The following is a 144179-nucleotide window of genomic DNA, read 5'->3' as shown; positions in this document are numbered from 1 at the left end:
ACCTTTTGGGGAGTAGTCCTGTTCCTACCCAAAGCATGAAGAAGTAGCTGGCTTCCCCAGATCAAAACATGTTGGGTTCTCTTAGAACTTGCAGGAGTTCTCAAGCAATAGCCTGTTTGTCATCTTCCCTCCCCTCTTTATTTCAGCTATGGTAAGCCTCCATTCGTGCAGCATAGGTCCCCTGGTGATTCAGCACCTCTGCTTCCCGAGACCTTATGATACTTCACTGCCAAGTAAAAAATGCTGCCTGGATAGAAAAGGCTGTTGTATAGTTTCTTGGAGACACAGAGGCACAGATACAAAATGTATACTCCTACAAGCTTTTCAGATCTGGTTTGTCCTTCAAATAATATGCTGATGATCAGTTGCCATTGGTTTTTTGTTGGGTTGGTTTGTTGGTTTGTTTTTTGTTTGGTTGTTCTGTTTTGTTTCGCTTTGTTTTTTTCTGAATGCTTATTTCACAAAAGATGTAGCAAACCTTGAAAAAAAATTAGATTAAATCCCTTTATCACTTCTTTCAAGATACACACCTTACATTATGGTTGTGACATCTCAGTTGGGATGTTCAATTTAACAGTAGTTTGCATCTTGATCACCTTTCATCTGTGACCTTCAAATTCCTTATGACTTGTGCCTTGGTTCCTAATCAAGAGGCCCCTCCTGTGGATGAATTTTGGATCACCTCCTGGCCCAGATGATGCTGAAACCATGATGCTTGGATTCTGGACAGTTTCCTGAGAAGACAAACTTGGCTGGTCTCTACATGCCTGTCCTGTTTGGATAATCCCTAGAGAAAAATGGAAAAATTAGCTCCCCTTTACATTTGAGAAGAAAACTTTCATCATGGGATCTTAAGAGATCTTCAGACACATATATTACAATTAGTCTTGTGAACCCATGGAAAGCTGTACATGCCTTTTTCAGGTATTTTGCCTGCTGATGTGTTGCAGTAAGGTGGATAACTGGTTACAATTACTTGATTTGCCTAAATCATACCCTATACTTTTCCATCTTTCTCTGCTGGTGCTTGCAAGTGTGTATTGTAGCCATGGCAAATCCCCTTTTAGGACTTTGTCTTTTCTGACAGAGTGTTTGCTGTTACAATCAATGATTGTATGTATCTTCCTCTGTTACAGGAAGATACATACAATCATTGATTATTTTGCTTTACAATCCTAGGTGAGAGCAAAGCAGTGATGATGGTTACCATGGGGCAGCAGGATGAGGTCAGTACCATGCATCCTGTCTGGGGCTGATCTCACTTAGTTGACTTCAGGATAAAAATTACATTGTCTTAATTTCACTAGGCTTTTCTATGACAATTTCTTATCAGAAAATCCTGCAACATTATTCTCTGGGGAAGGAAGGCCAGTGTATCACAAGGCTGAACACTACTTTTATATTTCCCAGTACTCCTGAACTTTGGTTTAGAGGCACACTGCTTGGTCTCTACTCCACTCTGTTTTCCATTTGCATTGTTCTCTTCCCTCGGCCTTCCTTTTGCCATCCTGAGTAATATTTTCCTTTACAGTAACCTTGAAGAGAGATTTCCTTATCTGCATATATGACTAATCAGTAAGGTCTTATGATTATTATAAAACAGTTTGTTGGAGGTGGGAATTAGAGCATGAAACAGGGGCTGAGGAAGCCAGATTTGCAGTCCTTGCTCTACTAATGACTGATTAGATATGGCCCTCAGCAAGTCAGTTTGGCCTCAGTTTTCAAATGTTCTGATTTAACTTTTAGTTGTTCGCCTCCAGCTTTCTTTTCTTCGTTGTTTTGTAGGAAGGGAGTTGCCCATGGCTTGCAAATCTGTTATTTTGTTTTGCCTTAAAGTAAGTCTCAGTCTGGGCAGTCAGAAGTAGAAGCTGGTTTAAGATATGGTTGTGAGTAGCGTCCCTTACCTATCACCACAATGTGGATGAACTCTTTCTTGCAAAATGTTATGGGTGAATGAATGCACTAGGTGGCACAGAGTTATGAGTTCTGAGAACTTGATTGTTTCTTCTTTATGCTTTACCTTTAACTTCTATGAATATTCCTGAATTTGTTAAAGAAACCATTATTTGGGGAAGGAAAGCAAGGTTAATTTCTTAAAGCTGAGGATTACAGATGAAGGTAAATTCAGAGTTAACTCAGTATGAGGGAAGGAATAAAATCTCTGGCACTTGCATTTGTGAATTATGATTTTACTGACTTCTTTACATTATTTTCCCCACAATCAGCAGATACAACTAAAGACAAGAATAATACATTGGAGTGGATGAATACAAGAAAAAAGTGTTTTGAAAATACCTAGGATCTGTATTTTCAGTTGTCATTTGGCAGCTGCTGTCTGTCTGAGAAGTGTCCTTAACACTATCCTTTGTGGGTAGGTCAGGAGTTCTCTCCTTTGGCTTCACCTAAGATCCCATGTTCCATCTCCCAGCAGGAACCTTCCAAGCTGTGCTGGGGTGCACAGCTCCCACAGCTTCCCCTGCCTCAACCCATACCCCAGGCTGCTGGGCTTCACCCCTTTGCTGCCAGGTCCTTCCATGCAGTGCAGGAGCAGCCTGCCAGACACGTACATCCCCCATGTGGGGCCAGAGAGAGGACCCACTGCCAGGGAAAGAGGGAGACAGAAAAGGGACAAGAGGGCCTGACATGAGCCATCTGGATTTTTTATTCTTGATTCCCTCTGTGTCTCATCAAGCTGTCTGGACCTCCCAGAGCAGCCCCACTCTTGGGGGGTTCTTGAGAATCATGGCATTAGGTTAGACAGTGAAAAAGGAGATGTAGGGTCTAGCAGAGTCAGTAAAAACAGAGTTTTGCTGCTATAGATCCAGTTTCACTAACAGTTTATAAACATCCATTACCTTTTTTTTTAAAGTACCCTCAACTTGCAGTTTTGAGCCTTCTCTGGACTGAGATTGCCTAATGGGGAGTCAGTACATGTCCATGAGCCATGGGGCCTCTGATATATGTGTGCCTCCATCCCACCCACCCTCAGGCTATCTGAATTTTAAGATGAGTTGGCCATGGTCCAACAGCTGGCAGCATTTCATAGGCAAGTCCTGTAGACTGTGCTAAAGTGCTGTGCATAAGAGCTGTCTTATTTTGCACTCTTCTCCACACTTTCATTTCTTATAAGTCACCTGTGTGTTTTGGCTTCAGTTAAGAAGGAAAAAAATCTGGAATTTCTGCTGTAGTCAGATTTGGCAGTCTCACTGGTTACTTCCAGTAATTATCTCAATGTCACAGATATGCTCTTGGTGCCAGTTTTAGGAAAACCTTCCACCTTTTTGATGTCTGGTTAAGGAAATGGATTCTTTTGTAAATTGTTTTTGTCCGAGAACAACCCTTTCTTTACAAATGCTCTCACTGTCATCTTTCACAAAAGGCTGCATTCAAAATTTGAAATCTGCTGATGTGCAAATAATTTCAATAGCTGACCTGCAGAATCTGTTGGCAGGGCTGCTGGAGGCAGTTTGCTCTGGTTCCAGCTGCCTGCTTAATTTTGGCAGCTGCACGCTTTCTGGTCCAGATGCCTGCAGTCTCTTGTCCAAGTTAGGAGCTAGACAGACTCTAGTCACTGTCCTGTAAGTGCACCTCAGCTTATCATCTAGATGAAGAATTAGACCTAGAGCTTGGGCTGCCTTTTGCCTCCCAAAGTTATTTGAAATGGACTCAAGGATATACAGCGGTGGTGTGGCTGCTGGAGCCCTGCCAGGGAAGGGGGAGATCGCCGCCTTGCCTTGTAAGGGTATCTGCACAGCCACAGAGCTTTTGCAAGTGCTGCCAGCCATCCTGAGCCGTTGCAGGAGGCCTTCAAAAGCAGCCAAGCACACAGGGGCAAGTCCTCTGAAAGAGCAGATGCTGAAGCAGATGTTAAAGCCACACCGAGGACCAACGAGTGCAGTGTGGCAGGGTTGTGGCAGGAGATGTCTTCCAGGACACAGACGTGAAACTCTTAGCTATGGCTTGCAGTGTTGGTGTGCCTCTCTGTTTCAAATCCTCATACCTTGGCCACAAAAATATTTTTAAAAGTTTTGCAGACTTTTAATAAGTTAATTTAAAAACAAGTCTTTGAAACAAAGAGTTTTTAGAAAGACTTCCAAATAAAATGAAGGTAGATACCCTAGTGCATACAGCAAAGAGCATGAGTTTTTTAGCATTGTTCTTCTGCTATCGTAAATTATGTTTCTGACATGTTTTGAATGTAAGACTGCAAGCTCACTTACCACTTACTGACTTTGAGGTCCAACCCATCTTTCAATTACCCTGTGACTCTGCTAAAGTGGTCCCATGTCAGAGGAGGGGAGGAGCACTCCCAGTGTTAAGTTACCTGCACATATGGACAGACAGCTGTACATCTGTTGAGCCACATGCATATAACCTCTCTTTGGCAATGCGTTGCTGCGGTTTGCTCTCCAGGTCTGGCACTCCTGACACTGAGTGCAGGCTCAGATGTGGTGCTGCCCTGTGGCTATGTCAGGTCTGGCACTGCTCCTGTGGGACAAGAGGTAGAGGGTGAATGATGGAGACAGCATATGGCTGATGAGAATAAGCACCGACCAGCAGATCTTAAGGACAAGGTGGGAGGAACAAAGATCATCCTTTCTAAAGCAAAATTCATGCACTGTTCATGCCAGATGCAGTTTCTTCACAGTTGGCATTGACGGCACTGCCTTTGTAATGGCAGCTACCCAGATAGATCTGGGATCCAGTTGGTAAATTGCATAAAAGGAAGTGCTTGTGACTCATGCATGTGGCTCTGGTGCTTTGTGCCCCAGTGTGCTTTGTATTCCTCTCCTACGTGGAGCTTTCCAAGCTCTGACCACTGACATCTTACCTTGATGTAGCTATAGTAGTCCTCCACTGGCCCAGTACCCAGCTTGTTCTCCTCTTGGAAAGCTCCATTTTGCCTGGAGGGATGGCTCAGCTGATGAGGCAGCTGTTCTACTGTGGCAGATTTCAGCCTGGTGTTATTAAGGGAAAAAAAAAAATAAAATAAATTGGTTCCAGTTTATCCTAACCATCCAAGCCCTTAACTGAGGTGGTTCAGCAGCTGCCGCAGGAACAGCTGAGCTGCCTGTGCAGAAGGAACAGAAACTTCTCAGAGAGAGGCAGCTCAGATTGATAGTAAAGGACAGGAGTAACTACTTGTGTCCTACTTCAGTCTCTAGGTGCACAGGTTGCGTGGCACATCTCAATATAGCTTTCTAAATTTCCTTTCTCAAAGGAAATTGGAGTTGTGGGAGATGTCTTTGTGAGCCTTTAACAGAGAATTTCTATGTCAGTAACAGAAAAAAGAACATGATGAAACATGTTGTTCAAATGTAGTAGGAAAAAAGCTATATTTAGCTGCTCTAAAAATTTCTAAGCATCAGACATGAGGAAAACGGCTGTGGCAACCTACACTCCTCCAGTTTCACCTGTTGCAGTGTTTCTTAAGTCTAGAAATATCTATAAAATAAGTAATATAGCAGTTAAAACTTTCCCAGAAGAGGTGTAAACAAACTAAGCTCACTTGCCAAAGAACTATGAATTGACCTTGAGCTGTGTTGATTTGCTGTAATGCAAACCATCTGCACGCTGAAACAATTAAAGCCTTCACATCTCCTAGGAGTTTCCTTCCTCCGATTATAACTTTTGTGCTGTGGTAGAAGCACAAAGGTAAACAGCTAGTTAGAGTGGCCCTCTGTGTCTGTGTAATTTTATGGTGCAGCACATACAAAACCATTTTCATTTGAAGTGGCAGCCAGCTTTCAAGTAGAAAATATAGCATATGCTTGGTACCAAATGCTGGAATCATAGCTTGTAAGAAAGCCTGAGTAAGACACATCTGCTTTGCTCCTCTACTGCCCTTCCCCCAGCTTCTTCTTGGGATGTACCAAGTTTTCATGAAGCATAGGTCATGCTGGAGAGGCAGAGCTTAAACACAGGCTGCTCCTGTATAAGGCCCTCTGCATGTGCTAAACTGAAACCCCTGCCTTCTGTAAGAGCAGTACCTAAGTGTGCTGAAGTGAAAGCCTTGGATAGCAACTACACATGATTTTATAAAAATTTTATTTAATTTACAACTACTTTAGTTTCCAGAAGTTCAGAGTTTACACTTTTTAAAGCCATAAAAAATCAATCTACAGCCATGGCATCAGAGTTTGGATGTTGCTGCGGTGGGAAAATACCAGAGATGTTGTTTCTGTACCATTGCTGTACAATTTTCTGTGTCCCACAACTGGCAAAGTTTCATATTCACATCTCTGCACTATAAAACCTCTTTTTAACACATTCTTCCACCATCCAGATGACAACAACACTAAAACCTCAAATCCTTCCTCTTCAGATCACAGGAAAGAATAACCATGCAAGCTCAGTAAAATAAGAAAATAAATTTATTTTGTAGGTTTTTTTTCTGGAAAAAAGTTTTAGACACTCATATTTAGGAAACATTTGTTTAGATTAACATTCTAGACAGTGTAAATATAAGCCATGTAAACATAAGACTGTAAAATTAAAATAATTAAATATTTTGCTTTTAAATTTAAGTCTGAAAAATAATGAGTAGATGCAGCATGGTTTCTGAGCCAGCCATGATTATTTGTCTCTGTGGCCAAAGGCTTCCATCCTAGGGAATCCTCTGGCATCCGGCCAGGTCCCGTGAAGCACCTCAGGTCCACGTTTCTCAGAGCAGGCTGTGTCCTACACGCCTGTATGTGTGGACTCTGGATATGGCATGCATGTTTTATCAGTTCAAAGTGCTGGAAAACGTGAGGGGGGGCTGAGCGGGTGACGCTGGCTGGGATAGTGTAAGAGGATAATGAAATGCAGAAAAAGACGGGGGGACTCCACACTGCCATGATGAAGTGATTCCTGGTGCTGACTACCCTTGGAAGAACCTCTGCGGTTTGTTTTGAAGGAAATGTATTGATTTTCTGTAAAAGAGGGCTCACAAATGAACATATGAAATAAGATTTTCAGAGCACCTGACCCTGGGGCTGAGCTGGGAAGGGGAATTATTTGGCAGTGTTGGTTCAAGTCCTCTAAATTCTAGGTCATGTACATGTCTTGTATAAAAAACTACCTATAACAAATAGATAAAAGTATATCAATTGCTAGATTTATAGTTTCCTTTGTGACCTGCGTACTGACCCATGTCTGACCTTTGCTGCAGGCCAGAGAAGTAATGAGGGTCTTGGTCATGCCCTGCATGAAGGGTTTGCAGGAATATGTTAAGCTTGAGGCAGTCAGTCATGAAAGAGCCATTTCCCACCCTAAAAGTACATGCCTTTGAGACCCAAATGTATCCCCTTTTGTGTTTATTTTTTATAACATCATGGGGATTTTGTTAATGAAACAGATAAAAATAAGAAATGTCAGCTTCCCTGCATCAGCCCAGGGCTCAGGCTCTGACCTCTTCACCCACCACAGGACCAGACGTGGCAGTCTGTGGGGGCATAAATGACTTCTTTCCCTCAGGGTGGGAATGGTGCTCCTACTGCATTTAAGTGCATATGTTGGGTTTTTTCCCCTCTGGTCATCTCTTTTTTTCCCCTCAAAGTGCCGTCTGATTGATAAAATGTAGGCAGAGGAGAGCAAGAGCCATTCTGAGCCAGGACGCCTCTGGCAAAGCTACAGCCCCGTGTGATCTGCAGCTCTGCTGGACTTCTCATTGATGTAAAGCGTCCACTTCCTTCCTTCCTCTTCCCTCCGTATGTTAAATCTCCTAAACTCTGGATTGGCGATGCTGTGTGCACATCATTCCATAGTTTTGAAAGAAAAACAGAAGCACATAAAATATTGTGTTTTTCTGTTTTCTCTTTTCTAGTTGTCCAGTATCTTCTCAGCTCTGATACATATGCTTTCCTTAGCTGCCTTTTCACATAGACTATTTATTATTTTAATTTCTAATTTTTTGGTTGTTTTTTTTTTTGTCTAAATCTTCCTTCAAAATTAGAAACATACATCTCAGCTTTCCTAAACATGTACTCCTTTTCCACACAGAAATCCCCACAGACATTTGTTTTGGAATTTTATGGAATTCTGGTAAGGAAAACTTATTTATATTCTAAAATATTACCTTTTTAATTTGGGTTTTACTTTGCTGACTATTTCTTCTGATTTTTTCCACTTCCTGCTCTCCTGTCTCTTTTTCCAACTGTCTTACTTATTTTCTCCTCCTGCAGCAGTGCAATGAGGGAGGAAGCGTGTGATAGTAAAGTTGGGAATCAGAAAGGTCTTGGGCCAGTGATTAGGACACAGACCAAATACGAAAGGAGTTAGTGAGATTTAGCTAAGAGAAAGCTCGATTCAGGGCAAAATTTTCAAAGGTGGTCACATCTTGCTGAAAACACGAAAAATGTTTCAGCGAGCTGGGCTGGCTCCACAGGCGCAGGGCACTGCACTTCAAGGTGGTTTTTGTCTGGTTTTTCCAGCTAAGGGTGGACTGGATGGATTAGGCAGGCTTTTCAGCAAACAAGTTGTCAGATCTGTTGTCCTGTCAAACAGCACTGTTTTTCTGGGATGGTTGTCTTCACGGACTGCTGTTGAGATGATTTACGAGAAAGTCCTAAACTTATGTGGGCAGCTTCTAGGGAGTTTCTATGATCTATTGCAGTCAGACTTATTAAATAGAGCAAAATGTCATCTCACACACAGTATGACAAGACAATTTCAAGTTCTTTTTCTAGGAAATGACAATTGAGATGTGATTCCCAGACCAGAAGGCCCCTTCCCCCACTAATTCACCAGTTTGAGGACAGATGCTGGGAATCAGATTGCAGCTACAGCGCATTAGGGCTCACATTTTCGTGGTATCCACAAAGCATGCTGAGCTTCCACAGTTGTGGTTTCTATACTTAAAACAGAAGGTCCTAGTTAATTTTACCGCCCCAAGTATTTTTATACACTGTTAGCAATTAGGAACTGAATTAACAGTAGGAGAATGTCTGTTTTCCGTACACTTTGTTATAGAATATTTCCTTAAGATTATATTCTCTTGTGTAGTAGTTCCACTGCTTACCCTGGCAAGGCTTGGGTGCTTGTAGAGAGTTGGATGACAGCACTCCCAGGCCTCTGAGCTTCCCTTATGCCAACCTTTTCTTATACTTATGTCTGACTATTCACATCAATGGGACTGTGTGAGTAAGGATATTTATTCACCTGTTTATTGACTTAGGGTTTCTGGGCTACATCTGGGTCCTGACCGACTTTATCTGACATTGTTGGGGCTGGCTACAGCATAAGATAAAAAGGTTATTGCTGCAGGGAATGGATTGCCAGATGGCTCTCACCTTTGAATTCTTACTAGTACTGACATATCCCTGATCCAACCTTGGAAATGAGAGTGAAAGACAGGGCAGTTCTCACTTCAGTACATTTGCACAGCTCTCTGAAGCCCTCTGATTAAACATATGCCAGACATATGAAATATTTTTTCATAATTAGTATTATAAAATCTACCTTTTTGGATCTTTGACAAGAAAGTACTTATTTAATAATAGGGTCTATAATCAACAGGAGAGGAAGAAAGGAAACTTGCTAACACGTCTGTTTTGGAGAGCACTTCTGCCTAACTGGGATGCAAAAAGACTGATAGGAAAATGCACACCAGTACAGCAAAGGACTGCTTTATCAGCTTTATCAAGATACTTTCAAAGGCAAATGGAGTCTTTCAGTTGGTCCCAGTGGGTTTTAGGGCAGGGCAGGATGTGGGAAGGTGAGTGCTGATACCACATGACGAGGCCAGACTCCATGTCAGTGTCTTTGAGCTGCAGAAATATTCCCTTGGGGAAGGTTGTACTTGTAGTCTTATTCTGGCCAACCTTGAGTCATCTTGCTAAGTGGAATTAATGACACATCTGTTTGTGATAAAAGAGTATAGAATATTTTGGAAAGCTGTCCGACTCTAACACAAGGATGTTGGTAATTCAAAAACTGCCAGGAAGGTACAGTTTTATCTTTATAGCTTTAGGTAGCAACAAGATAAAGAATCCTCCAAACTATGTGCATGTGTGCAATTATGAGTAGCTGTATTGATTTCAGTCAAACTGTGCATTTAGGTAGGTGGCCACATGTTTGCAGCATCACAAGAAAGGAGACAAGCACAATCTTCTTGTTCCATCCACTTTCTCTCCCCTTTCAAACTAATGTAGGTCTGACTGCTCTGAGCACAACCCTTGGGATGGGAAAGGTGAACTTACCCTGATTTCTGTTATCTTCTGACCAGTCCAAGTATGGTAGATGAAGACCAGAGATCTGGTGAGCGACAGTGTGCAAACATGTAAGAAAGCAATTACATGCGTTATTTTTCATTTCCAGCTATCCCATTCTTTTTGAGGATTTTGGATGAAAAGTTGCAGCAAAGGGGCTTAAGGTTTGGGCAGAATCAAGAATTTTAAGAGACAGAAAAGGATTCCTGACAGTGCTGTCTAAGGTTGTGAGTGCCATAACAAGTACCTGTCCCCATGGCATTTCTTCGGGAGATGGGGAGAGGCTGTTTACCTGGCTCCTGTTTGTTCTCAGTCTGCACTCATGTGCCTGCGTGGCTGTAATGACCTTGCTTCAATTAACAAGTTGCTGGGGTATGAATCAAAGGATAATTGTCACTGCTGCCAGTGGTACTAAACAGACCTGAGCTATTAATTCAAAACAAATGGGAGAAATGAGTAAACAGAAAGTTTACTGGTGCAAGGAAACTACAGGCCTGAGTGGATGTTCTATGTTGGTTGTATTTCAACTTTACTGCTTTCCTTTGATCATTTGAAATTACTACTACTGTTTTCAGCTGGAATGTAGAAAAAACTAAGCCCACATGATTAATTTATTATTCAGATTTTAAAGGGACAGTCTGTTACAAACTTTCTTCCTCTGCAACTTGTTTTTAGGACATGTTTTTGTTATATGAGCATAATTTAAATAACTAACATGATGCAATAATTATATTTCCCAGTTAAATATGTTACAAAGAAGCCAAACCCAACATGCTATTTGGTAGGAACCCCTTTGGATTTCAATCCTAAGCATATCTTAAGATTTAGCATGTCCCATAGGGACTAATCATCAATAAGACTATTGGGGCTGGGGGCAGGGTTTGCAAGGACATATGAAGGCAGAAAATGAGAGGAGCAGAGAGAGAGAGACTCACAGCACTCCAGAAATGACAAAAAGTGTGCCTGAAACAGCCAGGGACTAGAGGCATCTAGTAAATTCATAGCAGCTAGAATGAAATACTGCTAGGGTTGTTAACGAGACTCTTTCTGCAAAGCACTGGTGAAACTGGAGGGGTACTAAAGCAGATTTAGAGGGTGTATAGAAGTTTAGTCCCTGTGATGACCTTTCCTTGCCACAGCCCATGTCCTGCTTCCCTTCACTGCTCCCACCCCACAGGAGGCTGCTGCCTGCAGCTGTGGGGCTGCCACAGGTGCTGCTTGCCAGAGCATGCAAGCACCCTCACAAGATTTTAGCCAGGGGAGACTGAAAAGGGGAAGTAGAAAAGAAGGAATTCTCTTCAGATCTCCACATTACTTTTAAAATTATAATAGAAATGTAGTCTTAAATGCTACAGGACGCTCCAACCCATTCCCTGCCTTGCTTTTTCCTTTCCTGCTCCTTTGACCCAATGCCTTTCGATGTAGTCTGGCACAAGCCTGGAGAAAGCACCAAGGCTTGTGTGCAGAAGTCAGCATCCTGGTCCTGAGCCTCAAAGCAGAATTACTGGTCAAGTGAATGTTTTGCAGCTTTCCCATTTCAATGAGTCCTCCCAGTTTCTCTGTCAGAGGGCTGAGGGGATGTTTTAGAAACATGTAAACATCATACAGTTGGTAATGGAGTTAACATAAACTCTATAGGATGTTTTATCAGTTGTCCCTTTGTTTAGTCTGGGAAGCAGAAGAATGGGAGGAACAAAGAGTCCTCAAATACCCAAAAGGTTTCTCTAAAAAACCAGCAATGAACTGTTGTACCTCTGTTTCTTTTGTTAAAAGCAAGGTTAAGGATTCAAAATAAGATGTTAATAAAAACTGTCTAACTCAATAAATAACTTAAACACTGGAAGGGATGGCCTATAGTGGAGGTCCTACAGCACCTTACTGTGTTTTAAGAACAATTTAGCTAAAGGATAGTTAGAGATGGTGTAAAATACTTGTTTCATCTTCAGAGGAGATGAATTGACTGAATTAATAATCTGTGTAATCCTGTTCAACCATACTTCCTGTGGTATTGCGATCACTTCAATAAAGTGACATTTTTATATAAATAAAGCAATGAAATTGCAGGACCTTGTGAAGTAACCCACCTCTAAGCAATTTGATGTCTGATTCTAAGGGTTATTTCAGTTATGGTAGTTCAAAGCCCTATTTCTTGCCCTAATTATTGCCTGATTCATAAAACTATTCACACCTCTTTTGCCATTTAGGAAGTCAGCTTTCACTTCTCTGAAAGCTATGATTGATATTTAATTTCTCTCAGCTGACTCTCCAAAACCACAAAGTGATATAAAACTGATTTTTTTCCTAGGCAGAAACAGTGATTCAAAGGATTGTTTTTCCCCTACACAACAAATAACTGTGTGTAGCCACACAGGTTATCTTTGACTGTGATTGCTTTTTATTAATATTTTATTAATGAGATTCCTGCTTTTAAATAGAATGTCTATTACTATTTTAGGTTGTCTTACTTGAGCCACCACTTTTAACTGGCTACAGTTTAAAAATACTGTGAAATTCTATGTATGCCATCAAGCTTTGATTAAAAAAAAAGTTCATTCTCCTTTTCTTCACAGGTGCATTTGTAGTACTACTTCCTACTTGAACTTCATGATTCATCTTTAAAAAAAGCATCTCTCTCTTCTTGCTAGCTGCCTGTGTGATTCTGCGATAACTGATTGACAGCTTAATTTCTACTGGGATTGAATTGCTTCTCAGAAGGGCTGATTGGGAGCCTCGTAATGCTCTGTGTTTCACATCTCACTCCTGTGTCATATTCTTTGACTTTTAAGTTGATTTTTTTTCACCTAATCATTCTTCCATAATTCTCCCTAAGAACAAGGATGCTTTCAGAAAGCTTATTACTACCTTTATCTTGAGACATGGCTATTTTTGTTTTCATTATGAAGTGCTGTTTGGGTTTCCTTTGTTGACTGTTTAAGAGGCCTGTCAGAATAAATCAAAAGTAGTGCAAGTGTTGTAGTGTAGAGGTTTCAGTGCAGAACCTAACAAAGCGCCTTGGATCAATCTTACCTAGGTAAGATTAAAAAATCAATTTGCGAATGTGCAAGAGAATTTTTCAGGGGATAGGGACCTTAAAATTATGGGCAGACAGTACCCAGGGAACAGTAAAATCTACAGGGGTACCAATTAATCTTTACGTATCAGCCTTGAAAAATACTTGGTTTTGGGTATGTTACTTGCAAGCACCAAACAGATCAACACTGAAAGGCATCACATCTGTTTGTACCTTCACATTTGGTTCAGTGCCACATCTGAAAAAAATTAAACTGAAAAATCTCATGTCAAAATTAGTAGGTTTAAAAAATGAGCTATAGTGGAGGAGTGAACTCATATTGGAAGATATATGACAGAAAACTTAGATATGGTTTCTTCATCATTCTTTGTTGCAGCAACAGTAAATGATACTGGGAATTTGGTGTTATCAATATAAATGATACTTTACAGATGAGGTGAACGGCATGCCTTGCTGCCAGGGAATATATAAACTTGAGCCCAGGACTTGCAACTGATCTTGCAGAGATGAACTTGAGCTCTGTGGCAGCAGCTTATTGTCTGGAGGATCCTCTTTGCCAGCTTAATGTTCTACCACACACTATCAGGTTTGAGACTGCAGCCAAGCAAACGAGCTATACACACAGAGCCTCTTGTTGCTGGGGAGTCCACCAAGTGTGCCAGCAGATAATATGTAAAAACACCTTTGTAGTTTAAAAACACAAGTGTCATTTTTAATCACACCTGAGCCACTTAAAATCATTCACCTTAACTGTGACCATGGACTGTGTTTTTTTCCAAAAGTTTTGTAAACTGGAGTTTCTGGGTCTTGGATGGGTTCAGAGGCAGGCCCAGCAGATCTCTGGTGTGACTTCCTTTTGGCATGGGTCTGGGCTCAGTGAGCCAGGTAGCACAAAGCTTGCTTGTCTACAGCAAGCATTTTAATACGTTTTAGTTGCATTCAAGTAACTTGGCATTCAACTTAAAGCTATCTTGCATACCACAGGGCTTTACAGTGCCAACAAGTAGGGTCAAGAGCTGAAACATCTGCATCTGTGCTATTAGACTCAATTATTTGTTTTTAAAAGCTATGCAATCTTCTAATCTGCCAGATGCCAAACTCCACAGGAAAATCTGGAAGAATCAGAGTTGATTGGAAAGTAAGGAATTAACAGCTCCCAAACTGACTGGCCGGTTTTAGTACTCAGTGTGAGTTGTTTTGCCGGTTTTGAGGTGACTTTATCAATATGTAAGGCATACCCAGTCCAGGAAGAGAACCTACTGGCAGAAACAAACCAGGTCCCCGCTCCGGGTTGGAATAGCCACACACAGCAGATGAGGAGTGTATGAGCAAAAGGGGGATCAGGAAGAGGGAAAGGAGATGTTAGTTAATGGTGTCCCAGGTTACATCTCTATCTGAGTACTGAGACCACGGGAACTGATGCGTAAACGCGCAACTTCAAATATGTTTAATCTGAGGCTGTGCTGTTGCTGGAAAGTATCGCCTTTCTGATCCCCATGTCTCGGGGATTTGCTCCGGGAGCAAGCGGCTGATGTGATTCATTTCCCCCTGTGGAACCATCGCTGTGGCACAGGGGACAGCAGGAACACCGGCTAAGGGAGTGCAGGAAAGGCAAATCTGCTTTTACGGGCAGCTGCATAGCTTTAGGAAGCCGTACCTTAAACCCAGTATCCTGTCGGTGACAGTGACCAGCCTTAGATAAATTGAGGGAAGACATGAGACTCTGAGGTAGGTAATTACGGGGTGATCTGGCCTTCAGGCATTGTCTGTCATTTCCTCCAGTAGCGATGACTCTGATGTTTCCCCTGTGTCTTATCGGGACTTTTGTGCTTTAAATATGTTTTCCAGTTGCATATCTGGATATTCTTGCTATCTGCACACATATCTAATCCCTGGTGAGTCTTCACAAGCCTCCCTCCTCGCTACATCCTGGGGCGATGAATTCCATTGACTTAATATTCCGTGTGCTGGTGATGGTGCGCGGAGCGGGCACCGCCGGGGCCGCGGAACTGGAGCCTGTGACTGCTCAGCGCGGTCGCGAAGCCGGAATTCATGAATTGCTGGAAGAGCTGTAAGGGAAAAGCTCTCCCCATTAGTTTACCGTCGGTCATTTTTTTAATGACTATTCTTACAGTGCATGGAAGAGTGAAACTGGGTAATTATTAGGGAAAAAGTCTGGGAACTTCTTGCTTCAGCAAGGCCCCCCTCAGCCGCCTCGTTGCCGCTAACGAGCGTGGAGGCGCGGGGGCGCCGGCACGAGACTGGCAGACGGTCAGGACTCGGCCGGTCCCGGGCCGGGCGCGTTCGGAGCCGGGAGGAGCCTCCCCCACCCCTCACCTGCTGGCCGGGCGGGGGCGGCGCTGCCCGGGAACTCGCGCGGCAGGAAGGGAGCGGAGCGAGGGCGGGAGCGGGGCCGCCAGAGCCGCGGCTCCTCCTCCTCCTGCGCCCCGGACCCCGCGGGCTGGGCGAGGAGCGGCAGCGGCGGGGCCCCATGCGGCGGCCGGGACGGCGCTCTCCGCCGCCCGGCCCCAGCACCACCAGCAGCCCCCGCCGCCGCCGATGACCTGGACCAGCAGCATGAGCAGCGGGTACAGCAGCCTGGAGGAGGAAGAGTCCGAGGAGTTCTTCTTCACAGCGCGCACCTCCTTCTTCAGGAGGCCGCCGGGCAAGAGCCGCGCCGCCCCACAAGTAAGTGCCGGGCGCCGGGCAGGAGGGGCGGCTGAGCCGCGCCGGGCAGCTGCCGCCGGGCCGGGCCGGGCCGGGCCCGCTCCGTCCGGCTCGGGCTCCACGTGTCCGCCGCCCCCTCCCCCACGGGGAAGGACCCGCGGAGCCGCCCGGGCGCCGGGACGGAGCGGGGAGGAGGCAGCCGGGAAGGGCTTCCCTCGGCAGGCTTCCAGCGGGGCTCCCCTGCGGCCGGGGGTCACTGGAGCCGGCCCCTCTCGGCAGCCGGGTTGAGGGACCGCCAGTACCCGGCGGGCAGGGATGTGACCAGAAATGGCTTGTTTGTGCGGTGAGTGACCGCGCTGTCGGCCCCGCTGCCGCCTCTGCGGGGCACGGCGGGGTCTGCCTTCTCGCTCTTTCGGAGCTCATTCCGAGGTGAATGACAGCCTCTTCAGCTGGTTTGTTGGCAGGGAAAGGCCCTCTGAAGTGCTTAAGTGGCTTGGTTTAAGTATTCAGGCTCAGGCAAGTGGGGCTTTGAGGTGAAGAACTGATTAAGTACAAAGTAAAAACTCCGAACCACCCCCTTGTGTGGGCAGCGTTGAAATTCAGTGGAAGACCTGTCCGATCCAGAGCAGTCATTAAACCATATAGGGTAAAAGTCACACTTTTTTAGCTAAGCAGTCCATCTCCCCTCATTTCTCTCTACCCAAAGCATAGGATCTCATTGTAGAGATGGCTGGTGTCTTTGGAAACATTAGGCTAGCGAGCCTGTTTTGTTTGTGCTGCTTCATCTGCTCCCAGCAGCATCAATGCCTTCTTTCCGCTCAGTGTCTGTTTCTTCCTACAAACTGTAGTTTTCCCCACTGGATTTCAGTGTAGAACTAGTTGAAAACCTGCTTTTGAAAGCCTGGATATGTCAGCTGCCCTCTGGTCCACCTGTGGCACTTGTCAAAAAAACATCATTTGTTGCCCACAGTCATTCCTGTAGGCTGTGTTCTGCTGCAGAAAGCCAATCTTGGTTTCTGTTTCTCCGAGGTTATGTTCCATTTGTGATTTGCTTAAAACTGAAACCCTCTAGCTGCCCCTCAGGAAACTCCTGCTCCCATTTGAGGAAGTGTAAGAGCTCTATTGAGCTTTAATTTCCTTTGCAAAGTCTGGCAGGGAGCCTGGGCACACCCTCTTCCTACACCTGAGCTTGGGCACTTGGAGCAAATAGGTTGAGACCAGCTGTGTATCAGGTCACGGCTGCTTCTCCAGGGTACTTCTACGCCTGTCCTCAGCATTTGTTTTTGTCTCATCCGTTTTGAGTTTCAGCCTCCCACTAACCTCAGGCGTTCTCTGGAAGCTGCTGAGTGCTGTGGAGTGTCCTTGAACTTCATCTGGTAACCTATTTGGCCAGCACTGGCTGCCACCTGGCCCTTAGAGAGGAGGATCTTGGTGTGACAGTAGTGTGTGAATAGATACCTCACTGCTGTCTGCCTCTGTGTAGCTACTGTATTATGACATGTCAGAGGGCCCATGTCTTAAATCAGATCCTGAAAACATACACATCTTTCTAATCCTATTGTATAAGTTGTGTTGCTAAATATTAGCTGTATAAGTAGTAAATTGTGAAGGTGTGTAAATTGTTATGTATGGTATTAACATTTCCAAGCAAGAGGGACTGGAACAAGAGCAAAAAAAAACAACTCGTAACTAAAATTTTATATTCTGCTGTAGTAATGCTTTCCAAAAGAATACTGCAGTGAGGTGTTGCAGGGTACATATTTAAGTATGAATTTACTAGGCTGGAACACATTCATCTGTATTGCTGACTCTGCAGCATCAGAAATACTCAGCTAGTGTTTCTAGTCATAAAGTTACTACCAGTTGCTCTCAACTGATGATTTATAGAGAAAAGCAAAAAAACCTCCAAACAATGCTGAATGTAGATTTCAACAGTCATGTGGCCAGTAAGAGTGAGTTTCTCCTTCCAGCAATAACAGTCATAATAAGCCTCTTTGTAGGGATGAGGATGTTACTTTTGGTTTGTATTTGAGGTTTAGTTAAAAAATGCATACTATGTCCCCTTGAGCAAAGAGGGGAGCTGATAGTTATTGTTTCTGTGTCTTTCCCAACTACGCAAATATTAAGTTCTGCAGTGTGGGTTTCTCTTCTTGCAGAAGACTTTTAAGTGCTGGTAGTTATGTTTATCCTTCTGTCTTACCTCCCTTTTCCCTCTTTCTTGCAGGGCAGAAATGGTTTAGAGCATTTGGTTTGCAGCTGTGCCTGCAGAAGAACTCAGTAGTGGTGTTTAGCCTTGTTTTGTATGGATTTCCAAAGAAAAGAAAGGAAAAGGAAATGGAAATTCACTAGCTTAAGTAGTGAATTTTTGTCTTCATTTAATTGGCCAAGGATGGGCTTAAATACATCAAATTCTGCAAGTGAGACAGGATTAATGAATTGACTGCGGTTCTGGTGTAAAAATGTTGTGATAGTACCTTTGGTCTTTGCTTAGGATGCCTAGTCTCTAGAGTGGTTAAAGATTTAGACAACTCTTCCTCTCTCTATACTACTTCTAAAAGAAAATTGCAGCATAAAATCATTGCAGCATATATTAAGTGGTATGGTGTTTTAAGGTTCAGCAGTAGCCCCAAAGTAATTTCTTAAACAACAAATACTTTAGTCAGGTGTGGGCAGTGTGAATAGAAATTCAGGTTGCTTTCTGCTGTCTTCTTGCTCCTGAAAGTTTAGCTTTATTTAAGGTTTCTTATCTGTGTCTCTTGTAAAATTTGAGCGTCAGAGACTAGATGAAGCCCAGTTTCATGTTTGCAATGAGTCATTTAATGGATGAAAAAGGCAGAACTGTAAATATTTTTATCCTGCCAGTCTGACTACTCATGTGAGGTAAAGTTATCCATGTACGTAGGCTTTTGCAAGATCAGACTGCTTCTGTATGATCAAGCCTTTGGAAATTGTCCGTTCCCTGTAGAGAAAATACCAAAATAAGAGTTTTGGCAAACTTTTGAAAACTGACCTGTTTCTCTCCCTATTTCCTTCCACCCATCCCCATCCTTCAGGAAAATTGAAAACAGTCATGCTGCTGCTGCAAGCCCCACCATATGCTGGAGGGATGCACATCTTCCTGTCTATGTTTTCTGCACTTTCCTTCCACATGCCTGTTCCCTGAATTATCCCACTTTGAGTAGGGTCAGTGTACATCCTTGCAATACTTTTCCTTTTTCTTGAAAGTGGCCTTTCAAGCATTGTGGGCAGTTAGTTCCAAGCCATGGTGAGCTCATGTCTTCTATCAGGATGACTGCAAAAACCTGAGGACATCCCTATACTTGGTTCTGCCTGCTCAGTGTTTGAGGGCCCCTTCCTCTGTAACTGTAAAGGTTTGAAACATGAGAAGAGGCCTTAAGTCAAGCTCTCGCTCTGCCCTTACGTGTGAGGCATCTGTGAGACAGGACATCACTGCGCTTTGGGAAACCTTGCTTTGGAAGCTGGCAGTGCTATGAAGGTCATGGATCCCAGCTAGAAGAGGGCCAGTCTTGCAGGTTCTGTTCAGCATCTGAATTGTGAATAGTTTGCACACAAAAAGTGAGTGTTCCCTTTGATGTCTCATGCAAAATGGTTTGGATATAGGAAGTTTGACACTTGGATGCTGCTCTGTTCTTTGGAAAAAAACCCCAAAATGCTGCTGTGTGCTCTGTTTTTATACCATTTCATACAGGGCTCTGTAAAAGTGTTTGCAAGTTGGCAATTTCCAGAAATGCCAAGTTCCTTCTGCACCCAAGAATGTCCTCATTGCCTCACTGTCAACACTGGTCCTTCCCTGTCTGAGGTCTGATTTCTCCCTCTCTCTTCCCCTTACTGGTCTTGGTTTTCATGGCTTCCAGACCGGCTGTGTTCCTTCCCCTGCACCCTCACCCAGTGCCCCCTGCCATGATGTTAGCTTTGTGCCTGTCTTTTCTGCATGTCAGTGCAATTTGCAACTGTGGTAATAGTGGTGGGAAAGGAAATTAATAAAAAAACTGGAAACGGCAAGCACATATATAAGAGCAGAGGAGGTGTAAAGGGGAAAGGCAAAAGGCAGAGGGTGACAGTCTCATCCCTAACTAGTCCTGGCAAGGTAATTAGCAATCTCTCATTTCACTGTTGGAGAAGGAGGTTTGAAGGGAAGGGTACAGCAATTTTTTTAACAGATGAGCTGGTGAAAATGGGAAGAAGCAGGACAAACTTCTGGGTACAGACACCTTTTTTTAGGTTTCTTCTACATGAATTTGCACAGTAGGTCAAGGCATGTAATTGAGAGGAAGAGAGACCATAAAAAAAAGCATTTGATTAGGGAAGAAAAGTTTCTAGTAGTAAAATGCAATTTGTAGCTGCTCAAGCCTGGTTAGGATGCTTTTGTGTTACCAGTGTCCGTTATTAATGTTTCACGTTCTTTGGCCATTACTCTTCCTGGGTTTCCTTTTAGTAACATTCCCTAGGGAAAATGGCTCTCCTGACTACCAGAAAAAATGAGGTTGCTAATTATAGGCTTGTTTTGGAGCCAAAAAGTTTAGGTTTGTGTTTGACATGTAGTCGTGAAACTTTTTTTAAAAAAGGCAACTAAAAATATCCAGTAAGGTTTTGTTCTTTTTTTTTTTTTTCCATCCATTTGGCAGTCAGTGGATATTATGGGATAAACACTGTCACAACTGAAATACTTGAAAGTTAAGAGCTGAAGGAATGAGTAGGGTAGAGATTGTGTCTATTTTAAGCCCACATCACTGTGACAGTAAACTAGTGGTCCTTATTTTGTGTTTTTGTCTCACTCTTCTCTTGGAGCACTTGGTGTGGCATGTGTTTGTCAGTAACTTGGAGGGGCTTGATGGCCATTCTGTGGTGAATTCTAAGTCTCCTGCTGGTGTCTGACAGCCTCTGGAGATGAGATGAGATTTGATTTATGCTCTGTGCAGAGGATGCTGATTGCCATATGCTGGTTTATCATTATGGTTCTTGGAATCATTGATTTAAATTTTGAGGACTTAAATAGATGAAATGGTAACTACTGGTGCACACAAAAATTTAAGAAACAGTTTTAGGAGAGATGGATTAACATGCTGTCCTAATCAGTGTCATGAGTGCAGTACCAGTGGCAGGTAGTATTCAGACAAGACGAGTAAATTAATCTTTCCACTGTTTTCTTTAGTCTATTGTATTAATACTATATTAAGTGCATCTCAGGCAGTTACTTCTCTATCAACTTTGGGAGTACAAGCAATGTGTTATTACCTTTGTTACTGACATTTATTTAAATATCACCAGAGAAACACTGATTATTTATTTTTCCTTTTGTTGGAGGAGAAAGGCTTCAATTCACTTATCAGAGTCGTGGGATACAGTAGCTAGGCTTCATATTAGTTAGACCAGGAGCACTTAGTGTGGGTATTTCGTGAATTAAATGGTGTAATTGAGTTGGGATGATTGTGAAGGTTGAAGTGCAAAGCAGAAGGGCAGAGCTGTGGAGTTTTGCTGAAGTCAGAAAGTATTGGGCACCTGTAGCTTTATGGTCCAAAATATTTAGACTTAGTCCTCTTTAGACATATGTGAATAGGCATGCAGACACAAGGAGTTTTGTTTTAACTGAAAAGTCTGATGAATCCAGGAAAGTACTCTGCAGAGCGTCAGAGCTCAAGGTCATCTGAATACACTAAAGAGATTTAAAAAACCCGATAAAAAGTTACTTAAAGAGAAAATTTGATACCTCCTTTTCATGATCTGTTATTTCAGCTGTAGATCAGCATGTAAGAATAATATCAGAATGACCATTTTGGAAGAGGAGCTTGCTGATTAACATTTAGCTACTGCAAGAGCAAAATTATGAAGGAAAACTAAAGTAGAAACTGATGCTACTGTTTGTCTCTTCTGTAAGAAGTCAGTGGCACCAGTACTGAATTAACAGTTGCAAACAATGCTGACTCATGGGTTGGTCACAAAGGGTCAAAGTGAATGGGGTAACATCACAGGCTGGAAGCTGGTCTCCCATGGAGTTCAGCAGGGCTCCATTCTTGGCCCAGAGCTTGTCCACATCTTCATTAGTGACTTGGACACAGGACTGGAGGGAATACAAAATAAATTTGCTGATGACGCTAAATTGAGAGGAGCTGTTGAGTCCCTCAAAGGCAGAGAGTCACTGATAAATTAGAGAGATGGGCAATCACCAATCGTATGAAGTTGAACAAGGGCAAGTGACAGGTTCTGTACCTGGGATGGGGAACTCTGGGTGTATGGACAGGGGAATGAGAGGCTGGAGAGCAGAAAGGGACCTGGTGTCCTGGTCAAGGGAAAGTTGAATATGAGTCAGCAGTGCCGTGGCAGCCAGGAGGGCCAGGCATGTCCTGGTGCTCATCAGGAACAGCATCACCAGCCAGCAAGGGGTGGGGGGGGTTGGATTGTCCTGCTCTGCACTGGGGCAGCCTCCTCTTGAGTGCCATATGCAGTCTGGGGCAGTGTAAGGAACATATTGCCCAAAACTGTAAAGAATGGGCATAGGATATAGCTTAATAAAGGGGGGCAGTGAAGGTGTTGAAGGGTCTTGAGGGGGAAGCTGTACGAGGAGTGCCTGAGGTGACTTGGTCTGTTCAACCTGGAGAACAGGAGATTGAGGGGGAGAGCTCATTGCTTCCTCGTGAGGGGAAATGGAGGGGCAGGTACTGATCTCTTCACTCTTGTAACCAGTGACAGAACTCAAGGGTATGGCCTGAAAGTGTGTCGGGGGAGGCTCAGGCTATGTATCAGTAAAAGGTTCTTCACCCAGAGAGTGTTCAGGCCCAGGAACAGGATCCCCAGGGAAGTGGTCACAGCACCAACTGACAGAGCTCAAAAAACATTTGGACAATGCTCTTAGGCACATGGTATGATTCTTGGGATGTCCTGTGTAGGGTGAAGAGTTGAACTTTGGTGATCCTTGTGGGTCCCTTTCAACTCAGGATATTCTATGATTCTAAATAAACGGATTAACAGAGAATTTTTGATTAAGTGCTCAGTATGTAATGACTGTGGCACTATGCTAGTGAGTCAAGACAAGCAATGTAAGCTTCATGAAGAGAGACATGCAAGTGACCGGTCTCTTGTTCAGCTCTCCTCATGGATAGGCAGATAAGGCCAATGTGCGGGTAGCACATTGGGCCAGGCTATTCAGTATATCCTGCACTTCATTCTTTGGTAGAAATTGTAGGGCTGTTATGGGTGCATGCTATAAAAAATAATTATATGTTAGCTATAAATACATATATATACACAAAATATTTAGATTTATATATATAAATCTGACACACGCACATATGGATTTGTGCCTTTTGAGACTAACGTTCAGGAAAGATCTTAAAATCAGCAGCCCCACAGATGTTAGAGGTGTGCCCTGATAGAACTGAAGCTAGCCCAGCATGCTGTCATCCCTCGTTTCAGTGCAGTGCTTACCTGATTATTTCATTTTCAGGCTTTTGTATGGGTTCAGGTGCCTGTATCAAAGCCTGCACATTTCTATAGATAGGTATGAATTGACTTGGGGTGAGTAATTGCTGCTTTCCTTTTGGCGTCCTTGCTGTTCTGTGAGGTTGATGAAATACTGCAGACAATTTTGAAGAGAGTGATTCCTATGCAGACATATATTTGGCTATGCTAAGTAGCCACATGTGATTTATGTAGCAATTAAGAATGCTTTTTAGTTACTCATCTGTGTGTGTGCTGGAGAAGAATTTGTGTTCCTGTATGCAGAGGAATCTGTGCTGTGCTGAAAATAATAGTAAAAGCAGGAGTGATTCATCTGCCTCTGAGGATGCATCAAATGTTGATGGTAGGCATGCCAGGAGTACTTGGTGTGCTGGTTGGCAGCTTCTCTGGTCTTGCTCTTTACCCACTAAGTAATTGTGGAAAATGCTGTTTGCAAGTGTGTTTCTTTTATAAATTATATAAAATAATATACTAGGGGAGAATTACAAAGGCAGTTGTCTCTAATCTTTTATAGATATCCCTGTTGTCCATAATTAGGACTGCTTGTATTGTGATCTGTCTCCTCACTGATCCAAGGTGTGCTCAAGTGCATGGATGCACAGTCTAACCATGCTACACTCTTCCTCACAGTGCACAGTTCTTGTATCTTGTGTTTGCAGTACACAATCAATACAGTCACTCTAAAGCCTGATTGGTAATAATAAAAACTGACTATCAAGTTGTTCTCTGACTGAACATGACAGTTTCCCAAATATTTAAGTGCTTAATTCTCTTTCTGCTGGAGCAGGAATCCCACAATTTGACTTGTCCCCCTTGAAGTAAAGTTTGTAATAGAACAAATTTTTTAATACTTCACAAGTAGTTTAACACCTTTATTGATGATTAATAACCTCTGTTGTAGAGGACTTCCTTTCAGTGACTTCTTATGTACAGTTATGCCTAGGTCACACTAGCCTGTAAACTTGAAAGAGTTTAGTTCAAATGTTTCATTTAGAGAATTATTTTTCTAGTGGGCTCTTCTCTTCTGAAGAATTGGGCTCCTCAAGATCAAAGCCTGCTTGTCTTGCTGTTCTGTCCAGCATCAGTTTGATTTAGTGTGTTCACTTAGGTACATAAGCTGAGATTGTGGAAGTATTTTTGTTCAGAGCTGCTCGCTTACTTGTAAAATATTTAAATAGTTCATATGAGAAGCATCTAGTAAAGCCATATAAACTCCAGCAACTGCACTAGGGATTTCAGCATGACCCATTGTGATTGTGTGTACAGAAACTAGCATATTCTTTGGCACTGCCTGAAAGATTAAGAATTTGGTGGTTGTGTATTGCATAATGGGAGAATTGGTCTGCATTGTTTCTCATGTTTTAAATGAGTAAGGGTCAGTATTATGGAGATTAGCATAACAGTACAAATTTTCAGAACAGATGTAATTTGAGCTACTGTATTACAATTTTTTATTATATTATTGATGTGTGGAAAGTTTATGTAGTATAGGCATAGACAGGTGTCTTATGTTGCCCTTTATGATAAAACATGTGAAAAAAAAAAACCCCAACTTTGGTGTCTTTGATTAGCTTGCAAGTGGTAGAAAAGTTGATGTGTGACAAGTGACCTAGGATGTGCCTAAAGTGCACAGCAGGTACGTGCTGTAGCCAGCTGCAGGAACTGATCCCTCAGATTTCCAGACTGGTGAATTAAAGAATGGTCTGCCCCTTTTTTTGTTACCATGCATGTGTGTTTAACTTTGAAAAAAAGTGCAGAGAGAGGGTTTCTGCAGAAGCATTTCTGGATCTGTCAGGCTAGACTGTTGAACCTAAGTGTTAAAGACTAAGGAATGGAAATATGAGCAGGAGGAAAGTTCTTTTTAATCCTGTCACGCATACAGACTCCCCATTTCTATCACCAGGAGTACTTTGATCCAAAGATTAGACCCATGTGATGGCTGTGATATAGCCAGGGGTAAATGCTGCAATAAAGAGGTGCTCCTGAAAGCTGCTAAAATAAATTCTTAACTCTCCATGTGGCATGGACTTGGCAGCTGAAAGCTAAAAATAGGTATAACTTTTATATTTGATAGTGAAGGAGGAGGAGAAGGAAGGAATCTTTGTGTACAAGACTTGCTCCATCTCTTGAAGGGTACTATGAGCACTTATCAACTGTTGAGAGCAAACTGGAATAAATTATGCTGCATATGTGTGAGGCATGGTAAAAATAATTTCAGATGGGGAGTTGATCTGTGACTGTTGTCTTTTAAGAGCTCTGATGGAAAGAAGGAAGAGAAAGTATTCTATCTGTCCTGCTGAAAGTGCAGGCTGAAAAATTGCCTGTTCATATTTCTGCATATTTCTGTAGGATCAATGTCTTACGTCCTGTGGAAAAATATACAGCTTAACCAAAAGCTCATGCTTGAGGCAGTTGCTCCATTAGGTACCCACATACAAGTGCTGGCAGTGTAAGAACACCAGAGTCTGGGCAACATCAGTTGTGCAGGCAACCTGATGCAAGCAGTAACCAGACTCCCGTGTGATCTGTACAAGAGAAATCTGCTTTATTAAGGGGAATTTGATCTTTCATTAAAGAAATCTTCTGGTCATGATACTAACAGTTTTCATGGAGCCTAATTTAGCACAGTGTTACTTTTCTACTGCACTGTCTACATAAATTTGTAACTCTAGTCTGGTTTTCTGTGTTAAGAAGTTTATCCGGATCTTTGGTGATTTGATGTAAAATTTAATATCAGGGAGAGTTTGCAGTTTTTGCATGAGTTAGGTCAGCTTAAGATGAAATTGGAATATTTAACTTGATATTCAGGGGCACTTCATTAGTTGAATTAAGGGAATGCCTTTTTCCCCTTCCAAGAATATGGGCTATGGGGTGATGGCTAATGTCAGGCATCTTAATAAATTCTTTCTGCAAATAATTTAGCTGCTTTTAATGAGCCCAGTAAGGGCTCAGGATCTAAGTAAATGGATTCACAGTAGCTAGTAAAGATAATCTTATGGAGTAGGGCTATTGTAGAGTTCAAAGACTGGAATATCTTTTGTTGTGTTTGGTAATATAATTTAGTTGTTTCCTTGGAGAAGTGACTCTTAAAATACTGAATTACTTTAGTTATCTTTTAATTTACTGTAGTGTTAAGAGACTACTGCATATGCATATGAGTGTCAGAGGAGAGAGCAAAGCTTCTGGACATCAATCAGATAAACCTGTGAATCAGATCATCACATTATTTTAAATTCCATTTTTCTATTCTCATTGCATATAAAGATGAATTAACATATGTGATTAGTTGCCTTTTAAATTTTTTCTTTGGGCTCTGTGAATATGTCAAAAATTGTTCCTGAACAATTTCCTACACCCCCCCTTATTTTTTTTCTTCAAGGTTCAAGCCAAGCAAGAGCTTGTTTTATTCTTTGCGTGCTAATTACTTTCCCTTCTTAAGTCTGAGTCTGACTCATACTGCTGTTGCTTATAACAATTATAACAGGAATTACTGATAAATGTAAATACTTTCTCTAAACATTCTCTATATCAACTGCACAGCATTGCTTTGGGATCTGATTTGGACTTCATGGGAACAAGTTTGTTTTCATAGAAATTGAAAAATGGTATTAGTGTTCAGCTGACCATGTGATCTACTACTCTGAACTTTTGTTGGTCCCTTGCTTGCCTAGGAGGTTTTTTTACTGATTTAAAAATAGTATAATGCTAGCAAAATAAAATTCAGCTTAACTAAAACAACCATGTTTTAATTAAAGTGTGTTAAAGAAAATATCTTCAATAAGACTTTGAATTCTGTGCTGTAAATTACAACTTTTTTTCTTGAGTGAATATTCAGTAGACTGTGTTGTCAGAGAGTATGATTGGGAGAACGTTCTCATTGCTAATTCAAACCTGTGAGCAGCAGGACTTCATGAAGTAGATTTAACTGTGGGCTTCTGGCTTTTTTGTTGCCCTGGTCAGAATTCTTGATCTGTAAAACGAAGCAGACAGTTCCTGTGCTTAGTGTGGTGAGATTTTTATATTCTGGATTAGGCTGGGTGCCAATTAGCCAGCCACTGTCTACCCTTCACAGTGTAGACAATTCCTACATATCTTAGACCTGATCACAACCTATATAACATTATCCAAAATAAATGCCAAGTATTTATGCAAGGTGGAGAACAGTGATGTTTTATAAATCAAAGTGGCTCTGTTGCTAAGGGGGCATATTCCACCAGGGTTTCTCTTTTGGTTTGTTAAACCCTTGGGCACTTGTGGTTGCCTTGATACTGTGATAGCAGGTTTGTTATAAAATACAGAAGTAATTCCTGATACATACCTTTCTCAAGTTCTGAATAAGAATGGAATTGTCTGTAAAACAGTAATCGAAGTGTCCAGCTGTCAGAACATCGAGTTAGTTGGTTTGAAACATGGCAGGCTGTGTAATGCAAATTTGTTTAACTTCTTTATGGTCACCAAATCATAGTGAGGTTTCTGGGAGTTTAATTCTGTGTTTTGTCACCAAAAAGCCGTGTTGTGCTCACCTGTGCCTGAGAAGAACTTGTGAAGTGTGTTTTCAGGTGGCAGAGGTATTGGCCGCCTTCTCCAACCCCTTGGTTTGGCTCACTCCTGTCCGATGTCTTTGGTTTTCCAGTGGCTGTTACCCTGTCCCCCACTGGCAGCAGTGGGCATGGGAGCTTCTGGGAGGAGTCTTACACCTGTTGAGCTGAATCCTATGGAAGAATGAATTTTCTTCTCTTACTATGCTCCCCTGGAAGGGGTCATCCCACTTGCAAGGAGAGCTTTGGATACTCTTACAGTGGAGATCTCTGCTTTGGTGGTCATAGCAGTTGTCAGTTGGAATATTCAAAGTGTTCTGTTGTTCCACATGTTCCTGTGACTGAGGGCTGATAAGATGTGCCTTAATACAAATCTTGGAGGATTTAAATAACTTACAGATTATTCCAACAGAACAGAAGTGACATATTTAGAATTATCTTTCTAAAGATCTTCTGTGTTAGCCCAGTCATGGGCAAGAGTTATATCACAGATTTTGTTTTATGTCTAGAGTTTGTGGGTTTTTCTACACTGACAGCTGCTTTTTAATTCATGTGAATGTGTTCACATGGTGCAATGCTTATCTCAGGATGGGGGAACATGACTGGTTATATTGTGCTAAAAGGTGGATATGTGAAGTGAGACATCAAAGCAGTTTCTAATGCTCTGAACTTTAAAACTCACAGTTAATTTAACTGAAAAATAATTAAAGTCACATCTTTCCCTACCTCTGAATGCAGACCCCAAATATTCTTCAAAGCATATTTGATTTTAATATTTGGTGATTTTCTCCCTGAGGTTTTTTTTAACTTGCCACTGGCATATGAAGATGTAGCTTTGAGTTTCAAGGATAATAGACTATTAGTGCAGTAGGTGTTTGCCTCCTCATGCAGTAAAACCACATGGTCTGTGGAAATAGCCTCATGTTAAAAAAAATAAATTTATAAACCTAGTGGTTTTTCCTCTAGCAGGCTAAGTTTATGGTACACTTCTTTTTTAGTGATTTATAGCTTAAACTAGCTCCTGAAGCAGCTTGGTGAAGTGCATGGTATGGAATGCTGGCATTCCAAGCTTGTTTTGTCACTTTTTCTTGTGTCTCTTCCCCCTTGAATTCTAATGAAGAGTTCTGTTTTAAAATGAGTTTGATTTTAAATCAGCCTTTATGGCCAATGCTGGAAAAAATCATGTATCATGTAATAGAGATTTACTGCAGTAAGTAGTTGTGAAGATGTTATGTGGAGGATATTTGTCTAGATTTAACTAATAACCTGTATGTTTTCCTCTTCAGAGATCTATCTGGAAGGTAGATTGGAAAATAAAAAAACCTTTCAGAAGGCATTTCACAGTTGATAGTAATGGTGTCAGAAACAAAAGGCAGCAGAGAGGAGTATTTTTTATTATGAGAATTATTAAAACTAGCATTGGTATTTATGTTGTAGGTGTGGGCATTGCAGTGCGCTAAGGGCAGTGTCTCGGTCTTGTCACCCCATGACAGGCAGTCACTAGAAATGTGGTGCCATTCCCTGGATATGGGAAGGAAGTGTGGTTTTTAGGTACTTGCAGAGATCCTTTCTCATTCTGGACACACTCCTGGGTAACGTGCTCTGGGAGATCCTGCTTGAGTGGAGAGGTTGGACTGGATAATCCTCAGTGGTCCCTTCCAACGTTACTCATTCTGTGATTCTTCCCTGTCTCCTTGCTGTGTGCTTCCAAATAAGCTCCAATACTGCCCTTCCAGAGAAATCCAAGCTTTGTTCTGACTGTTCCCAACAGACAAGCGAAAAAGTCTGAAATATGGGAGTGATGCCATGGTGAAACTGAGCTGGAATTGGATCCCATTCTCTTTCAGATGTGTAACACCAGAACATAACTTTCCTGGTCAATGCTCGCTCTGTTCCCTCTTTGCTCTTGTGGTTTCCAGGCACTTCCATAGCTGCATGCTCACAAGGAAGTCTTCTAACCTGCAATAGTAATTGGATTGCTAATCTGCACAGGTTGTCTGTAAATAGTTAGGTGGTGGGTTTTTTTGGGTTCATGACTTCGCCATACTTCCCTTTTGGTGAAGCAAAACATCTTGGTGAAAACACAATAAACTAAGTGTTAAAGGTAAGTTGTTTTAAATGGTCAAAATACAGATCTAGTGAAACTCACAGCACTCGTTTTTTTGGGGTGTTTTGTAGAAGGGGGTGCCAAGTACTACCAGGTTTCCAGCCTCCTAAATTTATCCTATGAACCACAGGGAGCAATGATGTCTCACAAGGTAGAACACAAAGGGATCATCACGCAGCAGTTAATCCTACCTCTGTTGTTTCATGCTCTGTCCTATCTCAGCCACATGCCTACAAGGCGGATGCTGCAGGTTGAAGGCTGTTTCAGTGTGGCTGCCATTGCTTGAGCAGAGGGTGTGGTTCCACTGAAGCTTCAGTTTAATTAAGTTAGGTTTTTCTTCAGATGCCTTCCTTTAATCAGATCTCTCTGTGGTTGCAAAAGGAAGATGTCTGGTGCTAGGGCAGGTGGAGGAATGTGCAGCTGGGTAAACTGACTGAGAGGGTGGGACCACAAGAGGCTAGGCTTAACTGGTGGAGCTCTGCTTTGGGAGAGGAAGCCCCAGCTGATGGTGCAGTGAAGATGTGCCTTAGAGTGTTTGGACAGATTTCTTAACTGGGTAGACATGATACAGGTAGGCAGAAGGTGAAATCTGGGCATTTTGGTTTTGTGTGGTTTTGGTTTGGCTTTTTTTTTGTGTGTGTGTTTGTTTTTATTCTTTTAATGAATAATGGTTCTGAAAGGAAGATAGCAGTAGAACTTCTTGAATGGAAAATATGGTTTATGCTTTGGTATCTGACAGAAAGTAGTGCAGCAAATAGGATTGCAGTGTAAACCTTGGATTAACTTGCAGGTTCTTGATTTTCAAAATACATACATTTGTGTATTTCTAGCACTTTGTATTTTCTGTGGCTTTAGAATCCTCCCTTGATTGTTCCCTGCAGCCAGTTTAACAGGCCAGCTCATCCATTTAGAGAATAAAGTTAAGGGCACAATTTTAAACATATTGAAATGTATTTTAAATGTTATGCCATACCAAAAGGTAATTGCACTCTTTCCTGTGCATTGACCAACTTTAGTCTCCAGCTGTTATTTTTCCACTGCAAGTGAGAGCCTGTTGATGAAAATTGGGTGTTAGTCTTGTTCTTGTTGGCTTGCTGGCCAGTTTTGAGGGAAGGTTGGAAGGCATTTATTAATGTTTGACAAATGTATCATCAGTATCTATCTTCATGCCACTTCATAAAAAGTTTCACAGCTCTAACTGTCTGCTTGTGGTAATGATTGCTGTAATCAACCTTTTGCCATGATTTTGTTTTGTTGTTTTGGGCTTTACTGGTTATAGTATGAACTGCACTTACTGCTGTTTGCAGAAGTGTAAATACAGGCAGCTTTTTGGATATAACTTCTTGAGAGGAAGAAAGTTTCTTTTGCTGGATGGAAGAAAGAAAAATGTAGATGAAGAAGCTACAGCAACGGAGGAGGCAGCTGCTCTCAGCAGGAGAACTTGCTGTGCTGGTGGACCACTGGAAGAGGAGAGGCAGGCCTGTGCCCTCCTGCCTTTCTTCAATTACAGAATGGGGACATTTGAGCATCTTGACTTCTGACTGTTTAATAATTTAATTTGCTTGCTTTAAAGAGGGAGAACATTACCTGATTAGCTTCTGGACAAACTGGAAGGCCACATCATGATTCTTTTTTTCCTAATTATTTTTTTCTTCTCCCCACAAGACTGATGATAACAAATAGGACAGAATTCAGATGAGTAAGACACTAGTGTTGTCAGGATCATGGTAAATAGCAAAGCTGTGTATGCTATTAATGTAAGAAAAGGATAAAGTTTAAAAAATACATAAAATGACATCTCATTACATGACAGATTAGATCTATTTTTTTACCTTGGTTGTTTTTATTGTATGAGACACAAGATGTTCCCTCCCTTCCTTGTTCTCTTAGATCTTTCTCTTACAAATGTGTGAATATGCTTCAGGTACTTTGTTAAAACAAACAAGGAACAAGTATGGACGGCTACCAGCAGACTGGGGAGCACCAGCAGGAGTAGAAGGACCAAAACCTAACTGACATTGCCAAGACTTGAAAACATTGATGGTGTTTTGGAGGCAATCTCATTTTGTAATAGTCTCTGAGCTCAGCCCTTAGATGACTGTAGTGCGCTGGGACACTGAGAAATCTGTGTAAATACTTAGATTTCTGCATGATCAGTTTTGGTTCTGCCAATTAATAGTATTTTTTAGGAAGTAATTGCAAAGTCTGTTTTATTTTATTGAGGGCTGAAAAAGGGAGCCATTTGACTCAAAGAGCATGTGTATATTTAGCCCTCAGGAGAAATGGAGTGTCCTAGTCAGGGTGAGGAGACCAGGTGACAGTGCATGGGCTCTGTCTCTTCCTTCTTCCCTGGCTCAAAGGGTCTGTGTGTGTAGCACCCATATGAAGAATTAGATCTCTGGGCAAAGGGTTGATGCGAGTAGTTGTAAGAATCCCTGTGAGTGCTCCAGCTCACCAGTGTGGCTGAGTCTCCTTTCCCAGTAGGCACTTCCCTTGTGTCAGTGCAGTGTACTGGCTTTGTTGTGGGGTTCCTGCCATGGCTTTGGAGAAAAGGCCCTTCTGCTTTCCAGAGAGCTCTGCCATGATGTGGGTACAGGATAAGGCATCTAGGTCATCAGGCTGCCTGGAAGAAAAGGGAGAACTCTGGGTCAGCTTCTGGGCAGGTGAGGGATGCTGGGGTTGGGAAGGAGGCTGTGAGCCCTGTAGTTTGAGTGTTCAGTTCATTCCAGTTAGCAATGCAGGAAGCTGAGCTCCTTATCCCGTGAGAGAGGAGTCCAGCGATCTGAACAGCAAGGAACATCTCCATGTCTCAGGGAGCACCTGCTGGTAGCTGGAGCGGAGGTCTACACATGTGCTGGTTGCTGTGGGCAACCTCAGCAGGGCTGGTGACCAGGTGGAGGTAGTGGTCTGTGTTGCAGCAGTGCAGGTGTTGGGTTGGTGGAAGCTCTGAAGATGGTGACCTGATCTGAAAGGAATGATGAGTCTAATCTGTGCTATACAAACAGTGATGTTTATGAGAGCAGCTTATGTATGAGGAAAGGTGTGCAGCTCGTTTTTGTCTTCTTTTCTTCCAGCAACTGTTTTATTGTGTGTCAGAACTGGCTGGACTAGCTTTATGCTGATACCATCAACTTAACTTTTCTGTGTTCTTTTAAACCTCTTCCTTGGTGGATGTGACTCCTGAAGAGGTCATAAAACAATACCTGGCTGGATGCAAATGCTTTTCAGATTATCTTTATCACTACCACTTACAGACATCTCTTAAGCAAGCCTATTTATGAGCATTGGTATATTGGGTAATTATTAACTATAAATCCCTCCTATTTGCTGCTTGGAGTCTTGAGGATAGTTGCTGATGGTAGACAGCCTAATACTAATCCATTGACTTCTTTTGCAGTATTAGGTGGATATCATTAAGAGTTTAGATGTAGTTTAAAAGTGAAAGTCCTTTTTGTCAGAGTGTGACTGTGCTGGAAATCAAACTGACTTTCTCCTTCAGCCTTCAGGATGCTTTGGCTAGTTCTTCAGAGAGCTTGTTTGGAAGTAAATGTAAAAAGTATAATTTTTTTCTCCTGAGTCAACACAACAGATATATTAAGTATATAGTAAATAGAACAGTATTTAAAATTTGGATGTTGATAAGACAGTGAAAGTGGGTGAGAGAGACTGAGATTTGTGAAACTGCTGTCTGCTACTTGCATGTTTGCCAGTAAAAAGAAGAAACTGCATCATGGAATTTTTGGCTAGACAGGCAAATGCAGATCAGTTGTGTGGAAGTGTTTGCTCTGGCTCCCTTCATTGCTTATGAGAGTCTTTGCTTATGACCTGAATTCTGGGAAGGTATCCAAGCCCTATGCAGGCTGAAGTGCTTATCTCTTGAGTGTTTTCTTTTCTTTTGCACAACAGAATACACAGACCTGCTTAGCAAATGCAGACCTACTTAGCAAATGCCCATGCAATTTTAGCTCTATGTCCCATTTCAAATTCTGCTTCTGCCCCGCCAAGGCTATGCATTTGAAGGTCTTGTTCTTCAGTTCCACTTTGTTCTTTTCCCTTGAACCTTGATGGTGTCTCTTTTATTCTCTTAGTTTGAAAATGGTTTTAGTTAATCTTACGCCTTATTTTCAAGATGGCCTGTCATCTTACATTAATCTCTGGAGGAAAGATCAATTTTCTGAGCAAAAAAGTTGTCTTTTTTTATTTGAACAGTTGCACAATTAATGTAAGTGCATGAAGAATTTTTGGTTTTGCATCCATGTTACTGATGTACTGTACTGTTACAGTAGCCTCTTGCAAGAAGCTGCTATGAGTGGTTTTTCTGAAACTCTTGAACTCCCTTTTCATTGCTGAGTCATGTTGGGATAAAAGATCTGTGATGTTCATGCAGAGCTCTTGCCTGGTGCATGGGGAGGCTGAAAGCTTCTTGTGCATGGCACAAGTAGAAACATGAGTGGCAGAAATAAAAGTGGGTTTGTGCTGTCTCTCAACATAGTATGTAGCTGTCTCTAAATCAGCTGTTGCTGTGGAGGAGGCATAGCTTAACATAAAACCTTTCCTGACTTGCTGCTTGTGGTAGGATCTCAAAACTGTCCTGGCTGTTTTTAGTGGGAGTGACACTTCCATTCCCTCTCCTCAGCTTAGATAATGTGTTGACAAGAACTCACAAAGATCTGGAAACACACAGGTATTGAAGGTTCTACAGATCTTTAGCTAACCTGTAAGAAGGAACTGCAGAGGAACAAACCCTGCTGGTGCTCCAGTGAGAAGGTCAGCAAATGCCATTTGTGACATCGGGGCAGCAGCTCAAAAGACAAGCCGTACAATTTGTACAAGGGAGAACAACTTGAATCACAACTTGACTCCTTGGAGGCATCCATGTGGAAGAGTCATATCGTTTAGTTGACAAGTAAGTTGTATGCAAGATCAAGGCGAACGGCACTTAATTAATTCCTTTGCATTCAAACCACTTGGGGGCTTCTTGTTGCCTTTTCAGAGGCTACTGGAAGAATTTTCAGTATTGAGTGGAGCTGATGCTGTCCCTGACCTTGGGTCATTTGAATCAGAAAATGTTTTTAGAACAGCCTTGCTTTTTTATAACAAAGGAGGACTGGGAAGTTTTGAAAAGTTGGATAAATAACAGTGTGTTTGTATGGCCTGTAGCAGCCTAAACTGTTTATGGCAGGAAGTATAGCAGGAGCTTTGTTCCATTTTTCTGTCCTGGCTCTCCCTCTGGCATTGGTGGCACTCAGTGAGTGCTCAGTGTAGGGAAGGGAAGTGGGTTGTGTCCACTGCTGCTGACTGTGGCTGTATTGTCAGTTCTATGTGTTTATCTAGAGAACAGTCAGCATCTTAAGTGCGCTTACTCTCTTACACAGTGTTTGGCATAGTTCACTTCATGCCCTAGACAGTCCAGGCACTGCCTAGTTAGAGAAAGCGATTTGCTTTTGTGAAGGAGGCTTGGTATTACCTTTTCCCTGGATTTTTTGTGCATTTATTGCAGTACAGAGGTTATCCCATTAGCCCCTTTCCCTCTGGAGTCATGGATACTTGAACATCCTTCCCATCCCCCAGTTCTGCCTCCCAGTTCTTCCTCTTCTGGAATAAAAGTGCTGCAGCACTTCCTTCAAAGGGCTTTTTTAGCTGGGAAGCTCCTGAGGTAGCCGTGCTCAGCAGCAGGCCTGTTCTGGATTCTGGCAGGATTGTGAATGTGTACTTGCCCCTAACCATTCTTATCGTGAGGCACAGATAAAAATGGGCAGATGCATCTTTAGTGCGTTTATAAACCTCAAAGGATTTGGCTTGCTTTTAAAGCAGGCATCTGGCTTTGCATTTTGTACTTTGTTTTCACTTGAAAATCCACATGTGGTCCATTCTGACTCTCACCTTTTGCAGATAATTTACTGGAGATTATTTCCAATGAAAAGTAGGATTTAGGAATGATTTTTAGAAGTGATGTGTCTTATTTCTGCAAAACTAATTTTCTGGAGCAGGTTAAATCTGTCATTGGTACTCTAAACCCAAGACACCTTGTGTGAAAAATCTGCTTCTAGATCCATTCTGTGTTGTGTGGAAGAGACTGAAGGGCTCTTCAGCAGTCTAGTTCCCTCCAGATGAGGTAAACACTGGGAAATCTTTTATTAGGAAAAACAGATCAAATATGTCTTCATACTAATCATCTCTGTGTTTTTTAGAATTAAGCAAAGGGAACAGTATGTTTTGGTCTTTGCAATTCTCTGACCTGAATAAGTTTTTTTTTGTGGTGTTTTGGGTTTGTTTTTTTTCCTTGACCAATGGTTGATGTAAGAGGGACAGGGCTGAGAACTTCCTGGTTTCTAAATAAAATATCCTTCCATTTGATACAATCTTCTGTATTTTGACAGGGAAAAAATGTTTTCATTTTGCAGTTCATGTAGGACATAGGGTTTAGTCATATAGAATAAGCACTATACATCAGAACAGAGGATGCTGTTTTCTTAATCTCTTTGCTGCTTTTACCACTTTGGAAAACAGGATTCCTTTAGAGTTCTTCTTTATTGTAAGCAGCTGATTACATGTCTTAGCCAGAACAAGTAAATGACTCTTTCCCTAGCAGCAAGTTGATTGGAATCATGTTAAATTCTTACCTTACTCTTTATTGTACTCTGGGATGTCAGTAAACTGGTAGGTTGTCAAGGAAAGCTGGAGTATTTGTAGTGTCAGTAAAAACACCTTAAAGCAGAAAAATAGTTTTGAATAAAAGAATATTCAAGTTTGTAATCTGGCTAAATTGCAGTATCTTTTGCATGTCTACCTTTTATAGAGTTGCTTCCTTTCCTACTGAGGATGTCTTGCTTCTTTACCCCATCTAAGTAACTACCTAATATGACTGATGCTTTGAAGAGAGATGGTTCATTCTGCAGAGTGGATTATAAGCATGTGATTTATAAGGAAATCATGAAGTGTAGTAGGAAACCTTTTAAACATTAAGTCTGACTAGAAATATTAATAAAGGAAACACTTCTTCTCAATGCGGAAGTGATGCCTAGAGAAGGACAGTGTGACATTGGCAGTTCTGTAATTTTAAAATAGTTTCTGGATAAATTTTTTCCATTATTTGTTTCCAGTAGCTGTTGTTTTTATTGTTAATAGCCAACTACTGGACATAAGAGATTCACATTTAAGGTAATTAAATGTATATCCTTCTAAGTGAGTGTGTGAAAATTTTGGCATGCATGAAACTTTTCTCAATGACTCTGTAATATCATAAAGAGCACTTGGTGATTTGCGTAATTTCAAGTAGCATTTTCCCATACTAATTCTCTTCACTACAGGCCCTAAGTCAAAATTTGAATGGTGCTTTATCTAATAAACCTCACAGCTGTCCCTTACTTTAGAGCTGACAGTTCATTCAGGGTGCAGAGCAAATGCATCATCTGACTAAAGAAGTATTACAGTCTAGAGTGGGCAAACTCACACAGGCTTGACTTCTGCTCTGGCACAGAGGTAACTTGTGAGGTTGTGCATTAGCTCCCAGTGAAAAAATTCAGCTGGGCATGGGGGGCTTGCCAAGTTTAAAGGCACATGGTGAATTTCTAAGACTGGCTGTCACTTGTCTGCTTAGGTGTGCCTGATGGCTCTGGCATCAATATTACAAGTTCTTCTATAGTTTTGTGCTTACATTTCTGGACAAGGATTGCTCATGCACAGGGACTGTTGTAGTCAATGTACTCTTCCATTATTATTTGGACCCTTGGGCTGTTTTCTTGAGTCAGGCATCTGCAATTTTGGTGTCATACTTTCATACTAGATCTGCTCTTTAAGGTGTTCGGTCTCTCCAAAATGAAGAATATGATAAAAATAGTAAGGTAAAAAATTTGCATGTGTAGTTAATTTGATGCACTTTTCCAAATTGCTTTACTGGTGGTGAAAAAAATCTTCTCTCAAAACCCATGTTAATGCTCCTGAAGTCTGGATTTCTTCTAGATCTGATGGGTCCAGAGCCTTAGATTTGAACCTGAATATTGAGTTTTTGCCTGTACTGTTTACTCAGGGAGCATTTTGAATGCTTCTCCAGTGTGGGAGGGAAGAATCTTTTAAGGGTAAAGCAATGCAAAGGAATTCAGCAAAGACTAGGGCATGTTATTCTATGCATGTTTGCATAGAAATGTCTTTAATTTCTTGCATTTAAGAAAGACCCAACCCAAACTCTAGAAAACTTGTTAATAGAGCATTTGGCAGGCATGGTGTGAGTGGGTCAGGAAGCTGTTGACTGAGTGGAGCAGTTTGAAGCTGCTGGAGAAATCTTAAGGTACTCTGTGTATTGCCTCCTGTATTGCATGCACCCTGTTTTGCTAGCTTAATTTTTCTTATAGGGTTAGTTTCCTGACACATTAGTGAGCTGAAGGGAAGGAGGTGAGACACCACAGATGTAGGGAAGTGAAAGACTCCATTTGTCCTTGAGAACAGCAAGTTGCTGGGTTGTGTCACACCTAGGAAAATCTAACACTCATGTTTGACCAAGTCTGGGTGATAATGCTGTGGTGTTTGCTCCCTAGAGCAAATGAAAGCTGTTAGTACTCTTAATTCGGCATGAATCAATGGCTGTGTTGCCCAGACTAACATTGGTTCCATCTGTCCCTTGCTTAAGCTGATACAGCCTTTGGTGGGGCTGTAGTGTGTGAGATCAGGGAACTCCAGTACCATGACTCATCTAAGAAAAAAGAGGGAGTGGGACTGTTTGAGTACGTGTGCCAGCAGAAAAGAATCTATCTCTGCTTGGAGCTTTAGCCTTGCCAGTCAAGATGCCTGGGATGTGAGAAAGCTGATTGGGGTGTGGAGGGTTTTGCAATGTGTGGACTGGGTCCTGCACTGTAGCTCTTGGCAGTGACATGTTCTGCAGGGGTGCCTTGGTGTTGGAGGAGAAGCTGCTTGAGGTTCAGCAGTTTATGGGCAGCAGCTTGGCACTAGCCATGTCAGAACACAGACCTTGTATGGGGGTGTTCTGCATCATGCTGTTCACTGCTTGTGCTTGCCTCTCTTATTATCTTCCCAGCTCCCCAAAGTAGATGATTGACTAGACAATGTTGGTTTTTAATAATAAATACCTTTATTTAATGTGATTTGAAGTGACACGTAACACCATGCAGTTCCACCTACTCGGGTCTTGAGCCTTGAGAAAATACATGGCAGCTACAATTCTAAATTACTTGCTATTGGGAAATCTAAAATTGGATGCACAGGCTTCAAGTCTGAAGATGTTATGTGTCTTTTGGAGATATCTAATAAAGAGTGTCTTTTTTCCAGAAGTACCTTTCATTGTTAGTCTGAATTGATGTTACAGTGCATAATAGGTTCTTTGAAGCATTTTGTCATCTCATAAACAACTCTTGTAAGTGCTCTCCATCTTTTCTCTTGATTAGAGGACTCTTCCTTCAGCTTTGTTAAAATGGCAATAGACGACATGTCAAAAATGGTAGAAAAACTTAATCTCTTTTATTTTAATGCAAAAAAATTTGAGGTGGAACTACTGTGTAATCTATTTCCATATATTCATATTTCACTTTTGCTGCTGCATATGAAAGCTAATTTTTGTTGAAGTCTAACCATTTATTGCTTAGTACTTAAAGAATACATAGGCAGTTAATCTGCTCTATTCAGAAGTAATTTGTAAACATACTGAATCTGTCTGCCAAAGTTAGCTTAAATGCCTTTTGAGAAAGAACAAATATGCAGTGATATCAAGCTTGCAGCAAGTGATGAGGAATGTTTTGTTTTCTGTGTTATTGCAGGCATATCATGCTATTAAATATAAAGACAAGACTAAGCATTAAGTTTTAAATTCATAGTTCTTTGTGACTTTACTATGCAAATAAGTTTTGTTGTTACAGGTTTGATATGGAAAGAATGAAAGGATTTTTTTCTTTAATGCAACTGACAGTTCTTTACCCTACACCTTCAGAATAGTTGATGACAACTTTAAGCACTTGACACTTGTGAAAATCAGACTTCAAACTCTTGAAGTTTGGAAAAGCCTTTCAATCTCCTGACCTGTTAAATGTGATATTGAAATTAAAGGTAATTTGGAAAAAGACTCGGGGTCTGTAAGCCTCAAATTTAGCACTACATTTAGCTTAGGCTTTTATAAGCACTTCCTAAAATGGCTTAGCTGTTGTGACAGGTACTTTTACAGGAAAAAAAAACCCTGTAGGACTTGACAGCAGTGCTTTCTTAGAAGCTTGCTTTACATGTAGCAAGCAATAGGAGCAACCTTTCCTTCTGTTCAGGCTTTAATTTGAAGTTAGTCAGTGGCACCCAGCAGCTTCCTTTGAGACATGAAGTGGGTGCAGCGATGGCATTAAAGCGCACCTCTGTAGGAAAAGAAATGTCTTTCCCTTTCCTTTTTAACATGCATTTTAAATCCCTTTAGCTTTCTAAACTGTTGAAAAGTGAAGTGCTGCTTCCTTTTTGCTTGGCTTTTACAGGGAGTAGAGACAGGCTGATCCCGAGTATTAGTTAGCAGCAACCAGCATAGCTTCTCTTTTTGGTACCTCTAGATCACCAAACTGTACTACCTCTATTGCTTTTTCTTATTTACTGTATCATATGACCAAGGAAGCTGTACTAATTAACTCACAAATCTGCTGACTACTTGTAGTTGGCTCTTAATTTCCTTTTTTGCTTGCTGTGTAGCACAAATAGTTTCTTTAGGAAAAGGAGAAAATTGATGTTTGTGCAGGCCAGGCTGCTATAGCTTACCTTCATCTGTGCCCTCTGAGAGTGGCCCAGGAAAGGCAGGAAGACAGCGTCAGCTGCAGGGGGATCAGATCACATTTGTTGTACTAAACCAGACACAGGGCAAACTGTAAACTAAGGCTGAGCCTTTTTGAGCATGGTATTGGCTTCTGGAGAGCTGGAAGTCAGAAGTGTAGCCGTCTATTTTCTGGCCTTCTAAAACAAATCCTTAACCAGAACTGAGGAGAAGTATGTTCAATGGACCATTGAACATTTATACTGGGATACAGTATAAATGGCTTCCCAAGTGTTTCATCCCTGGGCGTGGAGGCTGTGGTGGTATGATTTCACTAGAAGCGTTTTTTTTTTTTGTCATGGTGAATCATTGCCATGTCCAAGGAGCACCCTGGTTCCGAGGCATTTATGGTGCAGGGAGGCACTCATGATGGAGGAACAGTGACTGTGTTTGCCTTCCACTAGTGGCCTGTGTCTATTTTTGATTCCTCTTCCCCAGCCCTACATTAGCTGGTGTTTTCTTCTTCCTGTGATGTCTTCTGTTTGCACATCTCCTGGGTGCAGCAGGATTCCCTTTTCCACCATGCTTTGAGTACTTCCATGATTTTTTCCAAGCTTACTCAGCCTGGGTTGGGTGGGTGTCTGCAGCTCCGGCCTTTAATCTCCTCTCTGCTCTACTACTTACTTTTCTTTGATCTCTGGTACCTCCTAGAGTCATTCCTTTCCTTTGTCAGATGTTACAGCTGCTAACCTGCTATCCATGCAGGTACTTGCAGCCCCCTCAGTATTTACTCTGTAGTTGTTTCCTTCCCCAAATGCTAGTGTTTGTTTTAATCCCTGTGGGATAGGTCAGATGATCATGTGCACTTTCTTCCTGACCCGCTGTAGTTTGGTACAACTAGCTAATTTACATTCATCAAGTCTGTGCCTTTCAGAAGCTCTGTGTAGGAGGCCACTGTGTTTTTTCAACCAGGTGAATTTGCAGGAGCCTGCACCCGCTGTGTCAGTGCAGCCACATCACAGGTTGAGACACCCACGCTTGGCCTTCCTCAGATGTGCTTGGAGCAGGTGGGCACTGAGCCAGTTGCTCTCTGGGTGGCTGTGAGCTGTCCTTCAGAGGTGTTCTGGTAAAAACAAGATGGGGCATGAGAAGTCTTTCATTCAGGGAGGCTGCCAGAGAGACTTCCACTCCCTTCCTGCTGTGGGAGTGGAGGGGTGTTCCGAAGCCCTCATCCTTTTCTTTCTGTAGCTGCCCTCACTGGGGTGGTTTCTCAGTTTACCCTGACCCCAGGTAGTATATATTGCCCTTCTGATCTGCTGGCAGCTGCTTGCAGCAGCCCCATCTTGATGTGTAGCCTGCTCTTTACTTCACAAAAAAATAATGTTCCATTATCTCTCCATGTATGCCTCACCCCAAGGGTTTTCTGATGGTAAGTTTTACCATCAGGGCAGTAGCAGAATTTATGTGAGAGAAACTCGCTGATAAAATAGATACTTTAGATAAATGTCTTTATATCTTCTAATTGCCTGAGCTGTGGCTGTGTGTTGATGCTAGTCAGAGCAGAATTCTCTGAACTGTACAAGAGAGGCCAGTGTGAGGAGCAGCATTGCCTCAGGGGATTGTATGGTTTAAAATACACCCCTGCTATAAATGGCAACAGATGGTGGTGGGATTCTTTGAGGTGGACTTTTATTCAAACATGACTTTCAAACAGCTATCCTACCCCCCTCCCCACCGCCCCCTCCCACCCCTTATCAGTGCAAGTTTTTGGAAAAGGTGGGAAAATGAACAAGGGAAGGTTGACTTTGTTTTTCAGCTGCAAAGTAAACACTGTAGGACCTCCAGTTTCCTTTTTCTGTGGTGACAGACATAGCTCTTCGGCCTCTACCAGTGCCACTCTGCCTGTTACTCAGATTAGGGAAAGGTAAACAAATGTGCAAGTGGGGTTTTACAGTGTCTCTGTATATTTTTAATGCATACCATATTTGTTGAAGGGTTGCCTGGCACACTGGGTTTGGTCCCCCCTTTACCCTTCTGTGTAATAGAACACAGAAGCTGTTCTATTAATTTCCAACTGATAATTTTTCATTTACTCAGGGAGGGCATCCTGTTACGTGCTTCCACACTGTATCTGATTACCCCCTGAAATGTGGATGTGGTCTTAAACTCTTGGCCTGATACCCTATCTGCTCAAATTTTTCTTTATTATCCTTTTAAGTGTTTTTTTGTTGTTGTTTTTTAAGGTTGTTTTTTAATTTTTTAATTTCAGTTTCATTTCTTCGTTTCATCCTTCTCATTCTACTTGGATGGTAGTTCAACTGATTTTTCTTTTAGTTACCCTCTACTTGGTATCCCTACTTAGATTAGGCCATATATATTATGGGCTTTACTTCCCATTTCTTGTTATTTCTTCATCTGCCTATATTCAGGCAGGAATGGTGCCCTTTCTTTTAGGTTTTTTGGTTGGTTTTTTTTTTGTTTTTTTTTTTTTTGGTTGGTTGGTTGTTTTTTTTAAATTTTGTCCTTTATAGCAAGCTATTAATGCTTGCTGCAGTCGAAAGGCAGATACTACAAAGTATGAGTCTCTGTCCTCAAAGGGTGCAAACAGAGGGAGTAATTCTTGCTTTTTGTTTTGCCTGAGAGAGATAGATTAGTTCTAATGTGCGTTAAGTGTGTAGGATTTGCAGATCACTCTGGACCTGTCAAAATGAAAGCCAGCTGTAACAATTTGATACATGTCTTGTGGGTTGAAACAAGAGCTGTGTTTTCTAAAGCTTGGCCTGCTATTTGGAATGCCAGGCTTTCTTTGAGAGAGTGGATGTTTCTTTGGCAGATATTTTTTCCCCCCTCAGTAGAGGCCTTAGAACAGCTATTCACTGCAGTGTCTTCTGTATGTGTGGTGGGCTGACCTGCAGAAGCAGGGCAGCAGAAAGCTTGTACTGCTGCTTTTTCTGTGGGCTTCAACTGGAGCTCTGAAATAAGCTGAGGGTGTTTTTAATACTAAAACACTGAATTCAGATCCAAGACTTGTGCTTGAAAGCTGTGACTTGAATAAGTGAGAGAAGAGTGCTATGGTCTTGCTAAACTTGAGGTAGCTCCCATCATGTCAGGTGGGTGGACAGTGCACTAACAGTGCTGAGATGGAACAGAGGAGAGTATTAGTAACAAGGAGGAAGCAAGTACTGTGTTTCAATCCGAAGCAGCAATGTAAGCGATAACTAAAACATCTAAAGCAAGAAAGTGTTTCAAAGACCATTTGTACAGAAAGCTAAATAAATTCTTCCCTTAAAAGCAGAGTTCTCAAAAAAGTCTTTTAAGAGTTACCTATGCTGCCATCTATATTAATAAGAAAGTGAGAAAACATAATTCCTTTTTGCAGTGTTTCATAGGTTCATGAGCTTATTTTTCCATTCAGGTTCAGCTTCCACATCTTTTAGTTTATGATAAATCTTGTAAAAATAAATAGTTGTTTAGCAGAATTCTTGTTGAGGTATGGTGTGTGTGTATGTGTATATCTATATGTGCATATATATGTGTGTGTGCATGCCAAGGCTTAATACTGTAAGGTGTAACTGTCTCATCTGAAAACATCTCACTGTCCTTAAGTGTAAAGTTTCATCATAGTCTTCATAGATACTTAATGAATCCTAGCTCTGTGGTACTTCAGTTCTGTATTGTGGTTTCTAGGTAATAAAATAATTATTTTATAAATGGCCACATTAAAGTGTTTTTATTTTTGAAAATGCTTGATTGCTAAGTTTGGAAAAGCCAGTGTTATTACTCCTCCTCGTCTCTCTAGGTTAAGCTACAACTTCTAATTGCATTATCACTTGCCAGGATCCCTCCCACAGACTCTTTGCCTCATCCAGCACACAGAATATATGCTGCTAATCTTGATGAGTGTTTCCCCTTCTCCTTATTGTAGAGTATGTGGCATAAGGCCATAAATTCCCGGCATGGTACTCAAAGCTTGCTTTAAAAGAAGAATTAATCATTTCAGCAGGGATTTTTTTTTCCTATGATATTTCACAAATGTTTGTGAATGTGCCTTCCAATAATAACATATTAACAACAGCTTCTTCCCTTCTGCAAGTACACCACTGCTCATGTTTCTGGCTTTAAGTCAAAGTGTGTTTTGTGTTGTGGTTGAATTGGGTGATCCCTAGCTGCTTCACCTCAGGCTCTGTGCATGCCTCATCTGACAGTCATCTTGGTTGGCCAGCCTCACTTTGGGACCTGCTGTTCCTCTCTCACGCATTGCTGATGGTATTCCCATTTCATATGGAAGCTGAAACATAAGAAACATGTGGATACCCATATGAAGTCAAAAGCAAGATCTGTCTTAGAGCAGTGTCTGGCAATTACTAATGGTATGTGCTGGGGAAGAGTAAGAGAAACAGGGTGCAGTGGTGTCCTGACAGAAACTCTTCTAGCCTCTTTGATTTGCAGGCTGGGTTGCTCTCTTCTGGGAGTTACCTCCTTTTTCACCCATGTAAACTTGTAGCATCCCCAGAGTGCTGTGACATGGAATTCCACAGATCCACTTGAGAAAACTACTCTTTCTATATTTTTAATGTCTGCCTCTGATGTGACTGGAGTAGGATTCAGCTCTGGTCTGAACACTCATACGTGTGTGTGTGTGTGTGTGTGTGTGTGTGTGTGTGAATGCAGGTGTCTAATGATGTTGGCAGCACAGCTGAGAGCAATTCAGCTCACCACCAAGCCAGCCTGTGGGTTGGAACTCAGGATTGCTTAAAGCAGAGGTATCTAATCTTGTCTTGTGTACTGCTGGATGTGTATCCTGCCCAATCTCCTGTTGCCACTTGGTAGGTTGCAGGCATCCAGCTAAACCTCTGACATGTCTGCCAGCCCTGTGCAGGCATCTTGGATGTGCTAGGATTTCTCGCATATGGCCCTTGTTTTATCTGGTGGAATTGGCTTCTCTGTCTTACTACATCACCTGGCATGGGAATGAAACTTTTCAAGTCTTATGACCAGATCAGTGCCTCATGTCCTGTCCTGTCCCACACTTTCCTCCCTCCTCTGTGTAGTAAGAATTGTCCTCTGCTTCTGATCTGGTTAGATCTACAGTTGTGACAGACTTCTACATGTATCTCACATTGCAGAGAACTTGTCCACTTGTTCTTGCTTCGCTTGCAGATGTGAATGCTCATGACTCAGCAAATCCTAGTAACTATCAAGTGTCAAGTCAGCTCCCCTAAAAAGACAGAACCTGCCATTAGAGATCATCTGTGGATATTTTTGTACTTTAAACTCCTTTTCAGGGCAGGGGTAGAACCTGTTCTTGTCAAGCCAGGTTCACTTGAGATGTTCTTCCCGCTGTTCCTTCCTTCTTTGCTGGGCTCCTTCCAGTTTTCGCAGCAAGGGATCTTACAGACCCAGCCTCACCGTTACAGCTGCTTGATGAAAATATTGCACAGAACACCTAAAAAAGCTTGTGTTTGCAAGTGTATGAGGGAAATAGTGCTCGGTGTTGTGTGGAGAATAATATACTTATGGTAATCCATAAATGAATTAATTTATAGTTCTGTTAAGTTGTTGATGAGAACAAGTCTAATGATGCTGCTCAAAAAGATGGATGCATTTATTTAAAGAGTAGGTGGATCGTGAATTAAGCCACAATTCTGAAACAGCTCTAAATGCATCTCTTTCAGCACATGGTCCTGACCCACTGTGCCTGTGCTAGCTTTCCCTGCTGGTTCCCTGTCATCCTCGTGGACTCCATAGCTTTTCCTTTGCAGTTGCAGCTGCTCCAGGGACACTCAGAAGAATTTCTGTCATGGACAAACCCACCGTTTCCCTGCAGCCTCTCCCTTTGCTGCAATGGAGCTGTTTGGCAGAAGTTTTGAGAGAGGGGAAAAATGCCTTCTTGATATGTAATGTTGTGAACCTTGGCTCAACCTTTTGAACATCAGTTGCAGTTGTGATCAACTAAAAAATGACTTGCCATCTGTGCAATTTCAGTCAATACATACTTGTATGCCACAGAGGTAATGGTTTGTTGTTTTAAAATAATTTCTTTGCAAATTATTGTTGCAAATTTGACACTTGGATGTTTGCTGTATTTATCTTCTGAAAGCATTTTTAGTACCTTTCCCTAGCTTTTTTTGCAGTGAAATATACTTAAACCCATTACTTGGGGTTGGTTGTGTTCAAGTTCATAGTAAAGCTTATAGCCTACACTTGCGCAGTACTTCACTTCCAAAGAGCATATAATTGAAAACTCACTGATTAAACCTCATGTTAAAACTGCATGTATATTCATGGCAAAATGTGAACTGGCTCTTCATTCCTGATTTGAGTGCTGGAGTGAAAAATGCAGACTTTCCCCATTATCCAGCTGCAGAGACAGTAAATTAGAGGCCTCTTAAGGGGCCAGGTGTCCCTTGGCAGCATTCTGATGTCTCTAGTTTCTAATAAGCAAGCTGGATACTGGGAGTTTCTAAGTTGGTCTGGGTACGGGGAGAGTTGCGTTCTGTTACTTAAAAATCTGAATAAGCATTGCTGTGCTCCTTTGGCTTCTCTTTCTTATGTTAATCCTTAGTTTTTAATCTTGTTCAACTGGATTTGTTCAGTGCTTTTTTACTTCAAAACTATGTAGTCACTTAAACAGCTTGAGTCAAGACAGCAAATATCAGCGAGGGTTTGGACAGAAACGAAGGTCATGTTCTGCAAACAGCTGTTGTGGTGGAGGGTGGTGGTAGCCCTTTCAGTGGGAGTACTCTGAGTTGGAGTAGTCAGATCTGGAAGATCTTGTAATGTTACAGAAGTTAATGTGAGAATCAGTATTCTATTGCCAGCGTTCCTGATACCTTGGTATTTCAAAACATCTCATTAAATAGATGTATGGGTCTCGGTGTAAACTGAAACATAAGAGTGCTGAGGTTATGGTTGCAGGGATAATGTTTGCTTGTTCTGTGTAATGTTTAGAAAAAGTTTGCTAAGCCTACTGTTTACAGCTGATTTACAAAATATTCCCAGGAATGTACAGTTGTGCTGGCAAATTATTCTCTTAACCAGTAGTAGTTTGCAAAGAGATCCCAGGGTGGGTAGGAGTATAGTTACGACCAGTCCTAACACTCAGGAGCGTGTCTGATGCTCCAAGTTGATGGGCAAGACACTGCAAAGGGTTGGCATTCCCGTGCCTACCGGGGGGGAGCCTCTCTCTACCCACTGCCACTACCCACCGTAGCAGTCAGTTGGTCATCTACTTATTCTCTAGTATTAATTTATAAAATAATTTGCTTCTCTGGTGTAACTTACTCTGTTACGTACCCCCTGGTGATACTGCATCTGCCAGTTTACATGCACATTCCTTCAAAGCATTTTGAGATCAGGTTGGGCACAGGTGTTCTGGTAGGCAGGAAAAACAGATAGTGGTGGTTAGTGGTCTCCAGAGATATGCCCAGCAGGAGAGGAGGGCCAGTGGGGTTAGTTCTGTTGGAAAAAGTAGATGATTTCCTACCCAGCTTCATCCTTTTTGTCTTGGAGCATGGAGTTGGGACCCTGGTGGCAGGAGGAGAACACAGTGCAGAGTCTGCACTGTGTCTGCCTCCCTGTCAGATGCAGAGGGTGCTTTGGAAAGTCTCATCCTAGAGCAGGCTTTTTGTCTGTGTATGGGCTGTGTAACTGTGATATATCTATGTGGGAGGGTGGCTGGAAGCAGGTGTGCTTTGTTTTTATGTTTCTAATACAATTATGTGGCCATGTAAAACTGCTTAGGAGTACAAAAAGGGGAGAGTGCTCTCTCCTTATGCTACCGGTAACATCAAGATGTTGCTGCTTTTGATCAGTCTTTCCTCAAGACACAACTAGACTTCTTCTGACTCACTAGAAGTGTAGTATTTCCTAGTCTGGTTGAACCTGTAAGAAATTTGAGAGTGTTGTGAGTTTTTCAATGATGTAAATTATTTAGATGTACAAGATTGAGAAATTGCGAACAAAATGCAGTTTTACTGAAGCAAAACTGGAAGGTGTGGTGGGACCTCAAGCTAGGTGTACCCCACAGCTTTATCTTTTCTTAGGATCGTGTACCACCTTTGTATTTTGCTTGTTTAGATCGCGTGTACTCTTTTTTTCTGAAATGCTGAAAAGCTGTAGCTGGCTTCTTCCCACTTTGCATCATAAAAACTATATGGTTAAAAGCATGTAGTAAGCTTCCTTTGTTCCTTGTGTTTCTACACTTTGATGTTGCTATGCCATTTTTTTCTGAAAAGTTATCATTCCTGCATGTGTGCATATGTTGGCATCAGTGTGTGTCACCTTAGTCAGCCTATGTAAGTAACTACTTTGATTTCTGTTAATTTTTACTAATTAATGAATGAAGAATCCTGCTGATTTCATTGGGATTTCCTGATGAATGGTCTTAATCATTAAGGACTATGCTCTGCCGTTTTGAGATTGCCATTTCTAATACTGCCATGTAGTTTTTGTGTAAAAGTGACGCTTATTACTATGCTACCATAACTTCCAACATTCATAATGTGGGACAGAAGTGATTGGATGCTAAATTAATGCCTCTTAAAAACCCTCTGTATTGTTCTGTTGTCTGTAGTTTCCAGTTCTGCTCCTTGTGTTATAATATGGTAGTGCTTGCTAGGATGCTGCATAGGGGAAACACCCATGTGCTTCTCTCCCCTTCCCCTACCCCTTGCAACCAGGCATTACAGAATAACTTCTTATGTGAACACACAATGTTTATTGATTTGAAAAAAGAAATTGGTGTCACATTATGCAAAGGACTTACTGGTAGAAATTTGGCTGAATTTCAGTGTTCTGGCAAAATTGCCTGTACAGGTTTGGAACAGAAGAAATACCAATACTTTAATTAATTACATGGTTTGAGTGAGGTGTAAAAGCTGAGACCCTTCGCATGTGGCAATTAGAGAGGTCTTGTTAGCGGATCTGTATTATATATGCTCAGTGGAAGAGTGGATGTGAACTGACGGGTCTGATTACAGGCTAATGCTTTTGTCTGTGTCAGAGGTTCCAGATATATTCTTAATTTTTCCAACTCTCGAAAAGACTCCCCTTTACTGTACAGTTTTAAGTGTGCATGTATATATTTGTAAGCTAAGAATGGCTCCTTTGTTCTATAAACTTCTAATAAGATTGTGGTATAACTTAATAACTTAACAACTGTAAGTTTAAAGACATAGGCAAATGCTGTGTTTCCAGTTGGGTGATGGCAGCTTGTTTTGTTTTATTTAACTTTTATTTTGATCTCCTTTTAAAATGGTGTTGCTGTCTGGTTGCATGCTTTTTTTATCAGCTAAAACCATGAGTTTTCAATATTTTCTGTTAAAGTACAGGAAATGTTAACAAAATATTTCAGATACTTTTATTGAAAAACAGTTGTGATTTTGCTTTGCAGTATTTATTGTTTACCTGAGGAAATTTTGATTGTACGGGTTTCATCTTATCTGATGCTTGCCCATAAAGTGACCCATCCTTTTCAATGTGTTCTGTCTTCTGAATGTTTTCTTAGAGGGTGTGGTGGTACTGATTATCCTCATTACCTCTAACAGGGATTTTTATTTTTAATGAAAAGTTCTGCTAGACTTTTGCTTCCACCTGAAATGCCTATCAGCTCTAGCAGATCTCATATCTTCATAAGCTTCATAATTACATTTCCTGAAGTAGAAGTCAGGCTTAAGGAAAGGTGGAGTAGCAGCAGTGCTTCCTTGTGCCTGTAACATCCTGCCCATAAAAGCAGGGAAATAGCTGTTTGGAAAGGAAAAAAGAACAACTTTTTGAACTTTCTGTTGTAAAATCAACACATTCTCTCATTTGCTGCTTAAGAACAAAGCATGTAATCATTTTCCCCCTTCTCTGGTTTCCTGGTGGCCATTCTCCAGCATGGCAAAATAATGTGTGTTTGGAGTCGGGCCACAGCATCAGGTTGTAAGTAAGCAAGCCCTGTTCTCCAGTGCAGCCTAATTGCTGTTCTCCTGACCTTTCCTCAGATGGAGAGTTTGTTTATCCAGCTTTTCCTGTGGGATATTCATTAACCACGTTCTGAAGTCTTCTGTTCACACCTCTCTTGAATGCCTACCAGTTGTGGCCCCCTCTTCTGTTTCTCTCTCCACTGTGTCCTCCCAGTATTGATCTAAATGGCGCTGGCATCGCCCTACTCTTTTGTTGATGTTATTAAAAAAAAATAAAAAATGTCTGAGTGTAACAACTGGCATGTAATTCTGAAGTGATTCACTGCTACAGAATGGTCTGCCCAGATACAGAAATTGTGAGTTCATGAGAAGGGAGCAGCATGCTCACATAAGCACTGGAGATGCCAGTGGTGTAAACTGTCTGCTGATACATGGCACCAGGCTAGCGCAGTGTTTGGGTAAGTTGGGATTTGTGCCATGAGGTGTTTATTGCACTGTAGTTCTCTCATGCTGCAGACTTGGGTAGTGCTTGTTTATACTATCTGTGATCTTTTTTTTAACCTGTACAAAAATAAAACAAAACCCTGTTGTTTTTTTCCTTGCTCATTCTTCTGTTTTCACTTTGCTTATTCAGTTTTTTCAATTTGTGAATTTTGAATTGAACATTTTTCAATGTTGAATTTTTTTCACCTGTAAAAAGAAAAAAAATACCTTATCCTATTTAAGAAAAGAGCTTCCTGGATTTGTGGAGGTCATCTACAGCCTGGTAGTGATTTTGTTACTGGATGAGGAGCTGTGACACTGGTTCCTCAGACAGCGGTAGCATCTAGCAGAGAAGCAGGCATAAAGCAGCCATCTTTAGAATTCTCAGTATTGAAGGCACCTGAATTCATTTTTTAAGAAATTAATGTGTTGCATATATGTATTCTGGAAAACAAATTCATACCAAAACTGGGCAACAAATGTATTTTTGCAAAAAGGATTTAAACACAAGTTGGTGGCAGTTCTCAATTTTTGTAATGGTAATACTATGTTTTGCCTTTCTTTTTAGAGAATGTAGGAGTTTTGAAGAAACTTGTTCTTTTTTCAGTCTCACTCTGCTTGCAACTGAACTGCTTGGTAGCCTTAAATATGTGTGTAAATCCAGGTGGTATTAAAACAAGAGCTTGAAACCCCTCAGACGCATGTTATCATTACCATGCTCGTGAGTTTATTTAAGGCGTAATCTTGCTGCCTCAATTGGTTGGTTTCCTCACAGTGCAGAGATCTGAGGATTGAGTACCATCTTACCAGTGTGATCTTGAGGTCACTAGGACATGGGCTTTGATGGGTGGTGGCATGGAGCTGGATGGCTGAGGTCCAGCAGCCAGCTGCCTTTAGCCGTTTGTTCCCAGCTAGGCCATGATTCTCTACTGCATCCATCATCCATCTCACAAGATGAGAGGAATAACTTACACTGAGGAGTTGCAGGTAAGAGTCCAAGAGCAGTTCAAGCCTTTTATTTTCCTTCTTACTGGAACAGCAGTCAAATCTGAGCTCTGAAGTCTTGGTAAGTTCAAACTGCAATTCCAGTCAAATAGAATGAAGGTGGAAAAAGAACTGAAAAGTTCCTGTTTGCTGCAGCCTTGAGATAATTGCCTAAGGGGTTCTGATTTTTATTTTCCAACATTTGACCTCTTAAGGCTGGGGATACAAAATAGAGGTGAAATCCTATCATTAAGGTCAATGTAAATTTACCCTACAGTAGTACATGGTCTCCTAGTTTGCCCCCATCCATTTTTTTTTCCTTGCATTTTTGCCACACTGGTTCAGGCAGTAGAGGGTAAAGCAGATGATTATAGTGTGCTGCTTTTGAAATGTCTTTTGGATACTATCTGATTTTTAATAAAGTGTGGTAATATAAAGGCTGTACAGAAGACTACAGTCATTACAGTTTTAATTGTTAATGAAATGTGCCAGGTGATACGAATTTTCTGGAGCATGAAAGAAGGAGGAAGTTTTTCATGCAGGCCAGGCTGCTGGGGTGCGTCCTTTTGCCTGCACTGTGAAATACCTAATTTGGATGTCTTTTTGAAGAGACTGGGTTTTAATATTTCTGTGGAAGCTGTGTAGATACTTAATTGCACAGATTGCAGTGAGAGAGGTAGCGTTGGTGTAAAAATATTTCCTATGGACTTATTTAATGAAAACCTAACTTGTTTTGAGGTAGAGCTACAGTCAGTGTGAATTTTATTAGATTTTGCATGGAGATAGTTTCTAGCTCTGTTTTTTTTTGTATACAGATACAAAGCAGCAGTTACATAAGTTGAATGCAAATGCATGTGTTGGTTTTATTGTGGTCATATTTAACATACTAAGAAGATACTTCTGCTACTTTGGCTTAGAGGTTGTGTATATTACTGAACATACCAGTGATTACTTCCAAGTTTGAGCATTCTCCCAGCCCGCCAAGGTTGTTGTTACGAGCTTTTGAGGCCTTGCAAAAGCAGACTTATTTGAAAAATAGATGTTGTACTTCCTTAATTTGTGGGGGTTTGAGATGCATGTGTGGTAGAGGAAGGCATTTTCCTTTCAGAAAAGTTTCAAATGGGAGCTCAGCACCAGATTGATAAGGACAGTAATAATAACTCTTTGAATTTGAAGAACAGTATGTTCTTCAAAGTACTACATCCTCCCCATGATCCTGGCATTTCTTTGAGAAGACCATTAATTTTTCTGAACATTTTTTCACTGTAGTGTTAATGATAAGGGAAGACTGTCAGGGTTGTTCTATATCCAAAAAGCCAATGGCTGATGTTTCCTAGATGAGAGTTGTCAGTGAGCATTTTTGAGGTTTCTGTTTTTTCTTTTAAGTGGAACAAATCCAAACAAAAATTGCTTGGTTGGTGGGACTGTTGTGATCATGTGCAGGCTCACCATTTCTGTCTAACAGCAGCCCTAGGGCTTGGGCTGGTTATGAGCTGCTGTCTTTTCTCAGTACAGGCAGGTTTTTGTCAGAAGGTTTTAAAAGTAATTTGGTGACACAATCTTAGAACTACCAAACCAAACACAGGAAGGGAATGTTGCTCTGAAGATAAAATGGCGTTTGACACACTTGGCAAAAGCTGGCACATCATCCAGCTTCTGCTGAGACAAGGCCCACAGCTGAGCTTGCTTCAGAGTGAAAAGTGCTGGCAGTAAGCACAGGGAGAAGACTGCACCTTGGCCTGCCATGGGGCTCGCTTCCCCAGGAGTGGCTGGTTGGTCTCCAGTGCCAGTTTTAAAGTAAAATGTAGATATTTGGATTTGAAGACTTGTCATTGTAAACAATATCTTCCTGCCTTCTGTTGGATGGAACATGGATGGATTCTTGTTGTATAGTCATATGCAAATACTGTGGTATAATCATCCAGAGCCCTAATGTTACTTAGTTGTTTGATCTCTACTTGTATTAGTACTCTGGGCTTCAGATCACATTTAACCTTTAAGATACACTAGATAGTTTTCAATACAATATCCTGTATAAGCTTGTTTCCTAATGGTCTTTTAAAAGCTTGATTTTGTTATACAGGTCACAGAGGCTGATAATCCATTTTAGTTCATTAAACATCTTATGTGCTTAAATAGCCAGCAGTTAAAACACTTTCTGAAGAAGAGACCTGAAGGAAATTTACTGTCTGTGATATTTCTTACATCTAGTTTTACTGAAATTTGCAAAACTGAAACAGCTGTTAAATGTTACTTAAATAGTGTAATATATATCTTTAAAAGCATGTCATAGTATGGAGAGGGAAGAATGTACAAATCTGTGTAAAATCTGTTGTGTCTTTAGGGACAAAATCTAATGCTAAGCCTGAGTTGCTATTATTTGTACAGTTGGTTTTCACTTTAAACAGATGACTGCTTTTTTGAAACTGGGTTGCATGCCAGTAGTTAAAGTACAACCATGTAGGGTACGACAGGGTTTGTAACTAGGGGTTTTCAGAGGTGAGGTCATGATGAACTTAAATGAAACTTAAGCAGCAATGTTAATGTTGCCAACAAATATACTCAGTTTTCTAGCCTTCCTTTCACAATGCCTGAATATGAACTGTGTTTATATTGCCTCTGTTTGAAGAAAAATAATTTTCTAAAAGGAATAAAGGGAAGTTACTTTTGTTTTGTTTCTCTGCTACTTAAAAATATTCACCGTATAAACATTTGAGTGTTTACATCAGAGGGGGCAGATGTAGTCATAATGTTTTACTTTGTCATTCATTGCTTTCATTAGCATGCAAAACCACATGGTGATACTTGGTAAAAACTGGAAATAGTCAGAAAGTAACAAGTATTTATTAACTGTAATGCCTGTACCTTGTAAAATTATGATAAAATTATAAACTGCGGTGTTGCATGGGGGGGATTCCTTTAACCACTATGGAAGGGAGACCACATTGCATCATGGATAAAAGTAAAGTCTTTGAAATAAAGTCAATGCTACAGGTCTATGAAAAATAGATTTTTCATAGACCTATAGCATACAGATTTATAAACAAAGAGCATCTAAGCTTTGGTGCACCTATGTCACAAGTTCTGATGGAGGTCTGGTCCCCACATCCCATTTTTGTGGTTGGTCAACCTGCTGTAAAATGAGAGGATGGAGCAACTACCTTAGGAAAGACTAAGGAGTTCAAAGCTCCTCACTTTGGAGAAGGAATAAAGAAGGTATATGTGATTGTGGTTTACAAAATCACAAAAGTGATAGGTAAGCTGAATGTGAAGCTTGGGTTCACCAGGTCCTGCCATATTAGGATTAAATGGCACTCAATGTTTTAACAGAAGTTGTCTTCTGTCTTAATAGAAGATCAGCTAAAAGTGGATGGCAGTACCTCGTCACACTGCAGTCATGAATTTGTGGAACTTGCTTCCACAGGAGGTGTAGAGACAGGCAGTGTTGGCAGGTTCAAAAAGGGCTTATGTATGTGCATAGGCACCAGGGCCATAAATGGACACTGAGCAGACTCGGAAGGGAGGTGCCCTCTGAATTCCTGCTTCCACACTTGTGGATGCCAGCAGAGAGGCTGCAAAAAAGTCTCTCATGCTTGCTTGAAATAGCCTTTGTTTTTGCTGCTGTTGAAGGCAGAATATCCAGCTGGATGCCCTGTACACCTGACCTGAGAGGGTGCCACTTCTCTTGCTCTGTCAGGAGGACATGTTGTGGGCTGCTCTTGAACTCTCTCTGACTGTCAGGATAATTGTTCAAGACTCAGCCAAACTTGCTGAGAAAAACAAAATCTTTACCTAAAAAAGAGACTGCTTCTTTGCCCTGTGTGCCACTGTTAGAACTGGATCTCCCTGACTGCAGAAAGCAAAAGATACTACAGGAAGAAGAACCTCACCTTGTTCAGGAGGATGCAGACATTTCAAAATTCTGCTATGTGATAAGGTCAATGATTGGATATTAATGTTTCTTCCTGGCCACCCTGCCCCCAGCTCATCTTCTTCACACCTCTTTGGCCACTGGTGTCTCTGACTGGCTGTGACCAGTGTCTGCTTGGTGAGTCTCAGGGTTTCAGGTGAAGGAAGAGCACTTACCTGGAGTTCAGGCTTGCCCCAGGATAAGAAGGAGGAATTACTGTCACTGGGAAAGCTGCTCTGCTCTCAGGAGAGTTAGGATGAGGGAGAAGTAAGATGCTTGTTTCAAAATACTTTAATTGCAAGGTTTCAGTTTCTTTCTTTCCTGTGGGAGTGCTGACAGACTGTAGGAAAGAGTGTTCTTGCTTGTAGGAGTAACAAGTGAGATCAGAATTCCCTTTATTTTGTTTCCTGTGTGCTCTGTTGGGCTTTTTTTGTTGTATAATAGCACTGTTAGTTAAATCCTTTCTTTAATGCAAATGTGATGTACATAGGATGCACTAGCTGTAATTTTTATGACTAAAGACTTTTTTTTTTTAACCTAGATTAGGGTGGATTTCTCATTTTAAAACCTTCAAGTGTTATATTTCAAAAATTATTTCTGGCCACAGCAAGTTCATGACATCTTCATTCATACGACTGAATCATAGTCACTGTATGTGTGGGATTAATGTGAAACATGAGAACTGAGATAGGGACTCATGTCTTAGAAGAATGCTTGAGTTCCCACAGGTCTTTGGTTCTCAGATTTGTCATAAAAATGCTTTATATATGTTTCTGGGTTAGGTTTAACCTTTTGTCCGTTATATTTTCCTCTGCTTTTGGAACTGAAATATTAAGAGGAGCCTCATTCCTCAAGAGATGCTAATTTCTTGAAGTTTTGTGAAAATAGTAGGTTGGATGGGAGAGAGAGACCCTCTTGTATCTCTCCATATATAGGAGGCAGCAGTAGCAGTTTAGATAAGCCAGGCATTTGACTCAAGGCAAAGATCCTGGGGATGCAGGCTTCATGGTTTTGGAGTTTTCTTTGTGAAACTTTTTCTCAGCCTTTATCCCATAGCAGCCTGTAGCTGTTGAGTTTATTAGCGCTTTCTTACTGCATGCAGGACTAGGGTTTGGCAGCAACCGTGAGACTTAGACATCTGTAAAGCTCCTGATGTGATGTGATTCTTCTTTTTCAGGACCACAACTTGATTTGCAATTCACTTTAATTCTAATTTGTGCTGTTTTAGTTATGTTTCTTGAGGATGCATGCTGAGCTCGTCTCAGTCAGGGCTTTGCACTCAGCATAAATGTTACAAAGAGAGTGCTGCTTCTCTAAACATCTGTGCTACAATAAATGAGATGAGCATGGGGGGTGCAGGCGATAAAGAAAAAAACATTTTCTGCTCTTTCTTGTGAGGAAGCTCAACTGTGAAGAGGCATTGCATCATGAGCTCTAATGAAAGACCAGCTATTCCCCTTGGGAAAATGAGAGCACTTGCCTCATTTCCCTCTTACTGGCAGCTGTTGCTTAGGAATTTTGTTTGAGAATGAAATGCTGCTTTGGTTGACCTGAGTAATGGCTTTAATACAAATGGCTGCCAATGGTGTGCACTGTAAGTGTTGTGATGGACAGAATGATTTTCTTAAAAATTAACAGCTCAGACTAGAAAATTAGCAGTTTAGACCCAAATATATAATCTGTGTGAGTTCTGATGTATTCAGCTGTCTCCTTGAGACTAGTTTTTATCTTTCCCATCTGGCTTGGTCTGAGGGAAGTAGCAGATCACATTAGCATCATGGAAAGGAAGGAGATCAGGAGCTCTGATGAGGAAAACACTTGATTGGGCTGGGAGGAGAAAGGGGTGCTGATGTGGGAGACATTACTGAGAGCATCATTTGGCTAAATGATGGAAGAGAACCTAGCTCAGCTTCTATTCTATATATTTGATTAAAAAAAAAAAAATCATGGAAATGTTTGGCATGTGCATTGTTTTATAGAGGAAGTTAAATTTTTGAACACTAGCACCTAGAAGTGATACTGTTATGCCTGGCAGCATCTAGGTTTTTGGTTGATGGAAGAAAACAGAGTGTGAACAGCTCTGCTGGTTGTGCTCATACTTCACTCTGCTGCTGTTACATATGCAAGAATCTGTGGTTAGGAAACTCATCGTCAGGCCTGACTTTTGAAGAAAAGCAGTTTCCCAATTCCCCACACACAACCTTTGTGAGGTGTGTGCTGGGCATCTTGTAGGGAGTCAGATGAATCAGCTGCATCTGAATCAGCCCACAGATGAATTGTGCCGCAGCAGTGCACTGGCTTGGAGAAGCTGTGCCCAATCTCACCTCCAAAATGCTCTTGCTCCTTTGTCTAAAACAGCTGACTTTGGAGCTTTCCCTGAGCAGGTGTGGCTTCAACCAGTTGGTGGCCATTTCAAGAGTGTCAGAATCACATTGTAAAGCATGGTAGAGATGAATGAAGTACTGCTGTTGTACTGCATGACTATAGGTCTTCATAGCTAATAAACTTACCTGCTGAGATAAAGAAGTGGAATTTGATCTGCTAAACAGAAGCAGAGTTAGCAGGGGACAGCTTTTCTTTTAGTGGGTCCTGTTATGAAGGACCTACTATTTCCTGTGGGAAATGAGTTTCTCATGTCTTCCTCAACCCACCTAAGTATGCTAGTCAAAGAAGACTTATTTTAACTTCTAACGTGGCTAGCAAAGCTGTATTGCAAAATTTAGGTGCCAATGTATACTGAGAGCAATTCAGCCCCAGAAAAGTTGGGGAAAAAAACAGGAAAAAACCCTACACAACATCTTGTTAGCTTCTCTCTGCATGCTGGCTAAGTATAATTAAGAAAATTAAAAGCCACAGGTGCCTCAAATCTATGTGTTCTGCTTAATGGCACTCAGTGAGAGCAGCTGACACAGTGAATCATGGTGGGCTGAGGCTTTCTTGTTCATAATAAACCCAGTGAGTTGTTCCTTTGTTGGCTTTCTGTTGGCAGCAGTCATGTGGGATTTACTGTCTCTGCAGTTTGTGTGACAGCAGCATGATTTTCTGTGAGTCCTGGTGTGTTGCTAGTGAGGAGGTTTTCTTTGCTTGGTTGAACTTGTACCCCGATGAATGAGTTGGAGTGTTCTGAGCTTTTTGTTTGGGTGCAGGATGGTATCACCAGATTAGTTCATGATGAAGATCTTGGTCTTAGGTTTCCAGTGGCATGGAGTTATTTCCTCTCCTGGGACACATCTTCACTTTTCACTGTCTGTGGTCTTGGTGGTGAAAGATAGAGGAGTGGGGTGAAAATAATGACTGAAGTAAATAGCATTTCTGCCTCTTGTGTATAGTATTTTTATTGAATGATTCTGAGTCCATTTGTTTGTTTTAATCCCAGTAGTCCTCTTTGTATTCAGTTCAGAGATTTGCTATGAACTGCATGCTATTGAAATTAATTGAGGCACAGGCTTTGGTTGTGTAGAAAATGAGTTAGAGGTGCATTTGCTGGCAGAATGCTCGCTACAGAAGGAGGTAATTCCCTCTTTTGCGTAAACACACTGATGTTTTTTTGTGGGCTTAATTAAGCTTTGCCAAAATTGTCCGGCCTCTAGTGCCAGTGCAAGAAGGCAGAAATTCCTGTGGTGTGTTCAAGTATGAAACCATGTCTAACTCATTTGAGGGAATGACAGCTGCCCCAGTGATGCCTTGTGGCCCACAGCTCCGTAGCAGTGCTGCACCTGAAGGCTGACTACAAGGGCATCACCAGGGCAAGTCTGTGGGAATTCAGCTGGGCGCTGGCCTTCAATGCTGTGCTTGGATTTACTTGCCATGCCTGCTTCCATGGCAATCCCCAGGACTAGACTGATCTCGTGGGGTGGTGTATTTTCTAACCAGATCAAATTTCTGTCATTTTGGGTGAACAGAAATGTGTATCAAAACTGTGAAAATAGGAGAAAGTTTCTTGCTATCTTTTCGTACTTACTAATTCACCAAGGTTTTTTTCCTTGTCCCTTTTTTTTCTTCTTAATAATGCATACAGATAATTTCCTAGCTGTCAGCCTTGTGAACTTTACTCTGTGTCATTGCCATTAAAATTAATAGATTATTTTTGTCATCTACAGTTATTAAAAGTTATTTTTGAGGAATTAGTCCTTGAGGTGCACAGAAGTTAATGTGGAGTGGTTGTTTGTTTATTGTTTTTTCTTAAAGGTTGATGTTTCTACATAGGAAAGGTGAGTTTTCTTCCACTTTCCTAGTTAGTGTTTGTTGCTTGATTATAGTGGATGTTGTGGGTGACTTCAGTAATCATGGTGACATCTCCAACAGGGTAGGTACCTGCTTGAGCAATCAGAAATTAATTAATAATAAGCATTAAAGCTGAGGTATCCAGTACTGGAATTTCAGTATCATTGTTAGTAGATTGGTGAGGTATGAATTCCACAATGTGGTTGTCTCTCAGGTAAGTCTTGGCTGGTGTCCATGTGAAGGAGTTTGTCTGCACTTACACTGACAGGGAACATTGCAAATTAAAGATTGGGTTCTTGGAACGTGTCATATAGATATCAGATAGAGGCCTGCAGATTTTCCTGTCCCTTTAGTATCCATTTTTTTTCCTTTGGGCCTGCTTTGTTTGTACCCAGATAGAACGCTGTAAAGCTGAAAGAGCCTTTGGAGACATGAAGTGGGCAGTTCAAATGAAGCTGTGTCTTTATTATTTGGGGCAGTCTGGGGTAGAGGGAAGATGAAAAACAGAAGGGCAAGAGGCTTCATTTCTCTAGGGAGAATATAAAGACTTGAATTCTGAAAACGTTCAGTAATTCAGTATTTATAATATAGTACATGGGGTCTGGCAACTGTGCAAATTGCTCCACAATCTTAGAACTGTGCTTAAGGAACTAATGGCAGAATTGTCTTTTACTGGTGTGCTCCTTTTTTGCCTCAGTTTCCTGATCTTGAAATAAAGGTATGTTCTCAGTGTTATGCAGGAAATCAGTATCTGAGCCCAGATCAGAATTCAAGGTTTCTGGCTTCAAGTTCTCCATTCAGACCACGCCTTTCTTTTTGTAGCTATGGGGAAAAAAGTCTGCTCCAGCATGTAATTTTGTGAGATGCCATATAGGAAAAGCAAAACTAAGCCTAGGAGAGCTAAAAATATTTGATTTTAAATTAGGAAACAGAAGAAGTTCAGCAGATTCTTTCTGGCAAGTGGAGCCTTACAATGCCACGGCAGATGTGCTCATCCTTGGGGTCATGTCTGGCAAACTGAAGTGCCTGCAAAGATGTGTGCTGAGTTGTGCCGAGTGGTGTCCAATAGAGTGGGATACAGGACAGGCCACTGAATACAGGGAAGTCCTTTCTCAGGATACACTACACTGGAATATGTTTGTGAGGACAGATGAAACTGTGACTTGGTTTGTCTGTAGGGTGAATGTGTTCAGGTATTCTCTGAGAGCATCGAGGTTCTTCAAAGCTTCTCCCTTTTCTAATTGGAGCCTTAAATCATCAAAGCAGAGAGCTGAAACTCTTTCATACTATATATGGCATTTGTGCTAGTGGTAGAAACTGGCGTGTATTTATAACACTGGTTTGCTGCAGGAATACAGATTGGGAGCAAATGTTTGTTTGGAAAAAATCCAATTCCAGGGTCTTCTTTTACTGCCACACGTGAAATCCATAGCAATCTCATGAAAGCAACAGTTGGAAAATCTTAATAGGGCCTTTCCCATGGGAAAAAACCCCATGCAATTGGTGTAACATAATGTATGGAGAGTTACTTCTGATGGTTTATGTAGCAGGCAATGTTCCTGTATGTAACATCCTGTCTGTCACATTGGAATGCAGGGATGCTGTGGTGTTGGCACACTCTGGGATTGTTTGGGTTATCTGTTAGGACGTGCTGCTATTTTCAGATGTACTCCTTGTTTGTTCAAAAGTACCTATTTGTGCCCCAAGTAATATTTAACAAAAATTTTAAGTGTTCTTAACAGGATGGCATGGCATTGACATGAGGAAATCAAGCCATAAAATGAGCTGAGCTGTTTTGCATATTGCTGCAAAATATCTGAAGGAAAACAGTTGGTAACAAAAGGGCACAAGTGTCTTTGTGTGTGTTGATTTAACCAGCTCCCTTCAGTCCAAGTGTCCTGTTTGATTTGCTTAATGTGTTAATCCTTTCTGTTGCTGCACAGCTAATTACTGTTATGTTGAGCCTCTGTGGAATAATTACCATTTGGACTAAGAATGTTTGTACCCAGAATCATAAAATGACTGATTTTTTGTTCTAAAACTGCTATCTTGTTTTTGAAGGATGTTCAGAAGGAGAGAGAACCTCATGTTTATCTCAGCAAAGAAGAAGTTAAAGAAAAGATACAAAGCTATAATTCATGTGTCACTGATAAATTAAAGATGACCTTGGTAAGTTTTGCATAGAATTCCTATAATTTTTAATGCAAGCAGATGAATTGTAACTTTGTAGTGCATTGTGAATTGTTTTCTTCTCAGCATCTTATGAAACTGTCTCTGTTTTAATTATTTTCTAAGAGACTTTTCCTTAGATTGGCAAATTAAATCTCATGTCTGAAATGCTTTTTATCCCTGTAACTCTTTTACATGAATCAAAACAAAGTATTGTAAAAATAAACTGATGTAATTTGAAATGTGTTTAAAGTAAACTGTCAGCTGATGGTGAGGTGCTTTTGTCAGAATTTTCTGACAAATTCTGAAAATGCTAAGATGGTAAAAATGAAGGTATATTTTTCTTGTTTCTGCTGATAAATTTTTGTTAGATTTCTTTGATAAGGGGTGCTCAAGCAATGGTAAAAGTTAAAACACAATATTTATTATAGGAGACCTAACTTTGAGTAGTCATACAGGTTTTCAGCATGAAGACATTTTCTTCCCCCCAAAAACATAGACAATACAAACTGAAATACCTAAGAGTTCTCATTTCCAAGGATTGTGAACCAGGTCTAATAATCAGTTCAGTCTCCTCAAGAGCATACTAACAAAATTCACATCTATCTGCTTAGAAAGCTGTTACTCAGTTATGCTGTCCAGATTTTCTAATGCATTACATATTCCTGTGGGTGTATATGGAAATTTTGAAATTCCATTGTATCCTAAACCATATAAGTATGACTGTGTACTAAAAAGATCTTTGTTAGGTGTTTGCATGTGGATCAGAACTTCCTATGCCTAAAACCAGATTGACAAAAGTTTTCTAGCTTAGTAAGGTTTGATTGGCTTTGCTATTTTGTCTTTCAGAAGCAACTGAAATAAACAATTTTAGATGTTAATTGGATTGGCATTTATTCTGGGGTTTTGTCTGGGTTTTTGTGGGGGTTTTTTTGTGGTTGCTTGGTTTTGGTTTTTTTGGTTGGTTGTGTTTTTTCTTAACATGATTTGACCATCTAAGTGCCTCAGACTAAGTTGACAAAGACAGCTAGAATGTGGGAGATAATTGCTGTATTTCTGTATTAAATCTGTTGCTAAAGATGGGTTTTAGTCATCTTTTTCTCTTCATAGTTCTCTCCTAAAGTGAAAACTTACCTCTGGTACGTTATGCTTTTTGTTTGGTGAGGTCCTAATATACTTAGAATTCAACAGTTGTTATTAAGAAAAAATTAATATTCAGTAGTTATTAATAAGAGAAATTAATATTCAGAAGATATACCAGAAATAATAACTGTCTGAATTACCAAAACAATACCTTTCCTGTGAGATGTCATGTATTGCAGTGGTACTGAAATAGTGTTCACTGTGAGCATTTTCATGTGTCTGCTCCACTGCTGTGTCACAGCTGGTCACTGCTGACGATTTCAACAGTTCAGGCCTTTCCTTCATTGCAGAATGCGAATGGGGTTTACACGGGCTTCATCAAAGTCCAGATGGAACTATGCAGACCCATCACTGTGCAGTCCTCCCAGAGCCAGGGGAGGTGTGCTCCCAGCAATCAGGAAACTGCTTTTTACTTGCCGGACGGCTGCGTGAACACCCTTCACATCAGCAGCACCAACACCGTTCGGGAAGTTATCGAGGCCTTGCTCAAGAAGTTCTTTGTGGCTGATAACCCCGCAAAGTTTGCACTTTATAAACGCTGTCACAAGGAAGATCAAGGTATAAGCTGAGCTTGTGGCGTTTCGGTAGTGGAAGGGTTTGGGGAGGGAGCTGTGCTATAGTAATATTTGAAATAAGCCATGTGGAAGAACTCAGATAAATGGGGATGACAATCTTCCTACCTCGTCATTTTTTCCTTAAGTAAAGTTATGGTAAGACAGTAGAAGACTGGGAGTATTTTGGGATAATTCATCCAAGACAAAGTCACCTGCTAAAACATTACACAGATCTCCTGTGCTTTGCAGTCCATTTTAATTTATTTTATGCCCTTATCAGACCCTGAATTCCAGCTGCCCTTATACACTGCAGAGTTGTGAGATTAAGTTAGAGGTTTTTAAAAAGATAAGCCATGGTGTCTGTGATGCATGAGGTCCTGGCACTGGCAGACCACTCGAGGTGACAACCATGGGCACGTGTTGTGCTCACGTGTGTTGGTGCACGTGGCTGTCCCTGGACACTGGCTGATGTTAGGAGTTCGTTGTAAGTTGTGATGGAAATATCAGAAGATGGAAAAGGGGTTTTGTAGGGAAAGGTGCATGTTTTGCCAGTGTTGTGTTCTTGTACTTAAAATCCGCCTTTCTTATGTGGACATTGAGAGCAGTTTCAGTAGTTCAGATGTTTCTGGCTGTCAGGCAGGCAGAGTTGTCTTTTAGATTTCATGTGTGAAATTTTAAGTGGAGAAGGTATCAGAACTGTGATACACAGCTCTGATGACGTAAATGCTCAGGCAGAGCAACAGATCTGTGTGCAGTTTTTTTTTTGTTGTTGTGGGTTGTTTTTCCGCCCCAGCCCTGCATGTACTGTGTTGGCTGGAGGCCATTTCATTCCTGTGCAAAAGCAGTGTTACACTGTCACCATCAGTCACCTGCTCAGCTCCTTCCTAAAACTCACTGCTTGAAACCAGTATGTAGACTGATAGATAAACAGTGTGTAAATTTTGGCAATACATGTATCTTTCTGAAATGTTTTAGCGTTAGCTAGCCTTTGTCATTCCAAGTGTTTGAAACATTGTTGGTAAAGATAATAATTACTTGGTTTCCTTCTCCTGCAGTTTATACATGCAAGCTGTCAGACAGAGAACATCCCCTCTACCTGCGCTTGGTGGCAGGCCCCAAAACAGAAATGCTCAGTTTTGTTCTACGTGAGCATGAAACTGGAGAAGTCATGGTATGTCACACCCTCCTGGGTCAGTGTTTGTGTAACATCATGGATGAGTGGGCTTCTGTTTGAGCTGTGCTGACCAGACAGTTCATTTTGTGGAAGCAGACTCTTTTCCTCTGTTAATTTCCTTTGTGCCTTTTGTAAACATTTCATTTGTGGTTGGGTTGACCTGTTGTTGCTTGCAGAAGAAAAAAACAATTGAAAAGAATAAAGTGTTTTCAGATGCCCTATGATTTGCAAGGAAGTTGCCTGATACTGTTGAAAATTGTCTGCGGTATCTCTGTTTGGAGATACTGTAGATATAAAAGATTTATGAATTTTCTGTTCATCTCATCCATTCTTTGCTCTCTCTGTCTTTCCAGTGGGAAGCTTTTAGTATTCCTGAACTGCAAAACTTCTTGCGCATACTGGACAAAGAAGAAAACGACCAACTGCAGATCTTGAAGAACCGCTATGCAGCTTACAGGGGCAAACTTGAAGAAGCCCTTCGTGGGGTGCTGAAACCTGGTTAAAAGGGGGCCAAAGGACACTCAGGAAAACACGCGCTACCAAATGTCAATAGAGCATGCCAAACCCAACGTACAAAGAACATCAGAGAGTAGTTTTCTTTATTCAGAAGACTGTTTTGTGATGCCAGGGTAGACTTAGTTCCATAAGCCAGGTCACTTAGCATCTTGCACCCACAAGTAAGGGATTCTGCATGTTTGTACATCAGTTTGCAACCCTCTGTGTGCCCAGAGAGTCTCCCAAGTTATCTTGGTGCAAGCTGTGAAACTGTAAGCAATTTCCTAGGATGCTATGAAACAATACCTTTTATTTTTCTTCTTTGCTTAATGGTATTTTTACAAGTAAGGATGTGCAAATTGATGAGTTAAAAAAAAATATTATTAAAGCCATTTGGATGAGAATTAGCTGGAGCACTATCTTAGAGATGAAATTGATTTGCACTACCTTTCTGTTTTCGAATAGTTACTGTATAATTTGTGAGAGAACTGTTATAGGTGGAAAGCTTATGAGGTCTTGTGGTTTGTACTGTGAAATTTGTGGAGGGCTTTTAAGTGGTCTTTGTGAAGAAGGTAAAGAGAAAGTTGAAAAGAAAGTAAGAGTTGGGGGAGAAGAACTCTTAACAGCTGACAGAGGAGGTTTTAAATGAAAATAGTATTTACACAGAGGAAAGTTGAAATACTAATTCTACAAGGTTATAGTTTTAGTATGTTATAATATTGTGAATAAGTTTTATGGTTTTTAACTGCGTAAATCCACACTGGAAATGAAATAAAGATAATAGAAATAGTGGGAAGGAACGAGAAGCAAAAGCAAAGTAAGAATGGAAATGGAGCTGCACATACAGGTCCCTTTTGGAGAAGCTGATTCCATAAAGGCATAGTCAGGGTTTGAAAAGTGTGGTAAACCTAAAAGCTGCTTACTTGAATTCTGAAAAGTGGTCCATGTCTCAGATAACTCCATGAGAAATACCTGTCTAGCAAGAGTGCAGACATAAGCTACAACTACAGATTCATTTGGTCTTTATTGTAAGTCAGGTCTTTCCTCTGGCTCAGTGATCCATTTTTAGGCTGGATAATCTTGAATTACCATATCTGAAAGACAGAAATAGCTTCCTCTGCTTCTTTCTTTGTTAAAGGCTCAGTCTGGCAAAGAAAGTAGAATTTCTTACTCACATTTCCAGCCCAGCAGAACATTAACATTTATTGTCTGTGTTGGTGACTGAGCATAGTAACTCACTTTTAATAATTCAGAAGGTTTTTTCCTTATGGTTTTTAAACTCCTAATTGAAAAACTGATTACCAAATTTTGCAGACTGCTGATTTACTTGATTTAAAAGTAGGAAAAATGTAGCAAGAAAACCTTTTACTTTAGTGTAAATATAGTTGTTGTTCTTTCAGAGTTATTTATCTAAAAATAAAAAGCTTGTTCAAAAGAAACCAAAGAAGTGGGTGTGCAATAGAAGCATGGAAGCAGGAGGCAGATTTGAGTGACTGATACTGTAGTCATTATCATGCCAGAGAGGAAATGAGTTATGTACTGGGGTTGTGGGGGAGTGGAGGAGTGCTAAGGATTGAAGAGCAGCAGAAGTTGTGGTGGGGTTTTTTCCCCTCCGTTCTTAATGTGTTCGTTTTAAATTCCCACGGAATTGTTAAAACTTTGGTGACATCTAATGGATACTGTGTGAAACTCCAAGATGCTTCTGTTCTTCCCCTTAATTTTACGTAATTGTGCCTTTGTTTCCTTTCCTTAGTAAGATTCTTTTTAAAACTCTTCACAAGTTTTTTAGGTAAAAAGAATTTGCAAGCTTATGAGACAATCATAATGTTTTAAAGAGTTAAGAGAAATTAAGAGTAGGACTAACTATAAAATATATCTAAGGCATATCTTGTTTGTTTTTTTAATTTCACATGTAACATTGTAGTGCATGTGTAAGTTAGTAACATTATCCTCAAGTGAGACACTTTATAATGGTTCAGGGAATGCTTTTGTGTTTTGTTACAATTTGTTTTTCTAGGAATGCAGCAGCATGTTGGTGGGTATTCTGTTAACATCTTAAATTATGTTTCTGCCCATAGATGTGTAAGCATTGCATAATCACTGTCAATATTGAACCATTTGTTGCTCAGATTTAAACACTGTTTGAGTTTTAAAGTTGAGTATAAAAATATGTGAATTTTGGTTTTACTTGAACTAAACTATAAGTCTTTTTAAGTAGGCACATCTGCATTTACTTTAGCCAAAAACCTCAATCAGTGTTGTATGCACTATGAGTCTTGATTTGGGGTGAAGGGGAAGGGGGTGGGGGACCAAAATAAACTTTAATTTTTATTTTGTCTTAGTCCACAGTTAATTATTGTAAGATGTCATGTGTGGAGTTAACTTTCTCCTTTTTTGTTCTACACACTGGCAGTTACAGCAGCTTTAATTTAAAAGAAATGGTTGTGCCTGGTCAGTTTTATCTTTTTTTAATTTTAGCATCAGATTGAACTGTCAAAGCTTTTGTTGCAAAACTGTTTTCTTGTCATATGATGGTACCAGAATGACTAAAGGATGAGGGAGGGGGAATGCAGGGAAACATTAAAATGTATGTCTTTAAATACAAACATTTAAACTATTTATAATTTTAACAAGCTTAGTTTTATTTTTGTAGGGAAGTTTTTATTCCCCTTAAAGTTATTACTGAAATGGCAAAAAAAGTGATGGTTCCATTATTAAAGTTGAAGTTGGCAATACTTGGTTACATGACGTGTTTGGTTTTTCCTTTACTTGATGATGGTGTGATCGCTTTGAGGGCAAATGGATTTCCCTGTAAAGCAGCAATGAGTCCTGTCAGGCAGACACAGCTGGCCTTTAGCATAAATTTAGGTTTGTCTGGGAGAGAGGGAGGGAGCTGAGGGTTGTGGGGCTCACAGAGCTGACTCCTCTGTAGGGAGAGAAAGTGGTGCTGGGTGGGACAGCCAGCAAGTGGTTTCCTTTCTGTTAAAAAACATCTTGCAGAAACAAGGCTAATACACCAAGGCTGGAGGTGATACCCCAGATCTCCCCAAGAAATGCTTTTCACTCCTTTTTATCTTTAATGGCTTTTTAGTGGTTTTCTTTGGTAACATCCATGTTTAACTTCCCAGTTCCTTATTCTGTGTTTCATAGAAGTGGTGTATTCCTCCCCGATGGAACTGGTAGAAGGGAGCTGCTGAGCTGTTTGCTTTGGTCTCTATGGCACTTCCCTGGGCACCGTGGCCCCGCAGCAGAGGAGATGGCAGTGGCTTAGGCAGTGCTTTGAAGGCTGGTTTATGTGAGACCTCACAGTTTGGTGTGTGCAACAGCCCCATCACAACTGTGTGTGCATTTGGTAAGGCCTGCAAATGGCAAATACTTCAGCACTCAGCCAGGGTGGGATGGATAAAAGCCTTAAAGATACTGGAGTCAACAAAGCTGCTGACCACAAGTCTGTGTGCTCTGCCTGTGGCAGTTATGTACCACCAGAAATACAAGTCAGCAGAAGAAATCTCGTGTGTTTTGGCTGGATCAGGGGCAGAATCACCCATCTGGAGACCGACGAGTTCATTGCGGAGGCAGAGTGGGACGACAGCACCGTGTGTGGAAGCAGTTGGGCCACTCCTCTCCATGGCAGGGATCGACAGATTGTCAGTCTGCTTTGGCTTCCTGCAGGCCGAAATTTTAGCACTGGAATTTTTGAACATTTGCAAAAAAACGTGCCAGACTCCATTCCTTTCCTGCCCTCCTCCTGTATGTGTGTGAATACAGGGGTGTTCCTTCCTTCCCAGGTTCCCAGCGTGGGGATTTCCAGCTGCAGTCCTTAGAAGTTCTGTCAGCATTCACTTTTTGCCATCTCCCACTGATCTAGAACCATTCAGGTACATTTTCTTCCTTCATTTTAATGTTCAAGAGCATGCTTGTGTTTGTTGAGAAATAACTGTGCTTTCAGAATTTCTCCTACAATTTTCATCTTGCAGGAGAGTATAAATTACACTATTTAAGTTGGTATGCAGGAGAAATAGTTTCTCCTACAAAACTGGAAAATAGAAACACTTTTTTTTAATAAGTGAATTTTGAGTGAAACAATGCTGACTAGTGAAGTATTCATATATTCCCAGAGGGAGATTTGTTAATATACCTCAGACTAATGATAAGGAATAAAACTATCTAGGATTATGGCAATTTTGTGCTTGTATTCATTTTAGAAAATAAAAACTCATAAAAGACTGTACACTTTCAGCTTGGGCCTGAAATCTTCACAGAATCCTTAATTTAGTCTGAAGTACCAGTTTTAACAAATTGTTTTTTAAAAAAACAAGATAATACCTTGTTACTTGTATGTCTGGAATAAAGTCCAGAGAACCAAGTCCTTTATATCTCTGGAATAAAGTCCTATTACTTCAACTAACTTTCTAGTCCAATGTTATCTTGTTTCTTATACCTACTTGATAATTAATTTGGTGCCATTTTGAGACTTCAGCTCCTGCCTTAGTTGGATCAAGTGAATAAAAAGCTGCAGATGATCCTTACAGGACAACTAAAAGGTTCAGGGTCTCATCATCACTTGTCACTGCTGATGATGGAGGCAAGTGGATGACTTCCAAATGGGCAAAATTGTGCATCTGCTACATGTGCTTGGTCAGGAAAAGCAGGGACTGCGGTGAAAATTCAAGCCAGATAAGAGGAGACACACTGTGAGCTCTAAACCTGTTCAGAACACAGGTTTAGTGTTGTGAACTGAGGACTTACCTATTCTAGAGGAATTATTTTCCTCTTGAGTGAGTGGGTAAAAGCGATTGCTGCAGTAGCCAGGAAGGAGAAGTAGGCAACACCTGGGTCAGAGCAGTGTGAGCCGAGCACTTCAGAGACCGAGTCTGGCTGCTGGCACTCATTCTGTAGTATTTTTCAAGGAAATACTGCAAAGGCCAGGACATCTTTGTCTGAAAAGCATCTTGTGTTATATGCTGGCAAGGTGAGAGCTAATTCTGGAGTGTTCTTGTTTGCCCTTGCGCAAGCTGAAATTCAAAGTGTTTTCAGTTGCAGCAGCGTAGGCCTGAAAGGGACCCAGCCCAACACCCTGCACTGAGGCACCCAGTACTAGCAAATGGCTTCTCAAGCCATTTCCTTCCTTTCCTCAAAGGTGGTTTAAAAAAATTCTTCTTATTGCACTTTCTGTTCTCTACCTTTCCCTCTACAACTTTTGGAAAGAGCAGTATTCACAACTGGAATTTTAAAGAGTTTTTTTTTTAAATCCAAGGGATTAATCCTGCAATTGCCAAATTTAACTTTTTATGATGCTGTATAAAGTACTAACTTGTTTCTGTCTTTGAGTGTATTTTCCATATGAATGAGACAGGATATTACAGATAAGGTAGTTCAGTTTTGCCTTCACTTTTCCACAAATACCCATGAGAGAAGTAGAGTGCAAAACTCCTTTCACTAACTCTGTAAACTTAAATATAGCATTGTGGCCTCACACATAGCATGAGAGAAAATAGCAGTACAAGTCTAAGATTTCTCTCTTTAAATACAGGATCTGGAATGTGATCAGAAATTTCAGCTGTTTCCAGTGTGGCTCAGAAGGAATTAGAATGCCAGTATATTTTACAGCAGTGAAGTTCAGTCTCTTGGTTTTTTTCCTAGACTAAGTTGTACTAGAATAATGGCTCTGAAGCTCTCCCTTCAGATATAACAGGTGCTTTCTGTATGCCAGTAATCCTAGACAGTTCTTTTAATCTACACTTGTCAGCTGATACTTTCAGAATCTGCCCTCTTTGCTCCTAACATTTTTCCATAGATGTGACTAAGCAGATGTTAGACACTTCTGTATTTTTATCTGCTCTGGTTTGTCTCATGAGCACTCACAGTCAGAACTTTGGGTGGGTTTTTAGAAATACTGGCACAGAGAGGCAGCATAACTTGTCCAGTGTATCTTTTAACACCTGTCACCAAGTGACAGCACTCATTTTTAAATGTAAACAAGCCTGAATGAAAATGCAGGTCACATGGAAAGAACACAGTATCTACCTTAGTTCAACCTGTGTAAATAAAAGATGTATCAGAGGAATGTTTCCAGGAAGTTAACAGACTTCACACTAGAGGTGTATTTCTTTGAACAGTAGGTCTAGGATTGGTCACGTGCAGAATGCTGCTTCAGAGCCTGGAGCAGGAGGACACTGTTTTCTAAAGCTGGGGCTTAACTGCTGCTGGTTGTTTTTTCTTTAATACTCTGCAGAGAAGCTTTTGAAGTTACTATACAATTTCAAAAAGACTTCAAACACTTCTGTGAGGTTTTGCCTTGTTAATTTGAACACTTCAAAAGCAGAGGAGAACAACTAAGTATCTAGTAAAAAACGTGGTTAGTCCTGTAGTGTAAGACTTACATGTTTTTGGTATTATTTTAAAACATCATAGCTCAAACAAAACCACAACACATTTTTTTTCTTTGTTTAGGATTTTCACATTGCAGGAGAAGGGCTACATTCTTGGTTTGGATCAGTCATTGTAATCATTTCCTTTCATCTACTGCCCATTTCAGTTAGCTGATAATGTGGCAGAAGCCTCAGGACAAAGGTAGATCATGTGAGCTCTGCTGATGCTGTCACTGATTTTTATCAAGTCTGAGAATATCCCCATGAATCTTTAGTCTCATCCTCGATGCCTTTGCTGTCAACCCATAGGACTCTACAAAGGCATTCTTGCCAAGCAAGAGTCATGGAGCTGGCTTTTCCCTAAGACTTGCACAGGAAAAAGGAGGAAGTGGGTGATTCAGTTGAGTTCTGTCAAGTTCCTCTTATTCCTGTCTTTAGAAAATGGGTGGATTTGGGCAGCTGGAATAAGTTCAAACAACTTCAACACCTTGAGAGAGCAGATTACTTTGAGATTTGTGAGCAATTTCCATACCACAGCTTTGAATACAGTCCAGTGGATATTATCAAAATACTGACAGCTGCATCTGGAAAGCAATATATTAACACTGCCCTTTCTTTCTAATCATGGAATTCCCCTGCCCCACCCCTTGAATGAAGTACTAAGGCTGTGTATTTCTTTTATTTAAAATAGGTGATTCCTTGAGCTTTGTAACAGAAATTCTCTTCACAAACCTGGCTTGCTTTTAGAAATTAATGGCAAGAAGATGTGGCAAGCTTCCATGACCCTAATGTCACTTGGGCTGTCAGTGATGGGAATGTCTAAGTACTACAGAGCTGCCCTTTCTTGTGGTGCTATAGTAAACTTTATAGTTTTCATAAACTGGAACATCAAAAGAAAGAAAGCAATGTTGCAGGCAGCCATTAAATACTTTTTTGTCTGCTCAATGGAACCTACCTCCTTGCTGAAGGAGAAATGAAACTGATACCACATAGTTAAGCAGAAATACAAATAAAATGCAGAAATACATGTTTTAATAACTTGTGAAAGCTCAAACTTAAATAGGTTAAAGGTGTACCAAGTCACCTTCTACAGAGTTCAGGAAATTTATCTAGTATTTTTAAACAGAATCATCCAAGAAATTCAGCTCTGTAACAGGGATTGAGATGAATAAGTAGCATGTACCTTAGTGTTGGTCACAGTTCCCATTTTGGAAAAAGCCTCACATGGGATTTTGTTCTGCTTCTTTCCTGGGGTAGAACATATTGGTCTTAATTATGAACAGTAGTTTCTCCATTGTGCTTTCTGTTTTCCATCTATTCAACTACACCAGTTTCCAAGGAAATGCAAGCCAAGTACGCATTACCAAGTACCAAGGTTGCATTTCAATTTGTTCCCTCACCTCAGGCTTTCTTCCTGGTGCAAAGTAGTCAGGTGGTGTCCTGCTAGACAGGAATAATCTAGTAAGATTCTCTGTGGCCATATGAAGTAGCCCTTGTTAGGTAGGAGGGCAGTAAAGCAGAGGCTTTCAAGGCTTACAAAATAGGAATTCAGCCATTAGACACGTGAGACAGCTTATTCCTGTAAAAGGTTTAACTCAAGCTCAGTAACAACGATAGGAAGTTTGATAGGCAGTTTATTTTTTTCTTTCTTCAAAAGTGCAGCAGTGAACAGGGTCCTCTGGAAGGGCACTTTCTAAACAGATGTTCAAAACAGCAAAAATATACTCACAACATGCTACAGCAAAGTATGCTCACATACAGAGAGAGTCATACAATGGAAATTAATTCTAATTGAATCACAATAAATGACAGTTGTTTCATTATGTTCAAATACGGTATTCAGCTTGATGAATCAGTCTGAAATTTAACTTGATTGAAAAGGTATTATACCTGCTTTGGGTGTGTGTTTCAATGTACATGTCCCTGCTACGGCTTCCTTCCCCAGAACGAAGAAGCCCAGTTTCCTGGGCTGGGTAAGCAGGTATTGGTTGTATTCACTTATGCTGAAGTGATGACAATGAATTTTGGTTTGCTTTAGAGTAACACAATGAAGTTATTAATTGTATTTCTCCCTGTATAGCATCTACTTTACTGGATCAGATCATTAAAAAATCACAGCTCTGCTTTTGATAATAATGATTTTTTAAAAAAGTAAAAAACATGGTCACATTTTACCTAAACTCAACTCTGTACCAGTAAGGCCCTTTATTTAAAACTCTGTACATTTAACATGAATGCCTTCCATAACAAGGTATAGATGCAGCCATGGTAAAATAACACATGAAATGGAATATCCAGAAAGACCATTTAGTTTTAAAATAACTTAGTTGGGAATTAAATCTGGGTGAAAGTCAAAGATCCTTCATAGTGGTTTTCTTAATTATCAAGGGTAAGAATTAACACTGTTCATTTGAGGTTGTAAAAACACTCAGAAATAACTGCTTTATGGCAACAATCACAAGTGATTAACTGCTCTAACAGCAATGGAAGGCAGGCAGCTCTTGGTTCCTGTTCTTTCTGAAGTCTATCAAAAGTGGGAGCAAATCAAATATTCTTCTGAACCACTAAATAAGGACTGATTACTTTAATTCTGAATTTCAATTTAATACAACATTTGCTACCTATGCCAGATTTCAGGTATAGTGTGGTTCTCTCAGTGAGTGTGTTAAATGTGAGTCTTGTTAAAAAATGCTTTACAAGTATGTGCAGCATTAATGACAGCGAGAGTATTAATTTGGGAAAAATATCTGGTCACTCATACTGAATAATCTGCATCAATTCTGTCAACTTTGATATTACTAATTAGGCAAAAAATAGATCATTCAAAAGAAAATGTCCTTGTTAGGCTTTAAAATCACTTTAAGAAATTAAGAAATGTATTAGAGTTACATTTCTGTACCTATAACAAAGTTTTTTTTCCTAATAAAGGAGCAACAGAATACACATTACTTGCACTGAAACCTAAGCAGAAACTTGATGTACAACCCAGATTTGATAGGACTGATGAGGGTTTAATGTGCAGTTGTCAGTGTATTTCACACTAGCTTCCACACAGCTACCAAAACGAACTTTAAACAAAGCACAGGTTTAAATTGCTAGAATTCTCCAAGCAAAACACTACCTACACGAGCTCATTGTGTAAGAAAACCTTTGAGAGCATGAAGACAACTTTGGTTTGGTTTCTAGAGACAAAACAGTGTATAAAGGATACTGATGGCAAATACTAAAGCTTGAGAAACAAAAAGCAGGATAAAGCTACAATTGTAGTTGAGGAAAAAAAAAAAAAAAAGTCCTGAGTGTTTGGAAGCATGTAAGAAGTCTGAATATCCAAAACCCTCTGCATTTATACAGCTCCCTCAGCTGAAAAGTTACCTTTCAAGCTATTTTTCTTCTTCCAAATATTTGGTCACTTCTGAGAGATTTGGAACAAAAGTTTTATAAAAACCTAACCTGTAGACCACCACATAAGTTTGCAACTCTAAGCTACATGAAGGACAATTTCTGTGCCTCAGAATTAAAAGCCAAGAAAGCTCAATTTACTTTGTTGTAGCATTGCTTGTATCCAGGTGCTGGATCTGCACACTGGGGTATGCACCTTCATAATAATGAATCATACCTCGTTGCCTACTTAATGATTAGCTGAAATAATCATGCTCTTTACTGGGGTAAGAGACGTGGAATAACTGAAAACTAGTTTTGCTACAGTTTGTTTGACAAGGGAATGATTATCATGCCTGAAAACAGTTAATTTGCCCACAAGCAGCACAAAACTTGTCTTGCAGAAGCTCCATAATTCAGTGTTTCCAGATGGTGTTTTGCCAGTGAATCTATACAGAAGTTACATGGTATTGCAAGTTTGTGTGTTTTTCAAGATTTAGAAAGAGACTCAGGTTTGGGTGCACACAATGGCTGCATTTCAGATAAGCCTAATCAGAAGGTTGAAAAGATATCACCCTTTTGGAGGGAAATAAGTGACTTCTGACATGCAGACCTTTGGTGTGAAGGCCACTTTTTGCAGGTTCAAAAAGTAGTTAGGTCTCAACCAAAAAGCAACACTCTATGAAACATTTAAACTGCCTAAAATAGCTCTTAGCCTAATGTCTAGTGAGCAATGATTCTATTATTTATTTTTACCTAGATTGCTTTCAAAATAATTTACCTTCAAGAATCTAATCAACATAAGAAGTTAGACAATTCAAGACATTTGGAGGTTAGAGACAGATCACCTCTACCGTGGTGCCCTGGTTGTTGGATTTTGTTTATTTTAGTATTACTTCTGTTTGTGTATTAAAAACAGACTTAAGAGTTAGCTCAAAGCACAGGCACACTTACTTGAACACATGTTAGTCTCAACAGTCTCTTAACTCACTAGGAAGTCAGTCTAAAACCCAAAGAGGTTTTTCAGTAGTACATAGTAAGCCAGCCCAGCATTTCAAACCAGGAGGAGGTTGAAATTACATTCTTGTTTGCAAGCTACCGCAGCTGTCCTACAAAATTCATTGGTCTCATCTAAAGTGGTCTCACTGAAAGAGACTATTTAGCAGACGGATTTTAATTCTGCACAAGACACTTGCTAGTCAGATCCTACACTTTTGGCTACTGCCCTCCTACTCTCTCCTAGAGCTAGTTTGCTATTGTCCTTAACAGCCTGGAGCTCAATACAGGAAACCTATAATTAAGCATAGTTTTTAAGAAGGTCTGTGACACCAAATATGGGTGAGCATTACTGTGTAATAGCACCTGCCTATCTAACCTGACTCAAATACACATTTCTTTATTTTTTAGAACAAAATAAACTGTTCAGATTCATAGGCATAGGTTCACCTTTGTGCCTGTGATATGAAAAGGTACTTGAAAGACAATGGTGGTAATCAACGATCTGAGCAAGACAGATTAGCTGTGTCTAACAATTTACAGTTAGAATTCAGCTGTAAAATATATATATTGCACAAGGCAACCAGCTAAAGACAAGGGGTTTCCTTCCAAACAGGGTTTGAAAAGCCCATTAGAAGTCTTCCAGCTGTAATCAGCTAAAGTTAATAGAGACAGACCTGCTGCAGTCACTGGAGAAACTGGTCAGTAGGAGCCCATTGCAAGAGGCTCTCAAGGGTCTTACAAGAACTGTGCAGAAAACCTCCGAGCCCGTAGGCCATGATTGCTGAACATGAGCCGTGGATCAAACCTGTACCTGGAGAGAGGAACAGAGTCAGCGTGAGCTGCTTGGATTGCAGTCACCAGCACTTCTAGAGACAGCTTTGTGCTAGAAGAGCTCTGGTACAAGGCTATGTGAGAAGCTGCTTTCTCAGCAGTATGCAGCAGTGACAATTTCTATTATAACAGATAAAATATACCAACATGCAACGAAAAAGCTGAGTCTACAAAGAAATAAATCCTAGCATATATAACATCAAGCATTCAGGAGCTACATTTTAACAGAAAGTATTGCTGTCTCAAATGACAAACTTACACTTTTATGGACACTCTAAGGACATTTTAAATACTGCTTTAAAAAGCTTTAGTATAAATGATTAGTGACTGAGTTTTGAGGCACAAAGTGCTGTTTACTTCCAACATCTAACACGGACAGCTGAGGTCCTGCAGGAAACGTGCTTGCAAACAGCATCTCCAGGAACAATCACAGCTAGTACTTGGAAAATGCCTGCCTATAGAAACCAACAGAGCTTTTCCTGGTTTACTGGCAAACCTGAGGTTAGTGTCTTGCCTACTCAGAACAGCCGAAGCGTACAGCCAACAATGTCTGACAACATTAACAACATTAAAGTACTAAAGTACCATCAAAGCTATACACGGTAAATTAAAATATAGATTAACAGAACCATCAAGAAAACATCTCTTTTAAAAAAAAGCAGTGTGTATGACAATAATGAATCACAAATACCCTCTATAAAAGCCAAATTTTAAAAATATATAGTTATATTTAAAAGTGTTACAATAATGAAGTGGTTCAGTGTTTACCCGGGATCGAAGACACCTGGTGTACGGCACGTTGCTCCTGAGCAGGACTGCAGCATCATCAGTCGATAGTTCATCTTTTCTAGAATTTCTTGATCAATTGTTTTAGCAATGTTATTGATCTGGTGTGGATCTGCAGTCAAGTTATACACTTCCACAAACACCTGTAGAAAAAAGTTCCTGCACTGTATTAAGTCCTGAATGCTAATTAACAGTCATATTATTGGAGAAGCATACTTTATGGCAGCACATAGTCTCAGATGTTACTTTGAACTCCACTGCAGCAGCCCCACATGATAAGCTGTGTTCAGCCATGCAGCTTCCTGGTCAAAGACAGGACAGTGTACAAGTAAAGCAAAGTTTTGCAGTAGCACAATTTTGTTGGAAAAGTTTTTTTCAACTAAAGTAATCACCTGCCACTGCGGATTCTTTTCTAACACTTGTCTTATGACTGAGAGACCACAGTAAGAGGCTTTGCCTAAGCTGGCAGTCTTTTCTCTAATGGATCTCAAGATAACATAATTTCATGACCATCACATCAACATTCTATACTCATCAGATACTTACAGCTGTCCGACTCAGGTGTCTTGACTTCTTCACATACAAAATATGCTGAATACAAGTATGCTACAGCCTCAAACAGAAAAAGCTTAACCCATGTGCATGTACTTTGAGATTTGTCTGAAGGATTTTAGGGCAGATTTGTTTTTTGGTACATTAAATCTCTAGATGCTTCCGTGGGACAAACACTGGTCAATAGTATCTCAAGAATTTAGCTGTGGTTTTGTCTGTGATAGAGCAGGAGGCCCAACTGCAGATGAGACTGATAAGAACTGGCTGAGTTGTGTCTAACTTTGATAAGGACATATCTGGACAGACTTTGGCCTTTTTCTTACAGGGTTCACTGCAAGGTTATAGAAGCCACATTGTTGCACCTTCCCCATCCATACTGTTGGTTTTATTTTAGCTAGCTCAGGTAAGCAGTGACCCAAAATTCTCTGCTACAGCCATACCTTCTTAGTAGAAAAATCCCAAAGTGACATGAAGAACATTATTGAGTCAACTTTGGAGTCTACTTTTACAAAGAAATTCACAAGACTTTTCTAACTTGATCATAATTTGTCAGAAAGGGGAAAACCAAAGTGCAGGGTCTGCTAATTGTTATTTTTGTTTCCTGAACAGACTTTCATACTATCTAGCTGCAAAAACATCTTGTGAGATTTCCTCACCTGGCTTAAGCAGTTCAACATAGACTGCCATACATATTGTGTGGTGCATGTTACTGGGCATACCTGCTGTTCATGTAGTGCCTGCACAGTTGCTGACAGCACAGCGTGTTGGATCTGTGCCTCAAACCCCACATCCTTGTTGGAGCAGCTGTGTGCAAACAAGCACAGCTAAAGATCAGCCCCGTGACACACCACCTTTTGTATGTACAGCACGTGCTCTCCTAGTGAGACCTGAGCAGCCTCTGAAGGGGAGACGTTACGTTCCTTATACCCAAACAACTCAAGATAAGGTCAGAGACCTTTCTCACAGTTGTAACTTTACTGCTATTTTTGCCAGACAAACAAGCAAATAATAGAAGAAATTATTAGCCTGGAATTTCAGGTCTTCCTAACTAAAGGAGTTGAACACTGTACCTCTGCTGTGTTTATATGTTGTAAGGTAATATTTGTTCAAAAAAGACCACCACATGGAATTAGGCTAAGACAGAGAACTGCAACCAGTACAGCACAGCTCCCTGTGAGGCTGTTAGGTGATATCACATGGTCACAATCATAGTTTAAGCCTCACTCCCCTCCCACACCCTTTATTTTTATTTTTCCTTCTTCCCAGAACCCCGCTACAGTTTTGGTCAAACATTCTCAATAGGCGGTAAGTACGTCACTGTTTATCCTGCAAGCAATACCGGTCTGCTTTTCAGAGTACTTAATGGGAACCTTGAGAGCTGATAAGGGTGCAGACAGACACACAGTTGTGCACAGCTGACATCTGCTAGTCAGACAGACTTACCTCCCGGTCATCAAATTCACAGTACTGCAGATCCCAGGAAGCTGACAGTGTCCTTACACAAGCATACGTGTTGTTATAGGAATCTTCACAGACACAGTCTGGGAAGCAGTGCTGTGAAGCAAGCAGCAAACAAAAACTTCAGGGCAGGAGATGAACTCTTCCTAGAGTCTGTACCAGCTCATGCTAACTGCAGCTAACAGATGAACATGCAGATCTTAATTTAAGACATGCAAGTTTCCATTGGGGATTTTAAGCAAAAACTCAGTGTTGTTATTAAACTCACCATGACGAAGTGCATTTTGTCTGGGAAGCAAACGTACGTACACAGAAGAGAACAGCACAACACACTACTAAAGAGAGCACCAATGCAACGCTTTGCTTTAGGAAAGCAAAGCAAACCTGCTTCAATTTAGAGTAGCTAGTGACTTAATAATCACAGACAAGAATTTTGCAGTAAGGTTACTGAAAGTTTAGAAAGAACATTATGTCACTGCCACACACTTGGCTTAAGCCCACACCTTCCTGCACCAGTCTCCATCCCTGAGGCTCCACAGATTCCCACTGAAAGGGTTTTTGTGATCTCTCTGGTCATATGGACAGGTTGGTTCCACATGGCTGGACATCTTCCAATTATCAAATTCTGTACAGGACCTACAGAGCTGTCTCCTACTTACCAACACACTGGGAGCTTACATATAGAACCAGGCTAGCCCACACAGCAAAGAGGTTAATTCAGCAGCTATTTCCTGATATTAATGGATTTTGTCTTACTTACTGTGACTCCAGGTCCTAGGCCAGGACAGGTAGGATCACTGCCATTGTATCCTTCTCCTTGGTACTCCACCAAGAAGTCTGATCTCCATGTAACATTTTTGTCTCCTTTCTACAAGAAGTTAATGCAACTTAGTATTTACTGCACTGTGAATACTATGAAATAGAAATACTGTGGAATAAAAAAAATTGTCCTTGCTTGGAATAACACTAACACTTCCCACTGCTTACTAGGCAGTATCAGTCTTAAATAAGGTCTTCTTTAAGAAGGTCTTGTGTAACTAGAAGACACGGATTAAACTCCAAAAATATTAGCACACCTTCCTGTGAGGGTTTAAAATACTATCTTCAATTTGTAAAGGATCATACAGCAATACCAAGTAGGAGCCACATGGCCAGATACTACTATCCTACAGATAAAATCCCTGTAAACAAGGCTGTTTCCCTTTGATTTGTATCACATTACCACAACAGATGGAAAAAGATATACCCTTGGCAAAAAACCAACCAAACAAAAAAAGAAACCGCTTTAAGAAACAACTAGGTTTTAAGCTGGTCTATTTGTAGCTGCATTTTAAAAGACAGAGGAAGATGGTAGTTTACAGTTCATACATAGCACCACCACAGGCATATGCAGCAAAACAATGAATTTCAAATTCGATTCCACCAGAGTTTAAAATGGGTGCCTTTTACCTGCTTCTGTCTAAAGAACAGCTTATGGTTTGGATACAAGGTTTTAAGAGCAAAGAACCATTTTAAGTCTGGATGATCTTTCCAAGCTTACTTTCCAATTAAGCTGTCTTCAATTTATAGACTAAATTTAATTAAAACTAAACAGATCACCTGCAAGCAGCTTTATTTAAATAGGCTTCTGCTCACCTATTAGAAAGGTCAAGTTTACTTTATAAAACCACACGCACTCTTCTAGAGTTTGGCAGGAAACACTGGTTCTACTGAAAATGGAGTCAAACCAAAGATTTAATAAGAACAGCCTGCTTTTCTCCTACTCCTATGCTGAGAAATGCTATGGGAAAGGGGAAGGAGAATGCAAGGTGGAAATAAAATACAAGCTTTAAAGCAGCAATTATTACAAATGTGAGAACTATCCAAAGGATGACATGACTTTCTTTTATAACATGACCATGAAGTTGTAATGCTTGTGAAAATACATCTGCATTTAAACATACCTACTTTTTCACTCAGCTATGAGCATCCCACATGAAAACAACATCAAAGGAAGAATCTGGGTTATGAGTGAATCTAATCTATCAAAGGAAGTAACACTGACTTTGAAGAATTACCCCTGCAAGCCTAATTTGGTTACTATCCCTGTCCCTACTTACCAACAGTGGCAACAGTGACATCCCATCCATCTGGGTCTTATTCAAGTCATATCCCGCAATATCCAGAATAGTGGGACCCAAATCAATATTTGCAACAAGCATCTGCAGGATAAGAAGAACTTAACTTCAGAACTTCAAAACTTATTTTAAGTACTTATATTTGCAGGTGCATCTAAACACTACGTAAGTTTCATGTTTATGGGCTAATGGACCCTGTAACATTGAAAAGCAATGGTAGGGAATTTGCAAAGTGAGTTCAAAATTAATTTGCTTTTGTGGCCTGCAATGGCTTAATTTGATTCAAGCAGAAACAGCCAGCTTTTTATAATAAGGTTTTTGCCCTTTCTGCCACTCTTATTTCATCTAATGTACACATATATATGCAGGGCAAAAAATCAGTAGCTAAAGTGGTAACTGTGAAACAACATTAAAAATAAATCTGTACTGGGATTTCACTTCTTTCTTACCTTGTTTGTCTGATTTGGTTTTATCCCTGGTCCTCGAACTAGCAATGGAACTTTGATATCAAACTCATAGAGCTGCCGTTTGTCTATTGGCAAAGAAAATTGGCCTAAACAAGAGAAGATGGAAAAAGTTAAATGGCTTCTTGTTAAAATTATCAGCCTTGTGTTACCATAGAGTGGTTTGGGTTGGAAGGGACCTTTATAAAGATCATCTAGTTCCACCCTCTCTATTATGGGCACATAATTGTCACCAGTTCATTTCTAAAGAAGAGAGGTTCTTAACCTGAACTATATTAACAAATTGGAGGGCAGAAGAGATAACTTCAAAGTATAAGCTCTATCTTACAAAGTTTAACAGCTTAGATACTGCACTTTTAGTTGTACAACATGATACAGACAGGTCTTTGACAGATTTTTACTAGCTAACCCTCTTATACCAACTCTTCCTATAGAACACAGAGACCCTTCCTTTATTTCTGCCCTAATTTTATGCATACCAGGATACACCGTTAGAAATTAATGCTGAAAACCACAACCAAACAAAAAAACAGCAATAAAATCCCAAACACCCCACACTGTGACTCCAGATTGTTTTGCAATTCAAATCAGTATTTCTCATATCTGTAGTTTCCCACAGCTGCTGTTCTCATTTTCTGGAGTGGTCATGAGGGTGAAAGGTTATGCAATTCCTGGATCTTCTACAAATAAGCAGTAAAAATTTTACCTGTGTGGAAGCCATTGTCTGATGTGTAAAAGATGTACGTGTTGTCTAACTCTCCATTCACTTCCAACTTCTTCACTAGTTTCTCTATCAGGTCATCAACTGAGAGCAGAGTTTGCCACCTATACAGAAACAAAGTACTTTACTTTTGAGTGTGAAAAACTTGGTATAACCCTGGCTGCAAGTAGGGCATTCATATCCTGCTTCCAGTTAGAGGTATATGCACTGTAAATTAATTATTTTGCTTACAAATTCTGAAAACAAACTTCATAGAGTACTACACTTTTTTTTAAGGCTGCAATTAAAGATAGAAATATACTGTTTGTCCTCAGTTCTTGTTGATTTCTGTAGTGTCTGCGAAAGACATCAAAATGCTTATTACTTCTTATGTGGACTCAGTGAAGACCAACCTTGAAGCATCACAGTGACAAAGCGTCAGCTATCTCCTGCAAGCTCACTTGTTATTAGTTCTTTATATGTAATTTAATATTAAAATGCAAAACAACCATGAATTTAGTTGTCTTTATGTCTTTCTGCTTGAAAACTGTAATGTCAGGATCCATTATTTCAGTGTATCTAAAGCCTTTGACAGCTACAAGTTCTTTTCTTTGTCATGAGGTTTGCTGTTGAGAAAAGCGACTGCTTCCACTACCCTTTACAGACTAATATCATGCTGAATTAACTACAGCTATTCAATTCTTGGATTCTGCTGTCTCTTGGCTTAAAATTTCTTTGCATAATTTTACCTTTGTGTTTTATAAAACAAAAATCTGAAAACTCTTGGGTTTCCATCTCCAAAGTGATAAGATAATATCACCTGGTAACTGCTCAAAATGAAGATCAACACTTAAGGTAATGTTTGTTTCAAAACTTTAAAAGAAAGTACATCTGCAGTGTAAATAATTACACTTGCACTCTATTAAAAAAGGGAACAAGTCATGTCTGCACATTATTCCCCACATCCCCTTTTTAAAAAGGAATCTAGCACCTCCCCTGGCTAGTCAGTATTCCCATGTACAGACTTGGAGACAAGATTAATAAATCAGAGTAGCCGGCTGAGAGAAACTGGAATTAAGTGAAATAGAAGGTAAGGCCATTATTTTTATAAAAACCTGTTATGGACTGAAAGAAAAGCGATAGAGAGACCAAGTGTGATTGGTCTTTTTTGTGACAAATAATGGCAGCATTTGTGAATATGATATTTCTGAAGCCAAAGTTTATTTACAAAATGTCAACAAAGTCAGGAGGTCTTCTGAGATGGGTGCCAGAGAACTATTAGAAGCAATCTGACATCGACTGTCAGACTTAGTACAACTTTTTTAAAAAATCCACACCTTACAAATTCTGATTAGAAAACTTAAGCAACAAAAAAATTCTTACCGCTTTCTATAGGCGTCATCAAGAAATTGTATTGAAGAGTTGCTCATTGGAGTCTTTGCTTGTCGAATCAACCAGTGCTTGTTCTAAAGAAAGAAATCAACAAACTTTAGTGTATGAGAGAAGCATCAGGTTTTAAGCCCTTCTTAGAACAACCACAAAAACTATTCCTGTGAAAAAGTCAGGCAATGCTATCAAACTGACCAGACTTTTGTTTTCCCTGTTGGTTCTTTTCAAAGCAGTTCAGGGAAGAAAACTGTGAAAGTATCTAGGGAAGGCTCTCTCAGAAGTAAAGGTGTGATAGCCTGAGACAGATCTGAGGAAAATAATGTGAAGTGTTGAGCATCACTGTAAGATTGGACTCAGTTGTCAAAAGTGAGGTACTTTTGGGACTAATATTGGTGAGCATCCCAATAGGTTGCAAGGCGGGCAAAAGCTCCTACACTTAAAGCAATTAGAATTACTTAAGTTATAAAGAGGTGAGTTCAAATATCTGTAACAGTGCCACTATCAGATTCTTGGCAGTCTAAGAAATCAGGGCTGGTGACTACTGAATGGAACAGAACATTACCATTTTATTTAGATTTTGACCCTGAAACATGAACATTTCTTTAGCTACAGCATCATGCCTCTAGATTTATCCCCAACTTTCAGAAACAGACCTTTTCTTTCTTTCCTCACCTATACCCAAAAAGTAATGGAGGTGATGTAATTCATAGAAAAAGTGATACTCCCACATTGAAGGACCAGTCTGAGCTGGGTTACATGCTGTACAAATACATGGGAAGGTCTGCTGTGAACAATCTGAAGGTTAATATTAGTGGCAATCAGAACAAAGAATACAGTCATGTCAGTGCAGCTTTACGCTTTTTCATTTAGTAGGTCAGAGATGACCCACTCATCACACTCAGCTTGAGCCTGTATTTAGCTGGTCACTCCTCTGTGTACAGCCTCTTGTTATGCAATTTCCCTCCTGTCACAAGCAAATGACTGAAGGGCTCAGGCTTTAGGGACTCACAACAAAGTGACCTATAGCTCCTGAAATTACTCAATTCCCCTGCTTTCTGCTCTTGACTACTAAAGGAAAGATTTTTGGCATGGAGACTTAATACTGTGTCCACTTTAATTCAGCTGTATTCAGCTGTTTCTTTTACAGCAGTTGTAAAACAATTCTCTGGAGAGAGAGTCTATCTCAGCTGAGAGAGGAAAAAGTAAGGAAGTACAGCACAAATCCCATCTTCAGCTCAGCAGTTCTTCAGAGAACAAAGTAGCTGGCAACATTACTGGTGCACCAGCCACCTTTCACAAGGGCTGTGCTTAGGAGAGGGGCTTTGTAAGGCACAATCACACTGGGCAACTCAGGCAGGTAAGCAACCTAGTGCAGCAGAATCCTCCTCTTTGAGTATTTTGTTCTTCCTACCTTTCTCTGAAGTTTCAAAAACTTCACACAGCCCTCAAAACACCTTTGTGGATTTCAATAAACTTCACACTGACTCAAGAATTCTAAAATCTGCTTCCCTGTCATGTCTTTTTCACCACTTTTATACAAAGCAGTCCACCAATCCTGCTGCCTCCCTAAGCTCCATTCTTGTAGAAATTTTAGGAGATTGAGACAACATACAATGTACTGCCAGCAGAATCAGAACACAGCTGAGCTCTGATTTTGCAGGAAAAACAATACATGTAAGGGAGATACCAAACACATATCTTAATCAACTTCTCTTTTAGAACAGCTTAGATAAAGCTCATCTGGACTATTAATAATTCTGTTTGGAAATCCAGACAGCTGCTGATCATTTCATACAGTTCATAGCTGAGGATCCAAAGCAGAAGTCAGATTCTAACCAGCGATGTATACAAGAGCTTAATTCCTATTTTTCATGTAGAGTTTCTGCCTAAATGGTTCCTCTTAGTAGGTCTTGCCCACATCCAGTATAAGGAAGTGAGGTAACATTTATTCAGGTGTCAAGACTGTACAATCCCAGACTGTCAAGCAAGCATTACAACATCAGTGAGGGTCTTAGCCTATTTACATGTTTCCTGCTACTGCAGGAATCATGCTTGCCCCAGAGAGCAGTGAAGCTCTAGAAAACACCAAAGCTCCAAGAAGACTTAGGCTTCAAGACCACAACACTGCCAGCTGCAGAAATGCACATTAGCTGTGTCTAAGAAGGAAGGTAATGCTAGTCTGTTCCTCTGGTAAAACTGCTGTATCCGCAGATATTAATTGCCAAACATTAAGTCCAGCATTTAGCTCTGTGTTATACAGACATATGCAGAGCTTTTACACCACATAAGGCAACTCCACAGTGTATGTTTTGCTATCTGCTGACTTCACTGGTCAAGTTGCTTTTAAATCACTGTTTAAAAGCACTCTATTACAGTAACGGAGTCTTAAGACAAAATCTGGAATCCCTTTATGGAAGAAAAAAACCTAAGTCTGATTCCCACTCCCTAGTTTGAAACTTAAAAAGATTTGGCTAAAGTATTTGTTACTGCCTGCAGCCTTTTTCTGTCCTTCTAATCATGTTTTTCTATCATACCGATAAGCACATGGTCGTTTTGCAAGCTACAGTCCTCAGCTAAAAACAAGTTTCATTCTGCACAACAGGAGTCACAGTGACCTGAGGCTCCTGATAGGCATTTAGGCAATGTTATCTCAGTCTTAAGATTAGAAGCAAATCTTGAAGTGAAATAATTGAACACTGAACAGCAATGGGTTCTATAAATTACTTGAACTAAAAATACAAAACTTCTGTAACTTTTCACCAAATTAACTGCTTGTGAAGTTCACTTACTGGCAGAGTAAATTGCAGCAGATTAGTCTGAGGTTGACTATAACTGGCCATATTTGCTGGCAATGGAAGGCACCGCTCTGTCACAAGGATGTCTGAAGTTGTTACATTAGGTTATTTTAGCAAATGAAAGGCATGTTCTCAAAGCACTTAGTAACCCTGGGCGGCCCTATGGCTCATGATTCCAGAGTCCTCTGATTAGTCTGACATGCTTTCAACCTCGGGGAAGCTTTGCCACAAACTCAAGGAATGGACATCCCCCATCCACAAGCAGATGTGTGAAGGAAGACAGGGCTCTTGTCATTCTTCACCCAAGCCTTTGAGTAGCACATTACCTATTTGTTCCCCTGACATATTGAGAGCAATCATAAGAATTTTTAAGAGTTTCAGAAGAATCTAGAAATGGGACACAGAATTCACTTTTTATCAATCATAATTCCATTGTACTACCATATCACTTTTGCCACTATGTTGTTTTTCTTCACAAGACATTAGCATGCAAATATCTCGAAGTCATAATAAAGTTATCTGACCCTGACACACACCAATTTAACATGATTAAACAACCGGCAGTCATAGTACTCGCCTATTCTAATCTAATGTGCAAGTCAGGGCCACTGCCTTCTGCTCTCACAAACTAGAATAACCTACACAGGTTCTTGCTAGTTAGCTTACCTTGCCATGAATATTAAAATTGCTGTTTCTTGGTGCACTGACATTCTGAAAGCTCTTTGTATACTGTGGAGCAGGTGTCCAAGGGGAGTGTGGTGCTGGGGTTGCAATCATCATAAAGAAGGGTTCAAAATTAGATTTGTACTCCAAGAAATCCAATGACATGTTGGCCTGTGAACAGTGTTATTGGAGAAAAGTCATGCCTCAAAGGAAAACAGCAACTATTTGACAAATCCAAACGAGACATTCATAACTTATTTAGAGCTCAGTAATACCGTGAACATTTAAACTATTTAAAAAACTTACTGCTTGCTCATCTACAAATGTCTAGAACACCAGCTCATGGTAAAAATAAACCCAAGTGCTCATGTTAAATAAGTAATTTTTCCCACATCTTCAAATGACTTTCTACTTCAGACTCTTGCATTAATTAGGCCACAAAAGCTCATCAGAAGTTTGTGCCTGTTCCAAAAAATCCACCTATACTCTGGCTTAATCAAGTAAAATCAGAGCTTTCTTAACAGTCTAAGTCTGAGACTTTAAGATGCCATCTCCCATCTGATAGATCCCAGCTTAAGGGCTTCAACTTTCTTCAGAAATAGCAATAGTTCTGAAAAAAGCAAATTCAGGCCTGCTGTTTATAACCTATGCTCATTCTACAGCAATCTGCAAGATTACAAGGGGTGAAGACAGAAGGTCTGGAGAAGAACAGTGCCAAAATGCACTTACTCACACCACTGCACTTTCATTTTCATTTCATTTTAATTTCAAGTTGCAAGTTAGAAGAAATTGTGAGTTCCATTTTCCCTTCCCCTAGGTCAGCCTTTAAAATTAAAGCTTCAAAGGTATTACTTGCAGATGAGTTCTTCAGTATTCAAATCTTGCAACATTTTTTTCCTGCTTGATTAGTATACCCCATTTTGGATATCCTTTTCTTTCTCTATACAAAAAACCACTACACCAGGAAGTCCCTCTTCCTTCCTTCTAAATTTAGTATCTAAGCAAGTAGGGCTCAACTTCAGTTTTATGACAGCAGAGTCAAGAAAGGATAAGAACCCTTCAGAAACTCATAGCAGTAGCCAACTTTGATTTCATTAGAGGTTTAAACTGCAGTATGTGAGAAGTGCAGTAAAAAGATTCAAGTGTTTGGATGCTCAATGTCATACTCAAGTAACGAGGTGCCCTTAGACAAGAAAGCTTGAGGATCACATCAAGCAACACAGGAACTTTGCATAAACAATTTATTCCTGTGCACTGTCCAGCAAGTGAATTAAACACTGTCTCTGAAATGCTGAGTACATGTTTGGTAACTACAGGAAAAAAGTAGAATGCAACACACTGAAAGTCGTGATACATTGCTGTATCAATAGGTAACACACCACAAATAAGCAGTTTATGCAACAATGACCTGTTGGGCAAAATGCTTACGAGCTGCTGAAGGATCAAAAAACCCCAGTACAATGCCAGTAATAGGATAGTCTCACTTCTGGCTTATCAATTCCAATCTAGCTTTAGACGATGTAAATCTAAATTTAATCAGACAGCTGTTCAGTACCCTAAGAAACACCAATCAGTGCTCTTTCTAGTGAGCAGCTGTCTGTGTTCGAGCACCCAGTGGAACTAAACTCCTCAGGGTCTCAATAAAACACTACAAGACTGCATGAGGAGACATTTCTAGAGAAGAATTTTTGTGAGTGCTAACCTATACGCTGTAACACAGTACCAACCTATACACTGTACCAGCACCTCAAATTATGACCCCAGCTTGGCAGACGGGGATATTTCCCCCTTGCCCACAGCCCCTGATACCTGCCAAACAGGGCCTTAAGAGAGCTAAAGTAACTCTTCCAACCTTCCTTAAAGTATCTGCCATCTTTGTTACCTCTCTTTATTTTATGCAGATAAAGAAGCTAAAACCTCCCCTGATCAGCTACACATTGCCCTCATATACCATCAAGGAATGGTTAGGCTTTAATATTTACAAGTTATCAGACTGATCAAGTTAGAGACTACAAGATACCAACACATCATAATACCTAAGAAACAAAACATGGTGCGAAGTTTATTTTTACATGCTTCCTACTGAAATCTGGGCCCAGTTAATCTGTTACAGAAGTTGCATATTATAATAAAACATATCTTTGTATGAAGTAATTTAAATCTCTGCCTACCTGTTCCTCTTGCAGCCAGCAGTCAGTATTAACTCCTCAGTGAGGCTACTGGCTAGCAAATGGCCAGCTGGAATGCCTTTCCTTTCCACAGCTCAAACACAAACCTGTCATTTCTAAATATACTCAGAGTCTTGCTTTGCAGATAAATGCCCACCCTCACAGCAGTACAAGTGTCCATTTGTGAACTAATACAGCCTAACAAGTTATCTCATCCTTTCCCAAGTCCCCAGCACGAGGCACTATCTGGTCATAAGCAGCTTCTGTACCATGCATTGCAAAATTCCTTACCAGTACATCTGTCAGATAATCTACACTGTAGTTCTCGCCATGCCTTCGTGCTTTGCCATTTACCGAGAGAGTATAGTTGTAGTACTTTGAATTTTTCTCCTGTGAAAAAGAAAAGGGACACAAGATACTTATGCAAAGCAACATATACATTGATTACTTGAAATAATCCAAATTACTTGTCTACAAACATTTGCCAAATAGGTTATGAGCATTTGCCACAGGGATACTGTAAAAATTCTCAGAAGTGGTCTCCATCAGCAAAACTGGTTTTAGTGCTATCTTGCAGTTCTTTGGCTGTATAAATTGTTTCATTTTCTCCAGGCACTCAGTAGGAGTAGCCCTTGTAAAAGTCATAGATACAGCTGAGGAAAAAGGGGAAGAAAATTTGCATTAAATCATTAGATGCACTTTTCCTCCTCTTTCATGACCAGCAAAGTTAGAACATGAGTTGGATTATAAAGCAATCACAATAAAGCTGTTAAAAAAAAAAAGTCACATACCAAAGCATACCAAAAACTCCATCCAGGAGGGACATGACCTACTCCCCCTGCATCCTCTGCTCCATACTGAAAAAAGAGAGATCATGACTCACAGTTTCAGTTATGACGAATCAAAGCTAGACATTATGTTTCATATTCATGTGCTTTATTCAACACTGCTCAGAAACCATGTTAAGCCAAATTCAATTTCAGAAAACCACGTATATATATGCATATAAAAACCCATGTAGGGCCCGGTAAAGAAACCAGGGTTCAATAACTAGACAGTAACTGAAAGCTTAGCAACCATCAATAAAATTTCAGTTTTATTCCCTGCTCCATTCTGTGTGTGAAAATATGCAGAGATTCTGGAGAACGTAGTGTACATCATCAAATAACAAATGTTGATCAAAACATCCATGTGACAAGACACTTGCAGGCTTCATGATAACAATTCACAAGATACTAAAGAGAATTTCACAGAGACCAACAGCTTCCTTCATCCTCCCCCACCAGGGGTAGGAACTTCAAGTAATGCTAGCCTCTTGCCACCTCACTGCCAAATAATCTACAACAACTAGCCTTTAAGACAGCAAAATAGGGAAAGTAGCTGCTGAGTCAGTGCCAAATTCAAAACAGAGGGTGCCTTAGAGCAACACAATGGGTTTTCTCAGGGTAGCCCTCTCCCATCTACATGGCTCGCCTAACTGCAGGCATGAGACTCTGCTGAGTCAAGGGATGCTCAGAGGAAAGCCAGCTGAGTTTCCCTTCCCCTTGCTGCCTCAGTAACATCAGCAGACACAAACTCGTGTCTGGCTATGAAAATTCACCTTCCATTGTTTAATTATACCACCATTTTCCACCATGAGATGCAAAGGAAACATGCTGTTAAGAATCCTGTAGCTCATTTACCTCCTAATCCAATTCTACCACACAAGAGGAACACCCAGCCTACAGCTTTCAGTGCTGATTTTTTCATCTTACTATGAACTACTAGAAACTATAACCTAGCTTAAAAGACAAAAATATAAACCACACATATACAGGTGACTCAATAATAAAGTGCTGGGTAACTGCTGTAGAAGAGCATTGAAAATATCTGTCCTCCAGATAAATTTGCCTCAGTGGACACCTAACTGTTCAAACAAACCACAAAAAAAATAAAATAAATAAAGGACAAGAAATACCTCATTTAAATACTTTCCAGCAAAGAACGTTTGATAACCACACATAGCTTTGAGCAGCGCTGGAAATGTGTATGGTTCTTGAATCTTCTGCCATAACTTGCTGCTACAGTTCCCTTCCAGGGTGTTATTGACAACATGATGATTATGTGGATATTTTCCTGTTAAAATGCTAGCTCGACTGGGACAGCAAAGTGCACTGGGGACATACTGAAAAAACAGAATGAGGAGATTTAAGACTGGGATAGTAACACAATTTTATGTCAAAATTTATAGTTTTCAAATATCAGCTAACGGGTTGATTAATATGTTAACCAACAGTAAAACCTACTTCCTTCCAAACGCCCAGAATTATATCCCAAATATTTTCACTAGTGAAAAGCTGCTCATGAAGCCACTTTCAGGTCTCTGTAGCATATGCCTTTCAACTTCTCACCACCATACTGGACACAGTTTTCAGATGGGGCAAGAACCCACTAAATACTGTTTGATCATCGACTCTGTTGTTTTAGCCACAGAGATACAGCAGAAAATGAAACGAGTGAAGTGACTTTTTGTTGTGCATGAAGCTGATGAAAGTTTTGAGCAGCTTTTGATACTTCTCAGTTTGTAATAGGAATATTCACACTACGCAATTTTAGCATACAGATTAAGGAAGTGAGCACAAGTGCTTTCAGAAAGTGAGACTTCACAGATTTCGAACATGACCTTAAATTATATTAATTTTGAGACCTAAAAGTAGGTAGCAATTGAATTTTAAAAACCCCACATCCATATCTACAGGTTTCACAAAACTGTAAAACAATTTTTTGAGATCTCACGTGACATAAGATACAAAATAGATAAATGCACACATCTCAGAAGTTCAGAGCGTTAACGCAAACACTTACTGCGTTTACAAAGGTTATTCCCATCTGGGCAATGAGAGCGTTAGTCTTCTTTAGGGGGGTCTGAAAGGAAAGCACCAGAAGGGCATCAGCTAAAAATGCAAGGATGCCACATAAAGCCAGGGACTTGAAGCAGTATAACTGGAAGAAGGCCCAACACCACCTCGGCAAGACACTCAAGAGTGCCCTTCCCGTATCGCTAGGGCCTGGCGGGGCCACAGCGATTGCACAAGCCGGCCCAAGAGAGCACAAGTGCGGGGAGTTTCCAGAGGTATCTGCAGCGGCAGAGGTTGCTCCAGAGAGGCCCCAGCAGCGGCCCCGGCCCAGCCGAGCCCCGCCGGCTCCGCAGAGCGGCTCATCCCACCCGCGGAAGCCCCACCGCCACGCTCCTTTCGCGGGGCTGCTTGGCCTGAGGCCGCAGTGAGACCCTGCCCGGCTGCGGGCTGGGCCCAGCGCGACGACCCCCACGGCCGGAGAGACCCCGGCCCCACACCGCGCCCGCCGAGCTGGGTTTCGGCGTCTGACAGCCAGGTACGCGACCCGGGCGGGCGGCGAAGCCCCCCCCCGGCCGCGCCGCCGCCAGCCCCGCGCCCCCCGCCGCAGGGTTACCATGCCGCCCAGGCAGACGTCCTGGTCATCGGTGAGGATAAGCACCACGTTGGGCCTCCGCGCCTGCCGGACCGCCCGCGCCGGGCTGAGCAGCAGCAGCGCGGCCAGCGGCAGCGCCCGGAGCAGCGCGGACGGGGACATGGCGGGGCCGCCACAGGCGCGGAGCGGCCGCGGAGCCGGAGCAGCAGCGCGCGGGCCCGCCCCGCCCCCGGCATATGACCCGCCAGCGGGGGGGGCGGAGTCACGTGGCCCGGGCGGCAGCCGCGGCCCCGCCCCAGGCCCCGCCCCCGCCCATGGCTGCGCGCGGAGGCGCTTCCCTAGCGTGACCTCCGCGCTCCTCTCCTGAGGGGTGGGTAAACATCCTCGGGAGGCGTGCCGAAAGGATGGAGCCAGCTCTTCTCGGTAGAAGAATGGTCATCCCAACCAAGCAACAGGGCAAGAGACAACGGACAGAGACTGATGCACAGGAAGTTCCACCTGAACATGAGGAGGAGCTTCTTTACTGTGCTGGTGACTGACCACTGGAACAGGCTGCCCCCAGAGGGTGTGGAGCCTTCCTCACTGCAGACATTCAAGAACTGTCTGGACGCTGTCCTGTGCAATGTGCTCTGGGATGTACCTGAGCAGGGAGGTTGTAACACTCAACCTTACCCATTTTGTGATTCTGTCGATTCCCGACCTGAGTTAATCGCGGCTGTTACGCGTGTGGCCGGGTCTCCCTGCACCGCCATCGGTGCCGCAGCCAGAGCCCAGGCGCCCCCGGTTCTGGCGGCCGTGCGGAGCCCGCCATCCGCTCCGGCTTGCAGGCGGTGTCACGGGGACCGGCCACAGCACAGGTACTGAATTGCTGGCAAAGCCGGGCCGCCCCTCCAGCGGGGCAGCAGGAGCGGGACGGCCGGCAGTCAGGACGGTGGTGACCTCCGTGACAGCCGCACAGTGCACGGCTACCGCGTCCGGTGTCACCGCTCCCGGTGTCACCGCCTCGAGGCGGAGCGAGGCCCCCACCCCTCCGCCCCTCGGCAGGTGCAGCGCCCCCGCCCCGGCCTCTACCACGGTGCGCGGGGAGGGAGCGGAGCCGGGCGCGGCGCTCCTGCCCGGCCTCTCCCGTCCGCTTCCCTTTCCCTTGGCCGCCCCACCCCGGCGTGTGAGTGTGGAACGGGCCGAGCCCGGAACCCGGCGGCGGCAGCGCGGAAGATGGATGCGGCGGAGGCCGGCGCGGGCGGCAGGGCGGGCAGCAGCGCCGACAGCCTAGCCGAGGAGGAGGAGGAGGAGGACGAGGACGAGGCGGGTCCCGGTAGCGGCCGGTCCAGCCGCACCTCGTCGCTGGTGAGCGGGCTGCTCACCGAGCTGTACAGCGCCGCCGAGGCGGCCGCCCCTTCGGGCAGCGCCCGCTCCCGCACCCTCCGGGAGCTGCAGCAGCGGCCGAGCCAGGTCAAGTACCTGCGGCTGAAAGGTACAGCCCGCCCCGCCTGCCTGCCCCTGCTGCCGCCGGGCCCGCAGCTGCCCCTGCCGCCTCGCTTTTCCTCTGTGCGTGCAAGGGAGCCCTGGCCGAAGGTGCCCTCCGTGCCTGCGTGCACGTGTCTGTGTGTGTATGTGTCCGTATCCAGGCTTTCTGCATGGCCGTGCCTCCTAGAAGCGTCCCACGAGCTATTAGCTGAGAGCACCTCCAGACTAGGGCCTCCTGTGCTGTTCTCCCCTCTTTTGTTTCAGGTGCCCTAGGAGCCGAATTAGGGTCCTCTGCTACTAGTTTCTGTAACAGACTGCCTAAGCTTTTGTGTTTCTGCGAGTTTGGTACTTTTCCTCACAGTAATGAATAAATGTTCAGTTTTTCCTTCTTTTTCCTTCTTTTTCCTTCTTTTTCCTTCTTTTTCCTTCTTTTTCCTTCTTTTTCCTTCTTTTTCCTTCTTTTTCCTTCTTTTTCCTTCTTTTTCCTTCTTTTTCCTTCCTTTTCCTTCCTTTTCCTTCCTTTTCCTTCTTTTTCTTCACTAAGTCCTTATTTTCTGAATCTAGAAGAGATGCTACACATACAGTATCATAAGACAGAGTTTTTCTCAGGGCCTTTTAGTTTTACTGGACATAAACTAAACTGGACAACTGTAAACTTATTTGGAGGTCGGCATGTCTTCCAAAAAAAAAAAAAAAAGGAATGTAATGAAAAATGTAAATGCTGGAGTCAATCAGAATCGAAATGAAATTTTCAAATAATTCTTATGAAAGTTAGGTAGTCTCCACAGTGCATGTTTGTGAAAGACTGAGACATGCTACTCCAAGCTGATTCCAGTGAAGAGGAAAAGAGAACAAAGACCTCTTGTCTTCTGATGTTTAATCACTTTTGCTTTTGATGAGGAAAAATCCCAAGAGGTGACTAAATATGCCTGTTTTTTAGAGCTGTACAAACAGTTGTCTGCTTCCGTGTTTGGCTTCTTAATGAGATGATACGCCATCTGATGTTACTAGGATGTAGCTCAAGTTCTTCTGCGTGTCCTTTGGCAACCTAGGACTCAACATGAAATTTTCTTGTTCAGAAATATATTTTGTGGTATTTCAACTCATTAGTTTTCCTGCCAAGTTATTGTTTTTTACATATTTTTGTTTTATATATATATATATATATATATATATATATATTTCCCCCTTTTGAATCTATATATCTAGTTTTAAATTACTCTGCCTGGTACAAGTGATTGGGAATTATATCTGAGCAGCAGGTGCAGCAGCAGCAGGGTAGTGGCTATAAAATACAGTATTGTTTCATCAGTGGTTCCCCTGTCCTTGCCATCATAGTTTTCACTAGTCCATGGTTGATGGTCATTTCAGCCTAATTTGTCCTTTTCTTTAAGCTCTCCGGAATTGTTGAAAAAGATTTGCCACATGAGTGGAGCTGTTTACCATCCCAGTGATAGAAGCTTTTCCTGGATGCATACATATTTTTCTCATTAGATCAGATTACTGAAGAATGGAATTTTTGGATTGATTTTCTTTCCAGCTTCAGGGGACAGGGGTTGCATTGAAAGTGATAGTTTGAAAACTTAGCTGCAGGGGGCAGGCAGCTGTGTAGATGCTGGTGGCAAGCTGTACCAGGCTGTTACAGGGAGGAGCTAAAGAGGTCAACATGTGATAGGCAAGACCTAGGATTTCACTGGTGTGGGGAGCCTCTGAGAACAGAGCAGAGGACTCAGAAAAATTAATGGACTTAAGACATCTCCCCAATAACTTCTTTTTCTGGTCCTGAAGCTCACCTCATGAGGGACAAGAGGAATATTAGAACTAAGCTGAGACATTTTGATGAACTGAAGGGGACTGGTGGCACTGTAACTGACTGGTAGAGATGACTGAGGCCATGACTAAAGCCATCTAGTTGCATCTTAGGGGAAAGAATTTCCCACTTAGACCTTATTCTGGAGCTGCATTTGTAGCTTTGCAGGCAGCTTCTTGAAAGTGTTCCCTTGTCTGTTACAGATGTATTTCTTGTCCATGCAGGGGCAGAGTCTGGAAGGTGCTGTTTCTAAAATGTATCTCCTAGTTGCACTACTATCAGTATGTTCTATCTGTATCTGTCACCTTCCCAGGAGTTTATAACAGCATAATAGTTAAGATTTATACTCTGTGCAATAAATTGAAGTACTTTTGTTTAAAAGAAAATTAAAGGCTTTGGCTCAGATTCTGAAAGTGTTTATAACTGGGAATTACCCCAGTTAATAGAACTTGTCATTTATAGAAAGCTTGTATTTGTAAACGTCTGTGAGGCAAGTGTCTTTGTGTGTCAGCTACAATAAGCTATTTGTGAATGTTTTGGCCTGTACTGAAGTTGTTTTCTCTGCTTGTTGGCAGATGTTGATGAATTAACAACTATAAAACGAGAACTGAATTACAGAATTTCCGTTCAATCAGCAAAGTTGCTCCGTCTTCTGAAGCAGAAAGACAGGCTTCTACAAAAAGTCCAGAAGAACTGCGACATTGTCACAGCTTGTTTACAGGCAGTTTCTCAGAAACGTTGTAAGTATTTTCTGTGTACTAGTGTAAATAGTTTGTTTCATTAATGTGGACGGTGCTTTATTTAAGCCCTCACACTTAATTTAAAGTCAAGAGGCCAGGCCATGCTATTCCTTAGATATGACTGACTCCTAATGATGTCAGTCGTACCTGGAAACAGGCAAAGTTCAACTAGCTCAGCTGGGTAAGCTGCTGTAGCCTCAGCTGTTAATTCTGCATAACTCCTTTCTACCAAGTTGATCCAAGCTGAAGAGTATCAGTAAAAACAAACCTACTTCCCTCAAAGCCCTTTATCAGCATCAGTGTTTTGGGGGTTTCTGAGAGATTGCGTGGGAAACAGAAGAAATGTTGTTCTTTAATTGTTCAGCCTTTTTTTTCCTGCACAGTAAAACCTTTTTATTTGACTTGGCAAAGTTGTCATCTTTAGATAGACTGAAGTGCTTTTTGGTAGTTATTCTAAAGTAAAACTGCATGTAACGTCATATGTAAGAATAAATAGAAATTATGCCTTTGGAAAGGATGTGTGAAAATAACCTAATGTTCCATCTTATTTTTTTCACTAACATGCAGCGTGACAGGTACAGAAATGTTCAGGTACAGTAAATAAAGCATGGTCTTTTCATAAACATGTCTGTAGGAGCTTTGACGTGCATGTAAAGATTTTACTAAAAGAATTTTGCTGTGGTGGCATGTGCTAATGTAGTCAAGGTAAGAGCTTGTCTACTCATGTGAAACTTAAGTTTTAAACATTTAAAAGCATTCCTTTGTTTTACTTAAACCTGGCATGAAAATTCTTGGCTGTCATCTACTGTGTAGTCATATTTCTTCTCAAAACCTCTTAATGTCAGCTTGATAAGCAAGGCCTCCATGCCACTAACATGGAAACATATACTGTAGTCTCCTTTTAAATGAGACTACTTGAATTTTCTACATGTTTAGAGGATTTGGCTGTAAATTCTGAATGCTTCTTTCCCCACATAGTGGAATCTCTGTGTAGAGGTGGAACAGTAGTTTTCAATTAACATTAAGTTCACATTCAGGTGTTTGAGTGCTACCTTTAAGCAATCTATACAGACCAATTGTGAACAAATACTGTTTCATGAAAACATGGAAATTTTGTCTGACCCTTTTTGATTACTGCTTGACAAATTAACAGCTAGTAGTAATTTTGGTTAGTTCAGAAATAACAGGGCTGATAAATTTGGTCTCTTATTTTCTGACAGAATATCTATCATGCTTTAATCTGTTTCTGCAGAGAGGAAAAAACAGGTACTGTTTAAAAAAACTCTATGCTCAAAACTGTGTTCAGTGTCTGAAAGTTCAGGATCTGTGGGTTTTGCAGCTCACACAGGGAGCCATCCACTCCTCAGTCTTAAACCTGCGCTGGCTCATGGTCTCTGCTGTGTGCACAGAAGAGGCCTTGCCCCTGGCAATTTTGGGAGCCCATATGTGACTTGCTTGCTCTTCAGGGCCACTGATAGCTAGCACAGCACCGGCAGCACTTGAACTCTAGAGTGGGTAAATGTGGAGAAAGAGTTGCCGGGAACAACTTCATAACTTACTGTCTTTTTCATTATGCTGCTGACCCTTGTCCTTAGCAGATGATGCATGTTTTGCATACAAATAGGTATTACCATAGAAAATAAAATTCACTGCAGAGTGAAATGTGTTTTGGTTGGACACATGAATGGTCATGGCTCTGTTAAAGGAATGATAAATTGTTCTGTAGAATATATGATAAAATCAGTACACTGTGCTGTACTTCTGGATTGTAAGATATATGAATGAAGAGTTTCATTTTAATAATGCTTTTTTTACCCAAATTTAAATAAAATTCTCCAATGAAGAAAATTAGTAAGAGAGAAATCACTGTGATGGCCTCAGGGCAAACAAGGCACTTGTTTCTCTTACTCTTTGTGATTTGTGATTTTGATTTTTTTTGACTAAGAAAAGATATGTTTGCTTGGGAGCACTATGAACTTTTTTGATCCATATTAGAAACAAGCAGAGTGCTTTATGCACTTAATTATATCATTTGAGAGAAGCAGAATTCAGTAAAAAACCCGCAAGGTTTTGAAGCTGTCATCTAAAGAGTATGTGAAGGACATCTCTTGTATTTTATATAGTGACAGCTTGCTTTCATTACTAAATATATTTTGAGTGGTCAAATTGCAAACCAGAAGTTCCTTGAATCACAAATGTTGATTGATTTTAATTAAAACAAACCCATAAAACAACCAACAAACAACCCAAACCAAAACCATGTGCTATCTATAACTTATTTAGAAGTAAAAGCATCCAGCTTAATTGTAAGTCAGTTTGGCTGGAAACAAGCAGGAATGCTTAAATTTGATTCAACATAAAATAAGATGAAGTTACAGAAACAGAAAGTTCATTAATATTCTCTTGTATTTTTAATGAACAAATAATTTTACGAGAAAATTTCCTGAAATTATAAATAATTTATCTGTCATAGCTGTGTCACTATGGTGGTGCTATGTACTTATAATAAGAACTTTAAATGGGCCTCATGCTGTGTTCAGAAAGATCCTTAGTATTCTTTTTGGTAATACTTGTTGAGAAACTATGATTAAAGTATTAACTACTTTAATTACTTACTAATTTAATTAATTACTTCTGTTACTTGTGAATTGCTTCTGTATAGAATTCTCTAAGACAACAATAAACATTTGCTTTCTAGTTTTTCTTTCCCTTTTTCTGGTTTGATTTAATGCGGAGCCAGTAGAGGGAGACAGAATATTTTATTTTGTGCAGAACTAGAGGTGCACCTCTGGTCTTGATAAAGATACAAAAGCCATCAACCTTCCATAAACATGAAGGGAAGTGCTTTACAAGTGTGGTCAGGCAAGAATTGGATTAAAAGGTTTAGCATCAGTGTCCTGGGGTGACCTTATGATGCTAGTATTCCAAATCGCCTAGTTTATGTTACATATTAAGTTCTGCACTATCTGTTGACAAATAAATGTTATTCACAAAGGAAATATTAGTTTCTTTATGCAAAATAGATGAAAAACAGGGACAAATAGCTTTTTAATTATAACTGAGATCAATAATTCCCACATGGTTGTCAAAGTTATTCAGAAGTTCCTGACTAAATGAAGGGAATCTTTTGGAATCCAACTACAGGAATTCAGAGGGTTATGCCTGTATTTATTAGTGGTGGTTGAAATCACTTTGAATGTATCTTAATTGGACAGAAAGGCAGCATGAACTGGCATCATCTGGGCACAGATTTGTCCCCCACATATCCCCAGAGCATGGACAGTTTCCAGGTAGAAGGCTGGGCTATGAAGTCTCCTCAGTTTCTGAGAATGAGGTTCTGTCTCTATAGCATCAACTTTTCTCACAGGGTATAGAACTCAGAGGAAACTGGGAAAGCATTGCCTGGTGTTATTTGCATGAATTGATTAGGAAAGAACTGAGCAAGATCACATTACCATGTGTACCTGGAAAAGTGCAACTCAGACATGCAAGAAAACTCGTACATCTAGATTAAATTTCTATTTTCTGTCTCCTTCTTCCCTCAGTCCTACTGCATCTCTATGTCCTGTCCCATCCTATTTTTTTTTCCTGCCAAATGCTTTGTTAGCTTCTCTTGCATGACCCAGTCTTTAAATATTTGACTTCTCAGCTCTGTTCCATTTTCCCCATCCCTGCATCTTGCACTATCTTGCAGTGTCTACCCAGATTACTCCCTGTCCTTGAGCTTTCTTCACATTTTTCCTTGGTCCCCATTTGATGTTCTTCCTTGTCTTTTTCCTGCATGAACTAATTGTCTGCTTGCCCATTTCCTCCATCCCTTTTCTTCCCTCAACATGGTTACAAAACCAAGCCAGAAATTCACAATTTTTAGTTCATAAGGTAAAGATTTGGTTAAATGTGTAAGAGCAACTTTAACACAATATAGTGTGGACACAGGTAATATTGATTTGATTGAACTTGAACTTGATAAGGCTCTTGGAGGAGAGGAAAATTTTTCATGATCAAAACAATCAGCCATTGAAATAATCTCACCAGGAAAATGGTAGATTGCTCAATGTTGGATGCTTTTGAGGTTTGGCTGGACAGGATGCTGGGCCATCTTGTCTAGACCACAAGGCTAGGATTTTGTTGAGAAAAGTTGATGATCCTTGAGGTCCCTTCCAACCTAGTATTCTGTGATTCAGTGATTGATTTCACTCTGGATCAGACGCCTTGCAACATGAGGCAAGTACTTATGTACATATGTAATAATTCATGCATATAAAATTTTGCCTGTGGCTTATCTGTCTCTTCCCACTCACTTCCCAGTAGTTTGATGTACTGTTGCAGTTGTATAAATATGCTTTAACCTGGAACACCCCAATTGCTCTGGTTTATTTTTTTTATTTCTTTATGGAGACTTGAGTTACTCAGTGAATATTGCTGCTATGGCAGCTTAATGGAGGTGGGCTGGGCACTGGTTAGCAAGGATTTTCTGATCCATTCTATGACCTGTGCTGGTTTGCCAAGAGTGAGGTAATGGAGCAGTTAGAAAAGGAAAGAATCTGTAGTTAGTGATGCTGGAGCTTGGCTCAGTGGAGATGGTAGCTGTGTGCTTTGTCTGTCAGCTGCACTGGACTACTGGACAGCAGTTCTTTCGATCTGGATGGTGGAGTTCACCTGGTGGTCCCTTGGGATGGGCATGCACAAGGCAAAATGGCTTTAGATCTAAGTGCGATCTTAACTGACTTGTTCACTGTTACCCAGCATTCTTAATAAATAGTGTAATTTTTGAAAATATTACTGAAGTGCCCTTCAAAAGAGCCACCTAGAGAAATGAATATAAAATTAAATGTCATTTGACTAAGATACTTCATTCAGCTTCAGCCAGCAAAGATTCTGGAAAATCTGAAAGCTTATTCTATTGCAATTGGAGCCAGGGCTGAGAAGGATTACTTTTCTTTTAACATTAGGCTTGAAGGAGAAGGACTGCAAACAACAACCTTCATTGCTGTGCATCAGGGCATGAAGAAATGTTTCAATAAATAGCTGTGTGTCATGTTTAGTATTTGCTCATATAAATTAGATTCTGTATTCTGAGTATCTGTTAGTTAGACTAGGAGAGAGTTTGAATCTTGTCAAACATAGTAAGAGCTGTGTGGAACTCAGACTGACAACTAATCACTAACAGAATAATCCCAAGGAGTTTTTAGCCAGTGAATTCCATGGTTACTTTCTTTTGGTGAGATTATCATCTTAGAGCTGGTCTTTGAGCAGCACAACCAGGATGCTGGGACTTGGGGAAATAGTTTAACAGAGCAGCAAGTCAGTAAAGTTCTGGTATAGCACTGTGTTTCATCCCTCTCTTAGGATATTCTTCTAGAGAACTACCAGCATAGTATTCAGATTTAAAGTGTAATCGTGCTGCTGGTGGGATGTGAACACAGAGTATGATCTTGCAAATAATGAATTTTGAAGTCTTTGATCGTTGATGAGCAGTAGCATTGGTAAGCCCTAGGGGGAGAGACCACCCCACTGCACTGTCTCCAGCCACCTCTTTGGGATGATCTGTGCTAGCCCCAGGAAACTGACTGGTGTGTGACTCAATAGAAGCCCTTGTCAGGCTAATTAAAAACACAAACTGACTGCCATCTTCTCTTGCTGTAAAAACAAAGCTGTAATATAAATTCAAATAGGCAAACTGTGCAGTTTCCTTGCAAACCTGGCAAATTGTGTGACTGTGCAGATTTGACACCTCTTAGAGGCCACTTAGAGGCTAATTTCAGTTTCTTAACGCCTAAGGTGAAGTAAAGTTTCTTTAATTTTCTGGTGCTGAAAAGATTTTTTTTCCTTCTTTTATCCTTGAAAGAAAGAGGCTGGAGTTGCTGTCTAATTTGGTCATATATCAACTGAGATGTTCTTGTGGTCTGTGTCACTGCAGAATATCAGATTCAAAAGGTGGCAAGAACTAAGTGCTTGAAGCATTACAGAACCTGGAATCCTCACTTTTGAGGGAAATTCTGCTTTAAGGATACAGAAACTAAAATATCTTGTTCCAGCATGAAATAAAGCACCCACTCACAAGAGTCAATTGCTTATGAAGCAAAATTCTGAAAGCTTGCATTTCAAACCAAAATGCTTTGTTCAGATGCCTTTTTCATTTCCTATTATGTAATGAGCTATTTTTGAGTAAGATGATAAAATGTTTAATCCTAAAAAGAGTCAAAAACATGCTTTTAGCATTTGGAAATCTGTTTTCATGAAAGATGACATTTTGCTGTGAAGGACTTTGCTTTCCTCAAACAGATATCTTATGCCAGACCTTTCCATTAAAGTGGTTTCAAACAACTGTATTACAGAGATCTTCCTGGGAACATTCAGCAAGACATCTCTGCAGCTCACTGCCTGGCTGCTCAGCACTGGGATTGCCAGGCTGGTTAGGGAGCTGAGGAGCCCACATACATTCCTAAGCCATATGTTTCCCTTCTGAGTCTGCAGGGGTTATATGAATCCTTACTTTTCTGTGTCACATACTTTCCTAACTTCTTTGTCTCTAACTCTCACCACTGAAGTGTCTTATGTCTACCAAAAGTACCTCCTAGCCTCCTCAGAACTAATACCATCTCATAATTGGCTAAAATTTGAGCAATTATTGAAAATGGCTTTTATTATGGCCTCCTTCAGCTATATTCTTCAGGATTTAACTAAGAAAACTCTCTTGGTGGCTGCTTCGGCTAGCATCAGGGCTTTTGTTAAAAGCCGTGGGAGTCTGTTTCAAGTGACTCTGGGCTTGTATCAGCACAGGGTACAGGACTACACCTGACTAGCACTTTTTTCTTTTAAGTGTCATTCTACTGCTGCTGTTAATAGGAAATTGGCTACATTCAGAGCTGGGGTCACTGATGCTGGTAAATTCATGGGACAGTGTGGAGCCTGCTGATTAAGAGATCATTATGTCCTTGAGGAAGATGCTGCCTTCTGGCTCACTGCTGTCACTCATTTTCCAGTTCAGTGAGCTGCTGTGTCTGGAGGGGTGAGATTTTCCTCAGAAAGGGAGATGCCAGGGGTTCAGGGCTAGGTGGAACCTGAATGAAATAAGCAGCTGGCCTCAGGGCACTTGCTTCTGAGAAGAGCAAACTTGGCCTGAAATGTGCCTCACACAGAAACAGGTGGCTGCTCTGAGACATACCAGCTCTTCACCCATAGCACTGTGGTGAGACCTTGGAGCCCCTGATCAACCAGCTGTGGTATCCCACTTCTGTATAAGCTGTGGGGCCTCTGAAATGCATAGCCATGTTCCTGCAGCCTTCCATCTCACCCCACTTTGAATGCTTGCCCTGGGAGATGGTAGACATCTGGGGTGAGGGTGTAGTGGGGTTACATTGGCCTGTCTGAAGTGTGTTGTGTGGGTGTGTTCTGTAGTTGGCCTCAGCCTCTAAAATGAAAGGTGCACCCTGCAATGGCCACCTGAGGTGGTGAGAGAATCAGCCACTGATTATCTAAATACAAATTAGTTCTTTCCTCCCTCCATTTCTCTCGCCCTCCATAGTTCAGCAGTATTTCTTTAATGATGTAGAAACTTGTTGGAAGAGTAACAGACAAATGTGGTTACAACATAAAAAAATATTTTGCAGAATAAATATTTCATTGTTCAATATATCATTGTTCAGTTATAGAACTGAACAGTAAACTCAGGAAATCATTCTGTAAGCAATAATCTGGCTGCTCAATCTAGACCTGGTTTGCGACTGAAAATGCAGATTGTTCGGTATAGGGATGTACAGATCAAATTCTTGTCCTGCAGCATTTGGTGTAGGATGTTGTAACTATCCTTTGTCAGTGTGCTAGCAGCTGTGACAACAATAAAATTGGTTGAGTCAGTGCTCCACCGGAGGTTGTGTTTATTTTGGGTATGCATACAACTTGGAGGCTGACTGCTTAGCTGCTTCTCCCTATTTTTCTGTGTAACAGTAATCCTGTTGCTGTTGCAATGTCATAGCTAACCTCACAGGATTAGCTTTGTAATAAATGTAGAATTTTGACTCCACTGAATTACACTTTTCATAACAGCTGTGCCATGAGAAGTTGATATATTGGAGAGTGCTTGTTATATAAAATACTTCCTTAGTATTAGAAATGGGGATTAAAGCAACAGATTATTGTGTGTGCAGCTTTTTGGGTTACTTATCAAGCAATACTTGTAGTATTTCTATACTGATTTCCCTGCAAAAAGTGGTTCTCAAACCAGTGATCTCTTATTTCTCTGGTACTGCAGTAACTTTGGAAGGTGGGCTTTGATTAGCTCAAATTGAGGAGGCATGCTGGAGGAAGGATGCTGCTGTTTGGAGACATCAAAGTCAGAACAGCCTGTTCTCTGTCTACAGTCCTTGTCAGTCAGTCATGACAGTAGAAATAACTGGCAGGCACTGCTGTTCCCTCTGCTCACTTGCAGCTTTTCAGATGGATACCTGATCAGCAGTAAAGTTTTGTTAGTCTAATAGTTCCCTGAAAAAGTGGAAAAGCTTTTTATTCTGTCACCCAGGGATTATTGTGATTAAATGAGGCGAAGTGCCAATTTCCATGTAGGTTCAGGAAGCGTGTGAAACAGCTCATCCTGCTGCAGCTCAGCAGCTGCATGTCTGCCCTGGGGCAGGGTGAGCGCTGGCCATGGGGGCAGGAGTGGGGTGCAGGGCCCAGCTGTGCAGAAGTCTCAGCCTGCATGTCTGTGTGCAAAAGTGTGTGCTTTGCTGCAAGGCATAATCAGCATCCAGGAGATAACCTGAGTTCATTGCACTAACTGGCAACTTGCAAAGAAGCTGGCTTTACATCCAGTGGTGCCAAAGGCCACATGGGAAGCAGTGATGTGTGAGAAATGCACCTGAGTACATTCACATTTCACAAATCTTTACAATTCTGAACTGATGGTAGATGTGCTCGGATACCTGCAGGTAGTGAGAGCACGGCATCTGTGGCAAATGTTGGACAATCAAGATGTAAGGGTTTGTGTGAATAAACTCATAGCAGGGGTGGCTGTCTGAGCTGCATAACTGTAATATCATGTCATTTCAGTCTTTAATCTTTTTCTGACAAGCTTTTGGATGTGAAAACAGCCTGAGAGAAAAAGTTCTCTTAGATTGTATGCATAGTCTTTCACACTTGTCTAGCTGAGCACTGCCTTCTTTTTTATTCTGCTGGGAGTTACACTTCTGTACGAGAAATGATGCTGTTCTTTTTCCTACTGAAGTTCTCTTTAAAAACAAACAAACAACAAAAAAAAAACAACCCCAAACATTGTGAACTTGTAGGAGGGCTGTTAATGGTGCTTCAGTGAAAATACCCAACAGGGTATATGGCCTTTAAGTGAAACAGATGAATTTTATCTCCGAGTGGTACACACTAAACATTCTTTGGTTGCATTAGCCTTTGAAGAAAAGATTTCCTGGATACTGAAGATCAAATGGAGGATAACAGCTGCTTGGGATAATTAGTGCTAGGAATAGACTGATTTATGGAGCATCAGGCAGTGCCAGCAGCTATGTTTCTGCAGCTTTGAGATAGCTTGGTGTTTAAAAAGAAGATGCTAGAAAAGTAGGCTGTGGAACTTAGTCTGTTTGGATCAATAGTCCTGCTTATAATTCTGCACTGGAGCAACTCTAAAAGAAGGGTTAAATGTGAATCTCAGATTTTAAAAATATTTTTCTCCTTGAAACTGTTAATAACCTGAATTTGATTTACTGAACAGTAAATGAGTACTCCTCACATACCCTTGAAATTTGCCAGGGAAGTCAAGCCTGTGTTCCATCTCCACATTAGATCATCTTACTTAGAAGCCTATCATCTATCTTTTTCTTAGTTAAAATTTTCTTAGTAAAAATTGGAATCTTCTTGGTATGTTTTGTCAGCAGTGAAACAGTTTCTAAATTTAGTTCTCTATAAATTATTGGTAACTTCCTAAAATCACAGAACCTGGTACTGATCAACATGTTTTCCTTGCCATCCGTACAATACATATGGCCAAATACAGACCATGAAGAGTTTTTGGTTCTTGGGCTGGATTAGGCATCATTAATAGCTAGCATTTTAATTTTGTGTGTGTCTTTGCATGGTTTTTCTTGTTTGTTTGAGTTTTGGGGTTTTTTTTCCCTAACATGTTATTGCTAATTTCTTGTCTTAGCCAATGCTCATTGGCAGAAATAGCTATTGGCCCTTTGGTCCTGAAGGAAAAATATATATACGGTGAAATTAAAGGAAGTTAGAGTGGGGAGATAATCAATGTACAGAGATATTTTTATTTTTATTTTTATTTTTTTACAGATATTTTTAAAAGTGTATACTAATCTGAAGAGCTAAATATTAATGGTATTTATAGTAATTTTTAGAGAGTTCTAGAAGTCAGGTACCTATTGAGCTGGACAAGCTAGACATCACTGGATGAATAGATGGTATGAGACACTTTGAAAAACAAGCTTTATGAGACAAGATTATTTGAAGGCTGGTAGAAGAAGCACATAAAGAAATGAATGAGTTGTCCCGAGCTATGCAGAAGTAAATAGTCAGAGTTTTGCTGTTAGCCAAACATGTGCTTGTATGGTGTTGTACATGCTCAAAATCAATTTTAATGGCTCTAGGCTTCAGTGCTAAATGAGCCTTTGATTAATCCTAATCATATCCAATTCAATAAACTTATCCTGTAAGAGTAGGTTATGAACTGAAGTTTTGTCATTTAGCTGTTGAGTCAAAAATGTTTGAATAGTAATGTTGTTGGAACTGATAACTATCTTCTCTTCATCTCACAAACTTCATTAAAAAAAGCGTGTCTAACTTGCTTAAATAACTAAGGTGTATTTTTTTCAGGAAGTGGAGGTGGTGGTTTGAGGTTTTTTTTGCTCTGCTAGCTGCTTCTGTTTCCAATACTTGGAGAGTCTGCTCTGTGAAGCCATGGCTCACTTGGGAGATAAAGAGAATTAGGTGGTCTGGAGGACTTGGGGTTGCAACAGCTTCATGTACGTCCAAAACTTTCTTTACAGAACTAGTGGCATCTACAAATGGGAACCAATTCATACATCAGCAAAAAACCAGAGTGTTTGTGCAGGCCTTGCTATTGACTGATCAAGCTTTGTGATCTCATTTGGCGCTTACATGAGCTTCTCCAGGAGTCAGCTCCACTCTCGTCCCCAGCTCCAGAAAGGGTCATGTTTCTGTTCCTGTGGCGGCCACGTGTACTCGGAGAGAGGATCTATGCTGGAAGCTGGACTCTTTTCCTTGTGCAGTGCTGGACAGGCTGGCTCTTTGCTAAATGTCTAATGAAAGCCTTCTGTGGGCTGAACCTAGTCTTTGCTGCATGTCCTTAGTATTGCCGCAAATAAGGATGAATCAATGTATATAAACTTTTATGTATAAATGCGGTCCACTTCATTTATAATTCCTGGCTCACAGCAAAGAGATTTTGTCATTAATAATGTTTCTAACTTTGGCAATTAATTTTTAATCTAAAATCTTTCCAAGTGTTCTATTTGTGGATAAATCTTGTCTTGGGGATATAGGATCATTTTGCTTTTTTTCATTATGTTGGGCAGATAAAAATCCTTCTGTTTCCGAAATAGTAGCTCAGATGAATGAAGCTGGTGATTCACACTACAAAATTCAATTTGTATGCTAGGTGCTAAGCAAATAATCAGATTCTAATAAAGGAAGAGGAGTTCAGTTTTATATCTGGGAGGACCTGCTATGACCTCCATTTTTCTGCAATATTATCTTAAACGTAACTACAAATCATAGCTGTCAATTATTTTTTTCATGTATTGCATTAGTTTTTCTGCTGAACTTGTGGCTTATTTTTTTAAATTACCATGTAGCATTTAAGTGGGATTCTAGAGTGTGAGTACTGGCCAAGATTTGCATTTACTTCATATTATTTAGCAAGGTTAGGAAATATTTCTCAACATTTCTTAACTTCATAATCATACTTTCTGTGTCTACAAAAGAAATTAAAAATATTATTTTGGTAAGGCATGTATTAAGAAAAATTTTTGAAGAGGCCTACATAATAAAAAAATATTGCTGAAAACAATGAAAGTGGAATCTTTTTTTCTTTTGAGCCTCATGGTATATTATAATACACATCAAAACATATGTTGGTTTATTTGCTAACTTCTGTAGAGTTATTTGAAACCGTGTGGTAGTAGGGTTACACTTTCTGGATGTATTTTTTTGGCTCTTTAAAGTAGTACATGGAGCTCTGGGGTTTAGCAGACAGTGACCCTATGATTTGGTCAATAGAACAAGTTTTCCTTTGTGGTTGCAATACATTATTTTCCCCTCATCCTATTGATATATATCTCTTTCTGATATTTGCTATATTGTCAACTGCTGTAGTGCTTCTGTTTAAGTGTAATTTCCAAAATCCTCTTGGATTAATCATATTACAGTGTTATCATACAAAGAATTTACTATATTTTTTCATGGGTACATGTCACTTTAAGTATTTTTGCTGACACTGGTGTTGAGAATGGTGGAAAATAAGCTTTCTTCACAGATTTTGACTGTTTTACTGGGATGTTGTGATACAAATCAGAATTAAGGGAGGTCTCTACAGTTTTCTGTGAAATAAAGGGGCGGATGTGGGGGTCATGAAATAGAGTGACCTAGCTGAAGATATCTTACCATTTTTGGAATTTTAATTACATTCAGTCTTCTTAGCACACATCAGAAGAGAAGTGGTGAATTGTGCCTTCTAGTAATCCTAGGCTTGGGCTGTTAAAACTCCATGCAAACAGATTCTTTAAAAGTGAGATTGCTCTGTGGCCCCGTTTCTGCTGCTGTTCCTGTTGCTGCCCCATCTGTTTGTACTCATTGTCCCTTTCTGGCAGCCTGTGTTTTACCTCATTGTCTCTGTGCAGACAGAAGTGAGCTAAAGAATGGAGAGGTTTGAGGGAAATGGAGTTAGTCAAAAGCTGGCATTGATCTTGGGACTGACCATCCTAAGTTGATTGAAAAAAAAGAACAAGAATGCACATAGTATTCTTAAGAAGTTCTCTGGCCTTAAAATGGCATGTGTAGCAGATGGTGGTAAGATTGAAAAGAGGTACCAAATGAGGAGGTAAGGTTTTTCAGAAAGTGACTCTGTTGTGTGGGAGGGAATACATGAACTACAGAGGGAGGAAAAAAAGCAAAGTCTCATGGTGATTATTACAAAATACTGGAGCTGAAATATCTTGCCTAGCCAAACATTTTGATTTCTTTTTCCCTCAAAATCCTTTCTGAATGTCATCTGTCTTGTCAGCAAATGCAGATGAGGGCTTGTGGACATGACCAGACTTCCATGCACTGGTGGATCAAACTAGATTCATGATGGTCGACAGGTCTTGCCACAGGCAGATCAGAGGCTTTGCCTGATCAGTGATTAAAACCTACTGCCATCCACTTTTCTAGAAGCTAGATTCTAGCCCTTAAAATATGTATATGTATGCTTAATGGGAGGCTTATCTCTGCATCTGAAATCCATTTGTACTAATGATCCAGTGAGTCATCCAACGGGTATGTATGGCCTGGCTTCTTCATTTTGTCTCCTGAAGCTCGACTTTGCATTTTTTCCCTTGGAATAACATTTTATTAATTGGCTGGCATGCGGGAAAGCTCCTTAATGGTACGCTTGGAAGTATCTGTGTTTCCAGTCACAGTATGATTGTCCTGATTGTTTCCAGTTTTCTTGTAGAGACAAGATGACAAGTAGGAGAAATAGCAATAATGGGGATACAGAATTCTCATTTTGAGAGCTGGTTATCTTCATCAGTTAAATATCGGTGTCTTTCTTAGACCTGATTTCTAATTGTTTAAAAACTGTAGGTAATGCAGTTTAGTATGATGACTGATTCTCACTGTCTGAATAATGAGTGAAACTGAAACTTTGGTTATGGCTTCTGAGACTTTGGGCAACAGCATATGGTGTTGGATTAGTCAGTCTTGAAATGATCCAAGAACGATGTGGTGCTATTTGCAAAAGGTGCTCAGGCTGGAGGAGAATATTGCAGAGGTAATATGGCTATTTCTGTATTTAAATGTTGCTGTTATAGTGCCACTGGTACAATCTGTACACCTAGGGAGACTAATTGATTTCAAATTTGATGCTTTAACCACTAAATCATCATCTCCAGCTGGCACTGAAATAAAGTGATTTGCATCATCTACATCAGCAGGGAAGTGTCACCTTTGTTAAAAAAAGAACCACCGACACACAGACTTAATTATCTATTCAGAGTGCAAGCTAACAGCTCAATGTAGTGACTTTTCTCTAAAACCCAAGCAGATATTTAAAGAGGCATGATCAAAATCACACTTCCCTGAAAGCTTAACAGTGGCTTCTAAAGATAGTTATAACTGATTTTTTTAAAAGGCTTGGTTCTGTGTTTTATATTGTGTATATTTTTATATAATTAGCTTTACTGCTTATCTGCTGCCAGTTTTCTCTCTTCATAATGTAACTGAGAAACACATCTTTTTTAAAGGAGGAAAATGTTTCAAAGCTACAGTTGTTGGCAGGTAGACTGAGACTCCTGGTAGTTTGGTCTTTGAGCCTGACAAATGTGGTGTGATAAATCTGCTCTTCTTCCACAGAAATGCTGAGTGGTTTAGGTTATAAAAGCGGTCACTATTTCAAATGCTTTTCCTTCTTGTGAATCAAACCACTAGTTTGAGGATCTCTATGAAACCCTTTTAAGATATTCTTAGGCCAAATAGCTCTGGAAAATGCATCTAATAAAGTGCTCTTGAATCACTTCTTTTAACTGTTTAGTGCATGGCATATTACTTATAAGTGCAGTTGCAATGTATATTCATAGAAAAAGTGGTTGTTTTAGCTCAGGATGTTCAGGGTCTCTTTACTGGAGAGTGAAAAACAGAAACTGTGCAGTATGCTTGCACGTGCTGCTGCTGGGGCTGTCGTTGAGCAGGACCCCAGCCTGCCTTGGCACTGACAATGCTGTTAAACTCTTTGCTCTCCCCCTGCTCCATGGTCTGTCGGACTCCTTCCCAGGACAGCTTTCTGAAAAGGGCAGCAGGACTATCTGTATATATCCAGCTGTAGGCCCGAGTACTACGTGAGAAAACTCTTTGGCGGATATTCAGCTCGTTTAATTCTCGGGAGAAATGTCAGTATTGCCGCCCGCTGCAGGCGTCAAGCGAGCCGTGTCCGTGCTGTCCGTGTCGGCTGGTCCCATGGATCCCGGGGCTTGTGCAGCTGTCCTGAAGCCCTTTGGCACAGCTGAGCCCCACCGCTGCCGCCGGGGCCCCCTTTATTTCTAGCCAGAGCTGCCGCTCCCCTCTCCCGCTGCGTTCCAGGTGGTGCTGGAGGAGGAGGAGGAGAGGCTGCTAGCTTATTCAGGCAGTGATGCTAGGATTGTGGGCGGGAGCAGCTTTTTTTTTTTTTTTTTTTCCCCTTTTTGTCTTTCTTCTCTCCTTGTCCTCCCTCTTCTCTCCGGCACTCGGACTTCGCCGTCTGCAGTGCGGGTCCCCGCACGCCATGCCCCCCACCCCGCCGCCCTAGGGCGAGCCCCGGGCACCATGCGGCAGGACAGGCTCACGGGCTCGCTGCGGCGCGGGGGGCGATGCCTGAAGCGGCAGAGCTCGGGCGGCGGTGTGGGCACCATCCTCAGCAATGTGCTCAAGAAGCGCAGCTGCATCTCCCGGACCGCGCCGCGCCTGCTGTGCACCTTGGAGCCAGGTACCCGCGCCGGCCGGGCGAGGCGGCGGCTGCCGCCCCGTAAGCGGCTTAGCGGGGAGGGGGGAGCGGTCGGGGCCTGGGGGTCGGCTCGGAGAGAAGGAGGAGGAGGTCGGCGGGCGATGAGGGCTGCGGGTAGGCGCGGGGGACAGCGCCCGGGGGCGGCCCCGGCCCGAGGCAGCTGCGCCTTCTCCGGCCGCCGCTGCGGCAGCCCCGGCGCGGCCCGGCCGGCGTGAGGAGCCGCGGTCGCGGCCTGGGGCCGGCGGCGCGTCCGGAGCGCGGGGCTCTCTCCCGGGCTGCTCCGGCCTGGAGCGGGGAGCGGGGCCTGCGAGGGGGCCCCGGGCCGGGAGCGGCGGAGGCACCGCGGCGGGTGCGAGGCGGCCCCGCGGGGAGCGGGGCCGGGCCCAGGCGGGAGGCCGGGGGCGGCCGGGGCCCTGCGGGGAGGCAGCGCTGCCCCTGCCCCTGGGGACTCCTCCTGCTCCTGTCCCGCCCGAGCCGCGGATCCCGGCTCCGCTCTCCACATCTCACGGTCCTTTCCTTGCTCCTCCCGCCCGGCGTCGCCGCCTCGCCGGGCTTTTGTGTCGTCTGTCCCTACTGCCTTTCTCCCTCCGTCTCCTCTCCCCCGGGCTCGGCGATTCAGCTTTCTGCCAGTCTCTCCCCGAAGTCTCCTCGCATCCTCCCCGGACCTTTCCTGATAAACCTGCTAACTCTTGACCTGCCGGAGACCCCTCCTCCCGCCCAGCCTTTGTCTGCGCTAGGGTGTAGTCTAAATTTGCAACCATGCCTATTCCAAGGGGAAGGCATCAGCTCTGCAGCTATGTTTTCTAGATCCTGCTTCAGTATCACAATCTTTTAAGAACTGGGTGGTCAGCTAACAACGTGGGTTTACTCCAGGGAGGTGGGCTCTCAACAGAAATGCGAATGGGTGATCATGACTGAATGCTAGATTCTAGTTGCCTGCCATCAAAATGTTGATTTTTTTTTTTTTATGAAATATCAAGAAATTTAAATTCAATTTACCATGTTAGACCTGTCACTTGTAGCTAAAATGTTGTTGATCTGTTGCCTAATTTTAGGCATTTACAAAGCAGGCAAGCCGGAGTTCCATGGAAACATAGAGCAATACATGGGAATAAATAAGGATCAGTTTCCCATTGTACTAGCTTTTTCCCATTGTACTAGTGTGTGCATCAAGCACACAATGCTCACTGCCTCTGTGTGTGAGGTGAGTTAATAACAGAAGCTGTTATTAACAAGGTCTTTGGTACATTTTGGTACAGATTTATGGAGTTGATGTTTTCAAGATTTTCTGTCTTGTAATTCTCAAAGATCCCTGCTCCAACAGTAGTCTGCTATTATCCCAGGTAATGACATTATCTGGATAATAACATTCTTGTATTTACACTCACACAAAGACCAGGGGATGTGATTTGAGGTGTAACTATGAATGCCATAGTCATAAAAATCTGACTGATTTGGGGGTTCCATGTTGTTCATACGTAGGTAAAGACAATAACCCCATTCAGGATATATTTTTTCATAGAGTGGTGGGCATGGGACACCTAATGAGCCCTTAAAAAATATGCTGGATGAAATATTATGCAGATTTACTTAGTGCCTGTATTAGTTGTCTGCATTGAGAAGTTTTTCTTGACTGGAGATCTTAGATGTGTTTTGATACTTCCCAGTCTGAGCTCTGGCTCCTGATAGAAGCGGTTTCATACAGGGTTACTCAGAATGTTACTTTTGGAGATAAATTGCAAGGCTAAGAATTTTCTTGAAACAACAAGCAGCATAAGGTGATAGTTTGCATTTACTCTTCTCTTTCCTCCCACTGCACACAAAACTGCTTTAGGCCTTTTTCCTCCTTTATTTTTGATAAAATATTTATTTGCATTCTGTGGGAGAGGTTTCGACAGCTGTGAAATACAGCCAAGAAGCTATAGTACTAATTTGCAAGTTTAAAGCTATGTCTTTATAGCTCAAACATGCTATCGTCTTAAAAACACATAATCTTCCTAGACTTTCTTCTGGTCTGACATTTCTGAAAAAATCCCAGATTTCACCCCATCCTTTTGTTTAATTTAATTAATTAATTAGTCCACTGAGGGTGAACTGGGAATTTGATTCTCCCACTCCGGCTGACAGTATTTTTCTCCCCTCTTGTGGCACTTTGGGTGGTTCTGTGCTACATTTTGGTTATGCAGTGGAGGACTGCTAGGGTTTGGGAATCCTAGAGGTATAATCTTCCCTCTTACAGCCTTTTCTTGTTGGGAGTTATTGTGTATTTTACACAGGAAAGAATACAGGACTGTGGTTTGGAGGGGAGTTTATTTTCCTCTTCTTAAATTTTTTTATTTTTTATATAAGTTTTCTGCAGTGGTTTCTGGTGACAGGCTTGGACGGGCATTGAACAGAGCTTATTTTGGCATTCCCCTACCCTTCAGAAACTTGTTGTCAAGCATGTACCTTTGTGTGTCCTTGTATTTGTGGAGCTAATCATTCCAGTGTGTTCCCAGCATATTCCTGCCAATATAAATTAATATGCTTCTCAGATATGAAGAATCAGAAAGTGTATGAACTGGAGGTGATACTTATATGTCAAATGAGACCATAACCTGGTTGATTTAATATGAAAGGGCTGAATTGTACTGACAATATTTACAGTAGGAACTATTCCTCTGTGTGTGGTGCATCTATGCCAGGCTGTCCCTGCAGAAGAGCTGGGAAGACAAGTTCTCTTAAGGCCTGAAGGGGTCTTTTTTTGCAAAAAGCATGTGTTTGTTTTGGAGAGGAATGTGACCCAAAGATGGAGGATTGTCAGAAATAGGAAAATCCAGTGAAAATGGGTGCAGACCTGTGGTAGGGTTGTATGGTTGTGGAGTACTGAGGGGGGAAGAAACTATTGCAGAATGTAAGTTAGGTTATGGAGAGAAGACAACTAAATAAAGAAGGGGGAATGATGGAGAAAGGAAGGTTTGGGAAACCAAGAGAGGTTGAATTAGGGATAGGCATTAATTTCCTTGAAGCTCTAAAACTCAGGTACAAATTCCTTGAGCAGAATGCAGAAACTGCATGTAGCAAGATGATTCTTCCGCCAGAAATAAGTAATGGGCAATGAGATGCTGCTCCCAATTTGCTGGTTACCTTCCTTGCTCTCTCTGTAGCGTTGCAGCTTTTTTTTTTTACATCTTACTTGCTGTATTTTTTATTAAGCAATGTTGTAATTTTTTAGTTTTAGTAAATATAAATGCTTTAAAATGGATGGGAATGAGCAACAATTCGTACTGTATGGGGTTCATTCCCCATGGATCTTCCCCTCCCCTATCACAAAAATGTCACATAATTTGATTTGGAAAATACTTCTAATGGAGAACAAATAAAAGGGACACAGATCCTGTGGCTTTTACAAGAGGTTGTCATGCATGGCATGACCAAGCAGTTCCTCACCATACTGAAGAGATTGTACTGTGTAGTCTGGTGTTACCGTGTGATGTAATTCTCATTTACAGTAATTTTCACACCTGTCTTAATTGTTTGCTGTGATTTAATTAACTTTTGTAGATGGATGATCTCATTTCAGTCTCATTTAATCAAGGGTCTCATTTGAAGGGTCTCATTTCAGTCTCAGGAGGGACATGTACTTTGATTGTAGTGTGAGCTCCCTGGTCATGATGTTCATGTAACTATAGATAGATTTTGCCTTGCTCTGAGATTTTATCTTGCTCTTGATCTTTTGAAGACCTGGAAGTATCTGCTTTTGTCTTTCTTAGGAAGCTTCTAGGACAGAGAGAAAAGTTGTCACTGGGATCTTTTAAGTCTTAGAAAACTGTGAAATAATTAATATTTGGCGCTGGGCTGGAAATAAATACATGGTTATTTTGGAAGGCTATTGGTTCTTTGCTACAAGGCAGTGTTAGTTAATGTGCCAGCGTCTGTTACTTTAACAAAAGGAGTTCCTAGTCATGATGTATTTTTGTATGTATTAAGGTTTTACAGTACTTACTATTTTTTCGCTTGAGAATGAAGTTCATGTTTTCCAATTTCAGCAAATGTGATACAATTTAATCTTAGTAGGTTATTGGCATTGTTACATTGCTTTGAATTATTATGAAAAGGTTTTTCTATTAGGAGTCCCTGCTGAGTGCCATTGCGCTATGGGAAGGAATACTAATAAACAGTTACTTCCAGGAATAGTTATTAGTCCTTCAGTGTTTTTTCAAGACATATCTATTATGGTTTGAAGCCTTTATTTTTCTAGATCTGACAAGCATGTCTTTTAGAACTAAAGCAGGGAAACGAAAGCACTAATCCCCAGGTCTCAGTGATGCAATTCTAAAATGCCAAAATTCTAAACAGTGCTGGAGTTTGTGTGATGTTTTTTCTTTGTTTCTATTCACTCACCCCCAACAAAGAAAAAAAAAAAACAGTGGAAAAGAAGGCTTTGTCTTTAAATATATATTTATCAGGCAGTAAGGCTTTAAAATTACTTACCACCACTTCAGTATGTTAATGCTCAAAGGCATTTTACATTCCATAAATAGCAAATGCCACTACAGTTGGGTTTTCTGTCAGACTTATAGGTTTAGACCTCCAAAGAACTGAGTATTACCAGTGAGTTGGTTAGCATGGATATTACATAATTAAAACATTGCAGGCTTATAATCTGTTTGGGTTTTCTCTCTGTGTGTATATATATGTATATATGTATTTCTATATTAAAAATGTTTGGCTTCATATCCTGGAAAGATGAGAAGCTATGCATAACATAATTGTAAAAATGGAACAATACCATTTTATTAAATTATGGAGGGAAAATAAAGGAGGGCTTCATTCTTTGTGCCAGCAGACGGGAGGGAGGAGATGGAATCTGATGCCGTGTTCAGCACCTGAGTTCTGGACAGCGGCATTTGAAGGACCAAGGAATTGTGCATTCAAACTGCGGGATGGAAAGCAAATTAAACATTTTACTGTTGATCATGTTCTGGCATACTGCAGTGCCATGTTGGGATCCACTTGAGACTCTGGTATTTTATGTAATATTGTATGAACAATTAATAAGCCTGCTTCATAACAAATAAAATAGTTTGCTTATATGGCCAAAATAAAATCTATGCTTAAATAACAATAATGATCAAATGTATCTTATGGTCTGAGAAATTATAATATATATATATTCTGAACAGTAATATATTTTAACACACCAAACTCATAAATTAGTTTTGACCGACTTAATGTCAAGAAGCTTGTGTAGATGGAAAGAAACTGTCTCTGCACCAGTATTTTTCTGTGGATGCATATGACAGTTTGCAGTGTACTATTATAGTTTGTAGAACAGTGAACTATATGAGTACTAATGAAATGAATTGGTCCAAACCACATCACTAAAGAGCATGTTACTGCATTTTAAAAACATTTTGTCTGTATGCTTCTTAGCATGTTCCTTGAATCCACTGTGAAGACAAAATTCATTTAAACAGGTTGAAATGTAGTTGTTAAAACAGGAAGATAAAATTTTGTGTTCTTGTTTCAGCTGTTTGAACTGTTTGTGTTTGGGGTTTTTTTGGCTTCTTTTTGTCTTCTGAGCTAAATGAAATAATGACTTTTTTTTTTTTTTTTCATTTTTCTTTCTAGGGGTTGATACAAAATTGAAATTCACACTTGAGCCATCTTTAGGTCAAAATGGTTTTCAGCAGGTAATTTGATTTCTTTTTCTCTTGAGTTTGTGAATTAGTGGTTTCTCTGCAGTCAAGGTGCTTGCCCTCATTCAGAAATGCATTTGTCATCATAATATCAGCATATTATTTGCAATTGCATCATGAGCTGTTTCACTTGTATTCAGAAAATGGAATAGGCTTTCATTATTTACTCATATATTTCCTAAATCCTTGTGTCCTAGAATGTTATACTTTTGTCATATCATCAAGTAATTAATCTGTATCTTCCCTGTGAGTGGATTAAGCAGTGAAACTCTGAAATATGTGCAGTAAAATGAAATGGGTGTGCAATGTCTGCAAGGTTGTGAATGTTGCTGTACTGTAGCATTAAACTAATGATGGATATTTTACATTTTTGGATGTTTTTGCTTTTAGTGGCATGATGCGCTCAAAGCAGTGGCCAGACTGCCAACAGGGATCCCAAAAGAATGGCGGAGAAAGGTAGGTAAACCTCTATGCCTTGTGGGCCATATTGCCTGTAGGTTTCTCAGGAGAGGTGAATTACATCAGTATTATCTGTTGGTGGATTTTATAACAAATATTTGGACTTTTTAAGTTGTACTGGGGATTTTTCCTTGTTTACATTATTCAGTGACAACCTCACAGGGGAGCTGGAAAGGCTGAGGAGACAGGTAAAGATGGTGTTTTCAATAATTGGGTTCTTTTTGCTTGAGGCTTAGGTAATTTATTCTGGTGCAGATGTTATTGCTTCATTCTGTCAGTCTCAAGAAATTGCACTGGTGAAATTGCCCCCACTGCTGAAGATAACTAAAAGGAGAACATATCTGCAGTGTAGGTTGTCACACTTACGAAGGTGAAGTTGATACATGCTTAATGCTGACAAGAATGCTCATAGAAACAGTTCTTGGTTTACCAAAATTAGGGAAGTTCAGAAACAAGAGTGATGTAGAATGGCAGAGTGCACCATTAATGGGAAATTGCACTGAGTTAGTGTGGTAGGAAAAGGTCCATTGAGATTTTGCTAGACTTACTTTATTGCATTCTTCAATGTTTGAAGTCCCCTAGTATAAAAAGAGACACGTCTCTTAATTTTTTTCTTTAAAACTGAGTCACACAATCTCAGCTTTGAAAACAGTTTTAATAAAAAAAATACTTTTGCAGATTTACAAATTATGTGTAGTTCCACATATTTCAGATGCATCAGCTTAATTTCCTTTTCGTGTTTTTTGCTACCTTTCCAAACTGAACTCTAGCCCTTTACAGACCAGGAGAGAAGGACGAGAAGACTTAGTGGCATTGTTTTTCTCACACCACGATGAATTTATTTTCAGTCTACAACTTCAGTGAATCATTATACCCATCTAACAGCCTTTTTTCTTACCTGAAATATTCTTCTTCCACTCCAGAAAGTGTCTCAGACACTTGTCTGTACCACTTGTCTGTGGTACATGATTGGCAGAGGTCACAGAATCACAGAAGGGCTGAGTTTGGACAGGACCTCTGGAGGTCATCTGGTCCAACACCTCTGCCCAATCAGGGCCACCTACAGCTGGTTGCCAACTCCTGGTGACTTTTGAATATCTCCAGGGATAGAGATTCCACAACCTCCCTGGGAAATCTGTGTCAGTGCTCAGTCGCCCTCACAGTTAAAATGTGTTCCTTGATGTTTGAGGAGAACCTCCTGTGTTTCAGTTTGTGCCCATTATCTCCAGTCCAGTCACTGGGCATGGATGAGAAGAGTCTGGCTTCATCCTCCTTGCACCCTCCTTTCAGGTGTTCATACACACTGGTAGGATTCCCCCATAGCTGCCTTTTCTCCATTCTGAATGGTGCCAGCTCTCTCAGCCTTCCTGCATAGGAGAGATGCTTTGCAACTGGGTGTCTCCAACATATACTGCTGCTTGGGATTATTTCTTCCCTCTTCCAGAAGCAGAATTTTGCACTTCTACTTGTTGAACTTCATGAGGTTCTTGTCAGACCATTTTTCCATCCTGTCAAGTTGTCCTTGGGCTTATCAGCCACTCCCCCCAGTTCTGTGTAATCATCAGACTTGCATAAGCTTTGCCACATCATCCAACTCAGATCTGTCTTTCCTTTTCACTCTGCCCATCCCTGAGTTTGCTCACACGTGACCACATGATGCTAACCAAAGAAACAGTAGTAAGAAAAGAGATGTTGTCTTTTTACTGCCGTTCCCTGGTTTCACAATGGTTTTAAAATAGATACTAAAACAGAGGAAGTATTTTGTGGTAGCAGCATGCTGATTGCCTCCTTTGCTGTCAACAAAAGGAACAGGTTGACATCTGCATTATTGTTGTGGCATGTGACATTTGGTTTCTGGGGCTGGCAGAGATAAAGAATCCAGTCAAACAACATCAGTAGGATGTCAGCAGTGCTGAGGCTGTTGGAAGGCAGAGCAGTGGCATTCCTCCATGTAGGTGGCTTTGTGAAAGTGTGGGTAGGGATATTTAAATGCAGAAAACATGAGATTCTGGGAACTGTCGATAAATTCCTTCATCGTGCAGCTATCTAAGTGTTTAAATCTGTGGGAAGTGTCTAAATTGCTTTTCTCACTTGAGTGAATTAACGGCTGATATAAAACTTGACCAGTTTGCTTTCATGATTTCTTTCAGCTTCCTGAAAAAAAGGGTCCTTTCTTGTTGCTTGTTGTCATTGTATGATCTGTCATGTGTCATGGTCCAGGAAGTTTTCAAATCTTTAATAAAGGTCCCACCTTTGTCTTGGATAAACATGCATAAATCTGTTCTGGCAATTATTAGGCTTTAAAAGTAGTGAAAATGTTTGTTTCAGAACTCTCTGCAGCGCCAACAGTTTAATTCTCTTGTGAGAGTTAAGTTGTTCCGTTCTGAATCATGCTTTCAGATCAATCCCAAATGGGGAAAACTAGATATTATTTGTTCCACAAAGTCATAAGAAGAGATTTCTGATAGAGGGAAGCACCAGCACTACTAGATTTCTTTTGGGAGTTCCCAGGAGATGTATCCATGGTTGAGTTTGAGGAAAGCCAGCAGCAGTGTTATCCTTTTATAAAACTCTTTGTTGGTTATAAGGATAGAAGGTCTGAACTGATGGAGAGTCCTTGCATTGTGTTTCCATCTTGGAGGGCCCTTGTGAATTCACTGATGGCTGACTTGTATCTTTCTAAGCTTTCTAAGATCTGGATGCTTAGTACTGACCATTTCCTTTATGTTTTAGGGAGCAAGGTATTATTTTGATTGTGCAAAAATGGTGGTAGCTAAAATCCTCTTCTGCATATTTCAAGTCTAACAGCAGATCACATACGGGTGAAGCTGATAAGGTTCATCTAACAATATATAAAAAAACTTTATATTTTATCCGAGAAATAATTAATTTTGTCATATGTATTTCTAGGTTTGGTTGACCCTGGCTGATCAGTACTTACACAGTATAGCCATTGATTGGGACAAAACCATGCGTTTCACATTCAATGAAAGAAGTAATCCTGATGATGACTCTATGGGCATCCAGATAGTAAAGGTAGCCAGCTAATTTGTTATTTCTTTTCTCATTTTTTAATGAAAAATTGACATTTGAATTTGGATTTATTTTCATCTCTGCAGCTGCTTTGGTAAAAATTGGATCTTAATTCCCTTTGGCCCGCCGAAGTTTGTTTTCTTTTGGCTGCTTTTTCCTTTTGCACAAGTCTGGTTAGTGTTAGCTGGGGAAAAAAGTGCTATTTCTGGGGTTTTTTCCCTTCATTTTTACTCTTTTTTTATTTTGAAAAAGTACTGGAGTTTAATGAAGACAAAGGAACATGAGTGGTTTTTTTTCCTTCTCTGTAAATAAACACAAATGTTTTCTGGGAGTAAAAGCATATTTTAAAATACAGCAAATGAGCATTTTTCAGTTGTTTTACAGGAGTGAAACATATTTGCCTATTTGTATTTCTCAGCTGATTAATGTTTAAGCAGTCAGCCATTTTGTACATTTTGCCTTTCACTTACAAATCACTTAAATTTTCAGGACACAGCTTCTGGCTTGTATGTTTTGAGAAGTCACTTATCTACTAGTTTATTTATACTTTGATAAAAACACTTTATCTTTTTCATGCAATTAGCAGCTGTTTTGTCTTGCCTGTTATATATATATAACAGAGGTCTGTTAATATCTTCTGTGGCAATGCCTTGTGAACATCTTTTAGAGCACTTGCTTACTTAAGAGCTTCCTGAAACTGTTTTGGGCAAGCTAAAGGTTTAACAGATTGAAAAAGAAACATTGTCATCAACTTTGGGAGTATGTACTGGGTGGGTGGAGGTGGAAAGAAAACTGGGACAGGCAAGAGAACTAATGGGAGACGGAAAACACACATTTTTTCTCTCCTTGTATTGTCATTTTAATTTTTATTTCTTTCCCTTTAAAGGACCTTCACCGAACTGGCTGCAGTTCTTACTGTGGCCAGGAGGCAGAGCAAGATCGAGTGGTGTTAAAACGCGTTTTGCTGGCTTATGCCAGGTGGAATAAATCCGTTGGCTACTGTCAAGGATTTAACATACTAGCTGCACTTATTCTGGAAGTAATGGAGGGCAATGAAGGGGATGCCCTGAAAGTGAGTGAATTTTTTTTTTTTCAGTGTCAAAGATTACTTTTACTTAGTGAACTTTAGAATAAACCAATGTGTGAATTTTGGAGACAGCCTAAAAGAGCAGGACTCAAAAGAGCTAGCAGATTTATATTGGTGAAATTTTATTTGTTTTTTTCTGTCTGAGCTAAAATTAATAGTTTGAATGTTTGTTAAATTTTTATTTGAAAAAAATAAATGGGACCACTGCTGCTTACTGTAGGATATCTTATCTCATAATCCCAAATCTGCTACCAAAGGTAGCTGAAACATTAAAATTTCATTATCAGCATCTTATGTGGCAGCTTCATGTGAGGCAGTTAATAAATAGGCTACATTTCCAAGCACATCCTAGGAAAATACTAAATATTCAAAATGAAAGTAAGTCACTTTGAATCTAATTTCTGGGCTATGTTAGTCTTACGGTGTTTTGTTTTCTTAGATATTTTTTATTGTAAATAAAAGAAAGGTTCATGAAATTCACAATATGTGAGAACATGGAAATACAGTTTACTGCAGGACATGGTTTAAGGTGCTGCCTGTAATAGGAAGAAAATACCATAATATACCAACTTTATTCAGAAAGTAGAATTTCCTTTCAATAATTCTTGCTTAAGATTTCCTCAGTATTTTTAACTGTAATTTATCATGTTTTATTGTGATCTTATACTGTCCAGAAGCTCCCCAAACACATTGTGGTAGCATAGGAAATATGGCTGTTGAAGGTTTATGAAGTCCAAGTTGACGACAAGAACTGTGTGCATTTTTATGTGTTGGCTGTTATTGTGAGTTGTGTCAGGCTCCTTGTGTGGAGGAAACAATGGAATAGAGCTGCCCCAGGGAGGTGAAGCACTGAAGGCTGTTTGCACCAAAGCTGGTCTTACCTGGCAAAAATAAGAATGGAAAAAGTAATTTCTTTTCCAAGCTTAGTGTGTGGGCTTTTCATGGTTGGAATTTTCCCAGAAGAAAGGGAAGAGGGGAAGGGCAAGGAAAGGAACAGGATGGGTGGGAGTAAATAAGAATTTGGTATTAGCATGTGACGGTTTTGTTGTAGTCACTGCCACCTAAAGCAAGCAGTGAGTGAACAGCTACAGAGGCCTGGAAAGGTGCCCTCAGGATTGTAGCTATGGGGTAGCTTTGTTTGGGTTATTGTAGAATCTGGGAATTAAGGGAGCAAGGGAGTTCTCAGGTCTTGGCAGTCAGGTCCCATTTCTGGGGAGGACACTATAAACAAAAGCTCTATGTCTGGGAAGCATCTCCCAGGGGCTAGGAAACAGCAGGTATTACTGATGCCAAGGGGCTTTAACAGCACGGGACCCAACAAGGCAGCTTCAGTGAATGCTCAGCCAGTGATACTTGAGTGTTCACTAGTTCAGGTAAGCATTAAGTTAAATCCCTGGAGTTGCCTCAAAGTTAGCCTACAGAAATTATGGTAGGCAAGAAAATCCCAGCTTACATGTGTGGAAACTATATAAAAGTCTCATAGAAACTGAAACTCAAAAAAAACTTTTCTTGCATGTTGTGTGGAAATGCTACAGATTCAAATAATAAAAATAAATAATATAGAGATGTGTTACGAAGAAAGTATCTATTGCAAACTGGTGAATACATGAAGTGCTTTTTTAAAAAGTCTTCACAAAACAATCCACGTGATGGTGGAATGAATGAACTTCAGTATTGAAAAAGATTTCTGTTCTTTTCTGTGCTCTCATATATCAGAGATCAGTGAAGTAATACTACTCAGTGGGAAGGCACCAAAGGCCTTTATAGAAGGGTGTCTTTAACATGGGGGTTTATAGCTTATTGATTCATAAGGAATTAATGAAAACACAGATAGCACAGTTGTAAGTTAATGTTGCTATATCGAATTACTCTTCCGTTGCTTGAAATAGATCTGAACAAAATAAAGCATATTTTTACAAGACAGTGAGGTAACCCACTATTCAGCAGAGGTTAGGTAAATGCATCTGACAAAATATGAGGCTGTCATGTAGAAGCTGTTGATTTGCCTGTTTTGGCTACTGGTCCACATTCTTTGAAACATGGAACGTAAGACTGCTATTTCCAAAGAAATGTTGCAAGGACAAGTGACAGTATGTGGTCCCAAGCAGATGTGTAAAATAAAAATAAAGCAGTAAGACTATGTCTCAGAAGCTGTTTCTGTGGGCATCTTATGAAAAGAGAGGGATTGGAAGGAGGATTGTCTCTTACCTATGAAGGTGCAATGCTTGTCTAGAGAATTAAGGTCTTTATGAAACATGGTAAGGATGCTCAAATGAGAGAAATGGAGATGAAATGCAGATGGGATGACTGCATGCAGGTTCTCTGGATGTGGTTAATAGAGTGGCCATAGAGATTGTAAAAGATCCTGAAGTGAAGGTCAATGTCTTCTGTTAGGCTGATGATAAACATCAGCTTCTGCGTATTTTTTGTTGCATTTGTTCATTCTCAAATGTTTGACAGTATCCTTTTAATCCATTACCATCCATGCAGTTGAGGTATCTCACTTGAAACAGATGTCTGCTTAAAATGTCTCACGCTGCTTAATTTAGCACCTTTTAAAGTGACAAGATGGAGTGCAGCACATGGTAACACATCACAGTAAAATGTATGGAGAATCTCTTTTTAAAGAACAGTACCTTGCATTTTGGAGAGGGGAATTAGGGGATTTGCAAGACCAGTCTTCTATTTGTGGCATTAACCAGAGAAGGGATAGTGAGACTCTCCAGCAGTGGAGAATCTCATAAACAGTTCCAGCACCAGAAGTATCAAAAATTGCTTTTGGTGGGTAATGCTGCCACCTTGGGCATAGGTTACTGTGATTACAATGATTTCAGTCATTGATTTCAGTAATTTCATGGTTCATAAATTCTGGACAATTTCAAGAAGCATTTGCATCTTGAATACTTGTGGATGCCTAGGGTACCCAGAGATGCTCAAAGTGATAATATTTTGTCCCCATATAAGTGGAGGTGCTATAAGCATATGTTGCCACTGACTCCAATGCATTCTTTAGAGAACAGAGAAATTTTATTTTTCTGTTATTCCTAGAAAATAACTGCTCTGTAAATCCTACATGATAGTCTTTCATTTTGCCTACAGATCATGATTTACCTAATTGATAAGGTGCTTCCTGATAGCTACTTTGTCAATAATCTCCGTGCTCTCTCTGTGGATATGGCTGTTTTCCGAGATCTTTTACGAATGAAGCTTCCTGAACTGTCCCAGCACTTAGACACCCTGCAAAGAGCTGCTAACAGAGAAAGTGGAGGTACGTTCAACAGAAAATGCTATTAAACTCTATCTTGCTGTTGTTTCATCTGAGCACTGATTTAAAAATACAGTATTTTAAGTGTTTACATGAGTTTATTGCTTAGAATATGTATTTTAAATTGTTAAGATGAAATATGATGGTGTCTATTATTGATAACCTTAACATAAATAGGTGGTACTTCCAGGAAAAAACAAAGGGAAATAATCTGATCCCACCACTAGCTGCAAAGAGAATTGTGTTGATGAGACTATACAAAGCATGGAGTGACAGCACTAACACAGAGCTTAGTACAAGGGCTACCTTGGAAAGGTACTTTCTTGCTTTAGCTCAAGATGGGTGTCCTACTGCTCCGTGTAGTTGCTGCTCATATAGCTATTCTGGGAATAGTTACAATGTGAGAGCCAGTGGGGGGCTGGTTACTATTTCTTCACCTGGATCCTTACTAACACATAGGTGCAAAACTCAGAAGTACCTCTTGGGTTGCTACCTGAAAACTGGCTTTGCGCTTGATTTATTTTTTTTTTTTTCTGGCATAGCATTCCATCCAGACTTAGAGCTCTTTTATTTGGGCATGTTCTGGGGAGGGCAGGAGGTTTTTTGTTAGTTAATTTGGTTTCTTTTTCAGCTGGGAAGCTAAGGGCATGCTGAGTTCCACCTTAGAAAAGATCTGCTACTATGCTCCATCTGTCTATGCCCAAACTATATAAAAAGCAAAGAAATGTATCAAGGAAATATTTGCTGTTTGAAAGTGTTTGCACAGGCTGGCCTCTCTGGTTTTGGCCTTCAGTGCGTCAGTTGATACTGAGGTGTACAAAGTGTTCTCTGAGCATAACAAAAAAGTAAAACTGTAGAGTTTCAGGCTGAAATACTACATTTTGTTTGAAACTTAACAAGTACACCAAGGTATTAAAATAATAGATATGACTTTTCAGAGACAGTCACCTTCACCTTATTACCATGTAGATAAAGACTTATGCCATCAGTTGGTGAAAAAATGCAGTGTTTTGTGGGAAAGTTGGTGGGTATGTTTTGTTTCTTTTTTTTTGATAGAAGTTTTTATTTCATATGGCTTTGTGCAAGGAGAAACAGTCTTTCTGATACAAGGGAAAAAAAGTGTGGTGGTGTATTCCAGGGTTTATAGTCCAAAGCCAATGATGCTGCTTAGTTTTTTGCAGTGCAGCAGAATGGAAGGTGACTATGTAATTTTTCTGTTATTTTTCTCAGCTTATTTTTGGACAGCTGCGGGCTAAGTAAGTTTTAAGCAATATCAGAAGTGCTAGAATGTCTGGTAGATTTTATTAAGCAGTTTATGCTCCTTGTAAAATGATAGTAAGTTTTTGCTTATTTGTTTTTTTAACTTCAGGAGGCTATGAACCCCCACTTACAAATGTCTTCACAATGCAGTGGTTTCTGACACTTTTTGCCACCTGTCTGCCTAACCATACAGTTCTGAAGATCTGGGATTCAATATTCTTTGAAGGCTCTGAAATTATACTGAGAGTAGCTTTGGCTATCTGGGCAAAGCTAGGAGAGTAAGTGGTCATTTTTATCTGATTCTTCTTTTCAGTATGAGCCATGTTTAACTTTCGTTTTCCTTAAGATATTCTCAATTCTAAACAAGACAAAGTCTTTCAGCAGAATGATTGTTTTGAAAAAGCTGCAAAAAGGACCTTTATGGTTTCTTAAAAACACATGATTCTGACATCATGTCAGAACAGGCATGATAATTAATTGACCCTTTTTGCAGAAAATATCTCCGGTTGTTGGAGTTGTCTGTGTATATTGTCTTTGTGCTGTGCTAAAAGGTTGGACTTTCCTGAACATAAAACTTTGAAGGAACTGGTAAATACTCTGTGTAAAGACAACGCACAGAGACTTGAGAGTGACCAGCTAATTTAGTTTGGTATGTGAAAGTGGGGACCTTAGTTCCCTTAGTTTCGCTTAAGGAGACGTAAGGGTTTGAGCCCATTGGCTTTGCCCAGTACAAGAGTTCAGTGTTACTGAGGGAATGACCTTGTGGTATGCAAGTCTTTTCTGTTAAGGTCTGAAAATTAATTTTCCTGAAATTCTCTGCTTTTAAGCATATTTGAGCCAAGTTTCTAATATAGTCCTTTATGGCCTTGGAAACTCACCACATGTCTAGAACACAAGAGATTATTAGTTCTTTACACTCCCCTGTTTCAAAGCAAATATTTGTCTTCCAAAGAGTTTACAGTGCTCCCAGAGAAATGAGTTTTGTCACTGGCTTCAGTGGGAGGTGTGAGCTCTGACAGGTCAAGCAGATGTTAGTTCAGCTGGAAACATTTTTCAGCTGGCATCAGCAGCTGCATTGATTTTTTTCGTGTAATGCTTATTAAAACTCATCTTCCTTTTTTCTCTGAAACTGAACCACTGGGATTTATGTTCAGTTCTGTCTTTAGGGGTTTCATTTCCTTTTTTCTTTCTGAATAAATTAGCATTGCAGGCCGGTAGCATTGTAAGAGGATTTGTTTAGTACATTTATTCTGAAGAATAATAATTAGAATAATAATTTCCTGAGAGCTATTTTTATATTCAGTTCATGAATGAAACTTGCATGAATCCTTTGCATTAGGATTAAGCTATATGTAGTCACATAGTGTTTTAGATAAAACGTTCTTCCAATGGATCTCTTTGCATTTAAAAGCTGTAATTGTGAATGTTGCAACTCATAACATGATAAAAAGGAAGTTACTACTTTGAAGATTTTATCATAAAGCTTAAAGAAAAATTAAACATTTTTTAAAAATTGAAAGGAACAGAATCAAGAAATATATTAGAATGTGCCTAAGAGAATAAGTGGATCACACTGCACATCTTGTAACTGTTGTTTGTGGGGAATGGGAGAAGGTCTGGTAAAAGATTGAGCACTCTTTTTGCTGAGAGAAGATTGTGATATTTCTTTCTCTTTGTCCACCATTAGAACTAGAACAAGGGGGATTTAAAGAAGTAGGACTTGAAATAGTGTTCTTAGTCTCATGATCTTCATGCTTCTCAAGATTCATTCTCTAAATGAAAATAGGGTGAGAAGTGCATTTTTAAAATGCGTGAGTCTCAAGCATACGTGTGTTTTGAGGGAGGTTGAAGGAACGGGGGAGTTAAATATAGGTGCAGTGGAGAAAGCAATACGTGAAGGTCATGAGAGACTGAAGGTATCAGGGCAGGTAAGCCATAAATTTGTGATAATTGGCTACATGCCTATTGTTTCTATTACTTTTGAATTTATTTTTTTTAGCTACATAATCATTATTTTACCCAAATTATGTGAAGATTTCAGAAGGAGTTTCATATCTCAACTGTTGTTATGTGCAGATGCTGAAGTTCAAGGGAAGCTTCTTCTTGTATTGCTGAAGAAAAAAGGCAGTGTATTTTTTATCATTCCAGCATCTGTGTTTTAGAGGAGAGGCTACAATATGTAGCCATCAATGTACTTCTTTGGGATAACAAATTTTTCACATAACAGGAGAGATGTTTTGCAGCTAACCCTAATATATGTAGAACACCAACTCACAAAAGCACATTTTTCTTCCTCTAGATGACACTCTGTGTGTTTAAAATGATTCTGTGTTTTTAGAAATTTAAAGAAAATGTAGAAAAAAATATCCAATTGAATCCTCCTCCCCAAAACAAGACAAACAAAAGCATACTACCAATGCAAACAATCAAAACCAAAACATTTCCCACCCCCAATTTAGAAATACCATTCACAAATATGATGAGTGAATTTTCCTTCATTGTGTATTATGTTTGCTTAATTATCTTTTAACACAATGACATGTATATATACCTGTACTTAATTCATTCCACAGGAATGGTTTCTGGCCAGTGAACATCCTCCTGTCTGACAAAAAGTTCAGGCAGTGAATTTGGCCATTTGGTTCATGGTGAAGAATGGGTGATGAGGTAGTCAAGAAATCTTTATGCTCCCTTTTTGAGCTGATAAGAGAACTCCCTTGTGCTAGTAGGAGGCAAAATGTATTGATTCTTGAGCTGTAGAAATGAAAGGGGCAGAGGGAATGGCCTGTCTGGAGATACATGAATCTGTTATCATGGGGAGTCAGGACAGTAAGCTCTAGTCAGTGCATCTTTTTACTGCTGCAGCTTTTCCAATGTTGTCTGCATAGTTTTATTATTTGGAAGTCTAGGCAGAATGCAAATAGACACTTAAAAGTTAGGCCGTCTAACAGAAATGCATATTTTATGATGACAAGAAAATCAGTTTTGTTTTGAACATGTAGAATCATATGTAAATGTAAAATCAACATCAACATTTATTTTGCTGTAGGCAGATTGAGTGTTGTGAAACAGCAGATGAATTTTACAGTACTATGGGCAAGCTGACCCAGGAGATGCTTGAAGACAGTCTGATTGACAGCAATGAACTTATGCAAGTGAGTAATTGTGACATAATTATTTTCTGTGTTGATTTCTTCAGGTCTTGATTTCTAACAAATTACATTTTTGTTCAGACACTGCAGAAACCTAAATTCTCCCAAGAATAAAAGTTTCAGGTAGCTGGGTTGAGCTAGCATGAATCAAACAATGAAACAAGTAGATGACCTGCAGTTAGAGCTAGAATCTTATTTTTATATGAAATGTAGAGAACCACTAGACATCATTTAATAAAAATTGATTCTATGTTGACAGTTGAAAGTCTTTTGTGATATAATACTCAATTGTCTTTCCACAAGTAAGGTGTAGAATCTTTTAGTGGTCACCATTTTTAGGGTGTTCTTTTGCTTTATTATAATGCTTTGGTCAGTTTATTACACTGTATCCTTTCCATTCTGCAGACACTGTGGGAAATAAGAGTGTATAAAAAGTCCTTCATGATTTGAAGAAAAAACCCCACCATGAACAGTCAGTACCGTACTGTCAGTACAGTACAGCACTGTACAGTCAGTAGTGTACTGTAAACAAAGACATTTGTAGATGATTGCAGTCTCTGAATTCTTAAAGCATATGTCATTGTATGAGGACAAAGACCCACATAGTTCTGGGAAAGGGAAGGGCCTTTAGTATAGCAGATACAATTTATTTATTTACAGTTACACTTACTCTTGTGATATTTTTAAGGTGTTTTCTACTTAAGGTGCTTTATAAGGACTTCGTGCTACAGTTCTGGAACTTTCCTTTTAATGAGTTAGAGCATAGTGATTAAACAGGTGCAAGTACAGAGAACGTAATTCACCTGAAACTTTGTACTTGACTTAGGGGAAGGAAAAAAGTCAGTCTGTGAAGCTACAGAAGTTTAATAACAGTTGTTAGCAGGTGACTTCTATTACCTATTGTTGGAAGACTGTGTTAAAATATACTATTTTTGGTTTTATTATTTTGGTCATTGTTATTTTGTCCAATGAAGAAGCTCTAGGAATGGGAGAAGTGAGTTTTGTGGCTGTGTTTTGCTTCAATAACGGAAATGGAGCTGGTCAGAGGTACTCCCATGCTTTTTAAAAACGTGTTAAGGTTCTTCACAAGACAGTTCAGATAGTGAGGATGTGTAAGGAGGGCAGCACAAGCTGACATTTTCTCATTGCGTTTCAGTTCCTGGTCTCTAGTGTGGTACAAAATCAAGATGTGACATTTATGAATAAGAATAATTTGGGGAAAGCTGGGGTGGTCTTTTGTGACTCTATGGATTTCTTTTTTTGCTGCTGTGTGTAATAGAAGATAATGCATGGGTAACTTACTGGTTGGAGGGATGGGAGGATTTTTTTTATTTAACTCTTGCAATTACAAATACTTGCAAATTAGCAATATTTTGTGCTTCAGCAAAAAATGAGTATTTAGCACAGTATATATGTGTGTTCATAGTGTATGTGTGTATTTTATGGCACTGACAAGAGTGTTAAGGTAGGATGGCATTGCCATTGATATGGAGAATGTGGCAGGTTTAAGTTCTGTGTATGGAGGAGCAGTGTGTCTGGTTTATGTGTGTCCTCTCAGTTGAAGAATCCACAATATAGTTTGCATAGCTTTCTCCAAGTCAAGGGCAAGGTACTGGCAGTGTAGCCATCTCTGAGGTCTCCATTCTTTATCCTAAGTGGAAAGAATAAGGAATTACAAGAATTTACCATCAGGATATACAAGTGCTACCATGTAACTGGTTGAAGAAAAAAAATTAATAAATACGAACAATTCCATTAATGAAAAGATCCAGGCTGCTTGAACATGCTGGTTTTTAAATTGCTTTAAGCTTTTTCAGAGGAGTCATCCAGAGACGCTTTGTTTTCAATTTTTTTTTTCTTTTCCCCTAATAAAAATCAGAATGACGAATTTACATCTAATACTTTTTACAAGGTGGCTCAAGGTTAGTATTCTACTGTGGGAAAGGATTAATATCCCACTCTGCCTTTGCTACACATTTCAGTAGAGCTTGCTGGTGGCAATCATCTCACTTCTCTTTAGACTTGCATAACACTTATATTTGCATCTAAGCTCACTCAAGCCAGAGTAACAGACACTTCTCAACCACTGGAAAACAAATTGTGCTCTAAAAGCCTTGTTTCTTTTGGGAGTTAGAGGAGAGAGGTACAACTGATCCTTCAAGGAAGGTGTTGACAGAGCAGATGTCTAAAGTAGAACAGGGGACTCATGTCTGCATTCTCTTCACCAGCATGTATAGTTGCTGCAGTTTTATCCCTCCCATGCAGACAGTACCTATAGTTAGGACAGGAGCCTTAAACTTTTGCAGATTTGGCCCTTGTGTGGCAAAAGTTCTTAACGTTTTCCTGAAGAGAGCACAGAGACATTGGAGGAGCAAACCAGACTACAGTTTTTTCCTTGTTTCAGATTGCACAGTTTGAGTGAATAAAGGGTAAGTACTGTACACATCAGATTCTAGACTGGGTATGTATTGGTTCCAATATGGAGACAGAAGGCTGTATACCCGGTGTCTGCAGATATTCTAAACAGTGTGCTAGACTGAGTCTGTGCTTTCATGCCTTGTCAGAAAGTGAGCATTTTTACAAGCAGCTAAACTAGTTCAGTTTGTACACCTAGAAACACTGCAGCACAGAGGAGGTGAGAAGCCAGCTGGAGGAGAGGCATCCCTTTGTAATTACTAGAACGAAGGGAAACAGGGATTAATCCTTCTGTGGTACTCTAGCATTTTGGACTGTCTCCCTAGGCAGTTACCCTGATTTGATGGTACTCACTGTTAACTTGCTACTTGAGTGACTCTTTGTTTTCTTTTGGGTTTGTTTTTGCTTTTGCTTTTTGTTTTGTTTTCTTAGCCAAAATGAAAAGAAAGAAGAGCCTTAAACCAGGGAGGGGCAGCTGTAGAGATAAGTGTTTGATAAGTTTGCATAATGGCTTACCCTGTTTGGAAGCCACAGCCCATCACCTCCCATATGGTGTTCTGCTGAGAGTGTAGACAGCTTTGCATTTTTAGGGTAAGGCAAAGGATTGTCAAACAATTTAAGGTTAGGATAGAGGGGTTTTGTCCTTGTCTCTTTTCTTGTTCCCAGGATCTGTCCCTTGTGTAAATACGATGCTAAGTTTGGCTGCATCATGCTTTTGTGTCTAGGCTATTTCCCTCTGGGACAGCTCCCCAGAATTAACCAAATGGCATCTAAGGCCATGTGAAAACTAGAAAAATAATGCTTTGACTCTGAATTGTCACTGGGAGGATATCAGAAGTGTTGGTTGACAATTTTTTTTTAAATTTCCAGTGGAACTTGCACTGGCATAAAATTTGTTTTGTGGATCTCTTAGCAAGGTGGTAAGCAAGGCTTGCAGTTATAACCTGATAACAATAGTTAAGCTAAAAATATGTATGCAAAATCAAAGAAATTGTAGAAGATGTAGAAGAGACAGATTGGAGACAGGAAAAAGCTAAAAGCACAATCTGAAATGGTAGGTGCAAGGAGTAAATGGAGGAATTGGAGTTGACTGTTTCACTTAAAGGGTAACTAGCATACGGAACAAGTTACCTGAGAAGAACATTGACATCAAGAGGAGAAATAAATTCCAGACAAACCTCTGGAGAGAGTGGAAACACATGGGGAAAAAAAAAGCCCTAACAAAAAAGTATGGTGGAGATCAAACAAGCAGGCAGACGTGTTGGGCTGGAGGTAGGTCTTTCTCCAGATCATAAAATTCCTTTGTCTGGTAGACTGATGGGTAATCACTGTTCAAGCCCTAGACAATATTTTTCTTTCACAGTAGCATTGTAGTTTAATGGAGTGGCAAAACTTCTGTTCATGCTCTGGACTTTTGAAGGCATCTTCCTTTCCTTAGAGTCTGTGCATGGCTTGAACTGTAAAAACATTCTCACACAGAAACCTATTGAAATGCACTCTTGCCCTGCCACTCATTCAGACAGGAGTGTCTTTCCTGCTCCTCAGTGCTTACATCATTGTCATTAATGAAAGTTTTTCCCCTCCTTATGTCAGGAAATGTCTAGTACTGAGTTCATGTTTGCAATTTTCCTTAGTGTATTTAGCACAGACGAGGCATGTGGATTACATAGAAACTGTTCAGAATTTCCTTTCATCTTAATTGAGGTCATTTACCTTCAGATGAAAATGTCACTGACTTAATAGCACAGGACAAAAATACATAAGTGAAGATTTACTGTCATAACTAATGAGAAAATTTTATGTTGCTGTCTTTCAAAAAATATTTCATTTTCAAGATATGGAAAAATTTTAATATTTCAGAGAAACTATGGGAAATTATATTTTTGGTTTTGTTTTTTTCTTCTGACATTGAGACTCAGAATGAATTATTTGGCAGTTATTTGAAGGCTCTGAATAGTGAACAAAAGCAGGGAAAAAAGGGCAACTAAAGTATGTAGGAACAAACCAGCAATGATATTGCAATGAATATGATGTATCTTTATGCCAGGTTGGCTGGTGACTTATAGCAAAATAATGCTGAAAGGAAGTGCATTTGCAACTATGTATCTTTTTAAACTCTGAGTAATGCTGTAAAGAAAATCTATTAGCATCTTGATGACCTTGTTTTAGAAAAACGGCTACCTTTACCCCACCAAACCCCACCTTTAGTCTCAAAACCAACCAGCAATTGAAACTGAGGGAAGAAAACCTGGATAATGTTGGAACCTTCCTCTCTAGCTATGATTTTTTGCTGGCATGATTTCATTCACACAAGCTCTTGAGCTTCTCAGGTAAAATAATGAATCAGCTAGCAGTCCACATCAATGAGGATGTGCCCCTTCCTAGCTATGCTAGTGCTAATATTGTGTTGAATACTTGAACAAAAACTTAGGTCTTCTTGAAAGATCCCCAAATCCTAAATGATACATTAATGTAAGTGAAATCATAGTTGGAGGAGAATTTCCAGTGTGTTCACAAGAAGGGGTTGACAGTAATTTTTAGGAATTGTAAAGGATCTTACAGCTCATGTTATCAGTTATTTATTTTTTTTTAACTGAAGAGTGTATTTTTCTAGTGAGTCAGACTTTATTTCTCCTACAGGAAATACTGACTGAATCATAAAACTAGACCATTTTCTTGAAGCATGTGAATGTGCAAGAATGTGCAGCCTTTAATCCTGCAAGACTGTGGAAGTCTGTTAATGGAAAAATCTTTCCTGAGACTGTTAATTAAAGCAAAAGTTTTTAAAGTTGCCTTTTTTTTTTTTTTCCCCTAGACTGTTTACACCATGGCTCAGTTTCCTTTCCCACAACTGGCAGAATTAAGGGAGAAGTACACATACAATATTACTCCTTTCCCTGCAGCAGTAAAATCAACTTCATTTTCAGGGTAAGTTTGAAATGCACTGCTTATGGTGTATTGAGTTACTGTTTACCCTCTGCAGATGTTGAAAAGGCAGGTGGATCCTCTCTTGTGTGCTTGTAAAAAAGATAAAAATGCTTGGTAATGTTCACATTAAAGAATGTATCTTCCTTACTTCTCTTATGTTCTCTTTTGACAGAAGGTTAGGCAGAACCAGAGACAGTGATGAAGAGAATGACTTAGATGATGAAGACTCAATTGCTAATGCAATTGGTTGTCTTGGACCATTAAGTGGGTTTTTGGCACCAGAGCTCCAAAAATACCAAAAACAGATGAAAGGTAAAAGTGTTTTGTTTTTTTAATTTTGGAAAACACATTAAGTCTGTATGACCTGGCAGAAATTGTCTGCAGCTCTGTTTCTGAAAGTTGCTATGGAAAATGTGTTTTCTATGCACAGAGTTACAGCACGTACCAAATGACTGTAAATGACTGTGCTCCATGAAGATGTCATCAAAGCCAGGTTGGAAGGCTGTAGGTGTACAGTAAACGATGGTGTGAGTTAAGGATTTGGCTATAGTAATGGTTAACAAAACAACCCCATAGTGTTGCCCACACAGTAAAAAAAAAAGAAGCATATGTGAAAAAATTCCACGCTAAATCCATGCTTATTTCTGACACAGCTGTTAGGTAGTCAGCATTTTCTGAAGGGTGCACCTTTAATAAATGATTGTGATCTTTATCAACATATGCATGGCAGGTACTGGAACCTTTCAGCAATGAGTGAATTCTGCAGGTGATTTCACTGCCCTTGTGGCCAAACCTTCAGATTGTTGTATGCTTTTGATATATTCACATTTTAAAAAACCGTTGGTATGGTTTAGGGTGTTCTGACAAAATGTCACTATTTTTCAAATCCTTCCTCACTGAAAATAAAATTTCTTGACAGAATTGTTTGTACATCACTGCAAATTCTCCATAGGCAGTAAAAAATGTTGATCTATACAATAAGAGCAAAGAACATTTGTTAACTTGTAGCAGCCTTTATGAAATGGTACTGGATCAACAGTGATTTCACAGTATCTTGAGAGAGGCCATTTTTTTTATCCCCACTTCACCGCCACCTTACCCTCAAAAAAAACCCAGGCTGATGTGACAGTTGCTGTTTATGCTTCATCATTCTAGTGTCTTGGTTTTGCTGAGATCTGTAAGCTGCAATTTTCCTCTTGATTGCTGTGGTGTTTTGTTTTTCCCTTCCTGAGGGACTCTCTACCTGCTGCTTCAAACTAGCACTTAGTCAGAACATCAAACTGCTGTTGCAAACTAAGCCAAAGACAAATAAACATTCCTTTAAAAAGAATTATCCCCCTGACCCTGGAGTGCCAGGTTTCTGCATCAGAAACAGCTGTGAAAATAAATTGCTCTGCTGCTGTTGCTCTGTGTCTGTTGATCAGAGACACTCTCAAGTTCCTCATGATCCTCAGCTGCTCTGTGCCTACCCCTTTTGTTGTTACTAGCAGCTTTCCCCCTGTGGTGTTCTGTTTCTTGATGCTTCTTGCTGGTAGCACTAGGTTGGTTGTTCAAATCTAATGCCTGCTTAACTGTAATGTATTTTATAACTTGCATCTCAGATCTCTACAACAATGAAGTATCTTTAATAATCTATTACTGAATTACTTCAGTGGTGGCTTGATGTACTTTTGGATATTTGAAGAACTCTGCTTATAACTTTGCATTGCCATGTTAATTGACTTTTGTACTCTCTAACCTTACCTCAAGTCCTTGCTATTCTTAGGCAGTAGTGCTGTTTATAATAATTCTTATTGTAAATAGCACAGCTTAGTTAAATATACATATTATAATTAATTTTTAATTAAGGACTACAGTTAAATAAGATTGTAGGAATCAGACACAGATTTCCCTTGGAAATAATCTACAGAAGTACGGATATATCTCTTGAGTATGCCAATTTACTCCTTACCACCACTTTATTCCCTCCTTCTACAGATCAGAATGAAGAACAAAGTCTTGGTTCCAGTAACATTGCAGAATTAAGCCCAGGAGCAATAGACTCTTGCAGAAGTGACTATCACACTGCTTTTAACAGCATGATGATGGAGCGTATGACCACTGATATTAATGCACTGAAAAAGCAATATTCCAGGATAAAGAAGAAGCAGCAACAGCAGGTTCACCATGTGTATATCAGAGCAGGTAACACATCAAAACATGCTTCATTTCCTGATTTCTTACAACTGACTTTGTCAGGCAAATTACTTTCTTTAGCATTTAACCAAATAGACAAAATAAGAAAGACTGATGGAATATAAAAAATTAGTAGTAAAGAGGGCACCACTTCATGCAGACAGAAAATAAGGTGGTGATATTTTTTCTTCTTTTGTCAGGATCTGAAGATGATGACCCTGGGGTTTTCTTAGGTCCCAGGGACCAACTAAACAATGGTATTTAAAAGTGGCTTTGCTATCTGGGTGCATTCTGTTGGTCTCTCTGATTAAAAACTTCTAAGTCTTTGGCATTCTTGGAATTGACATATTGATGCAGTGGAAAAAGTGAATGCAGAGATGAGGATGATCATATGGCAGGTAGATTCCCAGCTGGTCTGTGTTATCTGAACTCCTCTGAATTCATCTGGGCACGGCAAATTATTCAACTGAAGGAGCTGGCTTAGATGTTTCATTGTGGCTGGCAATTTCCCTAGTCATAATGATACTGTTGTGAGGACTGAGCTGGACATCAGTCCCTTATTTAACAACCCACGTTATGGAGTCTGTCTCCCTAATTGTCAGACTCAGCAGTGCAGGGGTTGGCATGAAATGCACAGCTGGAAGTTTTACTGGGTATACAAGCTGAACATAGCCCACCCCACTCATTCCTCCCTGCTTAGGTTTCATCTTTCTAAGTTCACCATTGAACCATGCAAATGGATCACTGTGGATAATTTTTATTTCTCTTTTAGGTTGTCTAAACCTGTGCTAGCAGGAGCCTTGGAATACATGCAGCTGCAATTTTTCATTTACCTGATTTAGAAGGATTTTTAAAAAAAATATTAGTGAAGTGTTTGCTTTGAACAAAGGCTGTAGCCAGCAGAAACAGTGCAAACAGTATGATGTTGATTCCCAAGGATGCCAACCCCTTACCTTCCAAACACAAATCTTTCTAATCTTACTAATCATGATATAGGGCTGGGTTTCTCATTTGATCATGCTGTCATCTAATCACTAATTCTGAGTCTTCTCCGCTGGTTTAATAAGACGTGGTTTTATGCATTAGAAGTACTTACATTCATTTTCCATTTTCCAGTCACACAAGCCTCATGGAGAGGCTTGTGTGACTGACGTCATGTGGAGACTGAATTGCCTCTTGCTGTTGGAAGAGAAATGAAGGAGAGGGGAAATATGAAAAGCCAATATTAATGTTAAACTGTTACTTTTAGTGCAATTCCAAAAATCAAGAGGCTATTTTTTAAATTATTAATTTTTATTATATTCCTGGCTCAGGACTTACCCATAGGTGCAAAACAGTGAGAGAGGGAAGAAAATCTTTATATAGAAGGTGCTGCTTTGTGTTCAACTCTAAGACATAAGTGAATTTCAGTGATGATTTTTAAGTTTGGGTTGGTTTTTTTAAAATACATTCTGTCCAACAAACATTTGCCATACCTCAAGAAAGGTATTGAATTTAGTGGTAGATCCTTAGAACATTAATTTGTTTTGTTCTTTAACAATACTGTGTTTCTTTTAAATGTTTTCTTTCAGACAAGGGGCCAGTTACCAGCCTCCTCCCTTCTCAGGTAAACCATTCCCCAGTGATAAACCACCTCCTTTTAGGAAAGAAGATGAAATTGAATAACAAGTCTCTCAAAAATGCTGTTATTCACATCCCAAGCCATGCTACGGGGAAGATGTCTCCCATTCCCCAAGAAGATCTTAAAACAAAACTGAACTCTCCATGGCGCACTCACATACGAGTTCATCGGAAGAACATGGCTAGGGCCAAAGGCCAGCTGGGCTACGGGGATACCGTAGGACTGATAGATGAGCAGAGTGAGAGCTGTAAAACAAATAGCCCTGGTGCAAAAGAGGAGGCTTCCAAACATTCTGGCTTTGGAGAAAGAGAAGAAGGTGGTTTGGATGACAGGACTACTCAGAAAGCTGACCAGCAGTCATCTGAGCCAGACTCTACGGACAGCGGTACGAACATGTCCATGGTTCAGCTAAAACTGGAAGCACTGGAACTCACCTCAGATACCCAAAGCGATGTGGAGCCAACATCCCATCAGTCCAGCCAGCCACGTTTATCAGAGTCTTCCACTTCCTCCAGAGACAGTGGAAACCTGGCTAAATCGCCTCAGGCTGGGAACCCAAAGCCACAAGTCTTCAATCCTTTTCCCAGCGTCAAGCCTCTTCGAAAGTCAGCTACAGCCAGGAATTTAGGGCTATATGGCCCCACTGAAAGAACACCAACTGTACACTTCCCACAAATGAGCAGAAGTTTCAATAAATCTTCCAGTGGCAACAGTGGGACCAGGAAACGATGATGTACTACCTGGCACTTACTATTTCTGACAGCAACAGAAGAATTTGTATTGCCTTTTTTTTAATGTGTGCATGTGTATGTGTGTCCCAAAGCATTTCTAATTGCTAATTAAGTAACAGGGACGAAAGTGGTTACCAGATATATAAATATGTGTCTTTGAAAATTGTACTTCCGTGTTATGGGATAGATTAGTGAAGATGCATCCTGGCACCCTATTGTTAATTCTGATGGTCCTATGTAAAATAAACATTGGTTAGCAATGTAAAGCATACTCTTTCTTAAAGTCTAACTCAGACATTAAATCACCAGCTGCCTTTAACCCCTCAGCCCCCCATGCCTGCCTCCTGTCTTTCAGAGCTCAAAGGACAAATTGTCCAGTGCAGCAGACAGGTGTAACAGTTTTTGTGACTGTTAAGCAGCTTCCCCATCCAACCTCATCATCATACTCCAGGAGTAGCTGGAGTTGCCACGACTAACAGAAGCACAAGCAGCCCTCGCAATCAAAAGTGTCACTTTGTCACATCTAGCTTCAGATATTCTTGAACAGCATTTTGTGCTTCTCTTCCCACAGCAATTCTCTGCTGATACTATTTTTAATATAAATTGAAACACTGAGCATGAGAACAGCAGACATAAGTCCATCCATGGCACAGGTTTGCTCTTTCTCTTACATGTGTACATGCATTTCTGTTACTTAATGCTGGAGAGTTGCAGCACTGTAAGATTAGTATTTAGGTACAACTATTTGTATAGTTGTATGATTATTATTCTGATGCATCTTGGCTTCAATGGATTTAAAAGCTATTATCTATATTAGACTTGTAGTTAAAAAATATTTGCCAGCTTAGCAGTAGGTAAAATATATGAATGTTCCGAAGTAGTTTAGGGGTTTAAGTTCTATAAATAAAGTGATTAGATACTTAGACTGCCACTTCCCATTAAAAGCCAACACATCAGCCACTATGTTAGTGGGATGTGCCCTCGGGCTTCCATGTCTTGTTTCCTCTTTGGTGTGAAAGAAAGTGATAAATTGAGCATTTATTTCCAAATTAAAAAGCAGAGCTGATAAATACCATAAGGTAAGTATTTGTGTATATATATATTTAACAGAGGCAGACAGAGAAACTAAAAAGATAATTCAGCTTCAGGATTGCAAAATCAAGTACTCAAACTCCAAGGAATTCAGGTTGCTCTTAAATCATTGCAGCTCTGTGGTACGTACTGACTATGATTCATTACCTTGATTCCAAGTTTCCTGTGGCATGAAAGGGCCAATATTTTAAACTGCAGTAATGATGAATTGGCACCATTGTATGCAATGTCTTACTTGCTTTTAAAAATTCTTTGTTAAATTTGCAAATTAGTATATCACTGTCTATTAATGTATTCCATAACCTATAGTATGTGACACCAGTTTTACTGTATACCATAACTTATAAGCTGTACAAAATACTCTGTTAATTGTTGTGGGAACAGTTTTATTTTGCTGTTGTTTCATATAAGTGTATGCATATAAAATAATATACAAGTATGAACACTATAAATATAAAAGAGATGTAGATCAGATCTTGCCCCTGCCTTATTTCCAGGCGATAGTAGTATTGTCACTAATGATTACTTACAGCACTAAGTAAATTGAAAATAATGTAGAATTTAGTTGCTGATTATGGACTGTATGTGAATTGTTTTTGCACTGAATTAGAAGAAATGGACTTCTCAAAAATTTTCCTGTGAATCATCCTCCCCAGTTTTTCTTAGCTTCAATATATCATGAGCCTGTATGCTGAACCCATACAAATAAAAGACTGTCAGTCTGCAAAACCTGCAAAAATGGTCCAAGTATGTGCATGAATTTTCAGCATTTTATGAAGTAAGCAGTGGGAAATCGTAAATTATGCATGGATATGGGTCTGGGGAAAGAACAACACATTCTAATGTTCAGAATGAATAATAATTTATAAGTGTGCACTCAGGTCTTGGACTGTTAGAGCTGAGGTGAAAGAAGCACTGCTACTCAGTGCATTAATTTGATGATGCTTGCTGCAGGAAATTTTCTTAAAGTACTACTTGATGAGAAAATAGAATGTCATGTTAGCTACCTCAAAGGTACATTTCTGTACCTCAAAGGATATTCACTCTACCTGAAATACTTTTGGAACGTACAGCAAAAGCAACTTCATTGCTTAGTACTGAGACAGAATATTGAGATGAGGTTCAGTAATGAAGAAAGCTGTGCTTGGAAGAATGGCATTGCAGCACTGAGGGTGCTGGGAAGAATGATGGTGGCAGTCTGCTCCAGAAACATTTTGTTCTCCTTGAGCCTTCTTGTTCTAATGCTCTCTTCTTCCACATGACCAAATGACATTTCTGTTTGTTTGGGGTTTTCTTAAAATTCCTTGAGGGTTTTTGTGGGTTTTTTTGTTTGTTTTTTCTTGTGTTTGGTTTTTATTTTGTTGTTTGGGGTTTTTTTTTTGAGAAAGGATTTTAATAAGATCATGTTGACTTTTACCTCTGAACATGTGTTTCACCATCACCAAATGAAAACTCAATGGACAGGCATTTGATTCCATTTTGCAGACACTTACAGTTCTGCAAGTAGAAACAGGGCCACAGCTATTCAGAGATTATTTGAAATTATCTATGCTTTGGGGGAAAAAATAGCAGATAGAGATAAGTTTTTCAGAATTGCTGTCAGCAAAAATTGATTTAATCCACAACTGCAGCTATAGTGTAACTTCAATTTTGTGTACTTCACAAAAAT

The 144179-nt window shown here is 40.5% G+C and overlaps 3 protein-coding genes across 7 annotated transcripts; 2 read left to right on the top strand and 1 right to left on the bottom strand.

Annotated features, from left to right (window-relative positions):
* Positions 1–15603: 15603 nt before the first annotated feature.
* LOC131573153 (ras association domain-containing protein 3-like) lies at positions 15604–68522 on the top strand. Its single transcript, XM_058826819.1, has 5 exons — positions 15604–15909; positions 62306–62413; positions 63847–64114; positions 65166–65281; positions 65638–68522. The coding sequence occupies exons 1-5, from the start codon at positions 15781–15783 to the stop codon at positions 65785–65787; spliced, it is 771 nt and encodes a 256-aa protein (XP_058682802.1). The 5' UTR covers positions 15604–15780; the 3' UTR covers positions 65788–68522.
* A 5245-nt stretch (positions 68523–73767) lies between these two features.
* On the bottom strand, positions 73768–94119 carry LOC131572891 (N-acetylglucosamine-6-sulfatase-like). Its single transcript, XM_058826318.1, has 14 exons — positions 93901–94119; positions 93295–93354; positions 92408–92614; positions 91242–91307; positions 90742–90840; positions 88286–88453; positions 84819–84901; positions 83442–83560; positions 82721–82824; positions 82254–82355; positions 80915–81022; positions 80140–80250; positions 78127–78287; positions 73768–77338 (listed from the first exon to the last, which is right to left on the bottom strand). The coding sequence occupies exons 1-14, from the start codon at positions 94039–94041 to the stop codon at positions 77263–77265; spliced, it is 1605 nt and encodes a 534-aa protein (XP_058682301.1). The 5' UTR covers positions 94042–94119; the 3' UTR covers positions 73768–77262.
* An 820-nt stretch (positions 94120–94939) lies between these two features.
* LOC131573613 (TBC1 domain family member 30-like) lies at positions 94940–142982 on the top strand. Of its 5 annotated transcripts, XM_058827731.1 has the most exons (14): positions 94940–95353; positions 97732–97896; positions 119225–119286; positions 119683–119748; positions 122662–122787; positions 123671–123856; positions 126971–127139; positions 128506–128674; positions 131446–131551; positions 136779–136891; positions 137064–137203; positions 138869–139075; positions 139267–139323; positions 140638–142982. In XM_058827731.1, the coding sequence occupies exons 1-14, from the start codon at positions 95095–95097 to the stop codon at positions 141417–141419; spliced, it is 2607 nt and encodes an 868-aa protein (XP_058683714.1). In that variant the 5' UTR covers positions 94940–95094; the 3' UTR covers positions 141420–142982. The 5 variants fall into 5 exon arrangements, with proteins under 5 accessions (XP_058683714.1, XP_058683716.1, XP_058683715.1 ...); XM_058827733.1 differs by lacking the exon at positions 97732–97896; XM_058827732.1 differs by lacking the exon at positions 139267–139323.
* Positions 142983–144179: the final 1197 nt, after the last annotated feature.

This window comes from Poecile atricapillus, chromosome Z (genome assembly GCF_030490865.1).
Source record: "Poecile atricapillus isolate bPoeAtr1 chromosome Z, bPoeAtr1.hap1, whole genome shotgun sequence".
NCBI classification, from domain to species: domain Eukaryota; kingdom Metazoa; phylum Chordata; class Aves; order Passeriformes; family Paridae; genus Poecile; species Poecile atricapillus.
The sequence above is the reverse complement of the archived record's forward strand: the minus strand, read 5'-3'. Positions and strand labels throughout refer to the sequence as shown.

Coding starts and splice junctions, on each gene's coding strand:
- LOC131573153 (XM_058826819.1), top strand. CDS start 15,781: ATGACCTGGACCAGCAGCATGAGCAGCGGGTACAGCAGCCTGGAGGAG. Junction 62,414..63,846: donor ATAAATTAAAGATGACCTTG/GTAAGTTTTGCA, acceptor CCTTCATTGCAG/AATGCGAATGGGGTTTACAC. Junction 64,115..65,165: donor CTGTCACAAGGAAGATCAAG/GTATAAGCTGAG, acceptor CTTCTCCTGCAG/TTTATACATGCAAGCTGTCA.
- LOC131572891 (XM_058826318.1), bottom strand. CDS start 94,041: ATGTCCCCGTCCGCGCTGCTCCGGGCGCTGCCGCTGGCCGCGCTGCTG. Junction 88,454..90,741: donor ATTATCTGACAGATGTACTG/GTAAGGAATTTT, acceptor CACTGTTCACAG/GCCAACATGTCATTGGATTT. Junction 82,825..83,441: donor AGACAATGGCTTCCACACAG/GTAAAATTTTTA, acceptor TCTCTTGTTTAG/GCCAATTTTCTTTGCCAATA.
- LOC131573613 (XM_058827731.1), top strand. CDS start 95,095: ATGGATGCGGCGGAGGCCGGCGCGGGCGGCAGGGCGGGCAGCAGCGCC. Junction 97,897..119,224: donor GGCAGTTTCTCAGAAACGTT/GTAAGTATTTTC, acceptor TTTTCTTTCTAG/GGGTTGATACAAAATTGAAA. Junction 139,076..139,266: donor CCATGTGTATATCAGAGCAG/GTAACACATCAA, acceptor TTCTTTTGTCAG/GATCTGAAGATGATGACCCT.